General features: G+C 41.2%; 5 protein-coding genes, 1 long non-coding RNA gene and 1 pseudogene across 15 annotated transcripts; 4 read left to right on the top strand and 3 right to left on the bottom strand.

Moving 5' to 3' along the window:
* The first annotated feature begins 1,535 nt into the window (after positions 1-1,535).
* On the top strand, positions 1,536-4,317 carry LOC122231226. The gene is made up of 3 exons (XR_006208413.1): positions 1,536-2,553; positions 3,840-3,908; positions 4,281-4,317. It is a non-coding gene; the product is annotated as an uncharacterized LOC122231226 (long non-coding RNA).
* A 14,017-nt stretch (positions 4,318-18,334) lies between these two features.
* DDX25 (DEAD-box helicase 25) lies at positions 18,335-38,909 on the bottom strand. Of its 2 annotated transcripts, none has more exons than XM_007082724.3 (12): positions 38,810-38,909; positions 36,611-36,677; positions 36,314-36,355; positions 35,686-35,821; positions 33,576-33,668; positions 33,385-33,487; positions 31,779-31,893; positions 30,743-30,920; positions 23,570-23,807; positions 22,314-22,476; positions 20,084-20,272; positions 18,335-18,622 (listed from the first exon to the last, which is right to left on the bottom strand). In XM_007082724.3, exons 5-12 carry the CDS (start codon positions 33,635-33,637, stop codon positions 18,561-18,563), a joined length of 1,110 nt encoding a protein of 369 aa, XP_007082786.1. In that variant the 5' UTR covers positions 33,638-33,668; positions 35,686-35,821; positions 36,314-36,355; positions 36,611-36,677; positions 38,810-38,909; the 3' UTR covers positions 18,335-18,560. The 2 variants fall into 2 exon arrangements, with proteins under 2 accessions (XP_007082786.1, XP_042813690.1); XM_042957756.1 differs by lacking the exon at positions 38,810-38,909 and adding an exon at positions 37,332-37,440.
* On the top strand, positions 38,643-48,382 carry PUS3 (pseudouridine synthase 3). 2 transcript variants are annotated; one of them, XM_007082715.3, is made up of 5 exons: positions 38,643-38,702; positions 45,403-45,829; positions 45,942-46,507; positions 47,416-47,606; positions 47,748-48,382. In XM_007082715.3, the coding sequence occupies exons 2-5, from the start codon at positions 45,455-45,457 to the stop codon at positions 48,056-48,058; spliced, it is 1,443 nt and encodes a 480-aa protein (XP_007082777.1). In that variant the 5' UTR covers positions 38,643-38,702; positions 45,403-45,454; the 3' UTR covers positions 48,059-48,382. The 2 variants fall into 2 exon arrangements, with proteins under 2 accessions (XP_007082777.1, XP_015393221.1); XM_015537735.2 differs by lacking the exon at positions 38,643-38,702 and adding an exon at positions 39,959-40,078.
* HYLS1 (HYLS1 centriolar and ciliogenesis associated) lies at positions 40,837-55,037 on the bottom strand. Of its 8 annotated transcripts, none has more exons than XM_007082720.3 (4): positions 55,019-55,037; positions 49,672-49,715; positions 44,517-44,635; positions 40,837-42,128 (listed from the first exon to the last, which is right to left on the bottom strand). In XM_007082720.3, exons 3-4 carry the CDS (start codon positions 44,528-44,530, stop codon positions 41,207-41,209), a joined length of 936 nt encoding a protein of 311 aa, XP_007082782.1. In that variant the 5' UTR covers positions 44,531-44,635; positions 49,672-49,715; positions 55,019-55,037; the 3' UTR covers positions 40,837-41,206. The 8 variants fall into 8 exon arrangements, with proteins under 8 accessions (XP_007082782.1, XP_007082780.1, XP_042813693.1 ...); XM_007082718.3 differs by lacking the exon at positions 55,019-55,037 and adding an exon at positions 52,820-52,942; XM_042957759.1 differs by lacking the exon at positions 55,019-55,037 and adding an exon at positions 52,656-52,742 and having other exon boundaries at positions 40,837-42,125.
* LOC122231006 (prostate and testis expressed protein 13-like) lies at positions 52,603-95,712 on the top strand. The gene is made up of 6 exons (XM_042957760.1): positions 52,603-52,685; positions 70,115-70,337; positions 74,025-74,271; positions 93,403-93,426; positions 93,773-93,913; positions 94,231-95,712. The coding sequence occupies exons 3-6, from the start codon at positions 74,214-74,216 to the stop codon at positions 94,419-94,421; spliced, it is 414 nt and encodes a 137-aa protein (XP_042813694.1). The 5' UTR covers positions 52,603-52,685; positions 70,115-70,337; positions 74,025-74,213; the 3' UTR covers positions 94,422-95,712.
* Positions 80,521-81,871, top strand: LOC122231005 (annotated as a pseudogene).
* Positions 95,713-110,608: 14,896 nt separating the features above from the next.
* Positions 110,609-113,258, bottom strand: PATE3 (prostate and testis expressed 3). Its single transcript, XM_007082726.1, has 3 exons — positions 113,210-113,258; positions 111,239-111,361; positions 110,609-110,733 (listed from the first exon to the last, which is right to left on the bottom strand). Exons 1-3 carry the CDS (start codon positions 113,256-113,258, stop codon positions 110,609-110,611), a joined length of 297 nt encoding a protein of 98 aa, XP_007082788.1.
* Between the last annotated feature and the right edge of the window lie 26,356 nt (positions 113,259-139,614).

Here is a 139,614-nt window from a genome sequence, read left to right as displayed (position 1 = left end):
TTCACAGCCAGCCCTCCCACGCCACTGTGGGTGGGATACTCTGTCTCTCTGGGCCTCTGTTTCCTCATCAGTTAAAAATGGGGTTGTCGTGCCGGCCCAGCGGCTTCTCAGGGTTGTCATAAGAGCTGGAGGAGCGGGTGCGTCGGAGAGGACGGCGAGAAGCAGAAACCGCTGTGCAAACGCATGGGGGTGTGGACAGAGCGGAGCTTGGAACCAGGCGGGTGTTCAGATCCCGGCTCTGTGGCCCTCTGGCAGAGTGACACCGAGCACGTTACTTCCCCGCTCCAGAGCTCAGTCCTTTTCCGTACACGAGGCTGATTCTTCAGCATACGCCACAAGAAAAATGTTGTTAATTCGGTTTTGTGAGATACTAGTTTTGTGATTACGGAAGGCAACGTTCCTACTTTTCTTAGATGAATGCTAAGACATTCAGGGATGAGACGGAATGATGTCTTCAGTTTATTTTTCTGCAAAAATAAAGCAGGTCTTTAGTTCTACTTTGCCATGAGGATTTTTATAGGGCAGACGCAAAACCTGCTTGCCATCAGAGTCAGCATTTTTTATTTTCTTTTGGAAGCACGGAGTCACTGAAAAGTTGTGTTAGGTGTTCTCTGTGGAAGTGGTAAGGAGGAGAAAGGAGAGTGCCTCTGGTGGCAGTTAAGGAGACTTCCTTGAGTTTGGGGATGGATCAGAGGTCACTGGGTCCCCAAGAGAGGATGAACCTCCAAAGGCCAGGCCCCTGACCCATAAAGGGCAGAGAAATGGAAAGTCCCGTGAAGGCTTGGCCAATGGGAAGGTCAGTAGCAACCATGATGGACCCAGGGTTATAAGCGTCTCCCTATTTTCGGTACCTTGTAAGCCTCGCAGATCTTGGTGGGGCTCTGGGGGGAAGGGGGAAGGGGCCCGGTAATGGAGGCAACTTTATTTGATTTTAATGCAGTGAGGTCCACACCCACCTCACTGCTATTATTATTATTATTACGTTGCCTCTGTTATTATTATGAAACAGACTGGAGCCAGGGCGTGACACTAGGTGCCAATGTGTGCTGCTCCCCGCTTCAGTGTGACAGGAACTCAGGAGTGGCTGAGGCTCCTCCCCGGGAAAGGTTCTGGGCTCTTCCCTGCTGCAGCTGGCAATGGGGCTCCCACCATGCCTGGAGCGACGGCGTGAGGGCAGGTGTCTGTGGTTGAGGCCCCGACTGGAGAATTCAGCCTTGTCTGGACCAGTGGGTATCTGTCGGGACCAGGCTGGGGGAGCGGGCCAGGCACTTGAGGTCTGTGGACGAAGCCAGGGCCCAAGGAAACCACTTGTCTCTCTTTCTATCTGCAGGCCTGGTCTGCTCCCCACACCCCGTCCCATGCCCTGCCCTCCACCCCCACCCACCCCACCCCCAACCTGGCTAGATTCTCCAAGTTCCCTGGCTGGGGAGCAGGAAGGGGTAGGGAGTTTCCAGAATGTCTCCGTAGAACTCCTGGGGGAGTCTTGGCAACTGGAAATTGTCAGTCGTCTCCTTGACAACCAGCAGCCAAATAATTCTGGGAATGGAGTGGGGAGGAGAGCTCTCTGCAGGGTGGCCAAGAGAAGCAGCCCTCAGCCCCCAGAAAACTCCGATCCCCCATTACCTGCGTCAGGCGGGGGCCCATCAGGAGACCAAAACCACACAAGTTAGTTGAAAAAAGGATAAAGAATTGATAACTAGACATCACGCTGCTCACGAGGTAACGAAAGGGCGACAAGAGAACTGCTCAGGTGTCACGGAGGTCTCGGCAGTGGCCGGAGGGCCTGCCACCGCCTGGGCTGGGGAAACCAGAGGAAGAGGCTGCAGTCGCTAACCCTTAGACATTTTGAGGAGGGACCCAGAGCCCTGGGGGGGGAAGACTTTCAGCCGGAAGGAAGGAAGGACAGACCCCCGGGCTTGCGCCCAGACCTCTGAGGAAGAGGCACCTGCCTGTGAGGGCCGGGTCTCTGGAGCTGGCGTGTGGGGTGCGTAGCGTATGGTGAGGCTTGACGTACTAGAGACATGGCAAGCTGGATTCAGCTGCTGCTCCGGGATGGGCCCGCTGCGGGGTGAGGGGGGAAGGTTGGGTGCCTCTGGCAGGGAACACAAGGACACAAACGGGAAGGCAGGTGGTCACCCTGCCTCCTCCAGCCTGCAGCCTCCCCTCCGGTGGCTCTGGTCACAAGGATCCAACAGGGAACAGCTGGCCAAGCAGAGACGGGACTCACAGGGCCCGAGGCCGCCTTCACAAAGCAGTGTACAGAGGACGGGGCTGGGGCTGAGAAGCCAGACATTTCAAGTATTCGTCACCGCAAGGTGGGGAAGTTCTGGTCTTCCAGCCCCGGCTTTACTGAGAAGAGCAGTGCCGAGCACACGGGAGATCTGATATCGTCTGGCCTCTGCTGTGGTTGATTCCTGAGAGTGCACATAGGCAGGCCTTCCCGGACTTACTCTGGCTTGTCTTGAAAAGTTCCCGACGTTCCCAGGCTCTGACAGCTGTGAGGAATTTGTATAACCGTAATGATGAAAACAACAGTAATGAAGAAATATTTAGGTAAGAGGGGCCTATGAAAATGGACTACAAATCACTTTGACCAAATCATATGGTAAGGCGAAAGGACAAGATAAACAGATTCATGGGACAGAAATAGAACCAAGTCCAGAAATATACCCCAGTACGTATGGATAATACACAATAAAAGTGGTATTTTAAACCAGTGGAGAGAAGGATAGTTTATTTGATCGATTGCATAGGCCCCACTGGCTCTTGGAGAAAAACAGAATAAGGTTTGTCTCTCTACCTCACGTGTTATTAAAACTAAATTTCAAATAGGTGAAAGATTTAAATGTATTTAAATTTAAACATTTCAAACCACTTATATGCTGTTTTTCACATTTAAACAATTTCATGAGGAACTATTTAAAACAGTTTTAAACACTGCTTAAAACAATTTGACGAGGAAAACATTAGAAGAATATTCATACAATCTATGGTTTGAGGAGATTTTTTATTTATTTATTTATTTTTAATGTTTATTAATTTTTGAGAGAGACAGAGACAGAATGCGAGTGGGTTGGGGCAGAGAGAGAGGGAGGCACAGAATCTGAAGCAGGCTCCAGGCTCGAGCTGTCAGCACAGAGCCTGACCGTGGGGCTCGAACTCATGAGCTGTGAGATCATGACCCCAGCCTAAGTCGGACGCTCAACCGACTGAGCCACCTGAGTGCCCATAAGGAGATTTTTCCAAACAAAATGGAAAATCCAGAAGCTAGAGGGGAAAAGGTAGACGTACTTTTTTTTTTTTTTTTAATTTTCAAAGGATAAAATATCACATATACAGAGACAAAAGACATTACAGACTGGAGACAAAATTTCAACATCTACTACCTATAGAGGTTTGACATCTGAGGCAAAGAGCTCTGAGGCAAAATGAGGAAGAGAAATAGGCCAGCAGGAAAATGGACAAAACATACGAATACATTTGTATTTGTATCAGAGATGGTCAGTGCATTCAGGGAAAGATGCTTAACCTCACTAATAGAGAAACGCACATTTTATTTTTATTACATAAAAAGATTTTTTTTAATGTTTATTATTCTTGAGAGAGAGAGAGAGAGACAGAGTGTGAGCAGGGGAATGGCAGAGAGAGAGGGAGACACAGAATTGGAAGCAGGCTCCAGGCTCCAAGCGGTCAGCACAGAGCCCGACGCGGGGCTAGAACTCAGGAACTGCGAGGTCATGACCTGAGCCAAAGTCGGACGCTCAACCAACTGAGCCAGCCACCCAGGTGCCCCAAGAAATACACATTTTAAAAGCACGTCTTCACTTTTCCTTTGTCAGAATGGCAAACCTTAGAGTGAGGAGAGCCAGCGCTGGAGGAGATGTGGGGGAAGCAACTCGCAGTCCCAGGTGTGGAGATGGGAGTTACCCGGACTTCTGAGAAAGGGATCTAGTAACATGTATGAAAGCTAAAAATATGCATCTCTTGGGGAGCCTGGGTGGTTCGGTCATTTAAGCGTCCAACTTCAGCTCAGGTCATGATCTCTAGGTTTATTGGTTTGAGCCCCACGTCGGGCTCTGTGCTGACAGCTCGGAGCCTGGAGCCTGCTTCGGATTCTGTGTCTCCCTCTTTCTCTGCCCTTCCCTGTTCGCACTCATATCTCTCTCTCTCAAAAATAAGCAAACATTAAAAAAAATTTTTTTTAAATAGGCATCACTTTGACCCAGTTATGGGTTATTTCATATGTCATGACATGTCATTTCTGGTCATTTATCCTACAGAAAATGAATGAAGAAAAGGAAGGAAGGAAGGAAGGAAGGGAGCGAGGGAAGAAAGAAAGAAAGAAAGAAAGAAAGAAAGAAAGAAAGAAAGAAATGAAGGGAGGGAAGAAGGGAAGAAGGAAGGAAAGAAGGAAAGAAGGAAGGAAGGGAAGAAACAAGAAAGAGAAAGGCAGCAAACTCCAACATTCAAGGATATGCGTTAAAAAATTTCAAAGCTTTTTTTTTTTGCTGCGACAAAAGTACAGTACGGGTAATCGTTGAATGATACACATAGGTCCATATACCGTAATGTTCTGCAACTATTAAAAAGAGTAAATTACAAAAAGACAAATGCTGTATGATTCTACTTTCCATACCTCTAACGTAGTCAGCCTCGGAGAAACGGAAAGAAAAGTGGTCGCCAGGAGCTCGGGTGAGGGGGGAATGGGGAGTTGGTGTTTCACGGGCACAGAGTTTCAATTTTGCACGGTGAAAAATTTGTGGAGGCTGGCTGCACGACAGTGTGAATATCCTTAGCATCAGTGAACTGTACCCTTAAAAATGATTAAGGTGGTACATTTTATATTTTTACCACAATTTAAGAAAAAGAATACATTTAGAGGGATTTTTGCGATGTTAGGTGAGAAAAGCAGCTTGCGGAGAAATCTATGTAGAATTTGTAAAATAAACGACATATTTACATAAATGTAAGTAAAGACCTCCAGGGTAATCCAGACCTGCCTGGCTATGACCTCAGTCCTCTGATTCCAGAGTGCTCTCCACGCTCCACAAAGCCTGGGATTCCAGCAGGAGCTGGCAATTGAACTAGGCTCACTGGCTTTCTCCGCCTTTGGGTGGCAAAGCACCCTTTCAACTCCCGCCCCTATGTCTCCCGATTTCAACCCTCCTCCCACAAACACCAGGCCCCCACGGGCTCTGGCACCACCAGCCAAGGCCCACAGCTGTTTCCAATATTCTGCACAAACTTTATTGAAATGAGAAGCCCTGTTTATCATCCCTCAGGCCCCAGCTCCTCCTGATTAGGTACATATGACCTGACCTGTCAGCAGGGCCTGAGCCAGCAATCAAAGAGGAGATTGTTCTGAGCCAGGAGGTAAGGGGGCAGGTGCCTGGGGAGCTGAAAAGGGCCCAGAGGAGTCTCCGACCAACCAGGGGTGGACGGGGGATATTCTCAGGCTGACGGCAGAAGGGGAGGGCAGAGCTGGGTAAATTCTTTAAGGGTCACCGGTCTGCTTGTCTTCTCTGACCATATCTTCTCTCTCTCTCTCTCTCTCTCTTGCATCCAAGCCTCTTCCAAAAGACATTTCCTATAGCAAGAATATCTCCCCATCCCCAAGCTCCAAACTCAGTCCCAATTCCTCTTGCCTTTGATCTCTGAGCTGTGCCAGGAAACCCCTCCAGACATAATAAAAAAGAAAAGGCACCTCTTCACAATTCCACTCCTCCTAGAGCTGCAGAATCATTAGCACTCAAATATTGAAAATACCTTAGAGATCATCTAAGTGTCAACTCCCTCTCAATGTAGAAAAATCCCTCTACCTGGTCCTGCTCGTTGATGCTTGAACATTCTGAGCTCTGTGGTCCAATATGATAGTCCCTAGCCACATGTGGCTATTTAAAAATAAACCTCACATCTGGATACATATCCAAAGAAAGTGAAATCAGTATCTTGGAGATATATCTGCATCCTCGTGTTTATTGCAGCATTATTCACAATCACTGAGATACGGGAAGTGTCTACCTAAGTGTCTACCATATACGATGGAGGGGCTCCTGGGTGGCTCGGTCCATTAAGTGTCTGACTTGATTTCGGCTCAGGTCATGATCTCACAGTTCATGAACTCATTTATTCAGTTCATGAGATGGAGCCCCGCGTCGGGCTCTGCGCTGACAGCGCGGATCCTGCTTTGGATTCTCTCTCTCCCTCTCTCTGTGCCCCTCCCCCTCCCCCCCACACACTCTCCGTCAAAAATAAATAAATAAACTTTTACAAAATATATCCAACGGAATATGTCTCAACCCTAAAAAAGTAAATCCAGCCATTTATGACAACATGGATGAACCTAGAGGACATTATGCTAAATGAAATAAGCCAGAGGACGACGTATTCCATATGGCATATATGGAATCTTATATGTGGAATCTAAAAAAAGGGGAAAAAGGTCAAACTCACAGAAACATAGTAGAATGGTAGTTGCCAGGGGCTGGAAGGTGAGGGAAATGGGGAGATGTTGATCAAAGTGTTCAAACTTTTGGTTACAAGATGAATATATTCTGAGGATCTCATGTACAACATGCTGACTATGGTTAATAATACTGTACTATGTGCTTGAAATTTGCTGAGAGTAATTCTTAAGAGTTCTAACCAAAAAAAAAAAAAAAAAGCTAACTATGTGAGATGATGGATATGTAAATAAATTGGATTGTGGTAATCATCTCACAATGTATACTCGTATCAGATCATTACATTGTGCACTGTGAATATATACAATTTTATTTGTCAATTATACTCACTAAAACTAGGGAAAATTTGTTTAAACTAAAAATGCAGTTTCTTAGTCATACTGGCCACATTTCGAGTGCTCAATAGCCACATGTTTTGGACAATACGTTGAGGAACGTGAAGAATCTCATATTTTCCTCTAGTTGCAAGCTAACAAATTAATCTGCTAGTTTCACGAATGCTAGCAGAAGACATGAGACTCCCGGGTCTGAGACAACGGACTGTATTATTTATAGCAATATCAGTAGCCAGAGTATCAGCATTTTCTTGCTCCAGTTTCCTGAGCTCCAATTCTCAAAGAGTAACATGAGGAGGGCCAGATGATTCCTATACATGCAGTGGGTTCCAATACAAGAGAGGAAACCCCAATTTAGGGAACCTGAATCTTTTATAATGGGCAGGAAGCAGGCTGTGTTTTTTGGCTCTGGGGGAAGACATTATCTCTGCCTTCCAAGACTATTGGCTACACAAATGTCCTTGAAAATTGTCCAGAAAAAGGTAGTCAGTGTCTCTCCTTGAAAGATGAGACCCCTGGAGGATTGTCTCCCAGCACAATGTAGATATTGAACATGTCCATCATTGCAGAAAGTTCTGTTGGACAGGGCTGCTCTAAACAATGGGGAGCTAGCTGCTTTCCTAGGTTCTCCTCATCAGTCCTGAATTCTGACTAAAGGATTCAGAGAGAAATGAGCCAGCATTGGTTCTCTGCACTCTTACATGTAAGTTTCAAGGTGTCTTCCTCGATGCAAATGTTCTTTCACATCACATTTCTTGTCTTTCTTAACTAAGCTGTGAAAGGCTGGGTGTGAATTAACATTTACATGGTACTTCACCCAGGGCTTTCATGTGCTGTGTTCATGAGGACACTGAGTCCAGGAGGGGCAGAGGAGACACAACCAGGAGGTACTCCTCAGTGGTCCGACTCTCCAGGGCAGTGGTTACCAAACTTCAGCAAGTGTGGGAATCACCTGGAAGGTTTGAGAAAAGAGCCTGTTGAGCCCCATTCCCAGAGCCTCTGATTCAGGAGGTCTATGGTAGAGCCTGAGAATTTGCATTTCTGAGGCCTTCTCAGGTGATGCTGATGCTGCCAGCCTGGGGACCACACTGTGACAGCCACTGCCCTTGTGGGATGGGAGCACTTGGGGCAACATCCAAGGTGATACACAGATGACAATTTTTATCTTATCTATATTTGTGCTTTAAGGCATGTTGAAAAAATATAACCAGTGCACATCGAACTAGTTACATTAAAAAAAATTTTTTTTATGTCTATTTATTCTTGAGAGCAAGAGAGACAGAGTGTGAGTGGGGGTGGTGCAGAAAGAGAGGGAGAATCTGAAGCAGGCTCCAGGCTCCGAGCTGTCAGCACAGAGCCTGATGCAGGGCTCGAACTCATGAGCCACAAGATCATGGCCTGAGCTGAAGTCGGATGCTTAACCAACTGTGCTGCCCAGGCGCCCCCAAACTAGTTACATTTTAAACAAAAATAAATTGATATAAGGATGTATTTACATATATAAACACAATCTCTCAGCTTCCACATTTATAAAAGGGCATTAAGTTCTTACGAGAGTTTCCCAGGCCTTGTGAGGGTCTACTTCCTCCCTCCCTCCCTCCCTCCCTCCCTCCATCTCTCTACCTCTCTTCCTTTGGGAGAAGGCACAATCCCCACCCTTAGGCTGCTTACAGTCTAGGGGACACACTCTGTCACCTTTAAATGCTAAGAAATTGTCAGAAACAGTCCCAAGTCCTCACCCTAAGACAAAAGCCACCCTTCCCTCTGGCTGAAGCCCGAGGACTCCGGAAGGAGGAACAAATCCTAGCCGAGGGTAGGGTCGTGTAGCCGCTTTCCAGATGGGTGAGCCTGGGCCCTCCAGCTCACCAGCTACCTTCTGCTCGGGACTTAGCAGTACTATCTTTCCCTTCCGGGGCAGCTACCTTGAATTAAAAAGCATCCTGAGCCCCAACCCCTGTATAGGGATGGAACTGAGGAGGCCCAGACAATCCATCCAGGACATAATCCATGACCCTTTCCTAGAGCAATAAGGCCTTGTCTCAATGGGCCCAGTCTTAATGGTAGGAGGGCCATAGGAATGACAAAATAGGGCTTAACGAGAAAGGGAGACAAATAGTCTTGTGACCATCAGCATGAAGAAACTTCTTTGCAGGAGCCCCTTCAAGGAGCTCAGGTCAAACCAACTGTCCGAAGGGCTGCTAACTGGTAGAGAAGCAGCCTTTTAAGTGAACCTCTAAATGCAGTCTTAGGGCTGAGCCCTGCAGGCTTCAAGTGGTGTTTCCATCACACCATTCATTCCATGGGGCTTTCTGCTCCTTGCCCTCCTCGTTTTAATGATCTCAGACAGACATAAAAACGGCTGAGCTCAGCACAAGTGACTGAGACATGAACGTTGCCTCAGGGTCCCCGTGGACCCCAGCTGGGTACCATGCCGCCCTCGGTTCCATTTTGACAGGATAAAGTGAACTCATTTATTCAGTTGTTTTAAGTGAGCTCACACTAGGCGGTGCCAGAGAACGGAGACATAAATCTTTCCCAGCACACGGAGTCATTGCCAAACACCTTGGATAAAACTTTCTGCTTGTTCAAGATAGTTTTTCCTCCCCTCCAAAACCGAGGAGGGGAAAAGTGCTAAAAATTGAAGGGAACGGAGGGAGGGTGTTAGCAGATTCTGGGAAGGACAAACTTGTCAACGCTTTGGCCTAATAAAAATTCTTCCAGTAAGAAAGGCAAACTTTTAACTCAGAGATTTTCCTTCATACTCTGGGTGGGTGCAGAGCAGAGGGCGTCCCTGGTGGTTTGGTCCGGCTGCAGGTTAACCCTAGAAGAGGAGCAAGGAACTTTCTTACATCTCTAAGGGTTGCATCTGTACCAGAGGTGGGTCAGCCGGTCACACTTCACCCTTTGGGCAGCGGGTACAGCCTCAGGCGCTTCTAGACAGAGCAAACCCAAGCAGGCTGTTAGAAAACATCTTGAAAACTGTCCCAACTGGAGAGAAGGCTTACCTCGGGAGTACAGAGCCACTCAGAGAAGGGACAGTGAGTGATGTGGCCCTTTGTGGCTGCTGGATGAACCGCTTTTGTTTTTCCGGTTCACGAAGAGATTCCTTAACAGTTTTTATTCTTTGCCAACACTTGAAAGCAACAAACAGGTAGAAGAAAGTCTATAACCTTACTATCGTAACCTGAGCTGTGAACTTACTATCCCGACAAGGTATCAGACGACTTCGTGTTTCTCGTCTATTCTATACATATACTAGGGGAGGGGTAGAGAGAGAATGAGACACGAAATCTGAAGCAGGCTCCAGACTCCCAGCGGTCAGCGCAGAGCCTGACGCGGGCCGAACTCACAAACCATAAGATCATGACCTGAGCGAAGTCGGACGCATAACCGACTGAGCCAACCAGGGGCCCCCCACCCCCACCCCCACCCCCACTCCCACCCTTTTTTTTTCAGCCAAGAATTCCACATACATCTGTGTTCTACAACTTTGCTACTCAAGGTGTGGTCTGCACACGAACAGCACGGGCACCACCCAGGCGTCCCCTCAGCGAGCTGCACAATCGCACTCGCCCAGGCTGATTTCTGTTTAGGTCGCAGCCTGAGACCCGGCGCGCTGAAACACGTGAGCCGGTACAAAGCTCTTGTCTACACCGGAGCTGCACACTTTCTCCCGCCGCCCCCTCTTCCTGCGGGCATGGAACACCTGTGAGGGCTCGGCCCCGGGCCGGGTGCTGGGACCTGGAGGACCCAGCAGAAGGGTCTCTGCCTCCCCACCCCCCGCCCCGCCCCACCCCGCTTCGCGGTCTAGCAGAGGTGAAGCAGGGACAGCACTTCGGGGTCCTCCGCCACGTGGAGCAGAGGTGAAGAGGTTTTAGAGCTGGAAGGATCCTTGGGGGACAAGGCCATGGCAGATCAAGTGGCTTCACCCTGGCACAGAAGGGACTAACACCACTCCAGGTGGGGCTAGAACCTGGGTCTCCTGACCTCTGCAGCATACACCAGTCTCTGTCATCTGGACTCCCTCTCGGGCAGACATGTGGGCACGCGTGGCCCAGCCCGGGTACAGCCAGCTGAGTCTCTCCAACACCGCTACCCCCAGTAATACCAGCCTCCTGGCCCACGCCAGGCCCGTTCCCTCCGTCTTTGCTCCTAGCATGTCTCCGGACATGGGGACAGAAAAGACCACCATGAAATGAAATACTGCACAAATTAATGTATGGACCGAATAATTATAACTGCCAAATGGATGCAGTCAAATAAAAATCCAGAGTTTTTTGGGAGTTGACAAAATGGATCTAAAACTAATTTCAAAGAGTAAAACTAGTAATGATATTTTTTAAAAATGAGAGGGAATTGGGGCGCCTGGCTGGCTCAGTCGGTTAGACATCGGACTTCGGCTCAGGTCACGATCTCACCATTTGTGAGTTCTAGCCCTGCATCGGGCTCTGTGCCGACAGCTCAGAGCCTGGAGCCCGCATCAGATTCTGTGTCTCCCTCTCTCTCTGCCCCTCCCCTGCTCATGCTCTGTCTCTCTCTCAAAAATAAATAAACATAAAAAAGATAAAAAATGAGAGGGAACTGCAATAGCCAAGAGGAGGACCAAGCCCTTAGATTAAAACAATTATGTAACAATACTTAAAACTGTGGTACTGGCACAATAAACTGGAGTCGAGCAGATAGAATCCTATCATATGTGCACGGATGTGTAGAAATGTAATATGATAAAGGAGAAATACAAAGAAAATGGAAAAAGGAAAGGATCTCTCAATAAATGGAGTTGGAATCATTAACATTTTTTAAAATGTTTATTTATTTTTGAGAGATAAGAGTGCAAACAGGGGAGGGGCAGAGAGGGAGAGGAGACACAGAATCAGAAGCAGGCTCTGACCTGTCAGCACAGGGCCCGATGCGGGGTTCGAACTCACAAGTGGTGAGATCGTGACCTGAGCCAAAGTCGAACGCTTAACCAACTGAGTCACCCAGCCATCCCAGAATTATTAACATTTAAAAAAAGATTTTTTTTAACGTTTATTTATTTTTGAGGGACAGAGGGTGGGCAGGGGAGGAGCAGAGAGAACGAGGGAGACACAGAATCCAAAGCAGGCTCCAGGCTCTGAGCTGTCAGCACAGAGCCTGACACAGGCCTCAAACCCACGAACGTGAGATCATGACCCGAGCTGAAGTGGGACACCTAACTGACTGAGCCATCCAGGTGCCCCTTAACATTTTTTAAAAAGAAGGGCGCCTCGGTGGCTCAATTGGTTGAGCGTCCGACTCTTGATTTCGGCTCAGGTCATGATCTCAGAGTTTGTGGAATAGAGCCCCGCATTGGGCTCTGTGCTGACAGCATGGAACCTGCTTGGGATTCTCTCTCCCTTTCTCTCTGCCCCCTCCCCCACTCATGCTCTCCAGAGCTCTTTCTCTCAAAATAAACAAACTTAAAAAAAAAAAGAAAGAAAATGTGATCAATTTGATATACTTCCCACCAGAATAAATTTCAGATGGATTAAAGTCAAATATCTTTATTTTTAAATGTTTTATTTTGAGAGAGAGTACAAGCAGGGGAGGGGCAGAGAGAGAGGGAGACACAGAATCCAAAGGGGACTCCAGGCTCTGAGCTGTCAGCACAGAGCCCGAGGCGGGGCTCAAACCCATGACCCATGAGATCATGACCTGAGCTGAAGTCGGATGCTTAACTGACTGGGCCACCCAGGCGCCCCTCAAATATCTTTTCTAAAGATAAAATTACAATAATAACTGAGAACGAAACTGGATATTTTCTAGAGCAGTGCTAACATTCTAGAACCAGAAAGTCAAAACTCACAAAACTATTGATATATTTTACTATAAAAATTAGATAATTTTGTGTGTAAGCCATGATATAAATTAAAAAGGCAAACTGGGAAGACATGTTTTAGGAAAAATGGTTAATATCTTTATTTTATTTGGAAAAATCAGCTCACACATGTATTTCACATAACTCGATAAAGACAACATTAAGATCTCATAAGTTAAATGGGCAAAGGACACCACAGATGTTTTTCAAACAATGAACCATATTAAAAAAAATTCCAGTCTCGTTTGTATTAGAAGAAATGTAAGCCAGAAAAAAGTTACCAAGCAATTTGAAAATGAAAATACCCCTTGCTGGTAAGGCGGGGTGAAATCAGAGGGGCAGTATAAACGGGTGTGGTTATGGCCCTCTGGAAGCAATTTGGCACAATCTATCAAAAACCATAAAAATGCTCTTTTTTTACCCAACACTCAAACTTAAATGTCTCTCATCCCAAGAAAGAACTCAAAATAATGGGAAAGAAGATTTGCTCCATTACTTATAATCCTATAATTTTGAAAAACTGGACAGCACATAAGTGTTCAGCAAAGCTGAACTGTGAACAGCTGAATGCACTGTGTTATATTCACCTGATAGGAGAGTCCAGCCAATTATTATTTTTAGTAATTCCAAAGACTACTCAGCACCGTGAAAAAAACACTTGAATGTTTCAAATAAAGAGGCATCACGTATATGCACTATGACTAACTACCAAGTCATACCAAGGTGGAAAGGATGGAATCGAGATAATAATTGTTATGACGAAGTAAAGGGATATTTTATAATGTTCCCCTGCTACTTTTATTTGCTGTTTTATTGTTTTTAGAATATAAATATTAAGTGAAAAATAATCCACATTCTGCATGAGTTGATGAAGATAGGTATAAAGAGATGGTCACATGGGGAAGAAACCGGTGAATCTGAAAGTTGAGACAGGGTGTAATTAGAACTTAATCACTCCGTTTTCTTTTCCTTTGTGGAAGACAATCTTCCTCTGTGCAAAGCTTCTAGGGCTCATGTTCTTCTGTTTGTGTAGCTCTGCTGTGAGGAGTCATGGACACACGGTATCTTGCAATGGACGGTCTCCGAGATCATTGTATTCCAAACTCCCAGTTAATGCAAGAACCACAAGTACACAATATCCATTGCAAGTGACCAGAATGGATGCTTCTGATGGACTGAAGAGTCCCACGGATGGGGAGCTCACTACCTCACAAAGCAGCCTGTTCAGACTCTGCCTTCTGAATCATGCCTGAGGCCGTTATACTTGACCATGTCTCTAAACCTCACAAAAAAACGGGCTTCCTGGTCAATCATTTCCTTCCAACTGGGATTCCAAGCCACAAATCACAAACTAAGGGACTGGAGTAAAACCGCATCATTCTTCCTAACACAAGAAAAATATCAAGCTCAAAATAAGACATTATCCCCACTCATGAAAATGTATTCTAGAAATGGGAATACAGAAACCCACAACCATTCTACTGAAGAGAAGAAAATCACAGGCACAGATAAATTCCCAAAGAAGAGTGTGAGATAGTTTGCCTTCATTTCTAAAGACTAAGGACTTCAGAAGGTTGTCATTTAGAAAATTCTTTCATTTTTTCTGGAATACAAGAGAGGGACAGCCATCTTTTCAGTGCTCATCTTTCTTAATATATTAGAGCTTCTGGTTGTCTCTCATCGGAGTAGAAGTTGAAGCTGATGAACTGGGGAAGGAGGGTGGGAAGTTCAACACGGGCAGTGGGTCTCCATAGTTTTCAGGACACACTGTTACTTCTCTTAACCCAGAATCACCCCATTTCAGGTGTATTTCCTGTATTTCATTAGAAGTTGCCTGAAAGTTGCCTGTTTGATGGTGAGGTGGAAAACCACATTATAAAACGATAATGGTGCTTCAACCTCACCCAAATCTTTAAATGATAGTTTATGGAATGTTATGGATAGTTTTAAAATGATGGGTTGCAAAGTGTTATTTGGCAGGTGAACACAATGTTTCTTCCCTGCCCCCACCTCAAATTCATATGTTGAAGCCCCAACCTCAATGTGATGGTATTTGGAAGTGAGGATTTGGGAAGGTAATTAGGTCATGAGGGTGGGGCCCTCATGATGGGATTATGGGATTAGCACGAACTAGTCCTCTCTCTCTCCCTGCCACGTGGGGACGTAGTGCGAGGGCAGAAGAGAGTCCTTTCCAGAAACTGAACACTGCTGGACCGTGATCTTGGACATTCCAGCCTCCAGAATCGTTAAGAAAAGAAATTTCTGTTGTTTAAACCACCTGGTCTGTGATATTTTGTTACGGCGCCCCAGCTGACTGAGACACAAAGCAATAAGGAAAATTAAGGGAAGAGGGCAGCATCTCAAGATGATGGCTCTGACAGCCTGCCTCTGAGGGGCACCAGGCAGCACAGCGGGGGTGGGAGGGAGGGGTGGGAGAAGGTTAGAGCCTGGCTGGCTCACCCCTCCTTAGACAGCAGGCAGCACAGCAGAGCCAAGAACATGGGGAAATGCAGGACCTAGAACCGAAAACATTAGCCAGGGAACGGGGTCAGCAGACAGAAGGCTACGGGTAAAAAAAATAAAAGGATACAAAATTCCGGGGCAAGTTCTTTTCGGGTTCTTCCAAAAACAGAAAGTTGGTATTCCTTGAAGCATAGCCTGAGATATTTCACAGTCTGTGGGTTACAATGTTATGAGTGTCTTTAATACACATGATGATTCCCTACAAGTGGTGGGGGGTTGGAGCGAGGGGGTAGGATTTAAGAGGACCCAACTCTCGCGTTAGTCCTGTAGTAAAGCTAACATATGCCCAGCTGCTGGGCCCCTCGTGCCCCCTGGACCGGCATGCGCGGGTTCTCCGTTCAACAGCAGGAAAGAACAGAGCAAGGCCCTTGGGCTCAGAGGGTGAAAAAGTGCAGGCCCACAGAGAGGTCCTTGCTCTGAAGTCCCATTTCACCTTCTATCCCGACAGCTGTGTCGTCTCTGCTCGGAGCCTTTCTGTTGGGGTCCCCGCTTGAATAAAAGGAGACAGAGCCTCTCAGGGGACCAAGCGCAGAAGCGAGGCTGGACACAAGCAGCCTCTCTCCCCAGGGCTGGAAAGGCACTGCCATCTCCCCCAGCCAACCATCCTCTAAGACTTTCCACCGTTGATCACAAGTGCAGAGACCGCCAGCCGCTTCCACGGGGACCAGGCTTTGCTGGGGAGGATCAACACTTGCTCATGACCAAGAGCAATAATGTCTCTTGAGAAGGGCTGTCAGACATCCTACCAGACTGTGACCAACACCTCCGCCTTTCCTATTATTCATAGTTGCCTTAGATCCAGCACCCAACATCCAGAGAGCTGCGCCCCAGGAGGGGTGTTCACTCACAACTCCCGCTGGGAATCACAGCCCTGCTCTATGTAATCGTGTATTTCAATATGCTAACAGTAGTAAGCTGGCCAAGATAAACGGAATGGAGTTGGTTTAGTATTTAATGCCAAGTAATACACAGCTGATTAATCCAGCCCACAGATGCACTGAAATCATCTGGTTATTCCTTGCTTCTCCATTGACTCCTTCCTCAGGCAGGCATCAACTGAGAGATGACCTTGGCCGGGCCACGCACGGTGTGATGTGAAAATTGCTTGCAGTTCCCAGCAAGGAGCTGCACCCTGCAAAACAGCCTTTGGATTGTTGACTCACCAAACCGGACAGCCAGTGTTAAGACAGCTGTGAGGCACACAGAACACAGGACGGCTCTGCCGCCTCCTAGGTGGCGAGACAAAAGAATGTGAGGAGAGGGGCAAAGGGGAAGGCCGAAGAATGCCACTATTTGCAGACCCTGTGGGAACAGTTGCCAAATGGAAATTCCTGAAGACATTTGTGAGGGTAGCTGGTAGATATCCCATCAGAGGTCTAACTGGAAGGGGAAATGGTGAAGTTTTATTTAGAACACCGCAATGCAGAGAGGAGTATGATGCAAAGTCCCACTCGATTCTCAAATAGTAAGAGAGAGCAGAACACCTTGACATCCTCCCTATCCTCAGTCATCCTATGCCATATGACTGGTGTTCAAAACTAGGATGGAAAACGTCAGGGAAGAATGTTAGTGAATGAAGAAATGGCAAAGGAATATTTACTGGGCAAGTATTTACTGAGCATCTGTTATGCACCGGTCACTGTGTTGGGGGCTGGGTACGGACGGAGTGGACAGCAAGACCGACCACAAACCGATGGCAGTCCAGACAGGAAGGCAGACATAGTGCGAGGAAAACCCGAGTGGGATCAGAGGTGGGAGTTCAGCTTCCTACAAATTCTGTCGCTGGAGGCTCTTCTTTGTGTCGGTCTCCTCCTGAGACCGAGCTCTTTGTTAACTGCTACTTTGCCTGTGCCTTCAGCTCCCCTCCACCGTACTTCTGGGCTCTGCCTTCCCAGGGTCTGGCTTTTTTTTCCCACACGGGGCTAGTCATGGTGATGGGCAGGGCCTGGGAGGCTGCCCCAGGGGACCCGTGTTAGGAAAGCATAGGGTGGTACCAAGTACATGACAAGTGGCACCATTCAATACATATTTCTCGTAAAAGGAGCCGCACAGTGTCTTCTCTGGGAAGCCAGCCCACATGGCGCTGGGGGTCCCTCCTCCGTGCTGCACCAACAGCCCGCACACCCCTCTGTCCTTCGGCACGGTCCGAGGCTGCTGTTATTCGGAATTCTGAGGTGACTCTAACATCTTTTCCATCTCCCTCTCGCTGGTGTTTGGTGTCAAGGACACACAGGAAACGTCTGCCATGGGGTGAGGATGCCGGACGGTTTCCACGTATTTCTGAGCCCTGCTCATGGGACAACGCACAGGCAGGGGGCTACGCACGTGGAACACCAGAAGAGAGAGGCCAGAAACACCCTTCCAGGCCAGGCCAACGGGAGCACTCACTGCGGCTGCTGGTGGCACTCTGGTGGGACAGAGCCGGGGCCTGGACAAGCTGCAGGCTGCAGACCAGCTCGAGCTTTCTGGGAGGGTATCGATTTCCTGTTTCTGCAAGCCCACTGTTTCACTGGTTAGCGGCAAATGTGAGAAATGAAAAGCATTTCAATGGGACTTACAGGAAAACGTCTGGGATTCTCAGATACACCTTTAAGTTTTTAAAAGCAAAACGTTTTGGCTCCCTTGAAATGTTACTTCTTTAATAAGGAGAGTGGGTTCCACCGCCTCACCCCCCGACTGGCTGTTTTGAAGAAAAGCCTGTAATAAAGCCATGTTTCCAGAGCCTATTAGATAGCAAATGATCCTCTAATTTGAAGACATTAAGAAGCCAGAGAAAATATTTTCACAATCTGTATGTCACATGAAACAGTAAAAAAGCAAAATGTTCTCTTTCAAATTGTTTTACTTTTTGAAGGTTTCACCCTGAGCTCCAACCTAAGGGGTGTGTGTGCACGCGTCTGCGCGGGCACTCCCAAGCATGCCTGCACGAGGAGGGGGAGCAGACGTGTGAGGGAGAAGGACACTACTGGCTCTAAAGGGTCGCCCAGGGAGTGAGGCCTGGAGCTGTCGGGCTTCTTCCTGGCCCGCGGCTCAGATCCCAGAACTGGTGAAGTTCTACTGCCATCTCGTGGCACTGTGACATGTTCACAAGAGGCACACTCTGCTCAGACCCTACAGACGAAGTTCCCCAAACACCCCAGTGGCCCACACAAAGATGTTTACCTGCAAAAAGGTTAGAATAAGAAATAATCTTGCTTTTTTATTCAAAAAGATCAGTGCTTCACACCAACTTGGTTTCAAAAAGACCTCATGTCTTAAGACTAAGGCTACCATGACATTTATTTTGCCATATTTAACAGTTTCACTTTGAAAAAGCCCCAATGGAAAAAATTACCTTCAAAACCCATTGGGACATTCTCACATAAACTAGGACATTTCACAAACAACACAGTTCTGTCTTCAATATTCAATCTTTTCAATCTCATCCATGTCTTCAGGGTCGAGCTGCTTGATACTGCTATCTAAGAGAAGGGAAGAGAACAGAAGCAGTCTTAGCCTGGGGCATACACAGAATTTCATTCCACTCAGCTCTGAATATCTGAAGACAGTGACACCTTCACAAATACGTGTTCCTGTCATCCCCTGTATGGAAAGCCCTGAGAGTGAACATTCTCTAGATTAGATAAGGAAGAGATAGGATTAAAATAACCAATTAAAACTAACTAAAAGAGCATCAAATGTACCAAACAATAGAACATCTGTGTCTAGATACCTTGGGGCAGAAAAAAAGGCCAGAGTGCAGGTGAGGGGAGCCTGGGAAGGGGCGTGGCCCTATTAGGAGGAATGAATGGGCGTGTGTGGGGTGGGGTGAGGGATGGCAACAGGGAGGGAAGCTAAGGTGCCTCTGCTGAGGTCACTTCCCAGGATTTGGTCATAAGGAGCTTACCATAGCAGGCGTGGATGGATGGTAAGGGTTCTTTCTGCCTGCCATCCCTCCTTGCCTCTCCTAACACAGAGTTGCTTAATCAACTTCCCTGAAGCGTCCATGGATGTGCTACAGTCTAGACTTTCCAAAATCGTATTCCAAACTGCATAGGTGTGCCTCTATGCATTTCCCCAGGGACAGTGTCCATTGCTTCCCACAAAAGTTAAGTACTGTTTTCCCAAAAGGTGAAGATATATTCGGGGTCATTCGAGTGTACCTCTCCCCCTGCTCCCCAGTCATGTCCGTGGGCCTTGGGGCCAGGGGTAACTGAGAAGTGGATGCCTCAGGTTACCATCAGAACTTCCATCAGAGCTTCCATCAGAGTGCAAGCTGCTGGTCCAAGAGCCCAGAAGGTTACCAGAGTCTGCCTTGTTTGGATGTGGGGTGGGAAGAAGGGCAGCAGATCTCAGAATTTAGGACTATCCTAGTTGGTGGGGGGGGCCAGAGGAAGAGAAAAATGTAAATAAGAGGGGAAGCTGGGGACAGAATATAATTTTTTTCAAGTTTATTTGAGAGAGCGTGTGAGTGTGAGTGGGGGAGGGGCAGAAAGAGAGTCCCAAGCAGGCTGACTTGGGGCTCGAACCTACAAACCATGAGATCATGACCTGAGCTGGAACCAAGAGTCGGACGCTTAACCAACTGAGCCACCAAGCACTCCAGGAACAAAATATAATCCTAAAGGACTTTATTACTTTGTTTTGGATGGTGCTTTTAGGACATGAAAAGCTGCCCCGGGTCCCATAATGGGCAATAACATAAACCTGAGCTCATATTAATTCCACTTGATTTTTAAGTTGTTCTTCAGCTACCGTATATGGATGATTTACTCAACGGCCTCACATTAGGAGCTCTAGCACTCACTGTGGATTAGGAGCTTCCCACTCCCTGGCTCCTGCCCCCATAGACCCTAAACCTCTGGGTACTGGGTCCGTGACAGACACCATCACTGTCACCATCAGCAGGATGCACAGTTCCCACTGTGACAGGTGCTACTTACTAAAGTGATCCTGGATCTTCATAAGCAGGGGTAGCTTATCCACCTCAATCATGTTGAAGGCCAGGCCTTTCTTCCCGAAGCGCCCCGTCCGCCCTATGCGGTGAAGGTAGGTCTCATAGTCTGGCTCCTCAGCTTGGTTTACAGGGAGATCAAAGTTCACAACAATTGTGACCTGCTTCACATCAATCCCTGGAAGAGGAAAGACACTGTGGGGTCCTGCGACTGTCTCCTTAGGACACAGCTGTTCATGAGCCCCGTCTGCCAGGGAAACTCTCTCTTAACAGCCGTCATTTACAAACAAAAGCTGGTTTTATGTCACTGAAGTGGATACTGTGGTCAAGCAATTTGCTGGCCCAGGGCGCCTAGGATGCTAGATTTAAGAGTGTCAGTAGAAGCTAATTCTACAGAAGTTTCAGTATGTACAAAGAGCGTGTGTTGTGGACAGGGCTCTCGCCAAGCCCACAGAGCCTCCTCTCCGTTCCTACTGTGCTAAGTCCCCGGCAGGACCCCCTGTCTCACGTGCCCTACCCTTCACTGGACCCCACGCCACTCCATGCCGCAGTCATGGTTCCAGCCAGGACTTTTTTTTATCCCTTGCCTCACTGTTGTAACAACCTCCAGACAAGTTCCCCCTCTTCTCTCCTCCTCCAATCTCTCTGACCACGGTCACCATGGCAACGTCCTGGACACCTAAGTTCAGGGCTGACTGCCCAAACTGCACAGGATGAAGCACAAACAATTCCAGATTTCCAAACCACCTGAAGTCTCATCTCTTCCTCTCCTGACTCAAATCCAACACTGTAGTCACACGGCCTTGCCATTTCCCAAGCAAACTGTAAATTCTTATCAAATTAGATTCTACCCTTTCTTCAAAACCTTTCACATCTAACGTTTCTGGAAGAATTCTATGATCCCCCAGTGCCTCTGTCTCCCAGCACTACAAAGCTGTCTCGGTCACAACCCTTGTCCTCCTTGGAGCTCCTGGCGCCCTCTTTCCTCCAAGGTCTAGAGGTGTGCCATCCAATATGGCCATCTAACTTTAAATTAATTCAAATTACAAGTTCCTCAGTCACACTAGCCACATTTCAAGTGCCCAGCAGCCCTATATGGCCACTGGCTACCGACTGGACAGCACAGAACAGAACATTTACTTCAATGTAGAAAGTTCTACTGGATGGCACTGGTCTAGATAGTCAAGTGCTAGACGCTGAGCTCCTGAGGGGCTGGGACCTCATCTTTTCTCAGGCTCCTCTTCCACAGTGCTGAGCTCCACCTGCATAGCAGGTCTTCATTTCTATCTGAATGAATTAGGAAACATGGTTTGAGTATGGGGTGTAGGCAAGGGTATGGGAAGAATGAATAATGTAGGAAGGCCTGTCTCCTGAAAAAACAAAGAATTTTCCCCGAAGTAGTCAATAGTTTTAAAATTAAACACCTCAGAGATGATCAATGTTAGTCATCAGGGAGCAGGAGTCAAAAACACAATGAGATACCACACACATCTACTAGAATGGCTAAAATGAAAAAGAGTGGCAGTATTAATTGCTGGCAAGGATGCAGAGCAATTGGAACTCTCCTACATTGCTGGTGGGAATAAAAAATGGTACAGTCACTTTGGAAGACAGTTTCAGTTTCCTATGAAGCTAAACATACATTTACCATATGACCCCCAAATCCTACTTTATTTATCCAAGAGAAATGAAAACATGTCTACACAAGACCTACATACGAATGTTTATTACAGATTTATTCAAAATAGCCCCAAACTGTGAATAATTCAAATGTCCATCAACTCGTGAATGAACTAATTGTGGTATACCCATTCAAGGGAATATGACTCAGCAATAAAAAGGACCTAACTACTAATATATGTCACAACACTGATGAATTCAAAAGCATTATATCAAGTAGGATAAGTCAGACACAATGGCTACCTATATATGATTTAATTTATATAGCATTCTGGAAGAGACAAAAAAGTAGACAGAAATCTGATCAGTAGTTGCCAGGGGTCAGATGATATGAAGAAGAGGCTAGCAGCAAAGGAGCACAAGGAAGTTCTGGAGGGAGAGGGAAGTGTCTGTACTTTGATTATAGTGATGATTACATGACCCTATATGCTTGTCAAAAATCTCACTGTATGCTTAAAATCCATGAGTTTTATCATACGTAAATTATATACTTCAATAAACTTGACTTTAAGTGTGTACATACACAAACACACACACACCTCGAGCACAGACATTGGTTGTTATAAGAACTTTCTCTTTCCCATCCCGAAACCTCTGAATGATGGAGGCTCGCTGATCCACGGTCAGCTCTCCGCTTAACAAAGACACTTGGTGGCCATCCTGCATCATCTCCACAGTCAACCACTTGGCATTTCGACGAGTCTACATGAAAACACAAAACCCAGCACAGCATCCCAAGTCAAAGCAGACCTGCTGTGTTTGCAATGCTCACTTACGCATGATGGGGAAGCCAGAAATGGCTGCACAGGGATTTTGCTTTACCTCTCCCTCAAGTCCTAGAGAAATCTTAGAATAGGCATGGAATTTGTCCACCCCCTGTACTTCCTAGGGTCACATCCTCTCAACCTTTAGGAGCTTTGACTTCTCAGCCATTAAGGAGAGATAAAATGCTCGCCTACCTCACGTGGTAGTGTGATGACAAAATGGGATAATGCAGTAATGACACCCTTAGTCCCTTTAAGAAGAGTGCTTCATGTCTGCCAGGAATCTCGCTCAAATCTTTACATGCATTACAGTCATTTGCTCTCACAACAACCTGATGACATAGCTACCTAAATTAAAAAAACCCAAAAACCCAAAGCTTAAAAACATGAAATCACTTGCCCAAGGTTTCATGGCTAGTCCGTGGCAGAAGCGAGCTTTCTTTTATTCTACAAGTATGTGTTCAGTGCTGTCCCTGTGCCAGGCAGGAGCCATTCTAGTGGGCTACAAAAGTAAGACAGATGAGGTCCTGCACTCATGGAGCTTACAGTGTTTGTGGGGTAGAGAGAAAATAAAACCAATGCGTGAACATGAAACATGTCCGATGGAAAAAGTAAATATGAAAATAAAAACAGGGTAATATTAACAGTGAGAGACGGAGTGGCTACTTTGCTCATAGTAAGTTAGGAATTAGACGAGAACATTCTTAATCTGATGAAGGGTGATCTGTAAAAACTCAACAGTAAACATCAACCTAAATGGGGAACTGTTAGAAGCAATCCCCCTAAAATAATGATGCCCTCTATTTAACATCATATTGAGGTCCTATTCCATTGCTTAATATTTCTAAGTTTCACCCACAAAATACAGATTAATTCCTATCCCAAGCTCTTCTGAAGATTACACTAAATACCCTCCGGTACAAAAAGTGCTTCGATGGCACCTGGCTCTATGGCACTTATTAGTATTACCATCCCCTCGCCTCCACATGCAGGGAAGTCTGGGCATGACGAAGACAGATCTCAGCAGTTACCTGGCAGAAGATGATGGCCTGACCAATGGTGATGCCACCATAGATGTTGCACAGAGCTTGGTATTTGTCTTTCCTATTCTCACACAGCACATAATACTGTCGGATGTTGTTCAGGGTCAGCTCCTCTTTTCTTAACTTGATAACATTAGGGTCAGGAATGATTCGCTCTGCAAACTGCCACACAGAGTCCTCAAAGGTTGCTGAGAAGAGGAGCATCTGGCACTCAGAAGGTAAAGCTCTGTAAGAGACAAGGGGAAGACGGCCGGGCCGTCAGCCACTGCCATCCCTGTTGCTCTTCTTGGAGGCATCTTCAAGCACATTACACCCACTGCCATGAGGGCTCAGTGGGTGAAGTGCTGCCCATAAGCTCCACCTCTGTGCAAAGGGCCACGTGTCCTGCCCTTTCTTGCCAACCAGAATCTGGAAAAACACATGAACTGAATGTAGAACTCAAGGGCAAAATTTAGATATGTATTTTGGAGGGTATGGGGTGTCACTTGACAAGTGTCTTCTTTTATTTTATTAAAAAAATTTTTTTAACATTTATTTATTCTTGAGAAGAGAAAGACAGAGCATGAGTGGGGAAGGAGAGAGAAAGAGGGAGACACAGAATCTGAAACAGGCTCCAGGCTCTGAGTTGTCAGCACAGAGCCCTACGTGGGGCTCAAACTCACAGTCCGTGAGATCATGACCTGAGCTGAAGTCGGATGCTCAACCGATTGAGCCACCCAGGCGCCCTGACAATTGTCTTCTTAAAAGAGGCAAAATCATGGAGCCAAGAGTGTGGTCTAGATAGTCTTCATGGTATCGTTTCACACAAAGTTAAATGTGGGGAAGGAAACAGGCTAGACATTCAATGGCAGGTGTTATAGTTCTTGGGAGGAAAAGAACAGCAGCCGCAGCTAACTTTATTTGGAGTGGGAAGAACCTGGATATACACAAAAGGGGAACAAAAGATAAAAACGCTACTGCATGCAAAATATGAGCTGAACCCATGATGAACAGAGGGCCAATTTACATAAAGTTCAACAATGAGTAAAATGAATCTATGGAACGAGCAGTCAAAACAGAGGTTAATCCTGAAGAAAGGGGGCTAGTGATAGGAAAAGAGCCACAGGGACCCCTGGAGAGTTGGGGTTCTATTTTTTGGTCTGGGCCATTGTTACATGAACACGGCCTCTTTGTGATAATTCACTCAACCGTACACTTGTGATTCATGTATTTCTCTGAACACATTTTACACATCAATAAATTTTAATTTAATCTGATTTCACTGGAGAGAAATCATTGTTTTTTGGGGGAAGACAGAGCACCTAGAAGATAAGGCATTAGTGCTACAAGAGAGCGGGAAAGATCATGGAGTCCAGCGAGTCCCAAGTACTCTGTCAAGTCTGGGGTCTGGATCATCTGGGCAGCTTTCCAAAGTAACGATCTGATAGACTTCTTGGCAACTGTGGTAGACTGCCTACATGCGTACCTCCTTAGCTTCCCACATACCACTAGTATGATCATGAAGAGATAAAAAGATATGAATCTACAACAACATGGAGACAGAAAAGGAGACACTGGTGGATGAGAAATTTCAATACGTTTCTGGAAGATGGGAAACTCTGGTAAACAAGAAAACATGAGCGCTACAGATGGAAATGGTGATGACAAGGGCGGTTGAGCTGCAAAGGCAGTGGCTCTCTCAGAACCCCTGAGAGCCCTCAGAGCTGTGGGCACCAGAGGCCAGAGTAAGTGGGGGCGGTGTGCCAGAAGATATGAAGGATACTGTGCATTAACTTGCTTGGGGTGGGGGGTGGTCAGTGGGGTCAGTGGGGGAGACTCTTGGCCATCTGCTATATCACAGTTCTCCATCTGGAGAAAGATGGTACCGGGACTTGCATCCCAAGGCCTGTGCCATTTCATTCCAAAAAGACAACGTACACAGACTACACAAGGAAAGGAAACACGGGCTGTTCTGCAATCCACCCTGGATTTTGAAGACTTTGTAGGAGAAACAGAATTTAAACTATTTCATTAATAATTTTCATATTGATTAAATTGACTACTTGTTGATATGCTACTTTTGATTTTGATATATATAAAATATAACATGAACTTCACCAGTTTTTTCTTATGTGGCTATTAGAAAATTTAAAGTTACACATGTGGTTTGCATTATCTTTCTATTGGACAATACTGTGATTTAATCTTTTTTAAGCAAAAGGAAGAAAATCAACAATGGAAGGGTAAACAACCAACATAAACACTCTAATTATTACTTAATATTCTCTTGAGTAGGCAGCCCTTTTCAGCTACCGAATCCTTCGTTCTCAGTTATATATAAACACACCAACTTAGCGTAAAGGATGGCCAGAAGGGAGTCTCACTTGATCTTTGGCCAAAATTATTTTAAATAGGAAGACTGGCTGAAAATGTGTGTGAGGAGCAACTGGACCCCACCTCATTTCAGGCAGCTGAACATGTGCAAGTAGAAGTCTACTGTCTGTGCAGAAATCCCAGACTTGGGGATACCAGCCTCAGTAGAAGGTAAGGGTAAAGCGGAGAGCTGAAAATAAGGAATGAGGGGAAATATGCACATGAGAAAACACAGCCCACTCCCTGGCCCTCCCAGAAGGCCAGCAACCAAGTGCATGTCTCCTGGGGAGCTGTCAATAAGGTTCTTGGTTCCTAATTTTAGATTTTGAAAGGCTGGCCATTGTACCACCAGATTCGAGGGGGGAAAGGTCTACCACAAAAGACACAGACTGTAGCAAAAAACAAAACAAAACAAAAAAAGAAACTTAGGTAATTCAGAGCCAATGTTGAGAATAGAAAAAAAAAATTTAAATACTATAATTAACATCCTCAGAGAGACAACAGCAGCATATTGCATCCATGACAAGAAAAGGAAGTTATGGAAAAGAAACAGGGAATGCCAGGACGATCCAGATAAGACAGAAAAAGGCAGCTAAATGACTGTGTTACTTTAACGACAGATGGAAAGACACACTCAACTGGGTTAAAGAGGTAAATACCAAAAACAAAGCAACTGCACCACATGAAGGGAAGAACAGGGGGAAAGCATGGTGGAGGAGGAGATGTGAAAAGCATACGTGGAGACCAAACATCACAAGTTCAGGATGAGATGGGCACCATTTCTAAATTCAAAGCTGTTTTTGCCTTTTTAAAGCACACCAGTGCTCAGCTGGAAACAGTGGATGCTGAATTAGTTTGGCCATACCATACAAATGGATATGCATTATTGTATCCCTCCCTTGATATCTCTCTGAAACTGAGGAAATTTACATTTCCTGTTTAGAGGTTGCAAGTAAAATGTCCTGTGGGTGCACAAATGGAGAACATTTTGACCACAGATGTCTTACCACTTTCAGTGTACAGCTAATTCTATAAGATTTTACCAATGATCATGCTGTCTACACTATACCGGATGATATGTCAAATCACAGCAACAAGAAATATATTCCTCCTATGTCTTAGATACTTTGACTTGAAAAATGGGAGTTCAAAACATCTCCTTGACTTCTATAAAGTTTTAATAAGTCACGGAAAATCTAAAACTGAAGACTGTTGATATCCTATCCAAATACAAACTAGCTTTTGTTCAACTGTCTGCATATGCTGCAGACAATGCAAATATAAATTCTGACAGATTCCACTCAGTCTATCAACTTATCAAAGAAAACAAAAAGATCTTGCTAGCTAAATATCCTGCATACTTTGTAGACCACACTTATAAAAGGCATATAATTTGCTAAACTGTGATGCTGAGCTTCCATTACCAAGGTTTTTGGTGACTTTTTAGTTTCCTTAAAAACTGCAGAAGCATCTAGTACATTTTTTACTGTATGTTAATGGAAGAAGAGAGTCACCTTGGACATATGCCTATAAGATGCCTATCATTGCTGCTGGCCATGAAAAAGAGTTAAAATGTTAGTCATAAAATCGTATCTTCCAAGTGTGAGACAAAAAGAACATCTTTCTCCAACTTGAAAATGTGCTGAATATAGGAATGGAAAAAAGAATTACGGTAAAACAGAAATGATATGCTGTGTGATGCCCTGAAGCAAAAAAAAAAGAAAAAAAATACTCATTTTAAAGGAAGTAAGACTTCTTCAGAACTCAAGACTGTCAGCAGAAAAGGGAATTAGTTGAACAAGGCTTTCTTGTTCCTTTGCTAAAAACTGTAACTTACTCGGAATCCATCTTGGATTTCACAGACTTAAATCCCCTCGGTGCTTCACAACCATTTCCCTGAGAATTACAATGCTACCTAATGGACTTCAGAGTGTTTAAAAACGATGGACATTTTAGACCCGGGTAACCTAAGTGGTGGATTTTACAGATGTGAAGGATCTGAATGACAAATAGCTTGTCTACAAAACAAGCCTGCAGACATAGATGTGGATGTTTCTAGAAAGCTAGACATGAATTCTTGCGTGTTTAAAAAAACTACTGTTGCTAGACAGTAAACTCTTAAATAGTTCATGTTTAAACACTTTATTATTAATGTTTCTATTTATTTTTGAGAGAGAGAGCACAAGCAGGGGAGGGGCGAGAGAGAGGGAGATACAGAATCAGAAGCAGGCTTCAGGCTCTGAGCTGTCAGCACAGAGCCCGATGCAGGGGTTGAACTCATGGATCATGAGATTATGACCTGAGTTGAAGTCGGATGCTTAACCGACTAAGCCACCCAGGCGCCCCCCTTAAACACTCTTGTTAAGAGGACATCACACTGGACTAATACCAAGAATTGGTGTAAGCTCGATAAGAGCAGAGCTTCAAGTCAAAATGAATTTTACATTTGACTGTATTCAGTTTTACCACTACATACAAGGAAAGAAGGCTGCAGGCAGTTCAGAGAAGTATTACTGGAGGAGGAAAGAGAAGGAGTAGAAACAGCCTACTGCACTAGGAGACAAAAAGAAATAGGTCATTGCTGATTTTGTCCTTAAACAGAGGTAACAGCTGTTTAATTAGTCCTATTGTGTTGACATTCTCCTTGTAAAAAGTCTTCTATTTAAGTATCTTAAGAACATAACAACAGCACAGCTGACAACATTTAAGCATGCATAAAGAATTAAAAAAAATTAAATTATGATGTCAAAAATGACATAAACTACTGTTATATCTTTCTCATACATACTATTCATTTAATTAGTTCTATTGATAATTACGACCAATAGCCACTTAACTAGTTCTGTTGTTTTGCTTAAATTGTAGGATTTATGTAACAGAAAATATAGAATATACAATTTTAAAGAAATATACCATTTATCACATTTTTATGTTAACACACATGTATGACTATTTCTTCTACATTATGTTCATATATATATATATATATATATATACACACACACACATATATATATGTATACATATATATACTTTTTTTTTTTTTTTTTTTGGTCTGGCATGGCTGTGTCCTGCTCTCTAGAAAGTTAGTCACTGCAGGGAAAAAAATAACCTAAGAAATTTTCCCAGATCTGGCAGGCACAAGTTTTAAAAATGAACAGGGTGAGTGTACTATGTGTCTAGAACAATGAATGAAGGAAAAAGAACCCAAACAAACACATATCACTGTCAAGTTTCAGAATACTATGGAGAAAGAAGATTCTAAAAGCTTCTACAGAGAAAAAACAGATCACGTACAAAAGTTTGGCTATCAGAACAACTTTAAATGTCAGCAACAACACTGGAACTGAGGGAATTATAGTATTTAAAAAATTTTTGTTTTCAACATTGACTCTGAATTTATAGGGAGAATTCTTTTCAACTTGGACTCCACATCCAAGCAAACTATCAATCAAAAGACCAGATTTACAGGTACAATAAAGATATTTTCAGACATGTGGGAGATGGAAAGTAAACTTCCTGACGTTGTTTTTTAGGAAGCCATTAGAGAATATACTCCAGCGTACTGAGTAAATTGACAGTAAACCAAGAAAAGGGACCCAGAAAACAGGAGATTCCAAACTGTAAATGAGGGCCAGGAAGACCTAGAGAGACAGCTATACAACGAAGTCCAGACTGAAACCGTAGAGAGTGTGCTCGGGAGAGTTTCAGGGAAAAAAAGACATTGATGGACTTTTTAAGTGTATTTGCCTTTCTGGAGACAGCATTTTCATATGACACATATGATGAAATAGGCAGAGAAAACTTAAAGATCCCCACACAGTGATACTAACCAAAGGAAGGAAAACAGACAGTTATTAAATTCTGGGGGTAGCAGTTGTACAAGAAAATACATAATTATAGTAATACCCTGTGCAACAGCGAACAGTTATCTGTATGTCCTAATGATATCACTATTAACGTAACCAACTCTTACGATGTAACTAACCACAGAGAGGGGACAGGAGGATGGGGGAGGGTGGTGGTACAAAAGAGCAGAATTCCCACCTCCTCTACAAGGTAGTCAGCAGATGATGACACATTAAGAAAAAGGCACGTGAGCATGTTATTTAAATATATGAAGGTTAATACCAGAACCCAGGTGTATTCTCTACAGGATAGGGCAGGAGGTCACTGTTTTTCATGACGGGTCTTTCAGTACCATTTGAGTTTAATACTGAGCGCATAAATGCTTTCTTTAAAAACAAGTGATATAGATTCCTAAAGCCCACTCCCAGAAATTCTGAACCGGTGAATTTCGCAGGTTAGGCCTGGTGATCTGTGATTTTAGGGCCCTTGGGTGATCCTGAGAGAAAGGCCTAGGAAAACAACAGGATTTACTCGACAAATGAGAGGCAAAGTCAGGACTAGACCACGTGGTTCCCAATTCCAGATTACTGTGTTCTCTACCCACCCCCCCCCAGCGGTTATCCTCACCACAGCCTTATCAAGTTTTAACAAATTCTCTTTGGACTTTTGCTCTAATAGAGAACTTAGGAACACAATTTGGTGCCAACTCACCACATGGGTTCCACATGTAGGCCAGTGGAGAAAAGAAGAGCAGTCAGGCAAGATTACAAACTGAAGAAACCAGCAAATGCCAGCAGTCTAAAGGCCCGCTGAACTGGTGAAAATATGGAACCCCAAATTTGTTTCAAAGGCAAAAGAAGTAAGGAATTAAGTAGTGAAGGCAATTAGGAGCAGCAGACAAATCAAACTCCCCCTCCAGACGGAAGATTCAGGAAGAACAAGGATGGATGTGAAACTTACCTCTGAATACGAATGCTTTGGTCTGAGAATCCTTGTGTGTCAATCATCACGTCTGCTTCATCCAGGACAAATACACGGATCTTAGTCAGATCAATTAATTTTCGCTTGAAACACCAATCTAGGACAGTCCCAGGAGTGCCGATTATAATCTGTTTGGTGACATCGGTTCCTCTGGGAACTAGGGAGAAAGGGATCGAAGGACTCATTCAGATGCGATGCAAATGACCCTAAGAATCCACACATCAGGGTGATGCGACACAGGACTCTTCAGTCAAAGTACATTTGGTGATGATTTTGCAAATGCAAACCCTGAGGGCCTTCTCAGATTTTGATTTTGCAGAGCTTTAGGACAGATTCCTCATTTCCTAGGATTTAGTAATAACAGTCTTGACTATTTGATTCTGCCCACGGTCTGGTTAAGAAGCCACCCTGCAGCAATAGCACTGGCACAGTGGTGGAAACCCTACAAACTGTCCCCAGACGGTGTCCCTATGTTAAGTTCGTAGACACTAAGAAAATAGTGCTCCCATTTTCACACTCTACAAAAACAAATACATACATGTACATCCATATGTTAATAAACTGAAAAAGAAAGCAAACAATAGAGGTCGGTGAACAAAACTAGTTATCCTTGGAAATAGGCCTTTGGAGGACAAGAAAGAAAAACTTTCACTTCTACCTTCTGACCTGTGTTTTAAAGATCTTTTTCTGCTATGCACATGAAATACTTTAATGAAAAAGTTAAACACCACAAGCTGTCTGCACAAAATGCCTGAGCCTCAAAAAAGAAATATATGTAAGCACCATCTTGCAGGATGTGGAAATGAAGTAGCTAACATTTACTGGGTCCTTCTTATGCTCCAGGCATGCACACGGAGCGTCATCTGCACCGCTTCATTTAATTCTAGTAACAACCCTTCGGTACAGGTGCTGTCATAGCCCCCGCTTTACAGACAAAAAAGCCGGGAAGGGATGTAACATGCTTGCCGGAGTGAGGATTTAAAAGGTCAGCCAGGACCGGCTTTCTGGTACATACTGTGATTCCCTCGAATGGCGTACATCACTTGAACATCCACACAGAATTTTCCCATCCGTTCGACCACACGACCAGTCTGCAGAGCCAGTTCGTAAGTAGGAGCTAGACAGAGGCACTGTGAGAGAGAAAGGGTAAGTTGAAAGACTCATGCAAGCCATCGTGCAAATCTGACATACAATTAAAGTCTGTTCAGGAAGAGGCACATGTGCAAAACTGGAGATTTTGGTTGACTAAAATATCTTCAATTGAACACAATTTAGCAGCTGACAGATCTGAGGTGAACGCTGAATATGGGTGGGGGCTGAAGGTGGAGAAACACCTTTTACATATTCCTTTCTAAAGAGTTATAGAGAGCCACAGGTTATGCTTTTTTTGTGGGGGACAGTGAGGTGTAGGGAGGCTGGGAATCCAGAAGAAAGATAATGCAAGACAAATCACAGCTTGAGCATGACCCTCATAACTTCTTGCCTGCTATTAAGTTTGCCTACTTCCAGAACACCCCCTGCTTGATCCACCGTATACAATGCTGGCAGAATATTCCCTAAAATTTTCCTGCTACTTCCACCCCTCTCTATCTGGTTGATGAATGAAGAAGCTGATGCAAGAAACTGGTGATGTTTAATGCATTTGTTAAGATCAGTTAAGAATCTGCGATACAGAGAAGAGGAAAACATAGCTACAGTGCTAAAAATTGTTTCCACACACATTTCTCAATGTGTGTTCATGCACAGTCTTTCCTGAAGAGTTTTTATTCATCATATCAAACCCTCCCTGAATATTTATTTCAGTGAACTTTTCTAAAAAAGCACAAAGTTTCAAATGCTGGGCATTAGTCATCCATCTCCACAGCTTATCCTGCTGATCAAACTGTAAACTTACCAAAAGAAGCCTTGTTTTCCCCAAGGTATAGAGTGCACTCAGTACTCAGGTACTCAGCTTGTCAAACGAGTTGATGAGTACAGGTTAGAGAAACAGGGAGAGAATACCACTTTCCATGAGTGGAAGCCAGACTGAGCACATGGCAAGATCCATTCCTGCCCCTGCTCAGTCACTCTTCACATCTGTGACCTTATGCGAGACACTTCCCTCCCCAAGCCCCAGTTTCCTCCTCTGCTAAAGGGGGAGGTGGACCAGGTGATCCTCCAGTCCTACAGTCATCACCAGTGAATGCTCACTTTAGGCCTAGCACAGAGCTAAAGAGGTACATTACTTAATCTGCACGACAATCCTATGAGGCATTCGTTCATTCATGAATTCATACATTCATGCATGCATTCAATGCTTAATGAGCGGTTTCTACACTGTGCTCAGAGTCAGGAATGATCCACGCCTTTATAGATGTTATCTTTACAGACAGGGAAACAAACATGGAAAGATCTACTAACTCACCTAAGACATTCTACTAGTAAGCAGAGAGGCTGGGATTGGAACCAAACTATAAAGGCAGTGTTCCCAATCACTGTCCCCTACTGCTGCCCAATGCTCTGTGATTTTATGAAAGAATGTCTATTCTAAATGCCAGCACATCATTGAAGTAATATGACCCGTTACTACAATATCATTGGCATCTTCAAGCATTCCCATCTCTCCCTCAGCCTTTTCTTACCTGTGGGAACAATTCCAAGGTATTAACTCTGCTTAGCATTGCCAACACAAAAGCAGCTGTTTTTCCTGTTCCAGATTGGCTCTGGGCTATGAGGTTCTGAGGTCTGGAGAAAAGAGGAGATGCCTGGGTATAAACTGCATACAGGAGACTAAAAATAATGAAGTTGGGATAGCACTGCCCTGGAAACTCACGGGTGTGCCAGCATCATAGGGAGAGCCATCTCTTGGATTTTGGATGGTCTATTAAATCCCATTGCATAGATCCCTTTTAATAACTCTTCCTTCCTGTCAAAAGAAAAAAAAAAAGCAAACAAAGCCTATGATTGGTCAGCAGCCTCCGAAATACAAACTCCAAAGGTGCATTTTTATTTTTATTTTTTTTAATATATGAAATTTATTGTCAAAATGGTTTCCATACAACACCCAGTGCTCATCCCAAAAGGTACCCTCCTCAATACCCATCATCCACCCTGCCCTCCCTCCCACCCCCCATCAACCCTCAGATTGTTCTCAGTTTTTAACAGTCTCTTATGCTTTGGTTCTCTCCCACTCTAACCTCTTTTTTTTTTTTTTTCTTCCCCTCCCCCATGGGTTTCTGTTACGTTTCTCAGGATCCACATAAGAGTGAAACCATATGGTATCTGTCTTTCTCTGTATGGCTTATTTCACTTAGCATCACACTCTCCAGTTCCATCCACGTTGCTACAAAAGGCCATATTTCATTCTTTCTCATTGCCCAAAGGTGCATTTTTAAATTAAGCCACTTTGCAACTGAGATTCAAAAGTAATATTTAGAAATATACAATTTATACCTCAAATTCCAAACATATACAATCATGATTGTACAGTTTTACCATTAAAATAATAAGCTACGCTACAAGCCCAGGCTGAGGACAGTAATAAGAGCCTAACAGTGAACTTTCAGTTGAACCCAGCAAAAAAGGAAAAACCTGTCTGATAAAAGTGTATTAACTTGCCAGGAGAGCCTTATTTTCCACACAAGCAGAAAACTGAGATTTACTGTTTAATTCTTTTCTTTCCTTTTTTTTTGTTTTTTTTTTGTTTTTGTTTTTTGTTAAGTAGGCTCCACATCCAGCATGGAGCCCAACATGGAGCTTAAACACACAACCCTGAGATCAAAACCTGAGCTGAGATCAAGAATCCAACACTTAACCAACTGAGCCACCCAGGCACCCCTCTGTTTAATTCTTTTTAATGAATGACAAACTTTGATGCTTTAACAGCAATTTTCAGAGAAGACAAAATTATGTCGAGGTGATCCTTACATCAATTCTGTCTAGGAGTGGAAGACACAATATTATCTCATCCTTCTGAGCTAGCATTTAAAGAAATTTTTTAATGTTTATTTATTTTTGAGAGAGAGAGAGAGAGAGAGAGAGAGAGACACACACACACACACTGCGAGCAGAGGAGGGGCAGAAAGAGAGGGAAACACAGAGTCCAAAGCAGGCTCCAGGCTCTCAGCTGCCAGCACAGAGCCTGACACAGGGCTGGAACTCATGAGCCATGAGATCATGACCTGAGCTGAAGTCAGACGCTTAACCAACTGAGCCACCCAGGCACCCCAGAGCTAGCATTTTTAAATGCATCTTTCCTGAGGTCTCATGATAGATGTTAGAAAGAAGATAAAAAGAAATAGGTTGGAACATGTCCACCTTCAATAACAGGCACATTTTGCATGTGGTTAATTGGCAGGTTATTGGCAGCCAGCTGTTAATCATAGGTAGGCTTCTCCTTCCATTTAGAAAATGTCTGAGCATTGGGATTTTGGATTTTTCCCCCCTTAAACGGGTCCCTATCAGTAACTCTTCTGATTAAAACACACTTCCTTAATGAGAGTTAACAGATCCCTAGCAAATGCAAACCCATTTGGGAAACTTATTCATTTTAATGCCATCTAAAACAAAATAGAATTAGGAAGGTAACAGCTTATAACTTATCTAAAGGAGGTGAGAGAGAATATTTGGGTCATCAACGTCCCTATATCTGTATCATGGTATGGCAAATAGTAATATGGCTGTGTTGAGCTTAGTTATCTCCCTTAGCATGTCAAGGTTAAAATATTTTACCATCAAAATGTTCTCAATTTGCTGCACAACTCAGGTATTGTAGTGCTCCTTTTTCAGCTATACTTTACTTGCACGCAAAATGTACACATCTCATTTTAATACTGAATATTAGAACAAGAAGGGTATTCTGAGAGTTTTATTATTAGCAGATTATTTTGTTCTGTACCACTCTTTCTGGCATTTTCCCACACAAAATGAATAAAAATACTTACAGCCGCAGCTCTTCAAATGTTTTCACTGAGTAGAGTGGAGAGCTGGGGTCCTTCTGTAAGACTTCAACTCGGTGACTGGATTCTACTAATGACTGCCGGATTAATTTGTTTAAGAGTGAATTGGCTGCCAAATCCACTAGAAAAGCAAAAATAAAAAAGGAAATATTGCATGAGTAAATCTAGCTTCCTAAACGACACCTAATAAATTGCTCCTTCCCATTCAGTGGTTGTATATCAAGCAACTGCTCCTACTCTTATCTTCCTTCTAAAAGAAGGTTCTAGAAAGAATGACAACACTGAGAGTTCCTTTTTACATGAAGATCCAGTTTCTTATGCTCTGCTGTTACACCAACCTCTGACCTTAAGCAAGCCTACATCCATCACCACCAGACCTAATTTTGCCTTGCCAGCTGAAAATTCTTGACTCATTCCCGCATATTGCATTTCAACTCCCCCTAAAGAAATACAGCCTACTCCTAATTTAGTATTTCTTCTGAAATTCACGATTTATAAAGAAAATAGAGAAAAAGTCCTTTTTCACTTAAGATTATATTATTCACTCACATTGTGAAAGTCATAATTAATTGATACAGAATGCTAGGTTACGTGCAAATGAATTTACTCCTACCTACATCGTCTTCATCATCTTCTTCTGTGTTATTAGAACCATCTAAAAGGATGGAAAAGAAACAATAAATACCAAACAGAAATGTTTGTATGATCCCAATATCTCTCACCAACTCCACAGTGTGCACTGACATGAAGGGTCATCCAGTGGAGGAGTGGGTAAAAAGACAGGGAAGGTAGTGGAGGACGCTGAGTATTAAATTAATGGAAGTCTACGGTATTTCAGTTGCCAGGAGCCTGAGGAAAGCAATGCTTTTTAATTAATTGAGACCAATCTGCTTTATCTAACAGCACTCACCTACGTTTGGGACTGTAGTACTCCTGATACCCCGAAGGTTCTTCCGGGGGTGGATGAGGTTTGAAAACTATTGAAAGACACAAATTGCAATCAATATTAGGAAGCAAGCCACCAAGCAGCCCAGGGCTCCCCACTAGCTGGGAGAGACCACCCGAATATTGTTTCCTTTGCAGTTTCAGGTATTAATGGATTCTTTTCAGGAACAGGTCACCTGTATGAATTATGCTAAAATGAAGGAGACTTTCTGCTGCCCCTGTACCTTAAGTTCCTCTTTATAGTCCTCTAATCTAAATGTGGCAGTCCTTGGGGGGGGGGGGGGGGGGAGGGGAAGGGCGGTGTCACAGAACCAGCAAGGAATGGTAGATAGCAAAACGCGGTGGTCGGTAAGATGGAAGCTAGCCGAGGCCAAATGGTCAAATTGGGAGAACAAAAAACTCCGAGGTCTAGTTGGGACTATCAGCTGCTTTCTCTCCCAGGACTTCTAGGGGTCTTCGTTCTGCCCTTCAAACCAAAGGTCTTGCGTCTCTCGGGGTCTCCTTCCTCTGGCCCTCCCCCATATCCTTACCACATCACCCCTCCACCATTTGACACCCCACGCCACATGCTAGCGAGGCTTCCCCTCACCCCCCCCGCCCCCGCCACATCCCCCCCAGCAGATTTCCCTCTCAGAGTGAGGTACTGGCTCCCGCCCACTTCCCCTCCCCGCCTCAGCGGCGGTTACATGACTGTTCAGCCGCTCGCTCTCCGCCGCCCCGGCGTCGCCTCCCCAAAGTAACGACGCCATAGCAGAGATCGCAGCTCCCGCCCCCAGCACGTGCGCCCTCCCGTGGCACGAGGCAGTGCCCGGTCCCAGCCAGCGGCCAATGGGCTTCCCCTGGGGGCGGGCTTACGTGCCCGCGAGCATCCGCCGCGCGGCGCGCAGGCGCACGAGCTCCAGGGAGGTGCGGGTGGGGGCAGGGGGAGTTGTGGCCGCAGGAGCCAGAGAAGTGTGATCCTGGGGCAGGTTTCTATTCCACCAGCAACCCTATCCGTCCCAGGTGTTAGAAACGGGCGACGGGGCGCTATTGTCGTGAACATTCGTGTTCCCCTAACTTCTGCTAACCCAACAAAAGCTTGAGACTCTAAGCCTCCCCAATTTTCGCACTGATTCGCGAGTTCTACCTTCTTTAAGCACCACTCACTACAGACAATTCAGCTCACCCACTCCCGGTTTCAAGCACTCGTGCCCACGTTTCCTCCCAAATATCCGCTTCTGCATTAAAAGATGTCAGAAAGGCCAGAGAATTGCATAGGATAGTAAAGGGTCAGAATGAATGAGTTTCATTTGACAAATTAATTCAAATGCGAAAGATGAGAAGGGGGAGTGAAGTTACCCAATTTCTAAACTTCTGCCCCTGTTCAAATACCTGTGATGTTTCCACATACCGGCTTGTTTTAATTTTAATCCTGATATGTGCCCTTTGCTAAAACAATCCTGAGAAAACTGTTTTCCTTGCGGTAAAACCTTCACCTCTCATCCGCATCTGCATTATCAGTTTTCTAACTGGAATCTTTAGATTTGGATCAGCGTCTCTGCAGAAGCTCACAAACCAAAAACCTAGTTATGATCTCTCCGTGGTGCTGAAGCACGACTCCCCAGCTCTGTTCGGTCACTCTCGGGCACCTCAATCGTTTGTTTTGAGGTTATCAAATTCCTTTTCAGCCTTTACATGTGGATTATAATAGCAAATGCTTTTGTCTTACAATGGTAACTTTTTACTCATTTAAGTAGATATAAAGTCGGACCAGGTTCTTTAATGTTAGTTTTCGTATACAGATAGCAGAGACTTGAAAAACTGCTTTTCCGTTATTTTATAGGACTAGATTTATCCTATATTTTATTCTTGTGTTAGCATAGGTCCCAGATTCTGCTTTGTCGGAGGGGAAATGGTGGTCAGACTAGAAAATATAAGGCAGATTTTGGCGTCTCTCTTGGAACTACATTTCCCACAAGGGTGGACTACATCTCCCATGAGACCCTGGGCGCGCGCGCAGAAGACGCAAAGTGACAGCTTCCTGTCTCGCGAAAAGCTGCGTGGTCGACAACCGGAAGGTAGGTAAGGGGATTTGGGGATGAATTATCTTCTGGGTTCTCCTAAGAAAAACGCTAAATGTATAGACAGCTGGATGTTTCTCTTTTCCACTCCCCCTTTTACATACCTTGTTCTTGAACGCGCTGGTGGGTGAATATGGGATCTCGCTTAGGACCCTGTTTTTGTATCCGGTACTTCTTGATGCTCCTGGCAGAAAGTCGCAGCAGTAGGAACTTCTTGTAATTCGGTTTACTTAGAGGGCCCTTGCACTGTGGAGTTAAGTCTCTGCTGCCTCAGAATTGTTTGGTCACAAAACTTAATACTAATAGAGGTCAGGATTCCAATAGTCTGTAGGGAGGGAGGCGTGGCGACTTTTTAAAAAATTGTTCAGGAGATTGCTTTCCACGCGATTGCTTTTCACTGTTAGTGATCATAGTGCGTGTCTCCTGACCCTTCGGCTATTCCTCCTTCCCTCGTTGGTTTAAAATAAAGTTTATCACGGAGAACGCTTTCTACTACCCTATTGGTTACTAATATTTTGAGATTTGAATCTTTTCAACTTCAAAAAACGTATTGAAACTCTAGCGATAGCTGATTATATTTACAGTCGATGGTCGGCGCACACAGGATTCCCTCGTTGCGGTAATGTGGCAGCCCCCTTCCAGGCGTTGGGTGTGCTGTGGTGTGCTGGAGGAAGCAATGCACATTGTCAGGAGTCTTGGACCCAAGTCTTTTTGCCACAAATCTTACTACCTACTTAAGCCCTTTGGACTAGTTCTCTGGTTAAAGGGTTAAACTAGGTAACTAAAAACTATGTGTTGATAGTGGGCGTTGAGATAATATAAAGAGAAGTCATTGGTGTAATTTGCATATAAAAATGCCATGTGGCTTTCAAGGTTTTTAAAGAGGTATAAAAACTACCTTTAATCTCATTACCCAGTAAGGTTTTGATTTTTCCTTGTGCTTTGTATGTGTAGATGACTGTGATCATACTGTATAGTTTACAACTGGTTTCACTTAATTTGCACTTTGTCAATAGCTTCCCATTATTTTCAGTGGACAATATTCCTAGTCATTTCACTGTTGGATAGTTTGCAATTTTTACTTTACAGTGAGCATATCCCACATCTATCTTTGAGTCACTGATTATTTCTTTCCCTGATAAATGCCTTCCAGTGGAACTGGATGAATGTGGCCCAAACATTATGGAGCAAGCATATTTTAGCAGATAGTAATGGTCAAAGTTGTTCATTTTTATGTTGCACAGCTGTTTTCCCTTGAACAAGCAAACTGTTTCTGCTGTCCCTCTGATGGCTTCAAATGCTACAAATGACAATCTCCAGATTCTAGATGTTCCTCGTTGGATTAGAGGCATCAAGAATAGAACCAATTTAGGGTGAACAGAATTAGCATTTTGGTCTGTACCCAAATAGGCTAGATTCACTTGGATATTTGTGTCTGCATCTAGTTACAGATAGTATTCGTAGTGAAGAAGTTCTGTTTAATAGTGGGAATAGCCTTGAAGCAACAAGCATAATTTCCAAGAAAATCTCAGTGGCAAATTATAAAAAGCATGGTATACTAGAAGTGACAATTGGAGGGCAATGTATTTTTGAAGTAATTCTGAAATTAAACTTGGGTTAGAATTCTGTATGTCATGTAGTACTGTTACTGAGCATCTATTGAAAATCACTTGGGGCTCTTGGGTGGCTCAGTCGGTTAAGGGTCCGACTTTAGCTCAAGTCATGATCTTACAGTTTGTGAGTTCAAGCCCCACGCCGGGCTCTGTGCTGACAGTTCAGAGCCTGGAACGTGCTTCAGATTCTGTGTCTCCCTCTTTCTCTCTCTGCCCCTCCCCCACTCATGCGCACGTGCTTGCACACACTCTCAAAAATAAACGTTAGTTTTAAAAAGATCACTTAAGTTTTCTGGATTTACTATGTTCCTTTAGTGATGGAGGATTATCTGTGTTGATACTTTCCTTCCTTCCTTTAAGGACTGTGTGCGTAAATGACAGTTTTTTGTTCCTTTCCTCTGGTGCTCATTATTTAAGTGGTGAGAGTATGATGGGAAGTAATGATTGGAAGGAGAATCATAACCCAGTTTTGAGATCATCTTACTTAGGAAGTAGTAGTAAGTAAAAAAAAGATCAAGTTCACAAAATCCCAAAATTCTTTAATGAGTAAGCTTAACACCCAGCAACTTTAAAGACAGCAACTCACACATTGGCCAAAGGTTAAAAACAGTATAGAAAACAAATAGTGCTATCTGACAAAGTGAAAGACCAGGTCTGTTTTTCTTTCTCTGGCATTTGTCTTGCAATTACCGGATTTGAGAGTGGTCATTTGGAAGTGAAGTAGTATTTAATACCAATGAGATATAGACTTAGGAAAGACCAATGGTAGGTGAAGTCTTTATAATGTTCCATGGGCTTTTAAGTTAGTTGTTTCTACTTAAATAAAAGGAAAGAGAGAAAGAAGCAGGTTACCCCCAAACAATCCCATAAAAGAGGTTAAAAAAACACTTAAGAAGGAAAAAGAGGGAAGGGAAGCTTCCTGGGCATGACACCATTTGCGAGGTCACAACGAACACCCCAGCGAAGGGCAGATCTTTTCTTCTCAGTTGGCACTAGGTAATTGTTTGGAACATATATGTGCTGAGGCTTGGACTGGGGTTCTGTTCGAGAAAGCATCTGCTCTCGGACACCCCAGCGTAATTCCTTTCTATGATCTTCACCAGGTAACCTTATTGAGTCCCAGTCTCGTTTGTACTCAAAGTATCGGGCTACGCGGTCTACCTTGCCCCGGTTTCGGCTCAACTGGTCCAGCCTTGGGAGAATAAAGGACTTTGGTCGACTGGCAACAATCAGGTCTTGTTCATAAGCTGGAGGGGCCATTCCTTCTCTTCGTAGATAGCAAATGAGCTCATCTTGAGAAATTCCTCGGTATTCATGTGGTAAATTAAATTTTTGTGAAATGTCAGCTGGAGATTCCCTGTCTTCCTGGAACTGCAGACTCATCAGCTTTTGTCTTAAGTCCCAGAGATCCATATCGCTTTCTGTACCAGACTCCGATTCACTGATAACTGACTCATCTGTCACTAAGACTTCCCCTCCTGGCTTCTTCCGCAACACCTTTCTCTTCATTGGCTTTCGGAGTCTTTGAGAGGCCTCTGAGACTGTTTCTGAAGTGGCATCACTTTCTACGTGTGGGTACTGCAGTTGCACAGGGAGAGGCTGCTTTCCTGGAATTATTGAAGCTTTACTGTAGGGATCATATTGCATAGACTGGGCATCTCTCCCGACATCTCCCTCACCCTGCCTCGCACAGATATGGGTAAAAGCTGTAGTGGCTGCCAACATTCTTTCTTCTGGATCCATACTGGCCCATTTTTGTCCACTGGGTCCCATGAGTTCCTCCATTGCTTCCCCTCCACTGTAGGACCTTCTGGGAGAAAAAATACTGATCAGTTTTCTGATAATTCCCAGCTCATTAACTGTTCATTCCCTTCTTGTGTGTTATTTTATTGTAGTCAAATGGAGAAAGAATGGCTAAGGCAATCATAAATGTAATAGTTCTGTAATAAAATACAGATTTTAGAACAGGGTAGCATGGTAGCGGTTTGGAGGGGCATTAACTCAGCTCCAGAAAATCTACCAGCTGCTTTCATTTCCACTCTCATTTGCTCCCACTTTCTAATGCCTGGTAGTTCTGCTACCTGTAGTAGCTCCTAGGACAGTACAGGTGAGGCAGAAAAAGAGCTTGAGACATAATGCTTAACATATATTATGCAACTTACACTGAGGAGCACTTTGTGTAGCTAGCATTGTTCTATGTGCTTAACATTTATTAATTCATGGAATCCTGTGAGCTAACTGGTACTCTTATTACCGGTTTTCCACAGATGAATAACATGAGGCATAAAGAACTAGTCCAAGGTTACACAGCTTGTAAGTGATGGAGTTGGAAGTCTAACTCAGGCAGTCTGGCTTTAGTCCTTGCTTTTACCGATGAGAGTGATTTAATCCAAAACCATCACAAAGCAGTGATGTGCACATAAACACTCGTATGCTTAAGTGATTTTAATGTGTCATTAGTTGCCAAGCTAAATCTGTTCATCTCAGTACCCTGTCACTGAACTTTTAAACCCCAATCAACCAGCCAAATGCCCAATGCTAGTTTTTGGACTGGATCTAGGATAGGTAGCTACTGCCCACACTATTTCCTGTATCCCTACAATTTTTCTTTCTTTCTTTCTTTTTAATAAGGGCTTTTATGCCCTACAATTTTTCTTTTTAAATTAAATTGAAAAACTAGTACATGCACATGGGAATTTTTTTTAATTAAAATATAGTTGGAATACAATATTCATTAGCTTCCGTTGTACATTTGACAAGTTTATAGGTTATGGTAAGCTCACTACAAGTATAGCTACTATCTGTCACCATGACATGTTATTACAATACTATATATACAATAATGACTAGATTTCCTATGCTGTACTGCACATGGTCATTTTAAATAAGGATTCCCCACTTCCCCCACCAAGTCTCACTCTCAAAAGGTAGTTTCTTACACTTTCTCTAGTAATCTTCCATATTCATATGTACATTTTTATACCATAAAGGAGCATATTATACAACTCTTCTGAATCTCTTTTTTTTTTTTTTTTTAACATTTATTTATTTTTGAGACAGAATGAGACAGAGCATGAGGGGGGAGGTGCAAAGAGAGAGGGAGGACACAGAATCCGAAGCAGGCTCCAGGCTCTGAGCTGTCAGCACAGAGCCTGATGCGGGGCTTGAACCCAAGAATCATGAGATCATGACCTGAGCCAAAGTCAGACGCTTAACCAGCTGAGCTACCCAGGCATCCCGCAACTCCCCTGAATCTTAAAGATGGTCTTGGTGATCCAGCGAGATCAGCACACATGGACTTCATTTTGTTTAAAGTTGTACAGAATTCTGACATATGGATGTGCCCTAATTTATTCGTTTCAGCCCCTGATTTAATTTAGGTTACAGTCTTGTTAAAAACGAATGTTCCAAGTATCTTTCAAGTTTTTACATACTTGTGCAAGCCCACGTGTATGTAAAATTTCTAGAAATGGAGTAGGTGGGTCAAAAGATATGTGTGTGCTCAATTTGATGGATGTTGTCAACTGCCCTGTGAAGAGGCTGTACTGACAGCATCTTCCAGAGCTTGCTTCTCCATTCCCTCTCCAAAGTGGTGTACTGTCAAACCTCCTCTGCAGTCAGCTGGATGAAAAATAGTTCTCCTGTAAATGGTATTTACATTGAGTAGAACTGAACAACTTTTCATACACTTTTATCAGCTGTTTTTCTCTTTTTGTATGAAATGCTTTTCCTTTCCCATTTATCTCTCTGGTTGTTGGACTTTCTCTTATTGATCCTTAAGTTAAAACAGATGTATATATTTTCTGAGCTTCTATAGTATCTTACATAGAAACGCCTTTCACATTCCAAGACTATAAAAGAAAAGTTTTCTTCTAGTATTTGTTATAGTTTCATTTTTTTTTTGTATTTAAACTTTTAACATATCATAGATACAGAAACTCTCAAAGGCCAGAAACTAAATGAGGTACCCAGATAACATAGCCTTAGAACACATTTGATGACAATCCATATAAAGTGACCACCAGTCATAGACTGTCTAGCACTGTCCCAATTTTAAGGATGTAGTATATTCAACGCTAGGATTTTGAAATATGTCAGGAATTTCAACATGTTAATTACATTTTCCAGATTGACTCTTCAATAGCTAGAGGTATAGAACAGAAATTCAACTTAAAAAAAGATCATGATGCTTAATTACCTTCTCTCTGCCATCAAAACCACTTAAGAGTGGGAAACCCTTGACTTCAGGCTCTCCTTGCAATATGAAGTACAATCATTGACAAGTTTCGTCAGTCAGGCTAGCTTCTGCCGTACCACCTTTAAGACAGAACTGAGTGTTAGAGGACAAAATATACAAGCCACTCGTTTTATATGAAATACTGGAAAGCAGTGGAAACTGAGTAGACATATATATTCCATATGAACAGATTTTAAGATTAGAAAGATTAGACAAGTGTAATGAGAAGTCAAAAGGAAATGTTTTAAGGAAAAAATATCAAAAACATGATCGTCATCAAAAAAATCATCACAGCTAATGAAGCAGAGAGAAATGGGATCTACAAATATTTTCCCTAAATTCTGACTAAACTTTAACAATGCCATTTCTTTTTTTAATTAATTTTTTTTTTCAACGTTTTTTTATTTATTTTTGGGACAGAGAGAGACAGAGCATGAACGGGGGAGGGGCAGAGAGAGAGGGAGACACAGAATCGGAAACAGGCTCCAGGCTCTGAGCCATCAGCCCAGAGCCCGACGCGGGGCTCGAACTCACGGACCGCGAGATCGTGACCTGGCTGAAGTCGGACGCTTAACCGACTGCGCCACCCAGGCGCCCCAACAATGCCATTTCTTGATGCTCCTTTCCTTTTCCCCTGTGAACTGGCCAGACAGGATAGAAAAGAACAGTATCTATGGATGATCAACCCAGAACAATTAAGCTAATGCTTGTCTCCCTGGGCAGAAGCAAAATATATCCTTTAGGCATTAAATTAAATCTTAGGTACTATTTGCAGATGATGGAATGATATGGACATCACCAAAGTAATCCGCATTGAAACTGTTGTATCCTTTTATTCTTTTTTCAGGTAGAGTGGACCTATACGGTTTCTTTATTGCTGGGGTTGGTTGTCTTTTATCATGGCTGAAAGTGACATAGACAGAACCCAAACTGTCAAACTCCTAAAAAGAGTACAGGAACTGGAGCAGGAGGTACAGAGACTTAAAAACGAACAGGCCAACAACAAAGACTCAACCGTGAGAGAAAATTCTCTAGGAGCTGGAAAAGCTAAGCGTGCATTTGATTTCAGTGCTCATGGTCGAAGACATGTAGCTCTAAAGATAGCCTATTTGGGCTGGGGATACCAAGGCTTTGCCAGTCAGGAAAACACAAACAATACAATTGAAGAGAAACTGTTTGAGGCTCTAACCAAGACTCGACTAGTAGAAAGCAGACAGACATCCAACTATCACCGCTGTGGGCGAACAGACAAAGGAGTCAGTGCCTTTGGACAGGTAAGGGCCACTATACTGGTTCTTAAGGCAAGTGATCCCCATGTATTCTAGGTGCACATACTAAGGATTCAGATTGTGTCTTTAAAACAACCATCTTCCTTTAATTCCATAGGTGATTTCTCTTGACCTTCGTTCTCACTTTCCAAAGGACAGGGCTTCAGAGGATTGTAATTTAAAGGATGAAGTCAGTGATGCTGCTAAAGAGATCCGCTATACCCACATTCTCAATCGGGTACTCCCTCCAGACATCCGTGTACTGGCCTGGGCCCCTGTGGAACCTAGCTTCAGTGCTAGGTTCAGCTGTCTTGAGCGGACTTACCGCTATTTTTTCCCTCGTGCTGATTTAGACATTGTGGCCATGAACGATGCAGCTCAGAAGTATGTTGGCACACATGATTTTAGGAACTTATGTAAAATGGATGTAGCCAACGGAGTGATCAATTTTCAGAGGACTATTCTGTCTGCTCAAGTACAGCTAGTGGGCCAGAGCCTGGATAAGGAGAGATGGCAAGAACCTTTCCAGTTATGTCAGTTTGAAGTGATTGGCCAGGCATTCCTTTATCATCAAGTCCGCTGTATGATGGCTATCCTTTTTCTGATTGGCCAAGGAATGGAGAAGCCAGAGATTATTGATGAGCTGCTGAACATAGAGAAAAATCCCCAGAAACCTCAGTACAGGTACGTTAAAAACAAAAGACAATTGTTGCTGTTAGAATATTTTTAAATATATTAAATATTTTAAATAATTAAAGGTTAACATATCTTCTCCCAACAGCTGTCTAATTAACTAGGTCACTTATTTTGTCTTCTTGAAGCTTTGAATCTAACTTGGAGAATGTCATGAATATGCAGGAGGGCTATCTTTTTCTTCTCTTGTTGTTCTATCCCATTAGTAAGGAATAGGTATTTGGACCAGTCCCCTTAAATCAAATAACATTCATTCCTAAATGTTTTTTCCCCTGAATTTATTTTAAGGGTATTATTATTAGGTTCTGGTGAAGTTTAAAAGTGAGCATTCAAACTATTCATATAAATCTTCCTTGCTTTATATTATTGGGCAGTCATACTACTGTACTTTTGAATTTTTCCTTATTTTCAGTGTCTGCAATGGCAAGAAAGGTAGGAAGAATAGTTAGACTTTTGAGACTAGGCCGAGGCCAGACAGACTAACAATTCATTTCTAAAGCAGTGAAATCTAGTTTTTTACTTCATACTATGCAAAATTAACAAGTTCATAAAAATGTTTTCAATTAGCAATAATCACACCTTGGATAAACCTCACTGGCTACGATACTGCAAAATCAACAAATTGGGAAAAAATGTAAAAAATAATGTTATAGCATTATGGTTGAGGCCTAACCAGTTGATTCATGGTTTGTTGTGTTGTGTTTTTGTTTTTGTCTTTCAAATATAAAGTTGTTCAAGGTTAGGGATGGTGTTTTTTGCTTTCTTATCTGTTACTCAGTACTGACAAAGATTTTCCCCTCCTTTTAATCCAACTACCTCCCCCCACCACTTGTATTTGAAAAACTGTTGGATGGCTGCTGTGTATTTTCATACTGTTTCTTGTCTCTTTTTCTCTCTAGTATGGCTGTAGAATTTCCTCTAGTCTTGTATGACTGTAAGTTTGAAAATATCAAGTGGATTTATGACCGAGAGGTTCAGGAGTTCAATGTTACCCACCTACAACAACTATGGGCTAATCATGCTGTGAAAACTCACATGTTGTATAGCATGCTACAAGGACTGGACTGTGTTGCAGTACCCTGTGGGACAGGTATGACAGGGGAAATCCTAAGAGACGATTATTTACCAGAACCAAAGTTATGTGGGGTTATGGGAGCAGATTTATGTAAAGTTTGGAGGTGATTCTACTGTGGTAAAGTATCCATGTAACATATGACTGTATGTATTATAGGACCAGAGATGGATGGAATGATAGAATGGAGAAATGTTAAGCCCTCTGTCATAAAGCAGACCAGTGCCTTTGTAGAAGGAGTGAAAATGCGCACATATAAACCACTAATGGATCGTCCTAAATGCCAAGGATTAGAATCCCGGATCCAGCATTTTGTATGTAGGGGACGTATCGAGCACCCACATTCATTCCTTGAGGAAGAAACAAAAGCCAAAAGGGACTGTCATGATATAATGGAGGAAGAAAATACTCTTTTGGAGAAACCAACAAAGAGAGTCTGTGTTGATACAGAAATTAAAAGCATCAGTTAACCATAAGAGAATCTAGGAGGCAACAAGCAGCTAGTGGTAGGTGGAGAGAAAGAAATACAAGAAAATATGTACTACAAGAAGTCCTAAAAATTCAGATTATCAGCTCTTTGAAAAAATAAAACAAGAAACCCCCCAAAAAACCCCAAACCAAAAGAACATTAAGCCCTGTGAAGGAAGCTCCTACTTGAGTAAGAGAATTCAAACATTCTCATTCCTGTCCAAAAGGATTAAGAGATGGAAGAAGCAAAAAGCAATTGTGAAATGGGGTTTACATACATGTGGAAACCTGTGCCTCAAATTCATTAAAGCCTGATCCTGCAAGTGTCTAACTTGTTATGCTGTTTGTTTATTTAATTTTGAGAGAGAGAGAGGAGAGAGAATCTTAAGCAGGCTCCACGTTCAGCACTGGGCCCAAAGCGAGGCTTGATCTTACGACCCTGGGATCATACCTGAGCCAAAATCAAGAGTAGGATGTGCCACCGACTGAGCTACCCAGGCACCCCTGTTATTGTTGTCTTTTTAAAAAGCAAATGGGGGCGCCTGGGTGGCTCAGTCGGTTAAGCGCCCGACTTCGGCTCAGGTCATGATCTTGACGTCCGTGAGTTTGAGCCCCGCATCGGGCTCTGTGCTGACAGCTCAGAGCCTGGAGCCTGTTTCAGATTCTGTGTCTCCCTCTCTCTCTGACCTTCCCCCATTCATGCTCTGTCTCTGTCTCAAAAATGAATAAACGTTAAAAAAAAAAAAAAAATTAAAAAAAAAAAAAGCAAATGAATGGAGCGCCTGGGTGGCTCAGTTGGTTAAGCATCCAACTTTGACTCAGGTCATGATCTTGTACTCTTGTGAATTTGAGCCCTGCATCAGGCCGTGTGCTGACAGCTCAGAGCCTGGAGGCAGCTTCAGATTCTGTATCTCTCTCTCTCTGCTCTTCCCCCACTCATGCTCTCTGTCTCTCTCTCTCAAAAATAAACAAACATTAAAAAAATTAAAAGAAAAAATCAAATGAAATATTCACTACTCCTCTGAATTCTCATAAAGAGCTTTGCCTGAGTGTCTTATTTTTTAAAAGAGAAATTAAAAGTAAGAAATTTAGTCCGTTAAATATTTGATACATTGGTTTATACCAGGCACAATAATACTACCTGAAAATGGCCTAACTCAATAAAGCACAGCATCTCTTAGAAAGCTTATCAGTCTAGTGCTGTGTGAGCCACAAATGGTCTCAGTTGCATAGTCATCATCTTCTTTACCACCTTTTACATAAGTTGCAAACATTCTTGGGGCGCCTGGGTGACTCAGTCACTTAAGCCTCCAACTCTGGGTTTTAGCTCAAGTCATGACCTCATGGTTCAGCAGTTTGAGCCCCACATCTCCACTCTGCACTGACAGCATGGAGCCTGTTTTGGATTCTCCCTCTCCCTCTCTGACCCACCCCTGCTAAAAAAAATCTATCTATCTATCTATCTAGATAGAGACAGAGATATATAGATAGCCTTCCTCTTTAATTTTGATGTCAGGATCCTTTTGTTTTTAATGTAATCATTGAGTATAGTAGAATATCCTCACTTAAACATGGAAGGACAAACCAAAGCATTTTATTTTTTTCAATTTCCTACCTTATTTCAATGTACCTCCACTGCCATTAGTTTTCGAGAAAAACCTGGAAAAGAAGAGTTTAAGAAATCACCATTTTAAAAATTCAACTTTAAAGAAACGATACATGGGACAAAAAACACTAAAACGCCATGCTTGTAAGATTCCTTAGAAGGAAAGGAGTTAGAGGATTAGGGTCTTAGATCTTAAAATTCTTTCAAGGTTAATTAAACTATACTATCAAATCTAGAAGAATAAGCATTTAGTGACATTTAAAAAAAAATTTTTTTTTTTAACGTTTATTTTTGAGACAGAGAGAGACAGAGCATGAGTGGGGGAGGGTCAGAGAGAAAGGGAGACACAATCTGAAACAGGCTCCAGGCTCTGCACTGTCAGCACGGAGCCCGACGCGGGGCTTGAACTCACGGACCGTGAGATCATGACCTGAGCCGAAGTCGGAAGCTTAACCGACTGAGCCATCCAGGCGCCCCTAGTGACATTATTTTTTTGGTAGTTATCATAGATACACTCAGGACAATCATCACAGATGAAGCAATGATGCATCCTAAAATGTAACTTTGTAAAATTACTTACGTTATCTGAGGTAATATCATAAATTTCAGTTTCTGACTCACGGTATGGAGTCAGAAGTAGGCCTTAGATCTTATTTTCTTCATTGGAAAAATGGAATTAAATGAGATTATATACATTATATATGAACATACAACACATAATATGTATTATATGTAACATAACACATATATGGTATGTATACAAATAAAATGGTGCTTTGTGAGAGGTATTACACCATTTATTTCAATGTTCGTGCAATACAAAACTACCTACTAAAAAGATAAAACAGAATAAAGCAGGGACAGAAATGGAATAGGACTCTGGGCTAGGAGGATCTCCAATACTAAAGCCCAAAGAGATTTTTTTTAATGTCATATCTACTATACTATACAGTGATTAACATGTTATTTTGTTTGCATTTAAATTATGGCACACTCCTTTTTCTTCAACGTATGAAGAAGGGTGTTTGCAAATAGTAAAACATAAACTGTAGTAAAGCTCACAGGTAACTGTAAATTCTTACTTTTTAATAAAGACCTGATAATCCTTTCCCTTTACTTAGGAGGAACCTGTCACATAGAAGCTAGAGCAGCTTATATTTTGTAGATACTGATAATATTGACCAAAATACCCAGTAGTGCCTTCTCTTCAAAAATCCTAAGCAACTTGGTATCCCAGGTTTAGTAGTTCCAAGTGCAAGGATTTCAAGGGTGAAAGGGGAGGATTTTAAACTGGGATACTAGTTAGATTCTAACCATTACAGGGAGGCTACTGTAGAGTTACAACAAATTTCTCTACCTCTGGGGAGAAGTAAGCAAGTAGCTGAAAGAACCACAACTTTGGAACAAAGCAAGCAGCTTAAAGAACCACAACATTGGAGCAAAACAAGAGAAAACAAAACACCCAGCAAAAGTCAACCATAATCCAAGGGACAACTGGGGAAAATATGTGCAACAGGTTCAAAGTCACTAATTCAAATTCCTCTTAGAAAGCTAGTAAAAGGTAAATGCACCAGAATAGGGGACCAGAATAAAGGAAAGACAGAAAATTTCCCAAAGAAATAATGACTAATACACACAGAAAATGTTTAATCTCATTAATAACGGAAATAAAGACATTAAGATGCCTTTTCAGATTGGTAAGATTTTCTCATACCCAGTGTCAGTCAGAGTGTGGAGAAATAAGCACCCTACACACTGTGTGTGTGTAGATGGGGGGATATCAATTTTTCTAGAGGGCAGCTTGGCATTATGAGTCACAATTTAAACTGCACCACAATGTCTAAGCCATAATCCACTTCCAAGAATTATTCTAAGGAGATAAATTGAACAAGAATGCAAACATGTATACATACATGTAACCACCACCATGCTATTTTATGATGAAAGAACTGGAAAAACAAGTGTCCATCGTGAGGGGACTGGTTAAATAATAGATTGTACAGTAGTGCCATTGTAAGAAGTACCATGCATCCATTAAAAATGATAATGCTTTGGGGCGCCTGGGTGGCGCAGTCGGTTAAGCGTCCGACTTCAGCCAGGTCACGATCTCGCAGTCCGTGAGTTCGAGCCCCGCGTCAGGCTCTGGACTGATGGCTCGGAGCCTGGAGCCTGTTTCCGATTCTGTGTCTCCCTCTCTCTCTGCCCCTCCCCCGTTCATGCTCTGTCTCTCTCTGTCCCAAAAATAAAAAAATAAAAATAAAAAATAAAAAAACGTTGAAAAAAAAATGATAATGCTTTATATTTGACAGTCACATGCTCCTAAAATATTACTAAGGCATAATCTGCTTTTTAAATGACTATGCTTTATCATATTTAAAACAATTACATAAAACCAAATATATTTTATGAGTATAATTAGGTATATATACTCAAAACGCATATATCTGAAGGGAACCCAAATATGAAGTGGGTTTTTTTGATGGTTATCTGTGGCCCAGTGGAATATCTAGAATTTTCTTCCTTTTTTCCTTTATACGTTCGTTCTTCTTAGATTTATTTCTAAAATCAACGGGACGGTATAACTTTACAATCAGAAAAAAGGTTTATTTTCATCTGGGGTAGGGCTACAGGGTTCGTTTTTCCACCCTATCCTAACTCATTAGCGAGAGAGCTGCTCGCACGGTTACACCCAGAAGTTCACAAAGGGCGCAACTACCGGCTGGGAAGACTGGTCGCTGCACAACAACAAAGGCCACCTGGTGCCCACCTGGCCTGGGGCGCGGTCGTCGCCTCGGATGCTGGCGGCCTCCGGGGAACCCGGCTCCCGCGGCGACACCACCCCCTTCCCCTGCAGCCCTCTGGGCTACGGAGGTGCCAGCCAGGGCAGCTATCGGGCTGGCAGTGGACGTCGGGCGCGCCACGGGAGCCCACTGTGACTTCAAGGGGCTCAGGCACGCCAAGTGCACAGCACGACACAGCTTACTTACACCAACCTTGGGAAGCAGTAAACCCGGGTTTGGAAGGTATGTCGGACGTGAGACGGCGCACCAGTGAGGGTACTCCCATTCCGTGCTATTCAGACCTCGACCTCTCCGTACGGCGGGCGATCGGCCCCCGTGGGCCCGTGGGCCCCCTATTCCAGTCTCTACCCGCTTACCGGCCCCGCCGAGGTCCGCTCGCCGCACCGACTCCCGCTGCCGGCCTAGCGAAGCTCCGCAGGGTTCCGTTAGCGTCCAGCAGCTCGCGCAGGCGCACGGCACACCCAACCTCGACGCTGCAGTTAACGCCTGGCCGCCGCGGTTTAAACTAGAAGAGCGAACCTGCATCCTCGGCCCCGCCCTCCAGTTCTTCTATTGGTTCTGACCATGAATGTCTTCCATGTCTACATTCTGATTGGTACCCATTTTCTCTTGCCTTCCTCCACTGGCGGGAGGAAGCCCGGGATTTGAGGCGTGGATTCGGAAATGTTCGAACCTCCCCTTGCTCTGGCGCGTAACCCGGAACTGTCTCTGCGGCGCCGTCAGGCCTACGGGTAGAGGAGGGGACTCTCTAACCTCGGTTAACGGCAAGTTAGCTGAGTTTTGGGAGGGACGGCCTTAACGTTCCGTTCATCTCAGTGGAACGAATGTCCGCCCTTCCCAATTTTGGGCGGCCCCGGGGGGTGGGTGGCGTTGGAACTGAAGGTCCTCAGAGCTCAGCTGGAGCATCTCCAGCCTCCAGCTTTTTCAGACAGCCCCCCTGGGGTCTGACATACGCAGGTTCTGTGCACGCTCTTTGAATCCTTTCCGTGGCTTCTGATTTGACGGGTTGCTGTGTCTCCCGTGCGTACCAATGTTACTCTGCACTTGTGCTCCAGCCATGCTGACTTCTTGCTAGGGTTGGCACTCACTTGGGGTTTTCCTTCGGAGTGCTCCCGTCTGCTCCCTTGACATAGCCATACTCCTTAAAAAAACGTGTGTGTGTTTGTGTATGTACCCGCTTTGGGAATTGCTGAGGATGAGATCTAGAAAAGAAAATGAGTAGAGGTCCCCACGACTCAGCATTTTCTAGTCATTGCCCTGCAACATAACTAATTTGTCCTGCCAAGTCCTGAGCGTTCTGGATCCCAATTTACACAAATAGGCGCTGGATGACAAATTTGTATTATTTCTTAAATCCAGGATTCAATGAGAGAGAGAAGATCATATTTAATCCACTTCACATTGCCTCTTATTCTTCCCTCTTAGTCTCGGGGCCTTTGCACAAGCTCTAAGTCACTTTGGATTTGTTGGGGGAAAGAAAAAGGACTAAAGATGGCAGAAAGTAGGTTGTAAAGATTTGAATGACCCTACCCCCTAGATTTCAATCTCAGTCAATACCACTTTAGTGCCACACATTCTTTTCTTTCCTCATGGGCAAATATCCCTTGTTCTAGTTTGGTTGTCTTACACCTGCATGACCTTTTCTTTGACATCAAATCTCCTCAGTGTATTTTAGAAACAAGAGTAGAGTCATTTTTCTTACCTACCGCTTTGATCATTTAACATGTTCCTTACCTGCGCCCCCAATTATTTTCTTGTTATCCTTTATGTTAAAGTTTGATTTTTAAAAACCTTTAATTGATAACAACTTAAAGGATCTATCTCCTGTCATATTTCAAGTGGTATCTTGTGTTCAACTCAGTCCTTGTTTTTTTCTGGATCACTATGCTCCAACTTTGCCTAGATCTGATTTAATAATCTTCATGATTCTCTGAAATACATTACACCCAGGTCAAGAAACCTTAACTAAGGCCGTCTAAAATACAGTATATAAAAGAAAATCCTATTCTTGAAAACCAAATTGTATCCTTAAAAATTTTTATTGAGGAAAGTTACAAACACATAAAAAAATTGTATGTAATGAAGCCCCATGAACTCAATGCCCAGTTCCAATAATTATTAACTCATGACCAATCTTGTTAATTCTATATCACTATCCATGTACCTACTCTTATATTGTTTTGAAGAGAATATCAGGCATCTGAAATCTATAAATATTACATATGATATTTTTACAAAAGACTTTTAAAAAGCATAACCTCAATACTATTATCACACCTAAAATATCTAATATATTTCATTAATAGCATCAAATAACCAGTGTTTGATTTTCTACTTGTCTCATTTTTTTTCCCCCTTGTTTGTTTGAACCAGGATCCAATCAAGTCCACACATTGTGACTGGTTGTTTCATTTACATTTCTTTTATAAATTCCTCCTCCATTTTCTTCTTGTGCAGTTTGTTGAAGGAAGCACATTGTTGGTCCTATGGAGTTTCCCATAATCTGAATTTTGCTGATTACATTTAATTTATGCAATTTAATATGGTTTCCTTACCTCTCACTTATAACAGAGGTCTCTTTTAGATGCTTTCCCTACTTAGGTTTATTAACCCATCAGCATCTTTTTCTGTGCTTGAAATATTACTTTCAGTTGGTTATATTGTCATGCTTAAGGTAATCCCTCCTTTATGATATGTTTGCTCACCTCACCCCTTTGTTGACATTTTCAAACTCCTTCAACTGTAGCCCTCTCTTACCTGACTCATTATCTCCTGCCTCTAACATTTGCAATTCTTCCTTCTTTAGTCTTGGAAATACAGAGAAAAACAATGGCATAAGAAAAGCAAAATGAGGGGTTGCCCTGGTGGCTCAGTCAGGTTATGCATCTGACTTGATTTCGGCTCAGGTCATGATCTCACCATTCATGAGTTCAAACCCTGCATCTAGCTCTGTGCTGACGATGTGGAGTCTGCTTGGGATTCTCTCTCTTTCCCTCTCTCTCTCTGTTCCTCCCCTGCTTGTGCTTGCTTGCCCTTTCAAAATAAACAAACAAACTTAAAAAAATTTAAAAAAAGAAAAGCAAAGCAAAATGAAAACAGCTCTCTCTACCCTGCTGCCACCTCCTATCAGCCTACTTGTCCAATTTCTCCTCTCTATTCTCATTGCTCAGTTGTTTCTTAAGTCCCTGCATTCTGGATTCTATGCTCATCAGTGTATTCAAAGTGTACTCTCAAATGTAACTAGTGATCTTCTTAACAGTCATCTCTAGTTGTTTTGTTCGGTTCCCGTTCTCTCTCTCTTCCTCTCTCTCTTTTTTTTTTTTTTTTTTTTGAGACTGTTTGATAATTTATTCAGCAAATATTTGTTGAGCACTTAACCTTAAAAATAAAGCTGTCAGTTGTTTTACCAGCAAAAATTGGTTTATTTGGGAATAGCAGGGGATTGTTACCTGGGACTGTAACCTGGGACATGCAAGGTTTAGCAAAATGATTGGCAAATACAGAGAACAAAGGAGAGACATTCTTTTATAGAGGAAAGGAGGAAGTTAGGAGGGGCTGTTATAAGCAAAAAGTACTTTGGAGTAAACTGGGAATTTGAAGTATTCTAGGGTTTTCATTGGCTGAGTTGTGACAGTCTCTCATTGGTTGGGCTGTTGTCAGGCAAGTGGAAAAAGCCTCCTTCTTCTTTCTGGGGTAGTCGAGTATAGGCTTCTTCCTTTTGGAAATGCAAGGCACATCGCTTTTTATTGGGGAATCTATAATTGACAATGAACTGTAGGGCATGAAACCTCCCCTTTCTGACCTCTCAGCTCCATTTTAAATGAGGTAGCCTTTACTTGGTTTCACAATACCTATATTAGGTACTGTGCCATGTCTTAGTGATTTGATGATGAATAAAAAGACATGATCCTTGCCCTTATAAAGCTTCCAGTTGGGTAGGAGAAAATAACATTTATCAAACAATCACAAATTATTGTAAAATTACAATTCTGTCCAGTGCTAAGGAGAGGCAAATGGTCTCATAAAAACATCTAATAATGGGGAGATTTGACATAGTGCCACTGAACAAAGAGCTAAAGGATAGTAGGGAAAATGTGGAAGGGTGAGATGGGGGTGAAAGGAGATTTCTAGGCAGAAGGAAAACCATATGCAAAGGCCTATTGGGGGTGGAAGATTGGAAGATTCAAGAAATTGAAAGAAGACCAGCAAAGAGAGGGTAGAGGTGAGACGGAAGAGGTAGGCAAGGGCCAGGTTATGTAGGTCATGTAGGCCAAGACAAAGAATTTGATTTTTTCCTAAGAACTATGGAAACTCACTAAAGTGAAGATTGGGATGTGTTATGTGACACATTCATATGTGCATTTGAAATTTTGTCTTGGATGCATTGAGGAGAATGCATCTGAGGGGGCAAGATTATGTGAAGTACAAATGCGAAGCAGTTACAGTATTTTAGGCAGAAGATGGTGGTGGCTTAGGTGAGGATGCTAACAGCCAGAAATAGCAAGAAGAGAGAGGACAGATAGCTATTTAGTGGATAAAACTCATAATGACTTGACCTTGAATTGACTGGGGTTGATGTATGGAAGATAGGTCATGGATTATTTGTAGGTTTCTGGTTTTTGTAGCTGGATGCCACTTTCTGAGATGGAAAATTCTGGAAGACCATATTTTGACAGGCAGAGTTAGATTTTGGGCGTGGTGAATTTGAGATGCCCTTGAGACATCCAGGTGGAGGTAAAATTAGGCAGTTGGAAATCTGAGTGTGGAGGTCAGATGCAAAGTACGGCCTTGTAGTATTTGCATGTGGGTGGATAGTTGTTTAAGTAATGCGTGTGAATGAGATCTTCCAGGAAAGAGTATAGAATGAAAAGAGAAAGCAGCCTAGTCTCTTCTTGAAACTCATCTGGTGAACTCTCTGAGGTTACCCTGTCCTGGCTCTCCTCTCACCTCTCCTCTTCTGCCTCTCAACTGTTGCTGGTTTCCAGAGTGTGGTCTTTTTTCCCCCTTGGAGAGCTAAATAGTTTTATCGCTCCCACAACTCATTTTATGTGAGATAAGTTCAAAATATTTCCAATTCTTATTCTTCCCTGGTTTCTAAAATTTATCTTTGCTGTGTACTAAGATTTCTACATGAATACCTTTTTTTGTCTTCCCAAATACAACATATCTAAAATACTATTTATTATTTCCCTCTGGATTCACCCTTATGATATCCATATTCCTTTTGGTGATCTTATCATTTCCCCGGGCTTTCATCACTGAAGGAATGATCATTTTTTACTCTTTCTTATCCCCATATATCTTATAATTATTTTTTTCAATATATGAAATTTAATGTCAAATTGGTTTCCATACAACACCCAGTGTTCATCCCAAAAGGTGCCCTCCTCAATACCCATCACCCACCCTCCTCTCCCTCCCATCCCCCATCAACCCTCAGTTTGTTCTCAGTTTTTAAGAGTCTCTTATGCTTTGGCTCTCTCCCCCTCTAACCTCTTTTTTTTTTTTTTCCCTTCCCCTCCCCCATGGGTTCCTGTTAAGTTTCTCAGGATCCACATAAGAATGAAAACATATGGTATGTCTTTCTCTGTATGGCTTATTTCACTTAGCATAACACTCTCCAGTTTCATCCATGTTGCTACAAAGGGCCATATTTCATTCTTTCTCATTGCCACGTAGTACTCCATTGTGTATATAAACCACAATTTCTTTATCCATTCATCAGTTGATGGACATTTAGGCTCTTTCCATAATTTGGCTATTGTTGAGAGTGCTGCTATAAACATTGGGGTACAAGTGCCCCTATGCATCAGTACTCCTGTATCCCTTGGGTAAATTCCTAGCAGTGCTATTGCTGGGTCATAGGGTAGGTCTATTTTTAATTTTCTGAGGAACCTCCACACTGCTTTCCAGAGCGGCTGCACCAATTTGCATTCCCACCAAAAGTGCAAGAGGGTTCCCGTTTCTCCACATCCTCTCCAGCATCTATAGTCTCCTGATTTGTTCATTTTGGCCACTCTGACTGGCGTGAGGTGATACCTGAGTGTGGTTTTGATTTATATTTCCCTGATAAGGAGCGACGTTGAGCATCTTTTCATGTGCCTGTTGGCCATCCGGATGTCTTCTTTAGAGAAGTGTCTATTCATGTTTTCTGCCCATTTCTTCACTATATATCTTATAATTATTAAGTTCTTGCATTTATTTCCTTTTAAAGTCTCCTAACTCTCACTTCCATTTCCTTTTTACTATTAATCTCTAGTTCAGCCCTAATTATTTCACTTTCAGATTCTTTAAGTAACACATTTAATAATATGGAAGGATATGACATAGTAATTAAGACTGTATGCTCTGAGCTCATATTATCTGGGCTCAAAATCTAACTCCTCCACTCCCTAGTTTTGTGACTTAGGCAAGTTGTATGGCATCTCTTTGATTCGATTTTCTTACTTTTAAAATGGAGATGACAATCTGACTTTCATGGGGTTGTTGTGAAAGTTAAATGAGAAAATGCACATTAGCACAATGTCTACCAAATAATAATAACTTGCCGCATTATAGATCTTATATAGTATAGTTGGCCCTTGAACAACACAGATTTAAACTGTGCAGGCTGACTGATAATGTAGTTTTTTAAAATAAATATAATAATAGTACTGTAAATATATTTTTCTTCCTTATGATTTTCTTAATATTTTCTTTTTTCTACCTTTATTATAAGACTACAGTGTCTAATATATATAACATTCAAAATATGTATTAACCAACTATCTTATCAGTAAGGCTTCTGGTGAACAGAGGCTATTAGTAGTAGTTAAGGTTTTGGGGAGTCAAAAGTTACATGCAGTACTTCACTAGAATTCACCAGTGGAGTCATCTGGGCCATGGGTTTCCTTTGTGGAAAGTTTTTTGATTATTAATTTAATATTTTAAATAGTTATGGAACTAATCAAATAATTCAGTATTGGGTAAATTGCAATAGTCTGTAATGTTTGAGGAATTGGTCCATTTTGTCTAAGTTGTCAAATTTATTTATATAGAGTCATTCATAGTATTACCTTATTATCTTTTTGAGGTCATCAAGGTCTGTAGTGGCATCCCATGCTTCATTCCTGATGTTGGAAATAATAGTTCTTCTCTATTTTGTCAGTCTTACTAGAGGTTTCTAAATTTTTTAGATCTTTTCAAAGAATCAGCTCTTTTATTTTTTTCAATTGTTTTTCTGTTTTCATTTTCGTTGATTTCTCCTCTTATTATTTCCTTCCTTCTGTGTAGGGTTTAATTCGCTCTTGTTTTCTTAGGTTCTTGAGATGGGAGCTTAGAATATTGATATGTGGCTTTTCCTCTGTTCAGATGTATGCATTTCTTGCTATAAAAGGAGCTATAAAAAGAGCACTGCGTTAGCTCCTTTCTACAAGTTTTGACATATTTTAATTTTTATTCAGTTCAATGCATTTAAAACAATTTTCCCTTGAAACTTCCTCTTTGATCCATGGGGTACCTAAGAGTATGTTGTTTAATTTTCAAGTGTTTGTAGATTTTCTTATTATCTTTTTGTTATGAATTTCTGGTTTGATTCCATTGTTGTTGGAGGATGCACTTTGTGTGAGTTTAAGTCTTTTAAATTTATTTAAGTTTATTTATGGCCCAGATGTGGCAAACCTTGGTACATGTTCTGTGGGCACCTAAAACAGTGTTTATTCTTTTGTTATTGGGTAAAAGGTTTAGCAAATGTCAGATCCTTTGGTTGATTATGGTACTGAGTTCACCCATGTACTTGCTAAATTTATGTCTAGTTGTCTTATCAATTGTTGAGAGAAAAATGTGGACATCTCCAGCTATAATTGTGGATTTGTCTATTCCTTCAGTTCTATCAGTTTTTGCTTTACATATTTTATAGCTCTGTTGTTGGATGTTTGCTTATTTAGAATTGCTCTGCCTTCTTGATGGATTGGCCCTTTTATGTAATGTTCCTCTCTGTCTCTGGTAATTTTCTTTGCCCCAAAGTCTACTTTATCTATGGTTAATAACTCCTGTTGTCTTTTGATTATTTGTATACTGTATCTTTTTCATCCTTTTATTTTCAATATTATATTTAGAGTGAGTTTCTTATAGATAACATAAAGTTGTATCATGTTTGCTAATCCACTCTGCCAATCTGTGTCTTGATGTATTTAGAACATTTACAGGTAGGATAATAATTGATATTTTGGACTTTAAGTCAGTCATTGAATTAGTTTTGTTTTTGTTTTTCATGTCTTTTAGTTTTTCCTGCCTTCATATAGAGTACAGGAATAATTTTTAGAATTCCATTTTTATTTATCTGTTTGCATTTTCTCTCACTTTATTCTTGGTGAGTCTAACTGAAAGTTTGTTTTATCTTATTCTTTTCAAAAAGCAGGTCTTAGGGGCGCCTGGGTGGCTCAGTCGGTTAAGCTGCCGACTTCGGCTCAGGTCATGATCTCGCGGTCCGTGAGTTCGAGCCACGCATCAGGCTCTGTGCTGACAGCTCAGAGCCTGGAGCCTGTTTCAGATTCCGTGTCTCCCTCTCTCTGACCCTCCCCCGTTCATGCTCTGTCTCTCTCTGTCTCAAAAATAAATAAACGTTAAAAAAAAATTAAAAAAAAGAAAGCAGGTCTTAGTTTTATTGATCTTTTCTATTGCCTTTTAAGTCTCTACTTCACTTATTTCCACTCTTATCCTTGTTATTTCCTTCCTTCTGTTAATTTTGAACTTCATTTGTTCTTCTTTTTCTAGTTCCTTGAGGTGTCAAGTTAGGTTGTGTATTTAAGGTCTTTCTTGTTTCTTTTTTTTTTAATTTTTTTTCAACGTTTTTTATTTATTTTTGGGACAGAGCATGAACGGGGGAGGGGCAGAGAGAGAGGGAGACACAGAATCGGAAACGGGCTCCAGGCTCCGAGCCATCAGCCCAGAGCCTGACGCGGGGCTCAAACTCACAGACCGCGAGATCGTGACCTGGCTGAAGTCGGACGCTTAACCGACTGCGCCACCCAGGCGCCCCAGGTCTTTCTTGTTTCTTAACGTAGACGTTCATCTCTGTGAACTTCCCTCTTAGAACTGCTTTTGCCCCCCCCCCCCCTCAGTTTTGGTGTGTTGAATTTCCATTTTCATTTGGCTTGAGGTATTTTTTGATTTATGATTTGATTTCTTCTTTGACTCATTGGCTGTTCAGTAGCATGTTGTTTAATCTCTATATATTTATGAATTTTCCAGTTTTCTTTTTGTAATTGATTTCTAGTTTCAAACCATTGTAAATGAAAAAGATGCCTGATATGACTTCATTCTCTTTAAATTTATTAAGACTTGTTTTGTGGCCTAATTTATGAGCTGTCCAGGAGAATGTGTTTGCTTAAGCCATGTGTGCTTAAGAAAGGTATGCATTCTGCTGCTTTTGGATGAAATGTTCTGTATATGTCTTTTAAGTTCATCTGGTCTAATGTGTCATTTAAGGCCAATGTTTACTTATTGATTTTCTGTCTGGATGATCTATCCTTTGGTGAAAACAGAGTATTAAAGTCCCCTGATATTACCAACTTAGAGGTGCCTGGGTGGCTCAGTTAGATGAGCATCTGACTCTTGGTTTCGGCTCAGGTCGTGGTCTCACAGTCATGAGATCGAGCCCCCGTGTCAGGATCCATGGTGGGCATGGAAGCTGCATAAGATTCTCCCTCTCCCTATGCCTCTCCCAACTCGCTTGCACACTCTCTCTCAAAATATTTTTTTCTCATGTTTTATCTTGTTCTTTCATTTGGAACATATTCCCCTATTTCTTCATTTTCATTGTGTTAATGTACACACATTAGATAAAATAGCCTCCTCTCCCAGTCTTAAAGGAATGCATTTGTGCAGTAGATGAACTTTATTATTCAACCTTGCCCTATCTCTTGGTTGCATTTCAAACCTTTGTGATCGTGAAAACAGCCTGTTTTAACGCTAGTGACTCTGAGTAGTTGAGGGTGTGCTAGGACCCGTCAGTGTCCTGAATGGGATGATCCCAGTCAGCACCTAGATTCAGGCTGATGAAAGCCAGATCCTCAGGCAGTAGCTTGTAGAGTATGCAAATATACCTCTTTCAGAGGAAGACTGGGAGATAGGAGTTTCTGTCTTCTCCCTTTGTGCTGATGGCCAGTTAAGAGTTGTTTCTTTCTTTGCTACTGTATCACTGAACCCATGAACATAAGCCCCACTGGCCATCAGACTTAGGCTATCAAACGATGTGTCCTCTGGGCAGCCAGGGCGTTAGATGTGTACATAAGCACCTTAGAGATGCAAACAACTTGGGGCAGGGCAGAGGGAGAGCACAGAAATGACGCCACTACCCTCCCTGGTCCCTGGAGAAGTTGGCCCCTAGATGTAGTTTAATTAGAAGCCTGCCCCTCAGGCCACAGCTATGAAGATAATCCAATAGGCCTCTTTCATAAATACCAGCAACCCTGACTGAGATAGAGAGATAGTGCTAAGATGGTACCCTCTGGCCCTCATCCCCAGATGGTACCTAAATGGGCCTCGAGATGTGTGTTAAACCAGCAGTTTACCCCTCAGGCCAAAGCTCCAAGAGGAGCAAATAAGCCTCTTTCACAGAGAAACCAGCGTGTGTTTTGGTCCCTGTCTCTGTGCTGTGCCCTGAGATTGGTAGCTGCCAAGTCTTGTCTCTTCATTTGTTACATTCCCATGGGACCGTGAACACAAGAGCCACTGGCCACCAGAGCCAGGCAACTAGAGGTGTTCCCAGGAGGGGATACCAGTCGTATGGACCAACTCCCCTCCAGGGCACACCAATGATCTGCGGTACAGCACAAGGAGAATAGGAAGAAAGTGCCCTCCCCCCAAGGTCTCTGGAGAGGATTAGAGTTGGCCCTTAGATGTGTGTTTATTTTATTTTTTTTTTAATTTTATTTACTTTATTTGTTTTTTATTTAAACTTTAGTTAACATACAGTGCAATATTGGTTTCAGGGGTGGAATTCAGTGATTCATCAAAACACTTGATTATATAAAACACCCAGTACTCATCACAACAAGTTCCCTCCTTAGTACCCATCTAGCCCATCTTCCACTCACCTCCCTCTGTCAACCCATAGTTTGTTCCCTATCATTCAGAATCTTCCTGTGGTTTGCTTCCCTCTCTTCTCTCCCCACTCCCATAAGTTCATCTATTTTGTTTCTTAAATTCCACATATTGAGTGAAATCATATGGTATTTGTCTTTCTCTGATTGACTTGTTTTGCTTAGCATAATACATTCTACCTCCATCCACGTCATTTCAAATGGCAAGATGTCATTCTTTTTGATGGCTGAGTAATATTCCATTGCATATATATATACCACATCTTCTTTACTCATTAATCATTCTGTGGAAATTTGGGCTCTCTCTATAGTTTGGCTATTGTTTATAATGCTGCTGTAACTATTTGGGTGCATGTACCCCTTCAAATCTGTATTTTTGTATCCTTTGGGTAAATACCTAATAGTGCAATTGCTGGATTTTAGGGTAGTTCTATTTTTAGTTTCTTTTTTTTTTTTTAATTTTTTAACGTTTATTTATTATTGAGAGATAGAGAGACACAGAGCATGAGCAGGAGAGGGGCAGAGAGGGGGAGACATTAGAATCCGAAGTAGACTCCAGGCTCTGAGCTGTCAGCACAGAGCCCAACACGGGGCTCAAACTCACAAACTGCGACATCATGACCTGAGCCAAAGTCGGTCGTTTAACCAACTGAGCCACCAGGCACCCCTCTATTTTTAGTTTCTTGAAGAACCTCTATACTGTTCTCCAGAGTGGCTGCAACAGTTTGCATTCCCACCAGTAGTTCAAGAGGGTTCCCCTTTCTCTGCATCCTTGCCAACATCTGTTGTTTCTTGTGTTGTTCATTTTAGCCATTCTGACAGTTGTGAGGTGGTATCTCATTGCGGTTTTGATTTGTATGTCCCTGATGATGAGTAATACTGAGCATCTTTTGATGTGTCTGTTAGCCACCTGTTTATGTCTTCTGCCCATTTCTTAACTAGGTTGTTCATTTTTTGGGTGTTGAGTTTGATAAGTTCTTCATAGATTTTGAATACTAACCCTTTATGCTGTTTGCAAATATCCAATATGCTGTTTGCAAATATCTTCTCCCATTCTGTAGGCTGCCTTTAAGTTTTGCTGCTTGCTTCCTATATGTGTGTTTAATAAGTCTGTTCCTCAGGCCATAGCTATGAACATAAGCTAATAAGTCTCTTTCATAGGAAGACGGGGCACCTCAGCCTGTTGTCTCTCTGCTGTGCCCTGGGAGGTAGTTAAGGTGTCTTTTTCCATTGTCTATAATCCTGTGGGACCCACAAGTGTAAGCCTCGCTGACCACCAGGAGACCTAGAGGTGGGCAGCAGGCACAAATATCAGAGCACCAGAGGAGAGTATAAGTTCCTTTCCAGGAGATACCAGTGGGCTGGAGCAAGGCAGAGGGTGAGCACAAAGAAGATGCCTGTAGGCCTCTGGTTTTGGAGAGTGTTTCATTAGGCCTGTAGATGAGTGTTAAATTAGATGCTTTTCCCTCTGGCGGATGCTTTAAGGTAAATAGATAAGCTTCTTTCACCCAAAGTCTTGGTACTTTTTCCGCTGGCTGCCTTTGTACTGGACTCTGGAGTGGGTGAGTCTGCACAAGCCCTTTAAGAACTGTTTCTTAGTTGAAATAGCCTTGTGGGTCTCATGGACACAAGCCTTATTGGTTTTCAAAACCAGATGTTTTGGGGACTGTCTTTCAGGTGCAGGTCTTTAAAGTTGGGGTACCAGGTGTGTGGTTCAAACCCTTCACTCTTCAAGGAGAAACTTGGGTTTGTGAGTTCTCTCCCGATCATAAGTTGCTGTGTGTTGTGGGAGAAGGGGACATTTATGACGTGTCTCAGTTTCTCCTCCCCTTCATGTTATGTTATGTTTTGTTTTTTTTTTGTTTTGTTTTGTTTTGTTTTTTTTATCCAACATGTAGGAGCTGCTTAGCTAGTTTTGGGTTTCTCTCAGAGGATCTTTCTCCATATATAGATTTTGTATGTCTGTGGGAAGAGGTTGAGTGCAGGATCCTACTACATCACTGGCTTGAACTGAAACCTCCATTTTAATTTATCTATAACGTTTTTGAGTGACTCTCTTTGTATAGCTCCTTTAGTGGTTGCTCGAGGTGTTATATATGCATAACTTATTGTGGGGAAATAGGTTCTACTTACATAAATGGGTTAGAAAAAAGCTTAGGACAGAAAGCTGCCACCACGGGGCGAAAGCACCCAAGGTTAGCTAGTGAGATATTGTAATGGGATCACGAGTAACTTGTTATATCACCTGCAGGAAATTACTTTTCATCTGATACCGATATACTATTGTACATTGATCATAAACCCCACTTGGCTCCCAAGACCCTTTGCTTCTTACAACACACAAGTTAATGATTACTGTCTGATTGTTTTCTCCACATTCACGTGTGTAAGATCTTGCTTTCTTCACATTCACCACGTGGGTCCATAATTACGGAGACAAAACCCCTGTTTGGGGCTCTTGTCTCCTCCTGGACATTAGCCACTCTCGTATTCAATTCTGTGTCTGCTCTCTTGCTGGATAAGAAAGAACTCCAGACTCATAGTCTGCGACAACTTATCACTGTCTATAGGTGTTGCCATTTTACCAGTTGGAATGCAGTATAGGATCCCTTTGTCCTTTTATGTCCCTTTATAATATAATCCTCCATTTTTAATTGTTTTAAATATTTCCTTTTCATACATCAAGAACTACATCAGACAATATTATAATTTTTGCTTTCTCTGTCAAATGTAATTTTGAAAACTCAAATGAGGAAGGAAAGTCTATTGTGTTTATCCATTCTCTTATGATGTTTTATCTTTGTTCTTGATGTCCCAAGAACAGCATTTTCTAAGTACTTCCTTTAGCCATTCTTTTAGGGTCAGTCTACTGGCAACATATTCTCCTAGTTTTCTTCATCTTAGAATGTCTTGTGTCTCCCTTTCATTCCTGAAGTATATTTTTGCTGAATATAGGATCTACCCATTCTTTTCTTTCAATAGGAAAATGTACTTCCTTCTAGCCTCCGTGGTTTCTGATGGGAAATCTTACCATTGAATTGTTTCCCCTTGTGGATAAAATGTCATTTCTTTCTTGCTGCTTTCAAGACTTTTCTCTTTGTCTGCAGTTTTTAAAAGGTCGGCTATGATGTGTCTTGGTGTGGATTTCTTTGTGTTTGACTGTGAGATTTTTCACTCTGCCCTAGGGAATAAGCACTGTGCTTTTTATGGTGCTTTTTCCTGCTTTGTGTAGTTTGTTCACACGTGTGCCAATCAGTACTCAGTTGAATACTTGAGAGAGATCCTCTCCAGATCTGTATTCTCTCTGTACTCTTTTCTCCAGTTCCCTTCTCTGTGAGCTCTAGCCATCTTGGTCTCTCCAGACTGTCAATTTTGCCTCTTCAATTCAGGCACACGTCCTTAGCCTGCGAATTCTCCAGGTGTGAGATGGTACAGTCATAGTCATATGGCTCACCTTGCTTAATTTTCCATGCTTCAGGAATCACTGAGCTACATTACCTGATATTCAATGCCTTGAAAACTATGTACTATATTCTATTCATTTTTTGAGTTTCTTTAGGCAGGAGGATAAATCTGGTCCTTATTAGACCATCTTGACTAAGATGATTTTTAATGGGACTAAAAATCAGCAGGTGGATCAGATAATACCCAGTTCATGCTGGGCAGCTCAGGTTTCATGGTAACTTGGTATCCCATGGTCCAGTGTTTAGGTGAGTTGAATGGGAATGTGGTGGGAATCACTGCCCCTGCATCCCTTATATCCTGGATGGTGGCACTAAGCTCTGAAATCCCTCCTAAGAATTGCTTTAGGTTTGCCGTTTTCCTAGGTAGAGGCATTTCTAATGGTTTCTGTTTGACCTTTCTTGCCATAATAGCTCTCATTCCATAGTCAGGGAATCAATAAGGAATTCTACCAGCTGAGTATGTCTATTCCAAGTATGCATTCTGAAATTGGAAAAGTAAACACAGGAAGGTTCAGGGACCCATTGGGCCCACTGTGAAATTGACCTGAGCTCAAACTCCATCGATCACCTGGCCTTCCTGAGCCCCTACTCTGATTGGTTTTGGGTCTCCTGGAATTAGTGTCAATTCAGAGCCAGTTTCTAGTAATCCCTGAAAGGTCTGAATATTTCCTGTTCCCCACTTCACAGTTACCCTGGTAAAAGGCCATAGGTCCCTTTGAGCAAGGCTGGGAGGAATAATGACAGTATACATTTTCAATAATGTACTTCAAGAAGAAGGAGACACCCGCTTCATTCAAAGGATTCTGAGTCTGTAAACTTGCTCAAGTCAATGAACGATTGAGGAGTCCCTGATTCTGTTTTTATGATTCAAGTTAGACTTTTGTTCACCGATGTAGAACTTTCCTGCTTGTATAGAACAAGTAAGAATTTATTAGATTTTCTATCTATTTCACTTGTAGGAACACTATAATTAACTAGCCAAAGCTATAAGTCTGTGTAAGTCAAACTATCAGATTGCTGCTTTGGCTCTCTTGTCCCTTGCAATAACCAGGCCCACCTTGCTGATGGGGTTGGGGTGTCACCACTTGGCTTCTGCCACCCTGGGGTCCAATTTGTCCCAATGCATTTAGGTTTTCCGGTTGTGACTGCAGTTTCTACTGTAAGTTTTGTCCTATGAGAGAAGGGTGATCATTGAGCTCCTCAAGGATGCTGGGGCTCCCCTCACAAATTTATTTGTCAAAGTAGTGGTGAGAAGACGTACGTCTGAGCACCCCCCATCTCCTCCCTCCTGCCCCCCACCAAACCCTGTGGGTAAGTAAGTCTTAAATCACAATGCACTCTGACATTCCAATCTCCCTAAGCCTTTGAATCCCTTCCTCTCACTGCCTTTCTAACTTCCAAACTGCAAAATTAAATGCACAATCTCTGTTTAGTGTGCCCATATCAATAACTTCAGCCTGATCTGACTTTATGTTCCTTGCATCATTATCCCATACCCTTAGTATCCATTTCCACACATGTGCCCCAGATTTCTGCTTGTACGGATTATAAAAATCAAATACTTCTTTCTTTTGGAGTATAGCACATGGGTCACCTCACCTTAAGTGGCCTGCTAGGACTTGATTCTAGTTCTAGGTCTAGAAGCAAAGGGGGGTGGTGGGGTGGATCCTGAGGAGAATCTGTATTATCTTGTAAGGCAGCTGCCTCAGGGGTGGCCATTATAGTTTCCTCAGTCAATGCAGGGTTAATCCCCTCAGATGGGGGTGGAACAGCTGACACTACTGGACATGAGGATACTGCTGCCACTGGGTCTGGGGAGGCCAGTGCCACTGCAGTTGGGTGAAACACTTCCGCTGAGGGTGGGGAAGTCAGTTCCCCTGGGGACAGGGAGGAGTCTTCCACCAGCAGAGAAGACTCCAAAATTTAGCAGTTCGATGTCCCCACCTCCATCATTCTAACTTATTCTTTCTCAATTAATGACCTCTTTGTAACAGTAGAGCCTTTGAAAGACCAGGAGTTCAAGTTACATCGTAATGCAGCCACTTGTAGGATGAGGGTCTGCATTTGATTTTCAGCAATTTCAGCCCTGCAGCTAGAGGAGATAAAAGGTCTCCTTTGGGGCACACATGAAGTTCTCTGTCATTTCTGTGGCCCAGGACCTGGACATTCAAACCTCTGAACTCATCCTTTTCTTTCCCCACATTGTCTAGTGATCTTGGGAGCAACTAGCCAATCTTATCCTATTTGTTAGTTTTCTGAAAATGTTTGAAAGTACACATAGCCATTTTAGTCTTGTTTCTTATAAGTAATTAATGAGCGCCCAGTGGAGATATTTTGCTTATCTTTATTGCCAGATTATGCAATCAACTATCTTTGCACTCTTTACTACTGGAAATAGAGTCCTTAGTGTCTTTAAAACTAATCAGATTAGAGGGGCACCTGGGTGACTCAGTTGGTTAAGCGTCTGACTTTGGCTCAGGTCATGATCTCACAGTTCATGGGTTCGAGCCCCGCATCAGGCTCTGTGCAGACAGCTTGGAGCCTGGAGCCTGCTCAGATCCTGTCTCCTTCTCTCTCTGCCTCTACCCTGTTTGTGCTCTCTCTCTCTCTCAAAAATAAATAAACATTAAAAACATTTTTTTTTAAATCTCATCGGATTAGAGAGCCAATTTCAGAAACCCCAGAACTAATTCAGAATACTCATCTTTACAGTTCTGCTCCTTTAGAATCACCATCAGTACCAAAATCTTTTTTTTTACTAAAAAAATTTTTAATGTTTATTTTTGAGACAGAGAGAAACAGAGTGCAAGTGGGAGAGGGACAGAGAAAGAGGGAGACACAGAATCCGAAGCAGGCTCCAGGCTCCAAGCTGTCAGCAAAGAGCCCAACATGGGGCTTGAACCCACGAACCGTGAGATCATGACCTGAGCCAAAGTCGGATGCTTAATCGACCAAGCCACCCAGGTACCCCAGTACCAAAATCTTTATTAGTCAGAGAAGCAGCTCTAGTAAGGAGATGAATACAGATGTATATGTATATGTTATATTTACATAGAAGCTATATTTATAACTTTAAAAATATATAATTATTTATTTATTATAGGAATTGGTTCATGTGATCATGGAGGCCAACAAGTCCCACAATTAGTCATCTGCAAGCTGGAGAACCCGGCCAGTGGTGCAATTCAATCTGAGTCCAAAGGCCTGAGAACCAGGATCTTCAATGGCTGTACTGGCTTAAGCCAGGAGAGCAAATTTGCCCATCTGCATTTTTGTTCTATTCAGGCCTTCAATGGATTGGATGGTGTCTACCTTCATTTGTGAAGGTGATCTTCTTTACTCAGTCTACTGATTCAAATGCTACTTTCTTCTGGAAACATCCTCACAGATGCACCCAGACAGAATGTTTTACCAGCTATCTGGGTACCCCTTAGCCCAGCCTAGCTGACACTAAAATTAACCATCACACCTACCGCCTTCTCCCATATCCTGCCATCTTTATTTTACATCCCAGTCTTTTCTCCTGAGCTACATGATCACATAGCTACTGTCTACTTGCCATTTTTACTTGAATGTCTCACTTTACTTTCAGATATAATATGTACAAAGTTGAATTACCTCCCTTCTTTATGCCACAATGACAGAATTCCTCAGCGAGGGGATTTCTCCCTGTGAGTGATGACACTTACACTCAGTTGCACATACCGGATACCTGAGAGTCATTGATATCCACCCTTTTCTCCATTCTAGTGGATCACCTACAATCTACCCAAAGTATAGCTCAGACGCTTCCATTTTCCTCTATTTATTTTATTTTATTTTATTTTTTTTCAAATGAGGAGTATTGCCATCTTCACCATATTTTTTTTTAACGTTTATTTATTTTTGAGACAGAGAGAGACAGAACATGAATGGGGGAGGGTCAGAGAGAGGGAGACACAGAATTGAAACAGGCTCTGGGCTCTGAGCTGTCAGCACAGGGGCCCGATGCAGGGCTTGAACTCACGGACCGCGAGATCGTGACCTGAGCCGAAGTCGGCGCTCAACCGACTGAGCCACCCAGGCGCCCCTTTCCTCTATTTATTTTTGAGAGAGAGAGAGAGAGAGAGAGAGAGAGAGAGAGAGAGAGAATGAGTATGAGTGGGGGAGGGGCAGGGAGAGAGGGGGCAGGGGATCCCAAGCAGGCTCTGCACTGACAGCTGTGAGCCCGATGTGGGGCTCAAACCCACGAACCGCCAGATCAAGACCTGAGCCAAAGTTGAAAGCTCAGTTGACTGACCCATCCAAGTGTCACCATCCTTCTCTCTCTTAATGTTGCCGTCCCCAGAGAGTTACACTCTCGTCAGCATAAATCACAGCTCATCTGTGACCACCTGTGATTTCTGTATTTATGTTCCAGTATTCTCTTTGGTTTGTTCATAGCACGTAAACACACTTCATAATTATTCTTTTACTTACTTGCATATTCATTGCTTGAGAGTGGGAACCATGACTATCATATTTGTCATTGTTTTCCCAGCTCCTAGGACAGTGCCTAGTACTCAGAGGTAGGATTAGTAGATATTTGCTGCATGAATGAGAGCATTGAGGCAGAGCCTCTGCTTCTCTGTCGAAAGGAACCAGCAAGAGCAGCCTCATTCTGTGGCAATCACAACATTACCCAGCGGGGGGGGGGGGGGTGCATACCAGACAAAGTGTGTCAGAGGGACCATGTCTACTGGAGTCTCCATTGGGCTGGTGGAGGAGGCTCCCTGTTCTGGTTGTCATCTTAGGACTTTAACTCCAACTGCTGTAATCACACAAACTGGTAACGGTAAACTGATTACCTTGAAAATATGTGGTTTGAGGGGGCTTTGGAGGATGGCAAGATCATCAACTTCTTTTTATATTCCTGTATTTTCTTTAAAACTTTATTTAAGGAGAGAGAGCGTGCATGTGCACGAGCAGGGGGAGGGGTAGAGAGCAAGAGGGAGAGAGAGAATTCCAAGCAGGCTCTGTGCTGATAGCATAGAGCCTGATGTGGTGCTCGATCTCATGAACCATGAGATCCTGACCTGAGTGGAAATCAAGAGTCAGATGCTTAGTCAGCTGAGCCACCCAGGCACCCCTTTACATTCCTGTATTATTTAAAATATTATAGCAGGCATATGTTACATTATGATTTAAAATTTTTATAGAAATTTAAATAAATGTGTTTAAAAATAACGCACTTGGTTAAAAACTAAAACGTATTTGGTTGAGAAATGATGCTGCATGATTAATTTCTGAATGTGCTTTTCAGTGGTTCCAAGAGATTTGGCTTCAAAGACAGAATATTCTTTTGAGCAGAGTAAGACTGAGTCAGACTTCTTGCTTCATTTGCTCTTTTCTTCTTAATCTTCTATTCTGTGATTTTTCTATGCCATGATAGCTTCATTTGCTTTTGGTTTTGATCTGTCTTATTCTAATTTGTGATGGAATACAGGTTATCTCCTTGTAAAAGGAAAATTACTGATACTCTGGATGTGACTGCTATGTGAGGTTAGATATAATCAGAGTCACCTATATGTACATAGGTAGGTAGTGACCAGGTTTGTAAGGCCCCAAGCCTCTGTCAGAAAGGGTTAGAGAAGAGGGGAATATGAAGATAGCTTATAAACTCACAACTCAGACATGTAGTATTTTGTTAAAGGATGTAGATTCTCATCTAGAAACAGAAAGAAGGTCTGTAGCACTTAGGTTTGGGTTCTGTCTTAGATCTAGAACACCAGCTGTTATAGCAGACTTTCCTGGGACCTCAGCTAAAATCCTGAGACAGGCAGCAGGGCAGAGTGTCTGCCTTTGATCCTTGCCACAAAATACTGAAAATTTCATGTTTCCAGAGGTACAGGGCCAGTGCCTGAGAAGGAGGATTTGAACTTTGGCTAGGCACCATTACCAAGGTATTTCGAGTGACAGGGAAAGAGAAGGCAAGTAACCAAATGTATTCAGATGATGTAGATATGAGTATGGAAATGATGTCATTAAGAACAGCTAACATCTGTGGAGAAATTCTGACGTACCAGTCGCTGTAGCAAGCTCTTTAGGGGTATATTATCTCGTGTAACTATTACCACAGTCCTAAGATAGTATTATCCTGTTTTATAGATGAAGAAATAGGGGCACAGAAGCCACACATCTACTAAATGAGGAGTGGAGTTTGAAGTTAGGAATTATGCCTCAAAAACTCACTCTTGTACCTTCCACTCTCACTATACTCCTTTCTGCTATACATGTCTGATATCATCTCTTAGGTCAGACCCAAGCTCAAATGCCAACAAATAATGTAAATTAGATTTAATTAGTTATATCTGGGAGAAAATATAGAGTAGTGGAGGCTGTAAGAAACCGGGTGACCCTAGTTGGAAAGGACAGCAGGTATTGAGTTCTGGTGGATTGTAGCCATGGGGTATTTCGGGTTCAGTATTGACAAATCCTTGATGCTTAAAAATACCACATGTGTGCTGTAAAATATCTAGAAATCTGCATATTTATGTGAATTCTTCTTGTATTTCTTATTTAAAAAATTTTATTATTATAAAACTACTGTGCCATGCAGACCTAACAAAGTACATCTGGTAGCAAAATGTGAAAGCTGGAAAAGGGAGGCCATTTATTTTTACTTCCTCTAAATCACACATACCCTTCTATGACAGAGTGGACCTGGACATCACAGTCTTAGAGGACAGTCATTCTGTATCATGAAGGAATTTTCGCTGAGTTCTCCAGTTTTAGTTGTTGGATTGTTAAAGGAGGAGCCAAAGAGAATTTGCAAATCCCTTTCCTTTTCCTTTCTTCCCCGAACAATTATCTGGCTTCTAAAACTGTTGTCTTCTACATAATCTCATTTTGAATGTCAATCTTTGAGTATTATCTCCTGACTTTGTTCTGCTCTCCTTGTGAAACAAATACCAATTCACCCATGGGCAATAAAGTTGGCTATTGCAGGAGCCAAAAGTAAAATAAATTTTATTCTTTTTTATTCTTTCTCCCAGGCTCAGAAGCCTCAGGACCTGTGTGCAGGACCTCAGTGCCCAGGCGATGTCTATCTACCTTAGCTCCTGTCAAGAAAGCTAAGCTTAAGAGGTTGGCTGGGAAAATGGCAGAGTAGAAGGACCATAAGCTTGCCTTGTCCCACAGATACAACTAGATAACACTCTCATCAGCATAAATCACTCAGAAAAATGATCCGAAGACTGGCAGAACAAACTCCAAAATCAAAATTAGGCCACATCAAAGAAGGTAAGAAGGGCAAAGATGCAGTCTGGGAGTGAAATGGATCATGACCATACACGGTGGGGAGGGAGCTGGTGGCACAGAGAAGGGCAAAAGACAGACGTTCACACTGAAGAGCCCATGAGCAGGGAGGACATTTGCCTTTGAAAGCAAGAGGGGCTGAATTTCATGAGTTTTTATAACCAGCAGGACTTAAAGCTTGGAATCTTAAAAATTGGTGGGCTTGGTTCTGGGAGATCCCAGAGGGTTTTAGGAAATGGAATCCCTATCCTTAAAGAGACAGCATGACAAACAGCCTGTGCAGATACGCTGTAGGACCAGGACTTGGGAAAATGCTGGGAGAAGATGAGAGGGAGAGTGTTTGCTCATCTCAGAGCATGACCTGGAGAGACCCCTCCAGGAACAAAGGAGCTAGCAGCATCATTTCCCTCCCCTGCTGCTCAGCACAAACACACAGCCACCCGCAGGAACCGGCAGGGCTGGGACACTCACTACCTAACTTGCTTACATCAAGCAGTGCTTGCTTCAGCAGATCTGCCCTTCCCAGTCATGCCTGCCTCAGTCTTGGTGCTGTGGGCCCTTCTCATGCAAACCCTGCCAGTACCACATCTAACCTGTGTGTATTGCGGGACCTTAATTCTGGCAGCAGCAGGGGCAGGTCTCACTTTGTAAGCAGACTACCACACACCTTGCTAAAATGCACCCCACCCCTGCTGGGGACCAATAGACAAAGAGAGCCTCTGTAGACAATGGTACTGAAGGAAAAAGAGGCAAAACTCAAAAGCAGAGCCCATGCAACACACATAGGAGACACTCCCTGAAGCCCCAGGCCCTGAGGAACATGGGACACTGCATTGCGGGGCACTACAGGACTTCTTTATAAGGCTGTTATTGTTAAGAGCAAGAGAAGTGGCTGACTTTCGTAACACACAGAAACAGACACAGAAAGTTAGACAAAATGAGACAGAGAAATATGTCCCAAATGAAAGAATAGGAGCAAACCACAGCGAGAGACCTAAGCGAAATGGACATAAGTAATATGCCCGATAAGAGAATTTAAAATAATGGTTATAAAGATACTCGACTGGAGAAGAGTGGAAGACATCTGTGAGACCCTTAACACAGATATAAAAAAGAACCAATCAGAGATCAAGAACACAATAAATGAAATTTAAAATACACTTGAGGCTCTCGCTCTCTCAACATAAACAAATAAATAAACTTAACAAAAATTTTTTTATAAAGGGGGCACTTGGGTGACTCAGTCGGTTAAGCATCCAACTCTTGGTTTGGGCTTAGGTCATGATCTCACAGTTTGTGAGTTCAAGCCCCACTTCAGGAAAGCTATCCTAGGTTCTCCTTTTGCTGCTTATGCTTTGCCACCATGGTCACCACCAAAAGCAGTCCACAAGCAGGATTCTTTCTCCCTCTCTCTCTGCCCCCTCCCCTGCTTATGCACGCACTCTCTCTCTCTCTCTCTCTCTCCCTCAAAATAAATGAATAAATAATACACTTGATGGAATAAATAGTAGACTAAATGAAACAGAGGAACAAATTAATGATCTCTGAGACAGAGTAATGGAAAATAACTAAGCTGAGCAAAGAAGAGGAAAGAAAATTATGCAAATTGAGAATACTCTTAGGGAACTCAGTGATTCTATCAAACATAGTAACATTCACATTATAGGGGTCTCAGAAGAAGAAGAGAGAGAAAAGGGAATAGAAAATTTATTTGAAGAAATAATAGCTGAAAACTAATCTGGGAAAGGAAATAAGAGGCACGGAGATTCCCCCCAGAAATTCAATCCAAGGAGGTCTACACCAAGACATATAATAATTAAAATAGCAGAAAGTAATGGCAAAGAAAAACATTTTTAAAGCAGCAAGAGAAAAGAAGTAGTTACATATGGGAAAACCCCATTAGGCTATCAGTAGATTTTTCAGCAGACAGTTTTCAGGCCAAAGGGAGTGGCATAATATATTCAAAAGCACCGAGAGAGAAAAATCTGCAGCCAAGAATACTCTATCCAGCAAGGTTATCATTCAGAGTAGAAAGAAAGATAAAGAGTTTCTCAGACAATAACTTTTAGAGTTTGTGACCAATAAACCAGCCCTACAAGAAATATTAAAAGTGACTCTTTGAGTGGAAAGGAAAGACCGTAAGAGTATGAAAAGTAGAAACACAAAATCAGTGAAAACAAGTACTTCTCTAAAAATCAGTCAAGAGATTCATAAAATAAAAGGAAGTAAATATCTATAGATATAGGACATATATTTAAAATGTGGGGGGCGCCTGGGTGGCTCAGTCGGTTAAGCGTCCGACTTCAGCCAGGTCACGATCTCGCGGTCCGTGAGTTCGAGCCCCGTGTCAGGCTCTGGGCTGATGGCTCGGAGCCTGGAGCCTGTTTCCGATTCTGTATCTCCCTCTCTCTCTGCCCCTCCCCTGTTCATGCTCTGTCTCTCTCTGTCCCAAAAATAAATAAAAAACGTTGAAAAAAAATTTTAAAAATAAAAAAAAAAAAAATGTGGGAGGGAGAAGAGTACAGAATGGGTTAAGAGTACAGATGGTTAAGTAACCATCAACTTAATATAAACTGCTATATGCAGAAGAGCTTAAGTACACGCCTAATGGTAACCACAAATCAAAACCCACTAATAGATACGTAAGAATAAAGAGAAAGGAATCCAAGTATATCACTAAAAAAGTCAACTTATCATGAGAAGAGAACAAGGGCGAAAGGATTAGAGAAAATCTATAGAAAAAAACAACAACACTGAACAAGTAACTAAATAGCACTAAGTACATACCTATCAGTAATTAGTTTGAATGTTAATGGACCAAATGGTCCAACCAAAAGACATAGGGTGACAGAATGGATAAACAAAACAAAACAAAACAAAACACAAGACCTGTCTATAGGCTGCTTACAAGAGATTTATTTCAGACCTACAGGCACCTGCATATTGGAAGTGAGGGGTTAGAGAAACATTTTTCATACAAATGGATGTCAAGAGAAAGCCAGAGTAGCAATACTTTTATCAGACAAAATAAACATTAAAACAAAGACTGTAACAAGAGACAAAGAGGGACACTGTATAATAATAAAAGGGACAATCCAACAAGAGAATATAACAATTACAAATATTTATGCACCCAACGTGAAAGCACCCCAATACATAAAAACAGTTACTAACAAACAAACGAAAGAATAGATAATAATATAATAATAGTAGGAGACTTGAACACTGCACTTACATTGATGGACAGATCATACAAACAGGAAATCAACAAGGAAACAGTGGCTTTGAATGACACACTGGACCAGATAGATTTAACAGGTATATTGAGAACATTCCATCCTAAAACAACAGAATACACATTCTTTCCAAGTGCACACAGAACATTCTCCAGAATAGATCACATATTAGGTCACAAAACAAGCCTTAACAAATTCAAGAAAATCAAAGTCATACTATGCATCTTTTCTGACCACAATGCTCTGAAACTAGAAATTAACCACAAGAAAAAATCTGGAAAGAGCACAAATACACGGAGGTTAAATAACATGCTACTAAACAACGAATGGGTTGGGGCGCCTGGGTGGCGCAGTCGGTTAAGCGTCCGACTTCAGCCAGGTCACGATCTCGCGGTCCGTGGGTTCGAGCCCCGCGTCAGGCTCTGGGCTGATGGCTTGGAGCCTGGAGCCTGTTTCCGATTCTGTGTCTCCCTCTCTCTCTGCCCCTCCCCCGTTCATGCTCTGTCTCTCTCTGTCCCAAAAATAAATAAAAAACGTTGAAAAAAAAATTAAAACAAACAAACAAACAAAAAACAACGAATGGGTTAACCAAGAAATCAAAAGTTACATGGAAACAAGTAAAATCAATGGTCCGAAATTTGGGGGATACAACAAAAGTAGTTCTAAGAAGGAAGTTTATAGGAAGACAAGCGTACCTCAAGAAGCAAAAAAAAAAAAAAAAAATCTCGGATCCAACAAAACATTAAAAAAATTATTCACCATGACCAAGCGGGATTTATACCTGGGATGCAGGGCTGGTTCAATATCCGCAAAACGACATGATTCATCACATCAATAAAAGAAAGGACAAGAACCATATGATCCTCTCAATAGATTCAGAGAAAGCATCTGACAGAATATAGCATCCTTTCTTGATAAAAACCCTCAAGAAAGTAGGGCTAGAAGGAGCATACCTCGAGAAAAGCCATATATGAATGACCCAATGCTAATAGCATCCTCAATGGGGAAAAACTGAGAGCTTTCCCCGTAAGATCAGGAACAAGACAGGGATGTCCACTCTCACCACTGTTATTCAACATAGTATTGGAAGTCTTAGCCTCTGCAATCAGACAACACAAAGAAATAAAAGGCACCCAAATTGGCCAGGAGGAGGTCAAACTTTCACTCTTCGCAGATGACATGATACTTTACATGGAAAACCCAAAAGATTCCACCAAAAAACTGCTAGAACTGATTCATGAATTCAGCAAAGTTGCAGGATATAAAATCAACACACAGAAATCGGGTGCATTCCTATACACCAACAATGAAGTGACAGAAAGAGAAACCAAGGAATAGATCCCATTTACAGTTGCACAAAAGACCATAAAATACCTAGGAATAAATCTAACCAAAGAGGTGAAAAATCTATACACTGAAAACTATAGAAAGCTTATGAAAGAAATTGAAGAAGACACAAAAAAATGGAAAAAGATTCCATGCTCCTGGATAGGAAGAACAAATGTTGTTAAACTGTCTATACTACCCAAAGCAATCTACATATTCAATGCAATCCCTATCAAAGTAACACCAGCATTCTTCACAGAACTAGAATAAATAATCCTAAAATTTGTATGGAACCAGAAAAGACCCCGAATAGCCAAAGCAATCTTGAAAAAGAAAACCAAAGCAGGAGGCATCACAATCCCAGACTTCAAGCTGTATTACAAAGCTGTAATCACCAACACAGTATGGTACTGGCACAAGAACAGATACTCAGATCAATGGAACAGAATAGAGAACCCAGAAATGGACCCACAAATGTATGGCTAACTAATCTTTGACAAAGCAGGAAAGAATATCCAATGGAATCAAGACAGTCTCTTCAGCAAGTGGTGCTGGGAAAACTGGACAGCGACATGCAGAAGAATGAACCCGGACCACTTATACTATACACAAAAATAAACTCAAAATGGATGAAAGACCTAAATGTAAGACAGGAAGCCATCAAAATCCTCAAGGATAAAGCAGGCAAAAACCTCTTTGATCTTGGCCGCAGCAACTTCTTACTCAACATGTCTCCGGAAGCAAGGGAAACCAAAGCAAACATGAACTACTGGGACCTCATGAAAATAAAACTCTTCTGCACAGCGAAGGAAACAATCAGCAAAACTAGAAGGCAACCGACAGAATGGGAGAAGATATTTGCAAATGACATATCAGATAAAGGGTTAGTATCCAAAATCTATAAAGGACTTATCAAACTCAACACCCAAAAAACAAACAATCCAGTGAATAAATGGGCAAAAGACATGAATAGACACTTCTCCAAAGAAGACATCCAGATGGCCAACTGACACATGAAAAAATGTTCATCACTCCTCATCAGGGAAATACAAAGCAAAACCACAATGAGATACTACCTTACACCTGTCAGAATGGCTAACATTAACAACTCAGACAACAACAGATGTTGGCAAGGATGGGGAGAAAGAGGATCCCTTTCACACTGCTGGTTGGAATGCAAGCTGGTGCAGCCAGTCTGGAAAACAGTATGGAGTTTCCTCAAAAAAACTAAAAATATAACTACCCTACGACCCAGCAATTGCACTACTAGGCATTTATCCAAGGGATACAGATGTGCTATTTTGAAGGGACATATGCACCCCTCATGTTTATAGCAGCACTATCAACAATAGCCAAAGTATGAAAAGAGCCCACATGTCCATCAATGGGTGAATGGATAAAGAAGATGTGGTATATATATACAATGGAGTATTACTCGGCAATGAAAAAGAATGAAATCTTGCCATTTGCAACTACGTGGATGGAACTGGAGGGTATTATGCTAAGTGAAATTAGTCAGTCAGAGAAAAACAAAAATCATATGACTTCTCTCATATGAGGACTTTAAGAGAAAAAAAAGATGAACATAAGGGAAAGGAAACAAAAATAATATAAAAACAGGCAGGGGGACAAAGCAGAAGAGACTCATAAATATGGAGAACAGGGCTACAAAAGACGACGGCTGCGGCGCGCCGGGCGGAACTTTCCAGAACGCTCGCTGAAAAGCGGAGGAGCGGCGGCTGCCCGAGCTGCGCCCAGCAACGCGCTCCTTCCTGCTCCCCCACACCGGCCTCGGCCCCCTCACCGGCTGTAGAAAATGGTGAAAGAAACTACTTACTATGATGTTTTGGGGGTCAAACCCAATGCCACCCAGGAAGAATTGAAAAAGGCTTACAGGAAATTGGCTTTGAAGTACCACCCTGACAAGAATCCAAATGAAGGAGAGAAGTTTAAACAGACTTCTCAAACTTATGAAGTGCTCTCTGATGTGAAGAAAAGGGAATTATATGACAAAGGAGGAGAACAGGCAATTAAAGAAGGTGGAGCAGGTGGTAGTTTTGGCTCCCCCATGGACATCTTTGATATGTTTTTTGGAGGAGGAGGAAGGATGCAGAGAGAGAGGAGAGGTAAAAATGTTGTGCATCAGCTCTCTGTAACCTTAGAAGATTTATATAATGGTGCAACAAGAAAACTAGCTCTGCAAAAGAATGTGATTTGCGACAAATGTGAAGGCCGAGGTGGTAAGAAAGGAGCGGTAGAATGTTGTCCCAATTGCCGAGGTACTGGAATGCAAATAAGAATTCATCAGATAGGACCTGGAATGGTTCAGCAAATTCAATCTGTGTGCATGGAGTGCCAGGGCCATGGGAAACGGATCAGTCCTAAAGATAGATGTAAAAGCTGCAATGGAAGGAAGATAGTTCAAGAAAAGAAGATTCTAGAAGTTCATATTGACAAAGGCATGAAAGATGGCAAGAAGATAACATTCCATGGTGAAGGAGACCAAGAACCTGGACGGGAACAAGGAGATATTATCATTGTTTTAGATCAGAAGGACCATGCTGTTTTTACTAGGCGAGGAGAGGATCTTTTCATGTGTATGGACATACAGCTGATTGAAGCACTGTGCGGCTTTCAAAAGCCAATCTACTCTAGACAACAGAACCATTGTCATTACCTCTCATCCAGGTCAGATTGTCAAGCATGGAGATATCAAGTGTGTGCTGAATGAAGGCATGCCAATTTATCGTAGACCATACGAAAAGGGTCACCTAATCATCGAATTTAAGGTAAACTTCCCTGAGAATGGCTTTCTCTCTCCTAATAAACTGTCTTTGCTGGAAAAGCGCCTACCTGAGAGGAAGGAAGTAGAAGAGACTGATGAAATGGACCAGGTAGAACTGGTGGACTTTGATCCAAATCAGGAAAGAAGGCGCCATTACAATGGAGAAGCATATGAGGATGATGAACATCATCCTAGGGGAGGTGTTCAGTGTCAGACCTCTTAATGGGGCCAGTGAAGAACACTGCTGGCATTTTATATGCAGTAGTGAATGAATGAAGGACTATAATCATAGCTCACTACTTGCTATTATTGTTTTTGTTTTAATATTCAACTATAGTAGTGTTTTAAAAGTTAAATGAAGAATAAAAAATATAAAAGCTCAAAAAAAAATATGGAGAACAAACTGAGGGTTATGGGAGGGGTTGTGGGAAGGGGGATGGGCTAAATGGGTAAGGGACACTAAGGGATCTACTCCTGAAATCATTGTTGCACTATATGCTAACTAATTTGGATGTAAATTTTAAAAATAAAAAATAAAATTAAAAAAAATAAAAAATCTCAAATAAACAACATAATTTATACCTAAAGGAGCTAGAAAGAGAAAAAGAAAACCCAAAACTAAAAAAATAATAGTAATAATAGAACAGATCAATGAAACCAGGAGCTGGTTCTTTGAAAAGATCAACACAATAGATAAATCTCTAGCCACACTCATCAAACAAGATCCAAATAAGCAAAATCACCAATGACAGAGGAGAAATAACCAACACTACAGAAATACAATTGTAACAGATTATGAAAACCTATATGCCAACAAATTGAACAACTTAGAAGAAATGGATAAGTTCCTAGAAACCTAACAAAACTAAAACAGGAAGAAAGAAAAATTTGAACAGAGCAATTACCAGCAATGAAATTGAATCAGTAATTTTAAAAACTTCCCAAAAAACAAAAGTCCAGGACCAGAGAGCTTCACAGCCAAATTCTATCAAACATTTAAAGAAGAGTTAATACCTGTTCTCAAACTATTCCCCAAAAAAATAGAAGAGGAAGGAAAACTTCCAAATTCATTCTATGAGGCCAGTATCACCCTGATATCAAAACCATATAAAGACACCACAGAAAAAGAGAACTACAGGCCAATATCTTTCATGAATATAGAGGCAAAAATCCTCAACAAAATATTAGCAAACCAAATCCAACAATACATTTAAAAAAATCATACACAATGATAAATAGGATTTATTCCCGGGATACAAGTATGGTTTAATATTTGCAAAACAATCAACAGGATATGTCACATCAATAAGAGAATAAAAACCATATGATTATTTCAATGGTTTCATAAAAAAACATTTGACAAAGTACAACATCCATTCATGATAAAAACCCTATACTAGGTAGGTTTAGAGGGAACATAACTCAACATAATAAAGGCCATATATGAAAAAACCCCAGTGAATATCATACTCAATGGTGAAAACTGATCTTTTCCCCTAAGATCATGAACAAGACAAGGATGTCCACTTTCAACACTTATATTCAACCTAGTACTAGAAATCCTAGTTGCAGCTATGAGACAACATGAAGAAATAAAAGACCTCCAAATTGGTAAGGAAGAACTAAAACCATCGCTATTTGCATATGATGTGATACTATGTATAGAAAATGTTAAAAAATCCACCAAAAAACTACTTACTAGAACTGATAAATGTATTCAATAAAGTTGCAGGATACAAAAATCAATGTACAGAAATTTCTTGCATTCCTATACACTACTGATGAAGCAGCAGAAAGTGAAATTAAGAAAATCCCATTTACAGTTGCATCCAAAACAATCATATATCTAGGAATAAACTTAACCAACAAGATGAAAGACCTATACTCTGAAACTATAAAACACTGATGACAGAAATTCATGACAATGCCAAGAAATGGAAAAACATTCCATGCTCATGGATCGGAAGAACAAATAGTGTTAAAATGTCTGTACTAACCAAAGCAATCTGCAGATTTAATGCACTTCCTATCAAAATATCAACAGGATTTTTCACAGAACTAGAATAAACAGTCCTAAAATTTGTATGGAACCATAAAAGACCTCAAGTAGCTAAAGCAGTCTTGAAAAAAAACAAAACAAAACTGGAGGGATCACAATTTCAGACTTCAAGTTATATTACAAAGTGGTAGTAATTAAAACAGTATAGTACTGGCATAAAAATACTTATATAGATCAATGGGGCAATAGAAAATCCATAAATAAACCCATAATTATATGGTCAGTTAATCTTTGACAAACGAGGAATGAATATACAATGAATAAAAATAGTCTCCTCAACAAATGGTGTTGAGAAAACTGGAAAGTCCCATGGAAAATAATGAAACTAGACCACTTTCTTACACCATACACAAAAATAAACTCAAAATGGATTAAAGACCTAAATGTGAGACCTGAAACCATAAAAATCCGTGAAGAGAGCACAGGCAGTTATTTCTCTGACATTGGCCATAGAAACATTTTTGTAGGTGTGTCTCCTGATGAAAGGGAGATAAAAGCAAAAATAAACTATTGGAACTACATCAAGATAAGAAGCTTCTGCACAGTGAGGGAAATAATCCACAAAACTAAAAGGCAACCTACTGAACGGAAGAAGATATTTGCAAACGGCATATCTGCTAAAGGATTGGTATCCAAAATAAATAAAGAACTGATACAAGTTAATACCCCCAAAATGAATAATCCATTTAAAAAATGGGCAGAAGACATGAACAGACATTTGTCCAAAGAAGATATACAGATGGCCAGTGGACACATGAAAAGATGCTGAGCATCATCCATCATGAGGGAAATGCAAATGAAAACTGCAAAGAGATAATCATCTTACATCTGTTAGAATGGTAAAAATAAAAAACACAAGTAACAACAAGTGTTTGTGAGGATGTGGAGAAAAAGGAACCCTCTTGCAAACTGGTGCAGCCACTGTGGAAGACAACATATGGAGGTTCCTCAAAATTGTAAATACCCTATGATCCAGTAATTGCACTACTGGGTATTTACCCAAAAAATACAAAAACACTAATTCAAAAGGATATACATACCCCTATGTTTATTGCAGCATTATTTACAATAGCCAAGGTAAGCAAGCAGCCTAAGTATGCATCAATTGATGAATGGATAAGGAGGATGTGTTGTATATATATACACACACACACACATACACAACATACACATGTATACAATGGCATATTATTCAGTCATAAAAGAGAATGGAATCTTGTCATTTGTGATGACATGGATAGAATATAATGCTAAGCAAAAGAAGTCAGAAAAAGACAAATACCATATGATTTCACTCATATGGAATTTAAGAAACAAACATGCAAAGGAAAAAGAGAAACCAAGAAACAGACTCTTAACTATAGAGAACCAACTGATGGTTACCAGAAGGGAGGTGGGTGGAGGGATGGGTGAAATAGGTGAATAGGACTGAAGAGTACACTTACCATGATGAAAAAAAATAAAATAAAAAAATAAGATAAAAAAGAAAGCTAAGCTTAAGACTGTGATGTCAACTCTAAGCCTTATATATTCTCCTCCAAGTCAATGTCCTATCTCTTCTCTCTTTCTCCTCAAATTAACAAATTATCAGAGCACTTCATGAGACATCTAAATTTCCATAATAATATTTTACTGTCATAACCATCAGCCATTACTTTCTCCAGTGCTATGCTGTGTGGCCCTCTCCTCTGCCTCCTCTACCTTTTCTCTAACCTCAATAACTACACAGGGGATTTTTTCTCTCTCTCAGATAAGTGGTCAGAAATTGAACATGTCGATATCTGTAACTATTTGTAAGACCAAAAACTCACCCCAGGGCTATTGGTGATGGGTGTTAGGAGGGCACTTGTTGTGATGAGCACTGAGTGTTTTATGTAAGTGATGAATCACCGAATTATACTCCTGAAACCAATATTGCACTGTATGCTGATTAACTAAAATTTACATTTAAAAAAATGTTATTTTCAGGAGAGAAAAAAAGGATTGTCATCAGTCGCTTTGAAATCATAGGCAGCGTCTAATCCAGGTCTCAGAGGCTTTCTCTCACTCTCAGCTGCCCCTCTGCCTCAGGCCTGACCACTTCAGTAGCTTGATCCAGGAGCGATTCAAACATCTCTCTGGGCTTTGAGTCTGTGCTCCTTGTAAATGCCCCTTCAGAGGGCTTCTGCTGCAAGTTTATTTGAGAGTAAAAGGGATTTGTGTTATCATATTCACTTCTATGCCAGTTAAATGCGGTAGCTGATGTTCCACGTTCGCTTCACCTCCACTGGAACTCTTATTCAACGACATCTTAGCCACTTCCTGGAATTCTTTGGCTGTATAGTTGACCCTTGAACAACATAGGTTTGAACTGTACTTATATGCAGACTTTTTAAAATAAGTATTCCTATAGTACTATAAATGTGTTTTGTCTTCCTTATGAGTTTCTTAATAACATTTTCTTTTCTCCAGCTTACTTTATTGTAAGAATACAGTATAATGCTTGTAACATACAAAACGCGTATTGGTCAAGCTTTCAATCAACAGTAGGTTATTAGTAGTTAAGTTTTGGGGAAGTCAAAGTTACATGCATACTTTTGATTGAGCAGGGCGTTGGTGCTGCTAACCTCCACGTTGTTCAAGCGTCAGCTATACTAATCATAATCATAAGCATCTAATGAGCATTTTCTTGTAGTAGACACTATTTACGTGCATCATCAAATTTCATTGTCACAAAATCCCTATGAGGTGAATATAATTATTTTTTAAATTAACCCAGTTATTAGTATGAATTTATACTGTAATTCGTGTAATTATCTTTCTTAATAAGAAAAGGAAGGCACAGAAACATTAGCCAACTTGGGCATGATTGCATCATTAGTAAAAGACAGACCGGGGATTCGAACCCAGGTGGTCTGAAGCATAATGCTCAACTGAGAAGATGCTGCTGTCATGGTTCATGGCTCAGCTGAGGCATAGAAGTGGGGGGGCTGCACTTCTGTGCCATTCATTTATTCCTAGTAATACCACAGTAAAGGGGTGTATGGATGTTTGAAACTTAAGAATGTTATGATAGTTGAGAAGGTTTGTTTGACAAGGGGAACAAAAATTTTCACCTGTACACAGGCTATGCCTATTCTCATGGTTCAAGGGATGTAACACAAACACAAAGGAAAATCCGTTACCAGTGGGGCCTTCATGGGCACAACCCAATTCCTGACTACGGTTGTCTGTCTTCAGGTTCATACCTTTCTTAAATCCTCCATAGTATAAATCCCCCCCCTTTAGAACAGGTATCCTCAGGTGCCCTACTTCCTGCCATCAGCAGCAGATCTACTTTCTCCACACTAGTATATATCCTGACATATAATAATCTACAGGTTGTTTCCCCCAAAGTGAATTATTCAGGTAGCCATAGGGATCGTATTTAAGGAAAAGATCCTCTGTAATCTAGAGGAGAACGATAGAAGCAGTCTGTGGTCCAGAGGTCTTTACCACTGGCATGCCATTCAAGAGGGGTTTGGGTCTCTGCACCCATGGAACCGGTCCTAGGTGGTGTTTCTGTGCCAAGTTGCTTCCCCTTTAAGACTGCTCATCAGCATGAGGTGTATATTTCCTCCTCAGTCTTCTCAGTCATTCAGCAGGAAAATAATGGTATGCATGCACCTGCACACACACATGTATGTACACACATGCACACACATCCTGATGAACAGAAAAACGAGGCCATGGATCTTACTATCTTTTTCAAGCAACAGAGTATCTGGTGCTCGATTGCCAACCAATGGCTACCAAAAGACCTGGCTGAAATCCTGAAACTGCTGTTTTTAGAACCACATTTTAAGACTGGATATTCTTTTTAAAAAATGTTTGTTTATTTTTGAGAGAGAGAGAGTGGGGGAGGGGCAAAGAGGGGGAGGAACAGCGAGGATCCGAAGCGGGCTCTGTGCTGACAGCAGAGAGTTCAATGCAGGGCTCAAACTCTCACACTGTGAGATCGTGACCTGAGTCAAAGTCAGATGCAAAACTGACTTAGCTACCCAGGTGTTCCAAGACTGGATATTCTTGATATTCTCTTTCAAAGAGGGAACACAGAAAGATAGATCATCACTCTCATCTCCCAAATCAAAAAGGTAGATGTAGGAGCTGCTTTTTCAATTTATATAAAAATTTGTGACTCACAATGGTTATGGGACGATCCGACCTTTCTTATGCAAACAACAGCTTCTAAAGCAGCTGCTTTAAATTTATGGAGCTTGGCTGTCCAAAGAAGAAGCAGTTTTTGATTCTTAAATGGTCTCTGTGCCCTAGGGCAGAACGTGTTGTTTGTAGTAACAGGAAACATTTGTGGTCCAGAAGTCCTCCTCTTTGGCAGCCAGGTAAGCAGAGAAGAAACTATTGTTAACCTCACCCTTGCTGCACCCTGGTTTCAGTGGGAATACACATATTACTTAGAAAAGTCCCTGTCAAGAAAGAAAGGTCAGGGAAGTACAGGCAAGGAGACAAAACAAAGGTGCAGTGGTACCACTGAGTGAGACCCTGGAAGGTGAGCATTGCACAAAGCTTGGTATTTTAGATGCCATAATTGCAGCATTTAAGAATTATGCCCCTCTGTGTTCAGTCTTTCTCTGACTTGGATGTTCTCATGTAGTCAGTCATTGTGGGAAGGGTTGAGGAGTTGAATTTTATCTTTCAAAGACAAAATAGGGGCAAATAGGGAGATCTGGGAGACCCAGGGTCAGGCCTTTGGGAAAGCAAGGGGAGAGTGGTAGAATTGACTCAGCATTCAAAATCCTGGAAGCTGTGCCTGACTCTGGGCTTGGTCTGGGAATAGAGTCCCTTCTGATAATCCTGAACCAGGCTCTTTATGCCCTTTTCTAGAAGAAACTACTTGTGCCTAGGACTTTGGGATCTAGAAAAGCACTTGGAGATGCTCAGAAAATCACAATGAGAGGGGAGGTCTGGAGATGGGGGAAGAGATACAAGGAGAACATCCCCAGAACGTTTCAGCTGAGATTCATTTAGAGATTTTACACAATCCTTTAGATATTCCTTCAATTTTTGGTCACCCTGGCTTTTAGAACTCCAGATCTCCCCTTGTTTTTGGTAAATTGGAATTCATTTAATTTTCTTGCTGCTCACTCATCCGAGAGAAACCAGTCTGTTCTGAACCGGAGTCTCTGACTTCAAAGGCCATTCTAGAAGAAATTGTTCTTGATCTTCTCTTCCTGCTTACTCCCAGACAAGATGACTCTAAGCCTTAAAGATAGTTAACCTTTAGCAGGTCACTCCTGCACTAACCCCACTGCCAGCTTTGTCTCCTTGCCATGCTAGAGCCTCAGCTGCAGCGCCTGGGCTATGGCCCTCTTTGGACAGGTGACCTCTGAGAGTAGTCTGTTGGCTGATGCATCTGACACCTACTCAGGCTAGGGGGATGTGTGTGACTCCTGAGATTCCCACACACCCAAGTCTTCCATTATCTTACCTCAGTTATGTTCTTGTGCTTTGGCATTGGGGGAACATATATGACAGAACATTCTGTTCACTTTTGCTTGGGAAATAGAAATAGTGAATTTCATAGAATTATGCTGCACAGTGGTGGGTCCAAGTTTTCCCAGTATAACTTTCTAACAAATTTGTGTGAACCTAGGTCAATATTCTCACTCTCCTGCACACCAGGGTTTTCTTGGGTAGATGAGAACAGGCAGAAGTTATACTGCTCCCGAGCAGAATAACTCGGGAGCACTATAACTTCTAGTCCCTCTTCTCCAGACTGACTGGTCAATGTCCTAGCAGCCTGTCGAGGGAAGCACACTAAATAGGTAATGGGTATTAAGGAGGGCACTTGTTATGTTGACACTTGGGTATTATATGTAAGTGATGAATCACTAAATTCTACACCTGAAACCAATATTACACTATATGTTAACGAATTAGAACTTAACTTACATTTTGAAAAAGAAAAAAAAAAAAAAAAAAGAAAGCACATGAGCATTTACTGTGACCACAGTCCTGGAAGTTGGGCAAGAACTGCTGTCAGGGGTGGCTTGCAGCAGCCTTCCATCCCGTACTCATCACTCCAAAACGGGGTGGGCAACAACTGGAACAGGGGGCTGTTAGGCAGTGGGCTGGGGCAATGGAACAGGACTTCAGGGCAAAGCCCTCACTGCCTTAGAGACTGAGATCCTGCTGACTCAGTGTAAGAAAAGCCTCGGGAAATAGGGGCTTTTGAGGAGGAGTCCTCTTGAAGAAGTCCATTGTCACTCCTGGCCTCCCCACAATCCATCCGCTGTCAACTCGGTTAGATGAGTTAAGCTCCAAAGCAGGGCATGTGGTAGGAGCCGAATCGATGGGAAGTGGTGACCCAGAATCCATGTCTGACCCTGAATTCCCGTTTCTTGCTCTGTTAGCACCGATCAGACATGATCCCTGACCTGACAGCTGAGAGCACCCAGATCAGGATCTCCCTCTGTCTTCACACTGCGGGGAAATTGCAATTCAGTCCTGTTTCTTAGGCGTAAAATAAAGACATGGGGCTCTATTGCTTCCATGCCCAACTCCTCCATTTGACCCACTGGGGAAAACGGTACCTTCAAGGCTGCCCACAGCGAGAAAGTCTGAAGGACAGTGAAAGGAGGGAAGTGGGGCTGCTTTGGGTTGAGTATGGGGGGACGGCAAGGGTTTCTGGAGTGAGACCCAGGCATGCAGGGCAGTGATGTGGGGTGGGTCCAGCTACTAGAGGGAGTGCGGTTCTGAGGCAGGCCTGGGTGAAGGGCCAGCCAGGAGAACGAGTCAGCCAGACCCCATGTCCCCTGCTGGCCCGGCAGTGAGGCAGGTTTGCACTGCGTGCAAGGGAAATGGTCATGGAGGAGAAACGTGCCTGGACCTCCGTCACACATGTCCTTTTTTCTGGGTGTGTGGGGCTCAGATGGAGTCCTGTAATAAAGCAAGGCTCCCTCTTGTCGTGGACTCACCTGGGACCAGATGATCCCACCCTCAGGTGTGTTCCCTGCTGAGCAGGGCCAGGGAAAGTGCTTGTCTGAGGTTGGCAGAAATGGTTGAAGGGGATATTGCTCTATGCAGGGAACTTTCTCTGTGTGAGTGGGGTGGTGTTCTGCTTTTATTTTCTTTTTCCCTGTATCCTTTGCCCTTTCGCTGCCCTCCTGCAGGGACAAAGTGAGCCCAACCACGGGCTGACTACAAAGGAGCCAGATGTGGCCTCAAGTCCATTACCTTCTCCTCTGTCTGCAGAGATAGGACGTGGGTACAGGTTGAGCCTCTGGGAGGGCGGGAGCAACAAAGAGCAGGACAGCGAGTCCTTCAACCACCCATCTAGGAAGGGGCAGCAGGCTGGAAAGGCTTTGAATAGGAGCCAGGGGTGGAGGGGAGAAGGTTCAGACCCTCAGCCCTAGGAGAGGCCCCAGGGGAGGGCTGGGAACCTAGTTCTGGGGGCTCAGATATGGAGGCGGGGAGGAAAGAATGCCCGGACAGCACATCCTCTCTCTCTGTGGGAGGGAGAAGTGGCCACGGGTGTCCAAGGTCTGTCGGAGGCACACACTAAGATCCTGAGGACAGAAGTGTTGAAAGGCTAAGCAGCTAGCCAAAGCTTCTGGCTGAGTCTAGAAGGCAACTCAGGTGTTAGCCCATTTAAAGGGATTTACCAGGGCACCGGCTCCTGAATCTCCCACCATTTCTGGGCCTCACATTCAACAGGGAAGACAGGTACACTGATAAAGTCACAATTTTCACAATAAGAAACCAGAATCTCGTACGTATCATGTACAACCCTTCTCGGATTGTAAAAGAAAGAAACAGCATGATGTAATGGAAGGATATGCTCACCGGGTCCAACCTTGTTCCCTGGGGAATAATACTTCATCTCTAAGTGTACTTGGGCTTCAAGCACACTTGAAGATGAGGTCAATTATTTCTAAGCTATGTGGTTGTTCAGAGAAGTCAAAGAAATCAAGAATGTTTGCCACCAAGTAGGGTCTTACTGACCATTATCATATGTGAATTTATTAAGTCCTAATAACTACAGCTGATATACCTCTGACAGCCCTTGATTTCACCCGTGAGGTCCCAGATCCCAAAGAAATGAGTAACTTGTTTAAGGTCACGTAGCAGGTAGGTAGCACCCTTGGGCCTCCATCCTAGATGTACAGGGAGTACCCTCCTGGCGAAGATTATGTGAGGGATCGTACTTGGGAATAGCATGTGTCTGGCTCTGGGAATAAGTCCACTCAGATAAGTGGGCCCCACACTCACTCTGTCCCCAAGACAGGGGAATCTGCCGTTGCCATCGCCTGTCTTCTCTGTGGTGATCACCAACCACAGGTCATCCCGCAACTTGGTTCTAGGGGCTTTTCACCGTTCCCTCGTGTCTCAGGTTAACCACACCAACGATGCATTCACTTTTTCATCAGATAGTCTTGCCTATCTGATAATTGCAAGGCATCCCAGTGCTGAGGAGAAAGCAGCAAACGCAACACAGGGAAATCTTGCATTCAGGGCGCTTTCGTTCTTGAGAGGGGAAAGAGGCAAGAAAACATAAATAAGGAAAGTCTTAGAATGACAAAGCGGCTTGAGCATGCCGGAGAAAACGGGAAAGGGACGTGGCAAGCGTGGAAAGGGAGTTTTGCACGTATATACAAATATTTCCTATTTACATGTGTGTACATTGGAAAGCCTCGGTGATAAAGTGACACTTAGTAGATGAAGGAGGGAGGCACAAATGTGTGGCACCATCTGGAGGAAGTGAGGCAAAGGCAGGGGACTGATGGGAAAGCTCATTTCCAGCCCTCCCTGCTCCCTTCCCCCCTCTGTCCCCTTTCCAGTGACTAATCCAAATATGTCTTCCTCTCTCCCCATAATCCCCAGTGTACGTCTCCCCACTGGAATCGTTTCCGGTCTTTGTCTCCCTTGAACAAATTAGTGAATAAAGCTGAAGGGAAACTGATCATCTTCACCTCTGCATCCCCCTTTCTTGTGCTGCCCCATCCATCTCTCAGAGGGGTGTTAACGCTGGGCGGTCAGACCACATCTGGAGTATCCTGGTGGCAGTGACGACTCGCTTTGAGAGGGAGGGAGGGAGGGAGTACCACTGGAGGTCATGCTGAGGCCAGTGTCTGGATGGTTATGGTACCTGAAAGGGACTGAGCCACTCCCTCGCAAGGCTCAGGGCCCCCAGATTTGCTACATGTGAAAGGCTGTCCTGGAACTTGGGCTTAGACATGCTCCGTGTAGGCCAACGAATAAAACGACAAGCGAAGTGAAGAGGTACTAGGGAGAGAGATTCTACACCAACGTTAATCAGTTCCTTATACTAGATCTACTAAAGTGAAGTGAGCTGTCTGGGTGGGCTGAGTTCCAAGTATCTGGAGAAATGCAAATGCAGACAGGATGTACCGTCTCCTGGGAACGTTGTAGAGAGGATTCAGGTGGCTTGATCTGAAATCATGTGATCTAGTGGGATGCCTGAGGGCAAGTGATGGGAATAAATAAAGCTGGGACATCTCACTGGGACCATCTTAGGAATGGGCCCCGGGATGTTCCAGTTGCTTCTGCTGGGCATATTCACAGTGCTCTTCATGGATGAAGGTAAAACCTGTGAGGGAGGCAGTGATGGGTGGTGAGAGGCTATATGGGGAGGAAACCGAGGTGGTTTCTCAACTTGACTTTTGAGCTACTGTAAAATGGCTGATAGAGAATTTTTCTTCTTCTCCTCATAGGAGACAGAGTCCTGACATCAAAAGGTATGGTGTAGTTGGTTTGCAGTTTTTGGATAAATAATGGCACAATGAGAGGGGACATTCCTGATTTTTTCACAGATTTTCTACCCTCCCTGACTATATTCCACTCTCTGCACTCAGTGCTCTAATGTCTTCTTTATGCCCCCAGACTTCGGTGAAGGGGAGAGGAGTCTTGAATCCTTGGAGTCATAGCTGTCACCCACTCAGGGGAGTAAGGACCCCTGGCAGAAGTTGGGAAGGGTGTCAGCTTCCTTCTTTGACATCTATACCTCACCAGTGTAAATGTTGACAGGAGAGGTAGCAGAATTACTTTCCCTAGAGCTCTGCTTTAAATCTTTTCTCTCTTTAGGGATTCGGTTTTGCTATCACTGTGACTTCTTTGATGGATTCAAATGCCTCACTCACTTGAAAAAGTGCTGGAAGTTCAATCTAATGATATATAACAGGAGTTGTACCATAGATCACTATTACTATAATGATAAAATTACAGGTAAGTAAGAGGTAGAGAGAGACACAAGACAATTACCAGTGGTGCCCACCTTCCTTGAGGTCAAGGTGTGGAGGGAACAGGGACCATGAGAGAGGCTGGGAAAATGGAATTCTCCATACCCCAACCTCGGGTGGAGCCTGTGTGGGAGGCAGATGTCTTTTGCCTGATCCTGTCTAGAGAGACCGAGATGAGATGCAGGCACAGTTTGGGGCTCATCCGTGGCTACAGAAAACCAATGAGATTTTTGAGAGCCATCATTGCCAGGGAAACAGTGTGATTAAGTAAGGCAATTACCTTTACTTTTCTTCTCTCTTTAGGGAGATATCTGTACCGATATACAAAACTGTCTTGTAATCCTTGTGAAGAGGGAATGTTCCAAGTATACCATGACTTACTGAGAGAAACATTTTGCTGCAATCATGCTGACTTGTGTAATAATGGCAACATAAATATGGACACTACAGTGAAATTTGGAAAAGGGATAGATTTGATGGTTGAAAAGTCATGAGGTAAATCAAGATAAACATGTGCTTAAGATTTTTAAACTATATGGGAATACACATCTTCTTAAATAATACTCTCCCCCTGAACTAGAAAAAGAGATAATATAGGGGCTGGCTTAGTCAGAAGAACATGGGGCTCTGGATTTTGGGTTATGAGTTCAAACCCACGTTGTGTGTAGAGATTACATAAATAAACAAACAAACAAACAAACAAACAAAAAAGAGAGAGAAAAAAAGAGATAGTATAAATGGAAACAGACCATAAAGTAGAAAAGATACACACAAACACACGCACCATAAAACAACATGACTGCACTGACTAAACATATCAGCCAAATTAATTAAAAAAAAGATTTTAGTTTGGTAAACAGAGCAAAATCCAACTCTATGATGTTTCAGAAATATGGCCAAATAGTCAGCGTTGGTGGTATAGTGGTGAGCATAGCTGCCTTTCAGAAATATGGCCAAATCAAAGCAATTAAAAATGTGCAAATATAAATGCATGGGAAAATATATATTAAAAATTAATATGGATCATGAGCCTATATTTTATGCTCCAGATCATCAAAAGAGAGAATATATACTTCATGTTGTTAAAGCCGCTAATCTACAATAAAGATATAAATTATTAAAATTGAGGCAGCCAATACCACAGCCATGACTTTTGGTAACAACTCTTCTATAGAAATTATAGGAGTTATGATGAGAAAAAGAATGCATGCTAATCACCAGATCATGTGGGTAAATAATTAGCAAGGAGATTAAACACATATATAATACCATTATTAAGGTGGATCTTATAAACCTACATCTAATCCTGAACTCAGATAATAGAGTGCCCATGGAACATTCACAAAGATTGGTCACATATATTAGCCCTTTGGAGGATAGAGTTGATTTACATATGAACTGTAAAAGGCTATATTTTTCTCAGTAGATGCTTGGACTTTTGGCCAGGATAAAAATACATTTATGTTGTTCTCTTTAAAGTCTGAAACTCCCCCGGTGACTCCCAGTGTCATTTTATTTGCTGATATAAATAAACTGTTTCCCAACATGGCTTGATCACATGGTCAGAGAGGCATTATAACCACACCCCACCCTACCAACCACATGCACCCTCATTAAGAACTTCTGTTTAAAGTACTCCTGAAGCTGAGATCCCTCACATAAATTGTGATTGTTCAATCCAGTGACAGAGGGCAATCTGTATGTATGTAAATGATGAGTCCTGGGAGCTTGCACATGGAATGTCTCCCAGATTTCCCTAAAGTTTGTCTGCCCTCTCTTTTTTTTGCTGCACTGTATCCTTTGTCTTTAAATAAAATCTGTATTCAGTATGCTAAGTATGTTCTTAGAGAATATGTATGTTCTATGAAGTCTGATGAGTTCTTTCAAATATCTAAACTTGGGAAATCTTTGCAAGTCCTCAAAGAAATACTCAAATTCCAAGAAATAGAAATAATATAACAATATTCACTTACCACACGCAATAAAGTGGAAGCTGAAAACAAGACCAAAAATGTGTCACCGCCTGGAAATATAGAAACATGTTATTAAGCAACTCTTATATTGAAAGGAAAATCCAGGACGCACACACAAAAATGCAGAATTTCTTAACAGAAAACATGATATATCCAAAACTATGGTATACAGCAGTAGCATTTATCAGAGGAAAATTCATAGCATTAAACACACATAAAATTTTAAAAGTAAGAAATTAATTAAACATGCAACTCAAAGTAGCAGACCAAGAACAAAGTAAATAGAAAAGAGAAAGAACCATCAATAAGTAAAAACAGAAATCTAAGAGGTGGTGTATTTGTTTCATATGGCTGTGTTACTTTCTGTGCTTTGTGCCATAGACTTAGTGGCTTAAACACACACATTATCTCACAGTTTCTATAGGTCAGAAGTCCAGACATAGCTTAGCTGGGTCCTCAGCTCAGAATCTCACAAGGCTGCAGTCAAGGGGTAGACCAGGCCATGTTCTCATTTGAAGACTTAATTTAAGAAGAAGCTACTTCTAAACTCTTGGCCTGTTGATAGAATTCATCTCTTTGTAGTGTGTTTGGGCTGCAGGGCTGGTTCAATATTCACAAATGACTCGATGTGATGCATCACATTAATAGAAGAAAGGATAAGAACTATATGATCCTGTCAATAGATGCAGAAAGAGCATTTGACAAAATACAGCATCCTTCATAAAAACCCTCAAGAAAGTCAGGATAGAAGGAACATACCTTAACATCATAAAAGCCATATATGAAAAGCCCACAGCTAGTATCATCCTTAATGGAGAAAAACTGAGAGCTTTCCCCCTGAGATCAGGAACACAACAGGGATGTCCACTCTCACCACTGTTGTTTAATATGGTGTTGGAAGTCCTAGCCTCAGCAATCAGACAACAAAATGAAATAAAAGGCATCCAAATTGGCAAAGAAGTCAAACTTTCACTTTTCGCAGATGACATGATGCTCTACATGGAAAACCTGAAAGACTCCACCAAAAAGCTGCTAGAACTGACACATGAACTCAGCAGAGTCGCAGGATACAAAATCAATGTACAGAAATGGGTTGCATTTCTATACACCAATAATGAAGCAACTGAAAGAAAATCCATCCCATTTATGATTGCACCAAGAACCATAAAATACCTAGGAATAAACCTGACCAAAGATGTAAAAGATCTGTATGCTGAAAACTATAGAAAACTTATGAAAGAAATTGAAGAAGATACAATGAAATGGAAAAACACTCCATGCTCATGGATTGGAAGAATAAATATTGTTCAAATGTCAATACTACCCAAAGCAATCTACACATTCAATGCAATCCCAATAAAAATTGCACCTGCATTCTTCTCAAAGCTGGAACAAACAATCCCAAAATTTGTATGGAACCAGAAAAGACCCCGAAAAGCCAAAGTAATGTTGAAAAAGAAAACCAAAGCGGGAGGCATCACAATCCCAGACTTTAGCCTGTACTATAAAGCTGTAATCATCAAGACAGTATGGTATTGGCACAAAAACAGACACATAGACCAATGGAATAGAAGAGAGAGCCCAGAACTGGACCCACAAATGTATGGCCAACTAACCTTTTACAAACAGGAAAGAATATCCAATGGAATAAAGACACTCTCTTTAGCAAATGGTGCTGGGAGAACTGGACAGCAACATGCAGAAGAATGAAACTAGACCCCTTTCTTACACCGTACACAAAAATAAATTCAAAATGGATGAAAGACCTAAGTGTGAGAAGGAAACCATAAAAACCTAGAGGAGAAAACAGGCAACAACCTCTTTGACCTCAGGCACAGCAATTTCTTGCTCAACAAGTCTCTGAAGGCAAGGGAAATAAAAGCAAAAATGAACTATTGAGACCTCATCAAGATAAAAAGCTTCTGCACTGCAAAGGAAACAATCAACAAAACTAAAAGACAACTGATGGAATGGGAGAAGATATTTGCAAATGACATATCGGATAAAGGGTTAGTATCCAAAATCTATAAAGAATTTACCAAATTCAACACCCATAAAACAAATAATCCAGCAAAGAAATGGGCAGAAGACATGAATAGACACTTTCCAAAGAAGACAGCCAGATGGCTCACAGACACACGAAAGATGCTCAACATCACTCATTATCAAGAAATACAAATCAAAACCGCCTTGAGATATCACCTCAAACCAGTCAGAGTGGCTAAAATTAACAACTCAGGAAGCAACAGATGCTGGCGAGGATGTGGAGAAATGGGAATCCTCTTGCACTGTTGGTGGGAATGCAAACTGGTGCAGCCACTCTGAAAAACAGTATGGAGGTTCCTCAAAAAATTAAAAATAGAACTACCCTATGACCCAGTGATAGCACTACTAGGAATTTATCCAAAGGATACTGGAGTGCTGATTCATAGGGGCACATGTACCCCAATGTTTATAGCAGTGCTTTCAACAATAGCCAAATTATGGAAAGAGCCTAAATGTCCATCAACTGATGAATGGATGGAGAAGATGTGGTTTACATATACAATGGGATACTACTTGGCAATGAGAAAGAATAAAATCCTGCCATTTTCAACAACATGGATGGAACTGGAGGGTATTATGCTAAGTGAAATAAGTCAGTGAGAGAAAGACAGATATCATATGTTTTCACTCATATATGGAACTTGAGAAACTTAACAGAAGACCATGAGTGGGGGGAAGTGTGGGGAGGGGGGGAAGTTACAGAGAGAGAGGGAGGCAAACCATAAGAGACTCTTAAATACAGAGAACAAATTGAGGGTTGATGGGGGGTGGGGTCGGGGAGAGGGGAAAATGGGTGATGGGCATTGAGGAGGGCACTTGTTGGTTTGAGTGCTGTGTGTTGTATGTAAACAATGAATCACAGGAATCTATCCCCAAAACCAAGAGCACATTGTGAACACTGTATCTTAGCCAACTTGACAATAAATTATATTTAAAAAAAAAGAAGAATTTATCTCTTTGTAGTAGTAGAACTGAGGTTCTGGTTTTCTTTCTGGCTATTGCTTAGGGCCTCTTTCAGTTCCAAGAGGCCATTCATAGTTCTCTGCAACACGGTTATTCCCATAGTCAATTTACAATATGACTGCTTCTTCAAGGCCAGTGGGAAGGTCTCTCTCCTAATTGCTAAGATTAAATCTATATTATATAATGAAACATAATAATATGTATAATATTCCATCACCTTTGGTAATTCTATTGGTTAGAAGCAAGACACAAGTTCTGCTTACGCTCAAGGGGAGAGGGCTATTCAAGGCTGTGACTCACTGGATACATCCCATTCCTTAGGATATGTCTGCCACAGGTAGAAAACAGGAAGTAAGTACAACAAATGAGTTAAAAATTTTATCTAAATAAGCAAATCACAAGTTAACCTGTTACTTAAAGAAGAAGACTGCACAGGACGCCTGGGTGGCTCAGTTGGTTGAGCATCTGACTTCGGCTCAGGTCATGATCTCATGGTTTGTGAGTTCAAGCCCCTCATCAGGCTCTGTGCTAACAGCTCAGAGCCTGGAGCCTGCTTCAGATTCTGTGTCCCCCCCACCCCCACCCCACCCCTGCTTGTGCTCTTCTCTCTCTGTCTTTCAAAAATGAATAAACATTAAAAAAAATTTAAAAAAAGAAGACTGCACAAATACAAATATTAGAGATTGCAAAGGAGAAATAAACATCCAAAACAAGGAAATTTTTAAAAATATGTAAGTTTCATGGGGCACTTTGGTGGCTCAGTCGTTGAAGTGTCTGACTTCAGCTCAGATCATGATCTCACTTTGTGGGTTCGAGCCCCATGTCGGGCTCTCTGCTGACAGCTCAGAGCCTGAAGCCTGCTTCAGATCCTGTGTCTTCCTCTCTTTCTGTCTCTCCCCCATTCATGCTCTATCTCTCTCAAAAACAAATAAACATTAAACAAAATTAAAAAAAATTTAAGTTTCGAAACAAATTTGTATAATCCTATGCAAATGAATATAAACATCTAGTTGAAATAAGTAATTTTCTAGGAAAATAGAATTTTTACCAAACTGACCCAAGCAGAATTAGAAAATCTACACGAACTGATTTCTATTTAAAAAAAAAAAATAGATAAAATTATAAAAGAGCTCTTGTCATTTCCCAAAAAAGCACTAGATCCACATGGTTTCACAGAAGAATTCCAAAAAAATCTTTAAAAAGTAGGTGATCCCAATGCTATTTAAACTATTTCAGAGTATAGTGACACCTGGTTGGCCTCCTGGGTGGGCTCAGTCAGTTGACTCTTGGTTTCAACTCAGTTCATGATCTCATGGTTCATGAGATCAAGCCCTGTGTTGGGCTCTGCACTGTGCATGCGGTCTGCTTGGGATTCTCTCTCTGCCCGTCTCCCCTGCTTACATGTGCTCTCTTTCAAAATAAATAAATAAGTAAATAAATAAATAAATAAATAAACAAACAATTTAGAAAGAACTATTTCAGAGTATAGATAAGGAAAGGAGACTTATTCTTTTTATTAAACAAAATAATATTAATCTCCAAATCCAAATGAGATTATGTAATAGAGAGCGTTATAAAAATCTCACTTATAAACATCAATTTAAAAATCTATGACAAAGTATTAGCAAGCAGATCTCAATGGCAGATAAAAGGATAACATAGAATGAATTATTTCATCTTTGTTGAGTAACAAGCCATTCAAAGACTGAGTGGCTTAAAACAATAAACAATTATTTTCCTGTGTTTGAGGAATTCAGATAATCCCAATGTGCTCAGCTGAGTAGCTCTGCTAATCTCAGTGAACTAGACTCCTATGTCTAGGGGGTATCTGGAAATTTTTTGATTTAGTCACCCTTGGCTAGGGTGACTCAGCTCTGCTCTACATGCTCATTTCCCCCTAGGACTAATCCACTAGCTTAGACACGCCTTATTCATGACAATGGCAGAAGCATAAAGAGCAAGATCCAAGCCCATTTTGAACCTCTGCTTCCATTAAGTTTGCTAACATCCCCAATGGCCAAAGCAAGTTACAAGGCCATGCCTAGAGTCAGGAAACTGGGCAGGTAATCCCACCGGCAGTGGGAGGACGTTGAGAACTTGCAGGTTAAAGGACAGAGACATAAAGGAGAGATGACTAATTAGGTCCAGATGATGCAATTTACCACACATTATGGCCAGGGGAGTCTTATTCTAGGGATACAAGAGTGGTTCCATGTTAAAAATATCAATTAATACAATATTATAATAACAGAAAAATCAGATGATCATCCCAAAAGATAACAAGAAGTCATTTCACAAAATTCAACACCTGTTCATACATTAAAAAAAAAAAAACAAAAAAAAACCCTCAAAATTGGTATCGATGAATGTCTTTAACATGATAAAGTGATATATACCTGAGTCTGAAGGCCAGTAGTTTATTTGATGGGGGAAATATTAGGTGGTTTCATGCTAAAATAAGAAGCAAGGAGGGGCACCTGGGTGGCTCAGTCAGTTAAGCTAGGACTCTTGATTTTGGCTTAGGTCATGGTCTCATGGTTGTGAGATTGAGCTCCTGTCAGGCTCCCCACTGGGCGTGGAGCCTGCTTAAGATTCTCTCTCTTCCTTGCCCTCTTCCCCTCCCTCAGTCACATGTGTGCATACACGCTCCCTGCCTCTACAGTTAGTGAATGTAATATTAAAAAATTACTCAATGTAATTAGACAAGAGAAAGCAATTAGAGGCCTTAGAATTTGAAAGGAAGAGGCAAAAGTATTTTCTTTTGCAAATGCAAGGTGTATACCTGATGAAACCAAAAGAACCAATAGGCAAACTGCTACGGCTAGCCTTTCAAATGTTGAAATCAACTACGAAGGTCTGTAATGAAAACAGCAGGGTATGAATACATAAACAGATGAAGGGGACAACTTTTGAAAAGATGTCCTTGAAAATTTAAATGGCAGTTGAAGAAAAAAATTTTTTTTTTTATTGAGGTAGTGCTTTCTCTGTTCCTTCCTATATCATAACCCTCAAATGTAACTACACTTCTGAATTCTATCATGGTATTTCTGTCCTGTTTTTAAACTTCATATGAGTGCAACTGTATAGATGAAATGAACTGTACTCTTTTGTGCCTGGCTTCTTTTGCTCACCATTATGCCTTTGGGAGTTATCCGTAATGTTGCATATAGCAATAGTTCAGTCTTTATATTGCTGTGTAGTGTTACACTATATAAATATACCACATTTTATATTTTCTGCTGTTGATGGACAATTGGGTTGTTTCTAGTTATCACCAGTAAAGCAGCCGTGAACCTCTTCCTACCACTCCCCTCTCTTCCTCCTGCTCTTCCCTTTATGGCAACCCCTTCATTTGGAAAATCGTGCTGATTAAAAAAAATTGATTCTATGTGGGTTATTGTTCAAAGGAAACAAAACAGCTGCCTCAAGTGCTCTCAAGGCACAAGAAACAATGATTACAGCCATTTCCTAATATGATGTAGGACTAACATGGTTGGGAATGGTCAAAGGGCTCAAGAAGGTTAGGGTTTTAAGTGACATGCTTTCTTGAAAAGTAGCAGCCAATGAAACTATTAAATAGTTCTTTACAGTTTTTAAAGATTAAAATGCAAACATTTTAGTCACAATGAGGCCTATCATAGGGGAATTGAAAGGGAAATGTGACGACCCACCCCCCCCACCCCCAAATTACACATCGGCTCTCCAGTGAGCTACTTTCCATTAAAGAATGAAATACTTTCTGGGGAAATTGGACAGGCTAAACAGCCTGTCCAATTGCCCACAGTGACATACAGGAAGAAGACAAGTCTTTATAATCAGAGGGATTAGAGCTGTAATTATGCCTCCAGATTGTGTAGTTTATGCTAATTCTGTCATCCCTCTTGGCCTGTTTCCTCCCTGAACATTCTTATAGACATCTTTTGATGGACCAGTCACTCTTTTCGCTACATAGGGTAGACCTGCTAAATCATAGGATGTATCTAATAATGAGGTTGAGAAGATAACCATATATTTCAAAGTACCAATTTACAGTCTCATCAGCAACATTTTTCAGATGCTTATTGACCGTATGGGTATTCTTTTTAGTAAATGATCTGTTTAAGTCTTTAGCCTATTTTTTTGTTTGGTAGTTTTTCATTATCAAACTGATCTGCAAGAATACTTTTTTTAATGTTTAATTTTATTGAGATATAATTGATACATAACATTGTATAAATTTAATGTATACAATGTGTCAATTTGATATTGATATATTACAATATAATTGCCACTGAAACATTAGCTAACACTTTTATTATGTCACAGTATTATCATTTCTTTTTTGTGGTAGGAACAATTAAGTAAGATCTAGTCACTTAGCAACATTGAAGTTTATAATACAGTATTGTCCGTAATCACTGTTTCGTGCGTTAGAACTCTTGGACTTATTTATCTACTGGTGGCAAGTTTGTACCCTTAAACAACACTTCCTTAATTCCTCCATGCCCTAGACCTTGGTAACCACCCTTCTACTCTCTGTTCTTACTAGTTTGGCTTTTTTAGATTCCACATATAGGCTTTCTCTATCTAATTTATCTCAAATGCTATAAAATTTCATCCCTGTTGTCACCAAGTGGCAGAATTTCCTTCTTTATCATGGCTGAACAATATTCCCATGGTGGGGGGTGGGTATCACATCTCTTATTTATCCATTAGTCTGTTGTTGAGTATAAGTTGTTTTCACAGCTTGACTACTATAAATAATGCTGCAATAAACGTGGGAGTGCTTATATCTCTTTGATATACTGTTTTCATTTCCTTTGGATGCATAACCACGAGTGGAATTTCTGGACCATATGTAGTTCTATCTTTAAATTTTTGAGGAACCTCCATGCTGTTTTCCATGCTAGCTTTACCAATTTACATTCCCACCGACAGTGTCCAAGAGTTCCTTTTTTTCTCTACATTCTCAACAATATGTATCTCTATTTTTCTTGATGACAGCCATTTTAACAGGTGTGAGGTGATATCTCATTATGGTTTGAATTTGCATTTCTTTGATGATTAGTAATGTTGAGTATCTTTTCATGTACCTGTTGACCATTGGAAGTCTTCTTTGGAAAAATGCCTATTTCGTTCTTTTGCCCGTTTTTAATTGGATTTTCTTTTCCTTTCCTTTCTCTCTCCCTCCCTCTCTTCCTTTCTTTTTTTCTTCCTTCTTCCTTCCTTCCTTCCTTCCTCCCTCCCTCCCTCCCTCCCTCCCTCCCTCCCTCTCTCTCTCCCTTCTTTCTCTATTTCTTTCTTTCTCTATTTCTTTCTCTTTCTTTCTTTCTTTCTTTCTTTCTTTCCTCCTTTCTCCCTCTCTCTTTCCCTTTCTCTCTCTCTCTCTCTCTCTCTCTCTCTCTTTCTTTTCTTCCTTTGGATTCATAGAGAGAGTGATGTGTTTTGAGCCCAAACATACCAATTTGAATCACCCCAGTGCTGTTACTTGCTATCTCACCAAATGGCCCTAAACTACTCTCAGTATCTCAGAACCCCAGTTTCCTTATTTATGAAACAAAAATGATAGCATCTTCTTTACTGAGTTGTTGCAAGAAAGGAATTAGATCTTATATTAATTGCCTGGCATGTATTAGGTGCTCAATAAATGCCATAAGTTGTTTTAGTGTTACTGGATTGTATGAATTCTTTATACATTTTGGATATTAACCCATTATCTGATATATGGCTTGGAAACATTGTCTCCTATTTTGCAAGTTATCTTTTCATTTTATTTTTTGTGTTTTGGCTGTGTAGAAGCTTTTAATTTGATTGAAACCCACTTGCTGAATTTTACTTTTGTTGTTTGTGCTTTTGGTGTGATACCTAAAAAAATCTTTGCCAAGACCAATGTTAAGAAGTTTCTTTCCTATGTTTTCCTCTAGGAGTTTACAGTATTAGGTCTTTGGTTTAAGTCTTTAATACATTTCAAATTAATTTTTGTGAATGATGTAAGATAGGGGTCCAATCACTTTCTTTCTTTCTTTCTTTCTTTCTTTCTTTCTTTCTTTCTTTCTTTTTCTTTTTTTCATCTGGTTATCCACTTTCCCCAACATTATTTGTTGAAGAGACTATCCTTTTTTCATTGAGTGTTCTTGACTCCCTTGTTAAATATCAATTGACCATAAATGCTAGAGTTTAGTTCTGGGCTCTCTGTTCTGTTCTATTGGTCTATCCTTCTATTTTTATGCCAGTACCATACTGCTTTAATTTTTACAGCTTTGTGGTATAGTTTGATATCAAGAATTGTGATGCCTCTAGCTTTGTTCCTTTTTCTCATGACTGGTTTTCTACTCAGGGTCTTTTGTAGTTTCATACAAATTTTAGTATTGATTTTCTATTTCTGTAAAAAATGCTGTTGAAATTTTGATAGGAATTGTGTTGAATCTATAAATGGCTTTGGATATATGGATAGATATTTTAACAATATTAATTCTTCCAATTTATGAACATGGGATATCTTTCCATTTGTTTGTATCTTCTTCAATTTCTTTCATCAATGTCTTGTAGTTTTCATTGTACAGATTTTTCAGTTCCTTCCTTAAATTTATTCCTTAGATTTATTCCTAAATACTTTTTTGTTTGTTTGAATGCTATTTTGAAGGAGATAGTTGTCTTTATTTCTTTTTCAGATGTTTTGTACAGATGCAACTAATTTCTCTGTGCTGATTTTATATCCACCAATTCTCCTGAATTTGTTGCTTAGTTCCAGTAGCTTTTGGGTTACATCTTCAGAGTTGTTCATATTATCTGCAAATAATGGCAATTTTGCTTCTTCCTTTCTCATCTTTTATTTATTTTTCTTGCCTAATTACTATGATTAGGACTTCCAGTATATCTTGAATAAGAGTGGTGAGAGTGAGCACGTTTGTCATCTTCCTGATCTTAGAGGAAAAGCTTTCAACTTTTCATTGTATGTATAATGTTAACTGTGGGCTTGTTATATACAGTTTTTATTATGTTGAGGTATGTTTCCCCTATAACCATTTTTTTGATGATTTTATTCTCATGAAATGTTGTTATATTTTGTCAAATGCTTTTCTGCATCTATTGAGATGATGATATGATTTTAATTTTTTATTCTACCAATGTGGTATATCAGATTTATTGATGTGCATATGTTGAGCCATCCTCAGATCCCAGACATAAATCCCCTTTGGTCACGGTGATTAATCCTTTCAATATGTCGTTGAATTTGCTAATATTTTGTTGAGATGTTTATATTTACCAGGGATATTAGTCTATAGTTTTTTAATAATGTTTTTATCTGGCTTTGGGATCAGGGTAATGTTGGCCTTGTAAAATGAATTTAGAAATGTTCCCTCCTTTTAATTTTTTGAAAGAGTATGAACATTGATGTTAATTCTTCTTTAAAATTTTTTTTTAATGTTTATTTATTTTTGACAGAGAGAGAGACAGAGCATGAGCAGGGGAGGGGCAGAGACAAAGGGGGACACAGAATCCGAAGCAGACTCCAGACTCTGAGCTGTCAGCACAGAGTCCGACGCGGGGCTCGAACTCACGGACTGTGAGATCACGACCTGAGCTGAAGTCGGACGCTCAACCAACTGAGCCACCCAGGCACCCCTTTTTTAATAAAAAGAAAAAAAATTAATGTTTATTTATTTTTGACAGAGAGAGAGAGACAGAGCATGAGCAGGGGAGGGGCAGAGAGAGAGGGGGACACAGAATCCGAAGCAGGCTCCAGGCTCTGAGCTTTCAGCACAAAACCTGATGCAGGCCTCGAATCCATGAACTGCGAGAATGTTAATTCTTCTTTAAATGTTTGATAGAATTTGCTGGTGAAGCCATCTGATCCAGGAGTTTTCTGTGTTGGAAGGATTTTGATTAGTGACTCAATCTCCTTACTCATCATTGGTCTATTCAGATTTTCATTTCTCCCTGATTCAGTCTTGGTAGGTTGTATGTTTCTAGCAATTGATCCATTTCTCCTAGGTTAATCAATTAGTTGACATATGATTGTTCTTAGTAGTCTCTTATAATTCTTATTTTGTGTTATCAGTGTAATGTCTCCTCTTCCATTTCTGATTTTATAATTTGAATCTTCTCTCTCTCTCTCTAGTTAGCCTAGCTAATGGTTTATCAATTTTTTTTATTTTTTTTGAAAAACCAGATCTTAGTTTTGTTGATTTTTAAAATTGTTTTTCTTGTCTTTGTTTTATTTATTTCTATTCAGATATTTACTATTTCCTTGCTTCTGCTAGCTGCGGGCTTATTTTGTTTTGTTTTTCTAGTTCTTCCAGGTATAAAGTTAAGTTGTTTATTTGATATATATTTTCTGAATATATGCATTCATTGCTATAACTTCCCTCTCAGAACTGCTTTTGTAGCATATCATAGGTTTTGGTATGTTGTGTTTCGATTTTTTAAAATTTTATTTTTAAAATTTACATCTAAGTTAGGTAGCACATAGTGCAACAATGATTTCAGGAGTAGATTCCTTAGTGCCCCTTACCCCTTTAGCCCATCCCCCCTTCCCACACCCCCTCCAGCAACCCTCAGTTTGTTCTCCATATTTATGAGTCTCTTCTGTTTTGTCCCCCTCCCTGTTTTTATATTATTTTTGTTTCCCTTCCCTTATGTTCATCTGTTTTGTCCCTTAAAGTCCTCATATGAGTGAAGTCATATGATATTTGTCTTTCTCTGACTAATTTCACTTAGCATAATACCCTCCAGTTCCATCCACATAGTTGCAAATGGCAAGATTTCATTCTTTTTGATTGCTGAGTAATACTCCACTGTATGTATACCACATGTTCTTTATCCATTCATCCATCAATGGACATTTGGGCTCTTTCCATACTTTGGCTGTTGTTGATAGTGCTGCTATAAACATTGGAGTGCATGTGTCCCTTCAAAACAGCACACCTATATCCCTTGGATAAATACCTAGTAATGCAATTGCTGGGTCGTAGGGTAGTTCTATTTTTAGCTTTTTGAGGAACTCCATACTGTTTTACAGAGTGGCTGCACCAGCTTGCATTCCCATGTGTTTCCATTTTTGCTTCCCTCCCACTCTCCCTATACACACACACACACACACACACACACATATATATATATACATATATATGTATGTATATATCTTATTTTTTCTTTTGATTTCTTCTTTGAACCATTGGTTGTTCTGGAGTGTGTTATTTAACTTCCACATGTTTGTAGATTTCTCAGTTTCTTCTTGTTATTGATTTCTGGTTTCATAGCCTTGTGGGCAGAAGATACTTGGTATGATTTCAATCTTTTTAAATTTGCTAGGACTTGTTTTGTGTTCTGTTATATGGTCTATCCTGGGGAATGTTACATGTGCACTTGAGAAGAATGTGTATTCTGTCCCTGTTGGATAGAATGTTCTACAAATGTCCATTAGGTCCATTTGGTCTAAGGTATGCTTCAAGTCCATTGTTTACTCATTGATTTTCTGTCTGGATGATCTATCCATTGCTGAAAGTGGAGTATTGAAGTTTCCTGCTACTATTGTGTCATTGTCTATTTCTTCTTTAATCTGTTAGTGTTTGCTTAATACATTTAGGTGCTCCAATGTTAAGTTTGCATATATTTATAATTATCATATCTTTTTGATGAATTAGCTCCTTTATCATTATGTATTGACCTTCTTTTCCTCTTATTACTATTTTTGGCTTAAAATCTGTTTTGTGTGATATAAGTGTAGCTACCTGCTTTATTTTGGTTTCCGCTTGTATGGAATATCATTTTTCCATGCTTTCACTTTGAGCCTATGTGTGTCCTTAAAACTGAAGGGAACCTCCTATAGGCAGCATACAGTTGGATCTTGTTTTATCCATTCAGCCACTCTGTGCCCTTTTTTGACCGGGGAATTCAATCCATTTACATTTAGAGTTGTTATGGATATGTAAGGACTTACTAATGCTATCTTATTGATTGTTTTCTGGTTGTTTTGTGTCTATGTTGTTTCTTTCTTCGCTCTGTCTCTGCCTGTCTTTGCAAATTGATATTTTCCATGGTCGTTTGCTCTTTCTCCCCTTTGTTTAGCTTTTATGCATCTACTCTAGGTTTTTGCTTTGTGCTTACCATGAGTCTTATTGAAGTTACAATAATTGTAGTTACATCATTTTTGCACCTAAGTCTGATGGTGGAGATCAAGTGTCAAGTAGATTAAATAGTCCAGTTTAAGCTGATGGTAATTTCCTTTGATTGTCTACAAAAGCTTCCCCCTTTTATTTTGAGGTTATTATTTATCTCTTATATTGTGTATTTATTAATAATTACAGGAGCTACAATTATACTAATGGTTTCCCTTTTGCCCTTTGTACTATTTGGTTAGGTGGTTAACACACCATCCTATTAGAATTATCTAGGTCTGACTGTACATGAAGCTAAAGCAGTGTATTGTGTATTTTTGTATGTTTTCATGCCATTGATTAGCTTCTTTTCATTTCAGCTTAAATAACTCCTTTCAGCATTTCTTGCAAGTCAGGTCTAGTGGTAATAAAGTCCCTCAGTGAGAGCCAAAGCATGGGAGACTCTTAAAAACTGAGAACAAACTGAGGGTTGATGGGGGGTGGGAGGGAGGGGAGGGTGGGTGATGGGCATTAAAGAGGGCATCTTTTGGGATGAGCACTGGTTGTTGTATGGAAACCAATTTGACAGTAAATTTAATATATTAAAAAAAATAAAGTCCCTCAGCTTTTTGTAAGAATTATTTTTGCATTCTGGATACAAGTTCTATGGAGGATATAAGTATTGCAAATATCTTCCAAGTCTTTAACTTCCCTTTTTACTCTCTTAATGATACATTCTAGTGAACAGACATTGTTAATTTTAATGTGGTCTAATTTATCAATTTTTAAAAATGATTTTGCTTTTTAGGTCATGTTTAAGTAACCTTTGCCTATTCCAAAGTTATAAATGCATGCTATGCTTTCTTCTAGTTTTATTGGGTACTTTTCCTATTCAATTTATAATCCAGTTTGAATTGGTTCCTTTTGCATATTGTAACATAGAGGTAAGCAGCAGAGAAAGATTAGGAGAGGAAAGAGAAGAAAGGACAGTTGTGATGTATCTGGACTACATACTAACAGACCTACAAGTGGCCATGTGTGAGCTATGAATATCACAGTGGCAGGAATTTCCTTATTTTCTCCTTCATACTAACGTTGTATGCGGGTGTACTTTGCAGGTGCCAAGAAAATCATGACTGAGTTTGAAGTGAACACTGTCCACTTGGAAAATAAGATTGTGTCTGTAGAGGAAAATCTCAAGTGTCCACCATCCATTTTGCTGCTATTTCTGCTTAATTATAGTAATGATAAAAATGGGAGTTTAAGACAAAAGTATTTGTGAATTTTCAGCTGAAGTGCTTCTAGTCCATCTCAACTATCTTAGCTGATCATAGGGTTTGGGAACAGTCTTGTTTTAAATTTCGCTGTACAGAGCCTCTTGGGACAGGATTCTTGAGTACAGAAATGCCAATCCCTGTCATGGGAGAGGTCTGTTGTTCAGAATCATTATCCTCTGACTGAGATAGAAACCGAGCTGGAGGTGCCAGGAAGGGTGACACTGAATTAAAGAGACAGCTGGGGTACTTACAAGACAGACAAGGCAAAAAAGCAAGGGCAGGCAGGATATGAAGGGTGAGAAACATCAACACTTCAGAGTGAGGCCTCGGGAGGGCAAATATCTTAGATTTCGATGTTACAATAATTGTATCTGCAACATTTATGAACGTAAGTCCGATTGTGGAAATCAAATGTCAAGTCTCTGCAGAATTTCTGACACACCATATATGATAACTGCAGAATGTTATCTGTAATAAGAAAGAACATAGAAAATAAGTCAGTGATCTAAGTTTTCTAAAGACAAGTCAAACCTGGCACTATTCCTGCCCGTGGAAATTTAATTAGGCATCAGGGTGGGTTTAGGGATGGCTTCACAGCTTATACGTACCATGAGGACTGAGGCGGGGAGATGTAGAAACCACCGGCCCCCTTCATGTTCGTTTGCCTGAGGTCCCTATAACTCTATACAGCTGTTTCATTTCCTTTCCTGGTAGATTAGCAACTAGTGCTTTAGTGTCTTCAGAGTTAGAATCTGGTCCATTTCGTTGGGAATATAGGGCCCCCGTCTTCTTCCTCCTGTCTCATTTCCCCCAATCCTCTTCTGTCTGCATGCACAGGGACCTGAGCTCAGAGGCATTCTGCTCGTCGGTTCCTCTCCTAGACTGGCCGTAGTCTGAGATACAAAATCGCTGAAGTGCTCTCCTAAGAATTTTCTAAGATTTTCACGGTACCTCTACTGGCCCTCTACCTTACCCTGGAAGATCTTTAAAGACATGCACGACTCAAACGTCTGAGCAATACAGGAACCAAAGCCTCTTCTACAGCGATCTGTCCGTGTGCGAAGGTGGCACGTTACGCACTTCAGAGGTGTCACTGCTGGAGAGTGTAGAGCTGGTGTCAGACCAGGGACACTTTGGAAAGAGCTGGAATTATCTAGACCTGATTGTGGAGGGTGGAGGAGTAGGGGTGACGGCGAAGGGGTGGGGGGGCGGTGGATGAGGAGCTGGTGGTGGGTAGAATAGCAGGTAGTAAGCAGTTGGAGCTCTCACCAACTTCGTATCACAGAGAAATGCGATTGTGAGTATAAAAGGATTCTTCGGATCCCTATTTTGGCCGTTTTAACCTAGGTAACTCAGAGCAAAGATTTAGCCCCCATGACTTTGGTTTTTCCAGCTTTAAAATGGTTCTATTAATGATGGCCTAGCCAACTTGGCAGCACTGTAGATAGGTGGGAGTGTAATAATGAGGGTGAATGCTTTAAACTATTTTACCCAAGGGGCGCCTGGGTGGCTCAGTCGGTTGAGTGTCCGACTTCCGCTCAGGTCATGACCTCTCAGTTTGTGGGTTCCAGCCCCATGTCGGGCCATGTGCTGACACAGCCTGGAGCCTGTTTCAGATTCTGTTTCCCTCTCTTTCTGCCCCTCTCCCACCCACACTCTGTCTCTGTCTCTGTCTCTGTCTCTGTCTCTCTCTCTCTCAAAAATAAACAAACATTTTTAAAAAAGAAAAAAAGAAAAAAATATTTTACCCAAGCTAGGTTATTAACATTCGCCGCTTAGATATTATGAGGTAATATACTCTGTAATTTTGAACTTTGAATTGAATGTATGTAAAGTCCTCATGAATTACAACATATTAGTAACACTTCCCATGGTATTGTGGGGTGAGCTAATCAGAAATACAGGTTTAATAAAACAAACAAAAAACCTCTCCCTGGTGCACCTGGGTGAGAAAGGAAAGTAGCATTTATTGAGCATCTGATTTGGGCCATGCTTTCTCACTTTGCATCTGATTTAATCATCACAAGAGCCTCGTGAGTAAGTATTTCCCCATTTCTCAGATGAGTAACCAAAGGTACAGAGATTTTAAAACAGCAATTTTTAAAAAAAAATTTTAGTGAGAAATAATTGTTCTTGTTTTATTTATTTTTTTAATATAATTTATTGACAAATTGGTTTCCATACAACACCCAGTGCTCATCCCAACAAGTGACCTCCTCAACGCCCATCACCCACTTTCCCTTCTCCCCCACCCCCCATCAACCCACAGTTTGTTCTCAGTATCCAAGAGTCTCTTATGATTCGCCTTCCTCCCTCTCGTAACTTTTTTTTCCCCTTCCCCTCCCCCATGGTCTTCTGTTAAGTTTCTCAAGATCCACTTACCAGTGAAAACATATGGTGTCTGTCTTTCTCTGACTGACTTATTTCACTTAGCATAATACCTTCCTGTTCCATCCATGTTAAGACAGCAATTTAAAAATTCTGATTCTAGAGCATCCAGTATTTCCTCTCCTATAATCACTTGTTTTCATATAAACTCCCTGATAAGGGTATCAAAAGTCATTGTCTAAAACAAACTACAAAATTATTCATTATAGACTGACCAGCTGTCACAGCAAATGGGATACAGATTTATGAATGGAAAGGATGACTTAAGGAAAATCTTGCTAGGATTTTAGATTATGGGGAATGGTAGGGACAGAATGGGGAAAGAGTAGGAAGGGGCAGCCATAGAGGCTTGAGCCCCTGGTGAGGAATGGCAGAATGTTGAAAAGGTCAGAAAAGTTGGCCCGTAAGGCAGAAGGAGCATTCTGAAGAATGGCTTCCCCTCCCTTATAAACGTGGTCAAGGCTCAGCCCTCCATGGATACCTCCTGTACACGTAGAGTTTCCAAAGGCTCCTGAGATCCTGCCTCTGGAGCCCACTTCTCAGGTCTGTGACTCACCTACAATGAAGCAGAAAAGGAAGGAGACTATCAAGAAGTGTTTGTCCATCCTGAACCAGAAGTCTTCTGTACAGGAGGAAAAGAAGCCAGGAACTGCAAGAACAGCTCTTTAGGCTATAGGGAGGAAACCTTCTTCTTCACAGGGCAGGAATTATTCATGCCTAAGGGAAACCAATCACACAAGCTTTTCTCTGGAAGCTCAAGTTCATTCTCTCTCTACCCCATAGCAAAGCATAAAGATAATTAGTAAATTTGGGGGTTTACATTAAGCTAACTTGGTTTTTTAATTATAATCTTTAGCACAGCAATTATTGTTATAGTTACTACATTATCATTCTTACTCTAATTTTACAGAGAAGGAAACTGGGGCTTGGTGAGGTCCAGTATCTTACCCATGATTACATATCTAGTGGAGGCCACACTTTCAACCGCCTTGATTCAATGCCTCTTGGAGATTTATTCATACAATCAATGAATAAGTATTATTGAGAGCTTTGGTGTTCCAGGTACAGTTCTGTGTGTGCACGTAGAGCAATGTATAAGTAAGAAAAGATCACGTAGCTCCTCACCTGATGGGGAAGAAACAGGAGAATGAAAGAGAAAAAGATGTATAATCTATGACCAAGCTGGGCCTTCAGCCTAGAACTTCTGATTCTCAGCCCAGAACGACTTCACCTTAGCAGAAATCTGTCCTCCACAGTCAGGGACTATTTACTCTGTAGGGCTGGGAGATTCTTGCTAGAATTACCACACAACATGATCTTTACCAAATTTATATTGTGAACTGGCTCATTTTTCTATGATTTAGGTATCTATCTCTACAAAAGTTAACTCAGTTAAGGCTCACCATGGGTAAAGCACTGGGAAACCATGACTAACCCTGGCATCCCAAGTCTGCTTAACCTGTGTCAGTGAGCTGATGGCACCTTGGCAAGAGGTATTGGGAATCTTCCATGCAGAGCTAATTTAAGGACATATTCTTGCTTGTAGGAACAATACGTTCATTAAAACATATCAAGTATGACATTTTTAGATATCAGGTGAAGATTGGGTGACATGAAGTCTTACGTCAAATGCCGCAAAAGTTACAATGTTCTTTTTCTATGACCAGAGTGTGGAGCCGATCATTGCCCAAGAAGAGAAACATGGGGGAATTCGTTTCTTCGAAAAGAATTGATTCTAGAATGAAAAGCCAGATTGTGAAGTCTTGAGTCTAGTTTTCTATTCTGCCATATTTCAGGAGGGCATCTTAGAAACTGGATGGCATTTTTTTCAGGACTTTTCAAAGGCTTATCAAGAAGGCAAAGCCCTGAGCCTTTGGTGCTTGGGTTTACAAGGCTATCAGGGCATTTCATTTGTCACCTATTTTCTCTGATTTATCTGTTTAAAGAGAATGACTCTAAAACCATAGCAAATGAAGTAAAGAACATTCCAGGTTAAACTGCAGTTGGTTTTCAGTGTCTACTCTTCTTTCAAGGTTCCCCTTGGCAGATGCTTTCTGAAAGGCCCATTGAGTTTTGAATCTCCTTTCTGCTGGATTATTTCTAGTTAAGATTGTGAAGTTTTGCAATTCTACCCAAACATTGGGTACCTGACTTACTCCTCATCCTCCCCCAGAACCTTACCCATCAAGTTTTTTCTTGGAAACAATTTCCTTGTTCATTTAGCACGGCATAGGAAAGAATAAGTATTAGAACCTACTAGAGGCTGTGTGGTACAATGCAAAAAGAGGATTTTCCTGGGAGTCTGAGACTTTTGGTTGATTACTATGTAATTCATGGCATCTTTAGCAAGCCATTTATCTGTGATTTTTAGACTTCAACAATTCTATGGTCCTTTACGACTTTAACATTCCATGGTTTCATAATGTAAATCATGAATATGGATACTAAGATCTGTTATTCTGACCTAGCATTTTGCCTGGCACATGGTGATGTGCTGAGCATATGACGGATAAATCTCACATGATACCACTATCCACAATCCCACTGATACAGAGTCCCAGATTAATGCGCCCCATGACAAGAAGGCCATCTACTCAGCCTAGATGCCATTTGTCCTGCTCTGATGAGACAGCAGAACATTGTGTCCTCATATTCATTCTTGGCTTCAGGGTTGATAACTGAAATCTTGGTGATACCACAGATGAGCAACCCTCTTAATCTGGCTTCTAAATGCTGTGCTTTTGTTTTTTGGAGGGAACGGACATAGAGTCAGAAGTCAGGCTGCTTTGTTCCTTGGCTTCCAGGGGAAGTAATGGCTTTTCAGAGTGTATATAGAGTGTGAAATAATGATCTTTAAAAAGTGTGGTGGCGAGGAGCCTGTTTGCAGGGCCTAGGGAAATCACCCTCTTCTTCCAATTGCTGGTGATAAGAGAGGTGAAGGAGAGAAGAACAAAACCAGCATTTATTGAGTGCTTGCTACGTGCCACACATGGGGCCAGCCACTTCTACTCGCATCGTTTCATGGAGCCCTCACAACACCCTGGTGGTGAAGCGTCCATGAAGCAGCCCGGCTGAGGTTCATGCATAGATCAGTGTCACTAACATTCTCTTTGTTCACAATATTGCTGTTGATATAATGTTTTAGATGAAAAGTCCTGATGGTAATGAAAAGTTTCAAAACACCCTTTCAGGACTGTTTATGGACTGAATTTATGCAGGTGTGGTAACAGATTTTTGTTAGCACCTTATCTTGGTTCCTGAGCAAAATTTATTAATATGGGGCTTAGTGGCCTCTTAGTTTCATGAGGTCCATGAACCTTGCTAGAAAATTTAAAATTTTTCACTAACCTCTTGTCGGGAGCAAGAATTGCTGTCCCCTTCAAGATCCTTCTAGCCAGACTAAGAATCAAATTGACATGAGACAGATTAACAGGAGAAAATCAAATTTAATAGCATATCTATGGCGGATCCACACAGACATAGAATATATATATATTCTATGGAAACTAAGGAAACTAAGGAACTAAGGAAACTAAGGAAAAGGGGGCAAGGGTCTGGGACCTCACAGGATAGGAATGCAATTTATGGGAAGATTTAAAAAAAGAGTAAATATTTGGTAAACAAGTATTTGCTGGGCCACTCCGAAACAGTGGGACATGGAGAACTAGGTTCCTCCCATCTACCATACCTAGCTCTTACCATGTTGGAGTTTTATCTATGGGTGATAGCTTTCTTCCTGGAGCAGGTCCTCCATCTAAATTCTTTCAAGAGGTTGAGGGGTGCTTTTCCTGAATCTGCTGGCTTTTGATTGATTGCTTTTTAACTCAAAATAATTTTCATGCCAAAGTGGTCCATCTTGGGGCATCCCGCTCTTGGCTACACTCTAAAGGATATCAATCACTCCCTTCCATATTCAATGTTGGCAACAAACTACAAAACGTTAGCAGTGCCTAAGATTTTGTTCCTAATAGAAGTAAGTGAAAAAACAGGAATCAGATGTCTTCATTTGCATCTTTGAACTTACTAGGACACAAAGGTCACAGTGGTTTTATGTATGTGTGTGTGTGTGTGTGTGTGTGTGTGTGTGTGTGTGTAAATGTTCTTGTGAATGCAGATAGAGTAAAAGTGCATCTCACTTCTGTCTGTCCAGAAACTATATCTTAGAATTTGGAATTTTTCCTAATAAGAAAGCTCAGTTGGAAAGATTTGGCGTGTTTCTAAACGTAGTTGTGCCATTTTACAAAACCCTTTTCTTGGGGCTTCTGCACATTTTCTTACCAGCCTGCTGAATAAATAGAAGCTCCACTTATATCGGATAAACTTTGGTGAACCATGTCGGCACTGATTCGTGGACTGCAACGAAGGAAAAAACTCTGTCATCCATTTTCCTTGTCCAACAGTTCCTATTTCTTTAAAACCTTGAAGCAGCCATTGAGGAATTGGCACTTCTGCCACACCCCTTCATTTTACAATGGGATGAAACTAAAGCCACCTTCAGTGTTGCCAAGCTTCCCATTTCCTTCTGGTTTTGCTTGCTCTGCGCATGCTGAAGCCATCGAAGAATTCTTACATCATGAGTCTCCCCTGGGAAGTGTAAAAGTCAACGAACGACTTTTTGTCAATAGGTAAAAAAGGTGGTTTTATCATGCAGAACTTTGAGGGAAGCAATGTCTCTTTCTGCAGACAGAACGGAACTCCTACAATGCTGGGTGGGCGTCTGGTTTTCCTCACCTCCTAGCTACTCACTTGTTTTGTGACAGACATGCACTGACAAAAGACTATTCAAACAACTCTAAAAGAAATTCTGTCATCAGCCAAAAGAGCCATCGACTTTATCCAAAGTAATTTTCTAAATCATCACATTTTAAAAATGCCTTTGCGGGGAATAAGAAAATCTTCTCTGTCACCACCAAAGTTCTCTGGCTTTCAAAGGGACAAACTTTAGTACCGATTTTGATAAGTTTTATTTGTTTGTTTACTTTTTAAAGAAAAAGCAAACCTACTCTTGAAACAATTTGAAAAAGAGGACTTTATTCATGGTCTGGCTCACCTAAAAGATACTTTTAACCATCTGAATGAGATAAAAATTTGCACTCAAGGTTCTGTATTTATCGTTAAGGTGTTACTGAAAAATTAAAGATTTCTTGGCTGAATTGCCGATATTAAAAAAGAAGGTAGAGGTCAATATCCTTGCAAATTTATGTTCTTTTCCCCCAACTTTATTCAGATATAATTAACATGTAGCTTTGTGTAACTTAGCAACTTTCAAGAAATGTAGCACAAGACTGTGACTTGTAATCGCAATGCTGTGCATTCAATTCCTAGGACTTACTCATTTTCTAACTGTAAGTTTGTACTCATTGGCCAACATCTCCCTCTCACCCTCTTGCAAATGTTTAAGTGCTGTGGGAAAAGCTTTAGCAGGATGGAATTGAAATACAAAATTTGTTGTCAATTTATTTGGCTCTTTTCGTGTGCTTCATTAGTAAACAGATTGAACATCTGTTCAAATCTTTTGTCCCTTTCGTTAATATTTTCCCAGAGTTATTGATACATGCTTGACATATAACATTGTGTAAGCTCAAATTATTAATAATGTTTATTATTATTGTTTTTAAAATCTGTAGAATAAGTAGTTTTATTCTGTTTTATTCCATATTTTGTTAGGAAATGGTCCCTCTATTTCGATTTTCTGGAAGAGATGGTAGAGAATCTGTATAATTTCTTCCTTAAGTTTTTGGCAGAATTCACCAGTGAACCTATGGAGGGTACGGGGCGGGGGGGGGGGGGGCTCTCTATTTTGGGAGGTTATTAACTATTTAAATTTTTTTAATTAAAAATTTTTTTAGATTTACATCCAAGTTATTTAACGTATAGTGTAATAATGATTTCTAGAATAGAATCTCATGATTCATCACTTACATATAATACCTAGTGCTCATCCCAACAAGTGCCCTCCTTAATGCCCCTTGCCCATTTAGCCCTTCTCCCCTCCCGGCACCCCAACAGCAGCCCTCAGTTTGTTCTCTGTAGTTAAGAATCTCTTATGGTTTGCCTCCCTCTCTGTTTTTGTCTTATTTTTCCTTCCCTTCCTCTATGTTCATCTGTTGTGTATCTTAAATTCCACATATAAGTGAAGCCATATGATATTTATCTATCTCTGACTTATTTTGCTAAGCATAGTATGCTCTACTTCCATTCACATTGTTGCAGTTGCAAGACTTCATTCTTTTTAATCGCCGAGTAATATTCCATTGTATATGTATGTACCACATCTTTATCCATTCACCAGTCAATGGACATTTGGGCTCTTTCCATACTTTGGCTATTGTTGATAGATGCTGTACACATTGGGGTGCTTGTGCCCCATTGAAACAACACAGTTGTATCCTTTGGATAAATGCCTAGTAGTGCAATTGCTGGGTCGTAGGGTAGTTCTATTTTTAATTTTTTGAGGAACCTCCATACTATTTTCCTGAGTGGCTGCACCAGTTTGAGGAATGCAAGTAAGGTTTGACATTAGAGGAAGGAATCAATTTAATTGTCCCCATTCATGGAAGAAGAGAAACAAAACTTCAATGATAAAAACCGAATATCAATTTATAATAAAGTTATCATCAAATAACAATAGAAGAGAACTTTTAAAATTTGATAGAGTGTCTATTAACATCCACGTAATGGTGAATTATCAAATCAGAAGTCCTTCCAACAAACTGTGCAAGAACAACTGGATAGCCCTATGGCAAAAGATGTAACTTTGCCTTTACACCATACAGAAATATTAACTTTACATGGATCATATATGATATATATAAACTAAAATGATAAATCTTCTAGAAGAAAATTTAAGAGAAGATATTCACCACATTCAAGTAGGCAGACTTCTATAATGAAACATGGAAACACAAATCATAAAAGAAAAAGATTATAAATTTAACTTCATCAAAATTCAAGTCTTCTGATTTCTAAAAATCACTACTAAGAAAATACAACAGTAGGCTACAATTGAGAATATACTTCATATGTCTCACGAATATACCATTTCATGTGACTAGTGAGGCCTTTTGAGCTTTTGAACCCTGCCCCTTTACTGAGTTATCAAGTCTGAGTTGACTCACTCCCAAATGTGAATATCAGCCTAGAAAATACATCACAAGGCTTCCTTGGACTGGGCTTCAGTTTTCATTAGCACTCAGTAGCAGATCCATAGCTGCTTTTCAAAAAAGCTAGAGCTGTGTCAAGGAGGTGAGAAGTCGCAATCTCCAAGTGGACGTTACCTCTTTGTTGCCAGAAGCTCCAACGTCTATCATCAGCCACAGTGTCTATAGTTCAGAAAAGTCATTACGGTTGAAGGGCTCAGAGGTAGAGAGTGGGCCACAGCTTTTCCCGTAAGGGAAAAAGTCCAGGTTGTTTACCACACACACACACACACACACACACACTTCTGGGGTTACCACAGCTGCAGGGAGATTGTTAGTCTGTGGTCGGGAGAGTGGGGCATGCAGGGAGGAGGTGAGGCTAGTGTGTAGGGCATGGCTGGAGCAGTGGGAAGTTTTTTCCTCCTCCTCCGCACCTTCTGTCACTATTGGTACGGCCCCCCTCACTCCTACATAACTCCCCCACTCTGGGGCTCTCTCTTTTCCCATCAGGTGCTGCTGTGGCTTTGCCCTGCAGTCCTCTGTGCTTTCAGCCAATATATTCATGATCTGCTGTGTAGCCAATTTCCTAAACCCTAGTGGCTTAGAACAACAAAATATATTATTTTGAAGTTTCTGTTGGTCAGGAATCGGTGTGGCTTAGCTGGGTCCTTTGCTTCCGAGTGTTTCACGGACATAATGAAGGTATCGTTGAAGCTGTAGTGATCTTGTGGCTCAACTGGGGGAGGAGTCACTTTCAAGTTCACTCACACAGTGTTGACAGATTGAGCTGTTCAACTGGTTGTCGGCTTCAAATGAGAAACACAGCCCTGGATAACACCTTGATTTTAGCCTTGTGAGATCTTAAGCAGAGAATCCAGTCACGCTGTGCCCAGACTTCTGGCCTACAGAAACTGTGAGATAATAAATCTGTGTTGTTTTAAGCCACTGTGTGTATGGTAATTTGTTATGCAACAATAGAAAAGTAATAACAAACAAACAGCTAGGAGAAGAAGTTTCCCGTACCTCCCCAGCCCCTTGGGGTGAGAACACCTGCTACTGGATCCCCAGACGTCTTCTCTCTCTCTTAACACGATCCTGTGGGAGCCCTTGTCCTTCATCTTCCAGAAAGCCATATCTCTGTCACCATCGTACCCTCATCTCCCAAACTGTCAAGAACAGCAAAGGGTCTGGGATTTTACCCTACCTGCGAGCTAATAATCTGGCCTGTTCTTGTTTTATAGATGCTGGTAGAAGAAACAAAACTCCTGGATCAGAGACAGAAGACTTCATTCTCATGGCAAAAGCAGGAGCCAGACTCCATGTTGCTTTGCATCAATTCTCAAGTTCTCTGAGTCCCACAGGCAGCATAGCTGAGGCCCAGGTAGATGCTACTCACTGTGGGTTTGCGTTACAGCTAGGGAACACTGAGCTAGAGGAATTGACCAATTATATACTAAGTGGAAGCACAACTGCTCTTTGTCCTGGTGGAGATGTTACCTCATTCTTCAATATTTTTCACTGTGAACACAACCCAGGCGATGGCCTGGGAAAAGAGAGTGGTCAAGGCCTTGCATCTTGGCATACTCAACGAGAATACACTGTGATGCTCAGGCCCGTGGTCCACCATCTCTACTAACAAAAGTTGAAGAATATAAGCATATATAGTGGAATATTGACCTAAGAGAAAGAGAAAGTGAAAAGGTAGAAATTTTAAAATTTAAAAGAAATGAAGAGATTTATAGATTTTAAAAGGTTAAAATTTATTTATTTATTTATTTATTTTGAGAGAGAGAGAAGGAGTGAGGAAGGGAAGAACCGAGAGAAAGGGAGAGAGAGAGAATCCCAAGCAGGCTCCACACTGCCAGTGCAGAGCCCAGCACGGGGCTCAAACTCACAAACCATGAGATTATGACCTGAGCTAAAATCCAGAGTCAGACGCTTAACTGACTGCACTACCCAGGTGCTCCTAAAAGGTTAGAATTTTTTAAATAAACAAAAAGATTCAATATACAGATAAAGAAGCTCCTGAAAAAAGACAACCAAGGAAAAAGAAAAGAATACTAAAAATTAATAATCATAATAAAACACTTTTCTAAAATGATTTTAAAAGACTCGAAACTTTACATTGCAACAGCACACTGTGCCTGATGCTGTCAACTTAGAATGATCAACATCAGGACATATTCTTGTAAAGTTACCAAACTTACGAAAAAAGAAAAAAAATCCTTTGAGTTTTTAGACCAATGTCCATAATTTATAAGGGACAGAAAATTGGTTACTCATTAGACTTTTGTAACGGCAGTGATGTATTTATGATATGTAAGGAAAGAAAATGTGAACCAAAGATTTTGAATGTAGCAAAATTCACCTTCAAAGGCAAAGAACATAAAGTGTTTGGACATACAGGAATTTGAGAATTATTATTCCTATAAGCCATTTCTAAAGAATCCAGTGAAAAAAATGCTTCTGATAAAGAAAATGACTGGAGATATGGATTACTCAACTTTTTTGAATAAGAAATTCTTTATTAGTAAGAAGTCACAATCAAAAGAGTTTAAAATATGAATCAATGTTAGAGGACAGGAATATATATGTATGAATCTGTAGCTCCACATTTACACCACACAAATCTAGTTCTATAGATGAATGTAAATAGCTTAAAGTAACTGGCCTGTAGTAAGCTCCACTAGTTTGATGGGCTTATTGTCAAACGGGCTTATAGTTAAAATATGCACTCTTACATATTTTAAGCGGAATGCGAAAGGGATCCGACCTGAACCAAAGTCGGATGCTTAACCAACTGAGCCACCCAGCCTCCCCAAAGTTCTATTTCCTAACGCAGATGATGAAGCAAGGTATGCAGAGTTTCAGTATATGGGATGACTTCAATGAGATTGCATCATCACCGTGGACCAGGAGTTGAAGAGGAGATCACTGTCTTTTACTTAATTATTATTAGCGGGAAAGAAATAGTCCAAATCCAGATAGTAATATGTCATTCATCAGTATCTATGACTGGCAGAGCTGGCTTAAAGTTTTTTTACTCCTTTACTAAATTCAGTTTAAAATGGGCTTGTATTTAGTATCGCGAACGTACAGAATAGTGGCCAGAGGAGCCATCTACAAGCTGATGGTGTTGAGAAAGTGCTATACTTGAGCTATAATAGCAAGCTTTTCAAATCAATATTTTTATGTAATAGCCTCCTAATTATTTTTTGGTAAAATTTCAGCCTTATCCTCATGTCCTAGATATTTTAAAATGTATAAATTCAGTTTCAGCTGAATAGGATGTGACTCACTTAGCCTACAAGGTATATTTGATGTGTTACTAAATTCACTTCAAAAAACTTCTTCATTCTTTTTTTTTTTTTCTGCCTGCATAATATTCTATTGTGTGGATATATCACAATTTATGTAGCTATTCCCAACTGGTCCATAAACTTTCTCTTCTTTCTTCCCCCAGCTTTATTGTTTGTTATATATAACAAACAAAAGGATATATATTTAAAATGTACAATGTGATAATTTGATATTCATACATTGTGAAATGATCACCATCATCAGGTTAATTACACATCCATCACGCCACATAATTACCGTTGTATTTGTGTGTGTGCACACATGCATGTGCCTGTGTGGTGAGAGTGCTTATGATCTACTCTCTTAGTAACTCTCAAGTACACAGTACAGCACTGTTAACTATAGTCACCATGCTGTACATTACTAGATCCCCAGAACATCTTCATCTAGTACATGAAAGCATGTACCCGTGGATCAGCCTCCCCATTCTGCCACCCCAAGCCCCTGGTAACCACCATTCTACTTTCTGTTTCTATGAGTTTGACTTTTTTTTTTTTTTAAAGATTTTGCATATAAATGAGATCAGTATAAATTGTTTTCAATCTTGCAGTTATCAAGCCATAAATAACTGTGTGTATTCACTTTTTCACAGATGTGCAAGGCTAATTCCACAAAATGGCTTGGGTAACATCCCTAGATCTTTATAATTTCGATAGCCATTGTCTAATTCCGTCCCCCCCCCCCCCCGACTGATGTATTAACTTACCCTCTAGTAGTGATGTATGAGTGATGAGTAGTGCTGCTTTCCAACCTCACCAATTTAGGGGTGTGATTAGATTCTGATGATTGCCTAGATCTACCCATAAAGTCAAATTGTATCTGAGTTTAGCTTCAGCTCACATTTCTCAAATTATGAGTAAAGCTCAGCACATTTTATATGCGTAAGACCATTTAAATTCCTTTTTCTGTGAACTAATGCTGTTATTAATATCTACCTTTCTTCTTGAATTCTTAATAGCTTTCTAACCGATTTTTAGGATTTCTTTGTAAAATAGGAAGATGCAGTCCTCAGTCTGCATTGAGTTGCAAATATTTTGTAACTGGTTGTTTATTTGTTATTCGGACTTTGCTTATGAGTTAGTGGTTGGTTCCTAACCCCACCTCCTGCTTCAGAAGATTTTTTAAAATGTAGCCAAACATATAACATTTTTTTATGGTTGTATATTTTAAGCCATATATTGAAAGACATCTCCCCCTCCAAGACTATAAAAACTCCCCTGCTGTTTATTTGTTATTTTGACACATTAATGTTTATTTCTTTAAACCATCTAGGTGGTCAAAGGGTCCTAGACACTGAAACTGGTTTTCATTGATTTTCTTTGTTAATCTGCATGACTAGCACAACATTTCACTTTGAAATGTAAAAATACTTGCCACCTACTATTTTGGGATCCTAGCTGGAATATAGAAAGAGGCTTATTTTCACATCCTTATTATACTTAAAAAACAAAAATGAGGGGCGCCTGGGTGACTCAGTCGGTTGGGCGGCTGACTTCGGCTCGGGTCATGATCTCGCGGTCCGTGAGTTCGAGCCCCGCGTTGGGCTCTGTGCTGACAGCCTGGAGCCTGTTTCGGATTCTGTGTCTTCCTCTCTCTGACCCTCCCCCATTCATGCTCTGTCTCTCTCTGTCTCAAAAATAAATAAACGTTAAAAAAAAAATTAAAAAACAAAAACAAAAACAAAAATGAATCTGATCAACCTGGTTCCTATGTAATAATGGGCTGAAAGGACTCAAGAGCGGATGTGGGAAGATCATTATTTGTTTGTTCCATAGATATTTGGGGGGTGTTTCCTATATTCTGAGCCTCCAGATGCTGGGTATCCAGTGGTAAATAAAACAAAGTCTTGGCTCTGTGCTAGTGGAAGAATCAAACAAGTGACCAAATAGATATGTAAGTTCAGGTAGTGAGAATTGCTATTAAAAAGAGAAACAGGGAGGGGCGCCTGGGTGGCGCAGTCGGTTAAGCGTCCGACTTCAGCCAGGTCACGATCTCGCGGTCCGTGAGTTCGAGCCCCGCGTCAGGCTCTGGGCTGATGGCTCGGAGCCTGGAGCCTGTTTCCGATTCTGTGTCTCCCTCTCTCTCTGCCCCTCCCCCGTTCATGCTCTGTCTCTCTCTGTCCCAAAAATAAATAAAAAATGTTGAAAAAAAAAAAAAAAAAAGAGAAACAGGGAAAAGGTTGAAGAAGGGATGTTAACATTTCCTAATGTCAACCAGGAAATGCTGCCCTGAGAGGGTGACATTTGAATGAGCAAGGGGAATGTGGTAGGAAATGAAATGGGAGAATGGCCTTTGCTCAGCCTGGGGAAGACTTGCTATGGGAGGACCTTTGGATTTTCTTCAAAGCGTGATGAAAAGTCATTGGACGGTTTTGAGCAGGAGTGCGGCATCGATGGCCTATAAAAGGGCTCTCTGACCACTTTATAGAGAACAGACTATAATAGGGGAAGATTACAACCAGGCAGGCCAAAAAATAAGGTTATTGCTTAGACCAGGCAGGAGATGAAGCTGAAGGTTATGGTAGTGGCAGTGGATAGAGAAAAATAAACCCATGTGAGGGAGAAGTTAGTAGGTAGAATGGATAAGACTTGCTATTTGATTCTCTTTGAGGACAGGGCACAGGTATCTATAAAGAATGATTCCTGGGTTTATTGAGACCCTAAACACTGCAGTAGGAGTAGGTTTAGTGAATCAGAAAGATTATGATTTCATTTTGAGACAGCCTGAGATTGATACTTTGTGAGCCACCTAAAGTTCAATGGTTATTTGTAGACGTGAATCTGGAAGTCAGAATAGGGGTCTGAGGTAGAGATATAAAATGGCTTGTCATAAGCATATGGAGCCTACCTTAAGCTTTAAGAATGGATCCAGTTCTCACGCAGTCTCAGTGAATCAGAACTCAACTTGTTCCCAGCTGCTCACTTATTCAAGCCGACTCAGACAGCTTGTTCTGAATCTGACTTTCTGTCTTCAAAGTCCATTCTAGAAGAGATTGTTATTAACTTCCCACCTTTTTGAACACCCAAAGCCAAATGTAAGCCTTATTGAAAGTTAACCCTTGACAAAACACTCCTGATACCGTCCTCACAGCCGGGCTCTTGCCCTTGAATGCTAAGACCACAGCTATAGCCACTACCTCCTTGTCTTTCCTAGCCAGATGCCCTTTCTTGTGTATGACTCCTTATGATGGAAATTTCTGATGCCTACCCTAGCAAAAGGGTCAAGGCTGCTTGTCTGAAATTGTAAGCAACACACAGGGAGTTAGTGCTTGATAGTTTCCAGGGTCTCAACAAATATGAGCTTCCCTTTCTTCACAAACTGTAATATAATCCTAATACTGATCGTGTGAGATATGAAAATTATTCTCAACATCAGTAACTCACCCAAAAATTACATAGCTGGCAAACAGCAATGTCAGGATTTGAGCCCATATAGTGGCAAACTTGAGTCTGGGATTAAAGGATGTGTCCTTTCCACAATTCAATATTGGTGCTGAAGAGGAGTGTATGCTTTCATATCTTTCCTAACTCCGGGGAAAATGGCTCTTTTCACTGACCTCTTGCAAGTGCACAGTAACAAGCAAGAAATTCCATCCTGCAAGCTTGGGACCAAGTGGTGTCAGCAGCAAGACCCGTGCAATGTCCCCTTGGGCCCCTCCCTTCACCCATATGCCATCATCTCCAGCAGACTGTGTCTCTCTGTACTTGAGTTTCCGGCACACTCATGTCTCTGCAGCCACACGACCTGCTCTCTTCACGCTGTGACAGGCTGTTTGACATCTCTGTACTCTGACATTTGCTGTTCCTTTGGGTGCCTGTCCCTACTCACTTTTTCCAGCTCACACATTGCTAGCCCTCCAAGTCCTGTTCAGCACCCCCTTCTTCACGGGAGCCTTCTCCGGGCAGGCAGTCAAATTTGAAGGACTTTCATCTAGATGTCCATAGCCAACTGCGCTCCATGTCCTTTTCGATGTCTTTAGTGAGGCCATTGATTGACGTCCTGGTTGCGTAAGCATCTTTTCTTCCTGTGATACTGGCATGTGGTATATGCTTAGAAATTATTTAATTAGAATACCAATCAATCAGTTAATAACACCCGAAGGCAAACTAGACAAATTTTATTTTTGCTCACCTTCTTCCTGAAGCTCCTTTTCCTCCACCACAAAAGCAGTACTCCAATACCCCCCACACATACAGACTATACCTGGAGTCTGCCTTGGTCTACATGAGACAAAGACAAATCTGAGATTATTCTGAGGAGAGTAACAGATTAGTGAAGAGAGATACAAAGAGCCAGGTGTCCAAATCCCGTCTTGAAATACCCGAAATGTTAAAATGTAGGAGAGAAATTTGACTCTACTTGCAAAGCACAAGGCTTAGGTATGCAACAATGAATAGAAATTATATACATGTATATTATATATTATAGTATAGTATATCTTGTATTATAGATTATAATATATATTGTAGATATATATTATATAATATATAAAATACATATAATATATCTTAAAATATATATAATAATAAATTATAAATATAATAATGTATAATATAAAATTTATGTTATATATTATAATATAGTCTATATAATTCCATATTATATTATGGATCATATATAATATGTACCGTTGATCTCATCATTGAGGAGAATTTTGAAATAGATGCCGTAGGGGTAGTGAAACTTCAGTTGGTGGCTTTGTTCTGGGAACACTGAGGTGCTGTATGTCCCTGAAATTTTATGATTATATGATTTGGATGAGTAGCGCAAGGACAGATGACTGGAGATCAACCAGCACCTTTCACAGAAAGCTGTACGTGATAAAAGTCTCAGGATGTTTGTTGTGTTTCTGCTGTGCATTGTCTTTCTGGTCTGCTCAAATAATGGTAAGTCATGGAGACATGGGGAGAGCTGATTGTTGATTAAGAGATGGGCAGATGCTGAGGAAGGGGAAATTTCCACAACTGGCTCTTTGGGTGTTGGCAGATGTATATGAGATTATGAAAAAGAAGATTTTTCTTTTTTCTTTTTCCCAAGGTGAATTTAAGGACCATCTGACAGGTACAATTATGGCTCGTCCACAATCTCTGGTAAACAGATCATTTATGATGTGTTTAGGAACAAACCTCCTCTCAGTCTTCAGAGAGGGCTGTAATCCATTCTTATTCTACAATCCTAGGAGCTCTATCTTCTCCCAGACCAAGTTAGTCCATTTCTTGGAGTAAGGAAGCTGAAATCTCCTTCTTTGCTTTCCTTTCCCCATTACTGGACAAAATCATCAGGTTAAATAACTTGTTCATTACTTGCGTCCATAGATAAATTTTATAGGAACTCTGATATTTTGATCATATACAATTGATTCACAAGATTATCAAAGGAGTCAAATGCCAGAGAAAGATCAGAAACCACTAGACAATAGTAAGTCCCCGTAGAGAAACTCACAGGCCTGGAGAATCTTCTCCAGACTACATCTTTTAATTACCTCCTCTGTCTCGCAGACTCTGCAACAGCATGTTATAAATGTAAAAAATATCATCTTGGGTTATGCTATGACACCATGAAGATCTGCATCCTAAAGCACCAACAGTCCTGTGCTATTGAGAACCTTTACTTCCTTACGAGAAAAGGTAATGTGGAGTAGAGAGTGTCTGAGAAATAGCCACCTGTGCATGAGTGAGTGGTCATTTAGAGGGGATGGCAAAGACTTTTCCTTAAGACAAAATTGGGTAAAGGAGAAGTTGATGTCTCCTATCAGTTAGGGAAATACAATCCATTCTCTGGGTCAGTCATTGGTAGATTCAGCCTTATAGCTGATTGGGGCTTAGCGAAAGGTTAGTGAGGCTCTGTAGAGAAAATACTCCTGGGAATATGATAGAAGGACATGAAGCCATTACAATTGTGTTCTCTCTCTTTCATCTCTTCAGGGAGAAGTATGTATTATTATTCCAAACTGTCATGTTTGACCAACTGTGAGGACATCAACTTCTTGAGTTTTGAGAAAAGAAGAGAGCTCATCTGTTGCAGACATAATAACTATTGCAACCTCCCTGAGGGAGTTTAATTCTATATCTCTCCTGGACGTGGGGTCATTCTTCAACTCACCATCCCCTAGTCTCTTCCCCCAGACCTGTATTTTGCTTTCCTCTTCCAACCACTGGTAGAGAGTGAGAGAGAAAGCCAGCTAGTGAGGTCACAAGGAGAGAGTGGAGGGTAGCTGAGTCTCATTAACGATGGAAGACTAAACTAGACTGAAGTTTTGCAAATCCCTGTTGCTCACATCTGGCAGTTTGGATTTCCTTATGATGGAAATAGGGTTGCCACAAATACAGTTGGGTTTGGAACTGGTTATTTATTATCTCCTATATGGTAATGCAAAGGATTGGGTCAAAATAGTCACAAACTTGTACCAAGAACTCTCTGGCCATACTTTATGCTCATCTATATCCACTCCTCTGGTTGGAATTGAGATTCTCTTCGGATTAGCCCTGACACCTTCTGGTGCTCTCCTTTTGCCCATGGGTTATGGAGATCAAAGAAAAAAATAGCTCTGGCTTCCCAATTTGTGGTCAACATGAGCCATATCTTTCTTTGGTAGGGCTCTTAGAGGAGGGAAATCTCAGGCAGACAGAAAGCTGGACAGGCATAAGGATGAGGCATCAAAGAAAGGGCATTTCAGTTTGTGGAAACTAAAATTTGAGAGACAATTTGGTGTGGGTGAAATTGGCTTAAATTATCAGGGCCCTGGATGGCCAGGTGACCAGCTAGCACCAGATTGAAAAAAGTGATTTAATTGGGAATGGAGACCTTCTGCAAGAATGGTCAGTCAGTCTCCTTATGAAAATGAGGAAAGGGGTGCCTGGGTTGCTGAGTCAGTTAAGCATCTGACTCTTGATTTTGGCCCCAGATAAGGACTCGCAGTTTGTGAGTTCTAACCCCGAGTCGGGCTCTGTGCTGACAGCATGGATCCTGCTTGGGATTCTCTCTCTCCCTGTCTCTCTGTCCCTCCCCGCTCATTCTCTCTCTCTCTCTCTCTCTCTCTCTCTCTCTCTCTCTCTCTTTCTCCTTCTCTCTCTCAAAATAAATTAAAAAAAAAGAATGAGGAAAAAATTGAGAAAAATAAAGCAGGTGGCACAGTAGTTGAAGACAATAGAAATGAACAGAGATGCCATGAGGTAGTGTTGTAGTTACAAAGTGTCCTATATAAGATGACATTATGAGTAAACTGATGGTATGAGATAGAAGTTAATAGTGGTGGGAAGAGAGGCAGGCAGACAGAGTGAAACAAACAGGCAGAGAGAAATGGAGTAGCACTGACGGTGGAATGTGACCAAGGTGATGAAGCTTTCTTGGGTACAGAATAATCCTGGCATTTCTCTCCTTATAAGGCCTACTGCAGTTCCTGGTCCTGGATTTCCATGAGCTTTTTTCTCCTTTATTAGGCCTTGTAAAATTCTTTTTTTTTTTTTTAATGTTTATAATTATTTTTGAGACAGAGAGAGACAGAGCATGAGTGGGGGAGGGGCAGATCGAGAGGGAGACACAGAAATTGAAGCAGGCTCCAGGCTCTGAGCTGTCAGCACAGAGCCCGACGTGGGGCTTGAACTCCTCAACCGCGAGATCATGACCTGAGTCGAAGTCGGACGCTCAACCGACTGAGCCACCCAGGCGCCCCAGGCCTTGTAAAATTCTTAACAATAAACCAACTACCCCTCTACTTGAGTAGTTTGGTGCATTCTGTCTGTGTCTGAGAATATGATCCTTTCTGAGGAATTCTCAGTTGGGATTTTACAGAGCCAGGATGAAGCAAGACATGAAGAGAACCTTTTCAAAATGGACAGATTGGAAAAGCCAGTGTAATGTGGATATTTTGAGTTACGGAAAGAACATATTTTTATTCCTAGTTGCACAGGGGCTTGCTCACCTATGGAATCATGGGGATGGGAGACATCAGTCTAGGGGGGAAAAAGAGAGAGACAGAGATCATTGTTTTGCTTCTGCCTCCCAGCTGCATTGAGTGTTGGCTTATGACAACTGATAGCTATTTGCTCTGCAGACTTGCCCTCTGCCAAATAGGAGCTGCTTTGCCCAGATGTTCAGCTCCCAACTTGAGCATAGACCACAACCAACAAATGGCAGACTCCTTGTATCGAGATGGGATGGAGCCTGTGGTGCAATTTGTGCTGCAGAGCTTTTCCAGGGGATCTGACCAAAGCCAGTCTCCCAGCTGAGACCATGTACTTGTTAACATCCCACCCCCCCGCCGACCTCCCTTGCTTCTGTTTTTCCCCCCTCCAGTTGTAAGAAGACCATATATTTTCCACCATCACTGTGAATGATGCTCTAAAACGAGAAGTTGGGTTAGAAACTGAAGTTACATTCTGGTACCTATGCGTGACGGTGTGTATAAGATATAAATGGATTCATCCTCATGAATGAGGAGAATCTTTCTTATTCGGCTTCCCAGCTAAAAGTGCTTCAAGCTTGGATATTACCGCTTGGTTCACCCCATCTTCGGATTTTCTTCTTAGTCCCATTTTCCATCTTGAACAAATGAACACAATAAGACCTAGGTGAAAATTTCTTTATCCACACGATACCACCCCAACTATCAATCTTCCAATGCACATGCTCTTTTTTCATATATGCATGTAGTTGTGCAGGAGTTTTTTCTTCACATACCTTTTAAAAGACAATAATTTGACTACTAATCTAAGTGTTAACTTGGAGTCAACTGCTAAGTAATTCATAGAACCTTACACATTAGACCAAAATAAATGTCACATGTATTAAAGATTTAAATGCCATAAACAAAAAACCTGGGGCTCCTGGATGGCTCAGTCAGTTGAGCATCTGACTCTTGATTGTGGCTCAGGTCATGATCTCACAGTTGTAGGATTGAGCCCTGCGTAGGGTCCGTGCTGAGCATGGAGACTTCTTGGGATTCTCTCTCCCTCTCTCTCCACCCCTCCTCTCCTCAAAATAAATGAATGAATGAATAAATAAATAAATAAATATTTAAAAAGAAACAAAAAACCTTTTAAATATTGTTGTGGCTATTATTGCTTAACCTCTTACAGTGTGCTAGACACATGTTAAGTACTTTTCATGTATGATCTCATTTAATCTTCGGAACTTCCTATGAGGTAGCTATTATTGTAAGACATTTTAGTGGAGGAGAAACCTGAAGAACAGACTGGTTGCCCAGATGCTAATTGGGTAATTTGACAAGTACAGTAATTTGACAAGTGTTACACAGCTTTCCAGTTAATATTGCTGCATTAAAAAATTATTGTATTGACTGGTACTATGGATCACAATTTAGAAAGTACAGAGTGGGGATAGCTCGTCTCTGCTCCACGATGTCTGGGACCTCAGGTGGGAAGATTCAGAGTCTGGAGGTGATTCTAGAGCTGAAGACGGGAATCACTATGAGGTGTCTTCACTCACATGTCTTTGCAGTTGATGCTGGTTTAAGGTGCGATGTCACCTGTGGCTGTTGGTCAGAATACCTTCATATGGACTTTCTTGGGCTCCTTCACAGCATGGAGGCTCCGGACTTCTTACCCAGAAGCTTAGGGCTCCAAAGGCAAGTGTATATTCTAACAAAGTGAAAGTTGCGTCACATATTATGGGCTAGCTTTGGAAGTCATGCATTATTACTTCTGCTACATTCTATTGGTTACAAGTGAATCACAAGCCTGGCCAAGCTCCACTTTTTGATTGGAGAGTAGCAAAGAGAGATTGTGGTAGGGGAGATATTGTGGCAGCCATCTTTGAAAAATACAATTTGTTACAACTAGTTAGTGGCACAGTTGGAATTGGATCCAATTTCTACACAATCCCAAAGCACTCTCTTTTTCTAAACTCACTATTATATTAACAATATTTATATAATTTAGTGATAGAGGAAGCTTTTGAATCATAACATCGATCACAAATAGGATAAGATTGATAGATCTGACCACATATGAAAGTGGTGTGTGTGTGTGTGTGTGTGTGTTTGTGTGTGCACACGCACGCACATACATCAAAGGGCCAATCAGGAACAATTGGCAACACCAAGAGTCCACAATTCCTTAAACGGACATGGTGAAGCTTTGTCAATCATATAGATATTCATATATTATATTATTCAGCCACAGAAAAGAAAGAAACCTTGCCATTTACAACAACATAGATGGAACTTGAGGGCATTATGCTAAGTGAAATAAGTCGGACAGAGAAAGACAAATACCATATGATCTCACTTACATGTGGAATCTAAAAACAAAGAAAAACAATAAAAACAATCAAGCAAGCTCATAGATACGGAGAACAAGAAAACAGATTGGTGGTTGCCAGAGGTGGGGGGTAGGGGATGGATGAAATGGGTGAAGGAAGTCAAAAGATACAGATTTCAGTTATAAAATAAATAAGAGATATAATTACAGCATGGTGATTGTAGTTAATAATACTGTTTTGCATACTTGAATTGCTAAGACGGTAAATCTTAAAGGTTCCCATCACAAGGAAAAAATTTGTAAATGTGTGTGATGATGGATATTAATTAGATACATCGTGGTGATCATTTTGCAATCTATACAAATATCGAATCACAATGTTTTACACATGAAATTAATATTTCTATGTCAATTATACCCCAATTCTTAAAAAAATATCACAAGAAAACAATTCTAATTTGGAGGAAAGAATGAAACGAGATAAAAAAAATTCGCATGAGGAAACAAGCTCTGTGACAGTGTTGATAATAAAAGTCAAAAAGTAGAAACAATCAGGATTGCCTAAATCAAATGTGATACATTGGTATACCGAAACACCATGCATCCATAGAAGTGATATAATATAAATACAAATATATGGATTTCAAAACATGTTAGAATATGTTCATTAAAATAGGGGGTTTTAAAATAGTGCAGTTTAGTGTGATCCCATTTTCACTCCATGTCTATTATCTATCTACCTCTCTCTCAATCAACTTTTTTATTCAACTAATTTTAATAGTGAAAAATGGTGGTATTTTAATGTATTATCTAGTTTTAAGCATTGAGTGATATATTTTTCTGGCATAAGTTTATTTTCTTTTCCTATAGAAGTAAAGCCATGGAAAAAGTTTCAGAGAATCAATATATAAAAAGACTGCAACAACCCAGATGTTGGAATTAACAGGCAAAGAATTTAAAATTCCTATTATAAATATTCTCAAGAACTTACAGAAAAAGAGAGACATGAGGGAATCTCAACAAAGAGGTGCAAAATATAATAAAGAACTATTTGACAAAAAATCTCAGACAATACTAATGTTGTAGGTAATTTATATTTTTGTCCCTTTCTCCTTTTTGATTTTTAAAAATGAACATAAAATTATTTTTAGTAGCTTAAAAACTAAATGAAGGACATAAATAATTTAAATGAGATAACACTGGGGGGTGCCTGGGTGGCTCAGTTGGTTAAGCATCCGACTCTTGACTTCAGCTCAGGTCATGATTTCACAGTTTGTGAGATTGAGCTCCATGTGGGGCTTTGTGCTGACAGGGCAGAGCCTGCTCTCAAAATAAATGAATAAACTTAAAAAAAAATAAGACAACACTATATTATTCAGTAAATCAAACATATCGAAGTAGAAGATCGGTTAACTTTCTCTTCCGTTATGATACTGCTGGCAATTTGCCAGGCTAGGTAAAAACAGATAACAAGATCATCACTCATGTTGCCTGCATAGCAAAGATACTGATGAAAGAACAGTCAATAATATAAACCCTTGAACTACCAAAATTTTTCCTCAATTCCATTTATCCTTGTGTAGGTATATAAAAGCCAACTCACAACAACTTGTGTTACTATAAAAACAGAAAGGACCCCCAAAAATAAAATCACAAAGAGGGAGAAAATAGCAACCAACACCACAGAAATAGAAACATTGTTAGAGAATATTATGCAAAACTATATGCCAACAAATTGGGAAATCTGGAAGAAATGGACTAGAAAAGTGTAAATTACCAAAACAGAAACAGGAAGAAATAGAAAACTGGAAGAGACCAATAACCAGAGAAGAAATGGAATCAATTACCAAAACTCCCAACAAACAGAAGTCCTGGACCAGATGGCTTCACAGGTGAATTCTACCAAGCATTTAAAGAAGAGTTAATATATATTCTTCTCAAACAATTCCAAAAAATAGAAAAGGAAGGAAAACATCCAAATATATCCTGTGAGGCCAGTATTGCCCTGATACCAAAACCAGGTAAAGACATGACTAAAAAAGAGAACGGTAGGCCAATATTCCTGATGAACACAGATGCAAAAATTCCCAATACAATACTAGCAAACCACATCCAACAATACATTAAAAAATGATTCACCATGATCAAGTGGGATTTATCCCTGGATAGCAAGGGTGGCTCAATATTCTAAAATCAATCAATGTGATACACCACATACAGATAAAATATTTGACCAAGTACAACATCTATTCATGATAAAAACCCCTACCAAAGTAGGTTTAGAGAGAACATACCGCATCATTATAAAGGCCATATGTGAAAAACCCACAGCTAATATCATCCTTAAATGGGGAAAACCTGAGAGCTTTTCCTCTACAGTCAGGATAGAGACAGGGATGCCCACTCTCAATACTGTTATTTAACATAATACCAGAAGGCCTAACAACAAAAATCAGACAATAAAAAGAAATAAAAGGCATCCAAATTGGCAAAGAAATAAAACTTACACTGTTTACAGATGACATGATACTATATGCTAAAAACCCAAAAGATTCCACCAAAAAAACTGCTAGAACCAATACATGAATTCAGAAAAAGTTGCAGGATACAGAATCAATGTACAGAAATCAATTGCATTTCTATACAACAAAAGTGAAGAAGCAGAAAAAGAAATCAAGAAATCAATCCCATTTACAATTGCACCAAAAACCATAAGATACCTGGGAAGAAACCTAACCTAAGAGGTAAAAGATCTGTACACTGAAAATTACAGAACACGTATGAAAGAAATTGAAGGTGACACAAAGAAATGGAAAAACATTCCTCATGGATCGGAAGAATAAATATTGTTAAAATGTCGATACTTGGGATTCTCTCTCTTAATCTGGAGGAAAGAATGAAACAAGCAATGAAGAATGAAACAAAGCAATGTGCAGATTTAACTCAACCCCTATCAAAATCCCACCAGAGTTAGAACAAACAATTCTAAAATTTGTATGGAAGCACAAAAAAACCCAAATAGCCAAGGCAATCCCGGAAAAAGAAAAGCAAAGCTGGAGTCATCATGATTCCAGACTTCAAGCTATATTGCAAAGCAATAGTCATCAAGATGTTAGGTACTGGCACCAAAACAGACACATAGATCAATAGAATAGAATAGAAAACCCAGAAATGGACCCACAACTTCATGGTCAACTCATCTTTGACAAAGCAGGAAAGAATGTCCAGTGGGAAAAAGGTAGTCTCTTCAACAAATGGTGTTGGGAAAACTGAACAACCACATGCAAAAGAATGAAATTGGACCACTTTCTTACACCATACACAAAAATAAATTCAAAATGGATGAAAGACCTAGACTGTGAGACAGTAAACCATCAAAATCTTAGAGGAGACCACAGGCAGCAACCTCTTTGATCTCTGCCAGAGCAACTTGTTACTAGACACGTTGCTGGAGGCAAGGGAAACAAAACAAAAGCAAAAATGAACTATTGAGATTTCATCAAGATAAAAAGCTTCTGCACAGCAAAACTCAAAGGCAACCCACAGAATGGGAGAAGATATTTGCAAATGATATACTGAATAAAGGGTTATTACCTAAACTATATAAAGAACTTTTAAAACTCAACACCCCAAAAAACAAATAATCCAGTTAAGAAATGGGCAGAAGACATGAATAGACCTCTTTCCAAAGAAGACGTCCAGATGGCTAACAGACACATGAAAAGATGCTCAACATCACTCATCCTTAGAGAAATATAAATCAAAACCATGATGAGAGACCACCTCACACCTGTCAGAATGGCTAAAATTAACAACACAAGAAACAAGAGGTGTTGGCAAGGATTCACCCCTTTAATCTCTCAGCATCCATTCTTCACCTGGGTGGAAACTTGACAGTCCCAGCACCAGGAATATAAAAATTCCCATTACCTTATCCTTGGGAGGTGATAGCAATTCAACCATACTATCACCAAAAAAAAAAAAAAAAAAAAAAAAAAAAAAAAAGTGAAATAGCAACCACCAAGGCTCTTTCTAGTGAGGGGGGGAGGGCAAGGGAGATCATTGAAATGATGAAGCAATCTGAAATATAGCTGCCACAACTCCCACTTCTGTAACTGAGATGGTTGGTCGTCACAGCTGCATTCCCGCACTTGTATTCTCTGTTCTCTCACTTCTGCTGGCCTATCAACTGGATAGGCTTCCCGACCTGGTGGCATACCCCAGCCCTCATTTCTGTAAGATCTGAATCCTTGCTGGATTTGTCTTTGTTGTCTTTTCTATTCAACAAGACTATTGAGCAAGGGAATAATTAAAGATCTTCTAGTGAATCCCGATTTTCAAACCTAATTTTTCTTGCCCCCATTGTGTAGGCACAACTTAAACTCCCCCCTTGTGATCAGAATAAGTCACCAGAGTCAGTACAGTGACTTTTTCTCTGCCTGTTGGGAAGAAGGAATGGAGACACTTTGCTATCCCACTCCCACTCCACTTCTCCTCTCTTCCCCTGACCATAGGCATCATAGGCTAATGGGGGATGAGGCATTCCTCTTATGCCATAAGAGAATATTCTGATATGTGTCCTCCAGGTTCCATTACAAATTAAACATGAAGGAATTTGGGAAACCCTTTCTCAGAATAATTCTTTGGTTGATGAGGTTACTGTTATGTAGTATTATCTGTTGAAAAATGTCACACCATGGGCGCCTGCTTGGCTCAGTCAGTAGGGCATGGGACTCTTGATTTTGGGGTTGTGAGTTCCAGTCCCACGTTGAGCAGGGAGCAAACTAAAAAAATAAATAAATAAAAAGTAAAATGTCAGGTCATGCATATTACTATATTATTTTAGTTTTCCCTTATTTCTATACCAAATCTTGCTTTATTCCTACATAGGGAGTATCCAGGTAGAATGGGTCAGGCTGGTTTCTGCAGGAGGCAAAGGAGAAAAATCACATGAAAGATCAAATAGACCTTTCCTTGGTTCCACTTCCTCTGGTCTCAGAGCCTACAGTAATGTTTCACTGTTCAAAGCCTCAGAAGTCTTCTCCAATGAGTCCTGAATGCCCCAACTATGTTCCTATGTTCCCTATTTGCACTGTCTTTGCAGTAATTTACCAAACTGCAGTATATAAGCAAAGATATTTTCGGTTTTCTTGTACCAGGTGTCCAGAAGTGAAATGTACTTTCTCTAAGACCATCTACACAACCAAGTTTCTATTCTAGGGCTCTTGGAGATTGGCCATCTACCCTGAGGCATCGGCTGCATTGAAACCCCAGGCAGTGTCTAATGCCAGACTCAGTGTCTCTCTCTCACACTTGGCTGCCCTTGTGGTTCAGTGATTTCAAGCAGCAGCAACTCAAAGTATTCCTCTCCAAGTTCTGGTTCTGTACTTTTGTAAACTCCTCCTTCAAAGGGCTCCTCTTGCAAATACATTGGAGATAAAAGATTAGTCTTAAATTCACTCCTAATTCAGATTAATCCTATACCTGGTTCTCCGTGTGATCTCTTTTCCACAATAGGCCCTGGTTCATTTGATACTGGTCACTCTCTGGGACTCCTCAGCTGCTGTCCTTCTTGACTTAATAACATTATAATTTTTACATTAAAAAGGTAATGGGCACTTTCTTGTACCGAGTGCTGATCTATGCCATTGACGCACATTATCTCATTTTATTCTTACTACAACCTTATGAATACATGAGGTTAAGTTCCATTCTTAGGGTCACAAATGTAGTAAAGCTGTCATTTGAAACCAGAAGCCATGGGAGCATTATGTTAAGCTGATATGGTGCTGCTACCACGAAATGGGCCTCAATAAAGGAGTTAATGTAGGAAGGCCTAGTTCCTTTATTCCCAACATACCACCTTTCAGAATTACATGGACATATCAGACTTTACTGAGTGGCTGGCATAGGTGTAGCAAAAATGCAAACTACACACTAAATACGACCATTTCCATAGTCCAATGGAAAAAGAAGGAAAGTGCAATCTATCTTAGTTGGCCTTCTCACAGACATGACCCAGGTCCTGGCTTTCTTCTGTCTACCTGAATAAAGAGGTGAATAGAAGCAAGCTTACCTTGCCAGAAATTGAGTTCATTCAGTAATAGCAGAGAAATTACAATTGGGGAAACACATGCTGTAGCAAGCTACGGGTGAGTCCATTCAGGATTTGGGGTGGGCTATACTTATGGTCAAGGAATGCAAAGAGGGGGGAGTCCAGCCAGCGTTCACGAAGTAATTTC

Source organism: Panthera tigris, chromosome D1 (assembly GCF_018350195.1).
Source record: "Panthera tigris isolate Pti1 chromosome D1, P.tigris_Pti1_mat1.1, whole genome shotgun sequence".
Lineage (NCBI taxonomy): Eukaryota > Metazoa > Chordata > Mammalia > Carnivora > Felidae > Panthera > Panthera tigris.
This window is presented reverse-complemented; position numbering and strand designations above follow the sequence as displayed.

What these genes read in the sequence shown, in the direction of transcription:
- DDX25 (XM_042957756.1), bottom strand. Translation starts at nt 37,394, where the DNA reads ATGGCGTCGTTACTTTGGGGAGGCGACGCCGGGGCGGCGGAGAGCGAG. An exon ending in CCTTGGAATTGTTCCCACAG is followed by an intron (nt 31,894 to 33,384) that starts GTAAGAAAAGGC and finishes TCTCTCTCACAG; the next exon opens with TGCCTCTGTCTAGCTCCTAC. An exon ending in AACCAATGTCTGTGCTCGAG is followed by an intron (nt 20,273 to 22,313) that starts GTGTGTGTGTGT and finishes TTCCTCTTCCAG; the next exon opens with GGATTGATGTGAAGCAGGTC.
- PUS3 (XM_007082715.3), top strand. Translation starts at nt 45,455, where the DNA reads ATGGCTGAAAGTGACATAGACAGAACCCAAACTGTCAAACTCCTAAAA. An exon ending in GAGTCAGTGCCTTTGGACAG is followed by an intron (nt 45,830 to 45,941) that starts GTAAGGGCCACT and finishes TTAATTCCATAG; the next exon opens with GTGATTTCTCTTGACCTTCG. An exon ending in TGCAGTACCCTGTGGGACAG is followed by an intron (nt 47,607 to 47,747) that starts GTATGACAGGGG and finishes TATGTATTATAG; the next exon opens with GACCAGAGATGGATGGAATG.
- LOC122231006 (XM_042957760.1), top strand. Translation starts at nt 74,214, where the DNA reads ATGATCCGAAGACTGGCAGAACAAACTCCAAAATCAAAATTAGGCCAC. An exon ending in CAGAGTCCTGACATCAAAAG is followed by an intron (nt 93,427 to 93,772) that starts GTATGGTGTAGT and finishes TTCTCTCTTTAG; the next exon opens with GGATTCGGTTTTGCTATCAC. An exon ending in CTATAATGATAAAATTACAG is followed by an intron (nt 93,914 to 94,230) that starts GTAAGTAAGAGG and finishes TTCTCTCTTTAG; the next exon opens with GGAGATATCTGTACCGATAT.
- PATE3 (XM_007082726.1), bottom strand. Translation starts at nt 113,258, where the DNA reads ATGGACAAACACTTCTTGATAGTCTCCTTCCTTTTCTGCTTCATTGTA. An exon ending in CCTTTTCTGCTTCATTGTAG is followed by an intron (nt 111,362 to 113,209) that starts GTGAGTCACAGA and finishes TACACTCTCCAG; the next exon opens with CAGTGACACCTCTGAAGTGC. An exon ending in GTCTTTAAAGATCTTCCAGG is followed by an intron (nt 110,734 to 111,238) that starts GTAAGGTAGAGG and finishes TTCTTATTACAG; the next exon opens with ATAACATTCTGCAGTTATCA.